The sequence below is a fragment of the Telmatherina bonti genome (genome assembly GCF_933228915.1).
Source record: "Telmatherina bonti genome assembly, chromosome: 4".
Classification (NCBI taxonomy): Eukaryota; Metazoa; Chordata; class Actinopteri; order Atheriniformes; family Telmatherinidae; genus Telmatherina; species Telmatherina bonti.
In genome coordinates, this window is record NC_136622.1 from 32,292,121 (window position 1) to 32,436,299 (window position 144,179).

A 144,179-nucleotide genomic window follows, 5' to 3' on the forward strand; every position below is an offset into this window, starting at 1 on the left:
ATTGCTGAGATAGGCTCCAGCTCCCTAAATTTGCACTAGGCTAAGAAAATAAATGGATAGATGGATGATTTTTGTTTGTAAGAAATGCATTTGAAACAGTATTGAACAATTATCCAAAAACAAGTCTTCATTAACTTGTGTTTTAATGTGAAATGTGAATTAACAAGACTGTTAATTCACATTTCCTTTTTCGAGTGTTTAATCATTTGTTCTCTTGCTTTACTAGTGAATAAAAACCTATTCAGATTTTTTCTGTTTTATTTGACCCAGATGGATATGTCACTCGACTGTTTGTTTTCTTTTCTTTTCCTCTTCTATGTTGCTGTGTTGTACAGTTTTTATACCAGCAATCAAAGATAAAATTCCATTTTTGAGAATAAAATGAACAATAAAGCAGCCTGAGTTTAAGTCTGTTGTTTTTTACTCTTTAACCACTGGTGACCCTGTAGTTAATCATGTACTGTGAATCATTTTAGCACATCAGAATAGAAGTTTTGAAACTATATTTGTTTTCCTGTTTCATGAGGTGTGCCGCCGTCCTCTTGGCTAGATCATTGATGCGAAAGAGATCTTAATCTCAGTAGGATTTTAATGTGATTAAATAACATTTTATTTAAAAAAGAAAAAGCTTAATCACACCTAAAATTAAAGAGGTATTTTTATGTTTTAGGTGTGTTTCATGCAGAAGGATCAGAGTGAAATTCTTGCTCTTGAAGCTGTTTTTCGGTAATCTTGCAAGCATCCTATATAAATTCCAAGATTTCCATGTTTAGCCCAGGCCAGAAGCACAAACTAGTGTCATGCCCTGCTCCTGTCACCACCTCACTCTCTGGCATGCCCTGCCTTGTCCTCCCTCTCCAGCCACAGCCGCATCTGATTATGTTAATGACCTCACCTGTTCTCTATCACCACCACCTCCCTCTAAAAAGCCAGCACTTTTTCCCCACAGCAGTCGCCAGTCTGTTGTTGTATCCTGTTCCCCTCCTGGACTTATCCTAAAATAAAGATCTTTTGAAACTCATTTACCTTCTTCTTCTCTGGAAACCCATGACAGATAGACCACCTTTATTCCTCCATGACCAGCAGAAGCTTTAGCAAGGAATGTATCATAAGACACAAGAAGAGGCCAGCTGAGGTGCAGCAGCAGCAGCAGCTTCAAAGGTGGGCTAGCTGCTAGTTGTTGGGACTGGGTACTGCTGAGCTATTCTCATGCCATATCTGCAAAAGTAAATTTAAAATAGTCTGAAGCAAAGAGGAAAAATATTCTGTGGACAGATCCATGAAAATTAGAAATCCATTTTGAAAACCATCCAGCTTCTCGTGGTTTCCATACTTAGAAAGTTGATGGTATGGAGTTGCTTTAGTGCCTAAAGTGTGGGCAGCTTCCACATCTGTGGAGCTCCATCAATGCTGAGAAGTATGTGGAGGTTTGACAGTAACATCTGCCCCCATCCAGACATCTCTTTTACACCTTGCATATTTCAGCAAGACAACACTAAACTACATACCCATCCCAACTGCATGGCTTCACAAGAAAAGAGACCAGGGGCTTAACGGGTCTGCCTGCAGTCCAAATCTTTCGTCAAACCAGAATGGGATGATGTTCTTATGGAGACTAGTTGCTGGGATATTATCTCCCAGCTGTTTACATACAGTCATCAAAAGAAGAGGGGATGCAACACAAAGGTAAACACTTGTTTTTACAGCTTAGTTGAATTCTGATGGTGCCAATGTTAATTCCCAAGATTGAAAACTAAACTAAAAGTCAATGACACATAAAGAGAAGAATTAGGGTTCATATTAGTCCCACTGATTTGGTCAGAATATCTGCAGCTTGAAGGGGAAACTGTGTAACTTTAGGTCTCTGAGGGCATTCAACCTGTAACTTTCCGAAGGGCACACAACGCTGTCGCAAAGTTAACATTCTCCATCTATGGCTCTGGGGAAAAAAACTTAATAAAAGCATATACATATACATATTTATATGTATTTCATCAGACTCCAACCAGTAAATTCTTTGCTGAGGTCGACTCGTATCTTTCATTTAGAGCAGAGGTGTGCAACTTTCGTCCTCAGTGGCTGCAGTTCAACAACTGTTCAGAGTTTCCCTGCTGCAACACACCTGACACATCAGAAGTAATTTGCAGAGTGCAGAGCTAACAATAAACTCTGCACCAGTTTGCTAATTACCTATTGATTTGTGTAAGGTGTGTTGCAGCACGGAAACACAAGACTGCGGTCCTTGGACAAGGTTTTTAGAATATCACTTTTCTTTGATTTTGGGCAGAATCATGACAGATTGTTCTTTTATCTCATTGTCAATTATAATATCTAACGCTTATTTTTAACTTGTCACATTTATTTTTTTTCTTCTTTTTTAATTTAATTTTTAATTTTACATCCAAGTGACTATATATTCTTAATAGTTTCTTGCAGGTCATTTACAGTCCTGCAGACTGTGTGTTTTCTGCAGCACCATGAACTTTCAGATGAAAATGCTGCTCTCCTCTTGGTAAAGAGAGAGAAATCTATTGTGTGACGGCCCCACCATTACTTTGACTTTAATTGTTTGTCTTTAAGCATGAGCAGGTGGCGTCCTAACCTGTGGCATGAGCCACACCTGGGCCCGGTGTGCTCTGCCACAGTTTAAAAGCTCCATCTAGCCTGAGCTCAGTGTGTTTCCCAGGTTCTGGGCTGGGAGATCACCCTGGGTTGTGCAGGCGTAGCACTGGTTTACTTTGGTTTAGGTTGCTTTGCTTGTGTTTCGGGTTAAGTTCCTATTTTGATTATGTTTCTTTAATAAAGTTTTCTTTGTAAAACACCCACTTTTGTGCCTGCCTCCCTTCTTTGCTGCAGCCTTTTGAGCCGGGCTGTAACAATTGGAAACCTGACGGAAAGTTTACTATCCTGTTTAGCAACACTACAGGAGGAGTTAACCTGTAGCAAAGTGTGTGGTTAATCTTCTCTGTGCTCAGCAATAGGCTTTAAATGTTGCCTCACAGGCTCCTCTCAGCCAGTCTGAAGTTCATTTTCACCAAACACAGTAAGACCACCTCAGTCAGAGGATGAAAATATCTGAGCTGTCCAAGAAGCTGTGGTATGTCCACAAACAGCTGATCCTCCTGCTCGCTCCACTTGTGTTTCTGCCGTTAATTTTTACTCTACCGGAAAAGGTGAGTGATTTGATGCTAAATGTCTTCGTTTGTACTTAGTTGAATAATTTGTCATCAAAGAACAAAAGCAGGAACATCATCATAAAGTCTACTATGTAGATATGATTATAATGGAAGGCATAGCTTTCAGTGGATTTATGAGCTTAAACTGAGATTAATTCTGAAAATTTCAGTTTTGATACTTGTTTTGTTTATATATTGAGTCAGCTTTCAAGGGAAAATAAATGCTAAATATACTTTGCTTCCAGTTTCCTGAATGGAAGAATCAGCTGATTGTCTCATATCCCTTTAAACTGACTTTCACTGAGAAAGTAATGTATTTAGTGATGGACTCTGGGATTCTGCTTGACATATTTTAACCTTTATTGGCAAATCACCATGTTTGATCACTTCAGTAGGCATACAAAATGCCTCTGCATGCCATGAAATCATAGAATCACACCCACCATCAAGGATCAGTTTATTTCCCGGCTACTTCACTGACACCAGTATTCAGCATGATATTTGAAGAAGCTGTTAGTACTAAACGCTACTTTATTTATGTTATTTTAGAAAAATCAATTTTTTGAAAGTCTTGTGATATACTCCAGTATCATAAAACCCCTTTTTATATGGTTGAACATTTATATTTCCAAATATTTCAATAGGTTTGCCATAAAATGTCAACATTTGTTGAACTTTGATTAACATTTCAGTTAATTAAATACGGTTTAAGACATAATTATTTCAATATGAGCCCCAAAAAGTCATAACATCTCGTAATCTGGATTAGTTCATACTGTTTATGTTCTTACAGCGTTTCAGACACCTGACATGTTTAGACAGCCATCCTTCCATCTTCATATCAGACATAATGAGTGGCGTGTTTTGACATGTCAGGCATTATTTTTGATGCAAAAGAAACCAAAAGTATAGCAGAAAATTTTATGATGATGATGATGTTGTTGTTGGAGTAGCTCATTAAAGCATGTTATCTCTCTTCCAGGAGGGAAAATGCCTTTACGTGGTGTTGCTGATGGCGACATTTTGGTGTACAGAGGCCCTGCCTCTGGCTGTCACAGCAATGCTTCCAGTCTGCCTCTTCCCAACACTGGGAATTCTTCCAGCCAAAAAGGTCTGCCCTCAGTACTTCATTGAAACCAACTTTCTTTTCCTCAGCGGTCTTGTGATGGCATCATCTATTGAAGAGTGGGGCCTGCATCGCAGAATAGCACTTAAGGTCCTTAGTATTGTTGGTGTAAAACCAGCCTGGTGAGGAACTTTCTCTTCTGACAGCAAGTGGCTGCATCACCTGTTAGAAGCTCTCTTGTTGTGAACAACTGGAGCATTTGGAGCTGCAGACAGGGTTGATGGTGTTTACTGGTTTTATTGACTGTTTTTACAGGCTCATCATGGGAATGATGCTGACCTCATCCTTCCTGTCCATGTGGCTCAGCAACACTGCCACAACAGCCATGATGCTCCCGATTGCAAATGCCATTCTGGAGAGTCTTTTTGGTGACCTGGAGACTCTGAAGCAAAAGTCCAAATCCCCCGAAGAGCAAGACAATGCTGTGATAAATGGTATGTTGCATGATCTCAATTGTATTTATAGCAAGTGAAACAAACTCCCACCTGACTCTGGGACACTATCTGCACAGTGTAACTGTGTGAAACGTTACTCAACAAATAAAAATGGATAAAGTCTTTGGATGTGAAAGCCGTCAGGTAGATTGGTCCAGAGAGAATTGTCACCATTCCTTGGTTTTAGTGAACATATAAGCAATTTTTTGTCAAAAATTTAATAATTTTGGGTCACGTTTACAAGATCCACAGTATATTCTGCTACAACAGACAGTAAAAAAAGCTCTGAATAAGCCATAGTCCATAACTACAGGCAGGCACAATTAGTAACTAAATGTAGTAGAACATTTATATGCGACAAATTTCCCTGATAGATGGAAGATATTACGTTAATATTACACACATCCTCCTCAAATGGACAGAAACATGATCCTAACAGTGTTAAGAAGACTTTTACACAGACAGTGACGAAGGTTGTTGCATCATTTCTACCTTGTTGCCAAGAATTTTAATATGTAATCTAATACGAGGACATCGTGTAGTTTTCAGAGCTTTCAGACACAGTTAGTCACTACTCAAGTATTTATTGATTAATGTTGCTTTACCATCTTAAAGTCATCTTAAAGAATTAAGTGCATTCAAAGTACAACAGATCAACTTCATGATTTCATTCATTTTTATTCTTGTGGAGAATACTGTTGTCTTGTTTCTTTGTTGTGTGTAAATCTGACTTAATTCCCTTCACATTTCTATCAGGCCAGTCTGTGAAGTTGCATTCACTGCCCTCAGAGCCCACTGAAAAACAAATACTGACAAGGGATGGGTAAGTAAAGCATCCAAAACAGCTTTCAACAGATATTCTAGTCCAGCCTCACTGTCTGCTAAATACAGGTTGTTAGCTAAGCATGAATGCAGGCAAGATGAAGATATCCGTTTGAGGGTATGGGTGAAAATGAAAACTTCTCATCAGTACTCATTTGAATACAAATTTAACAAAAGAAATACGTTGTTTGATTAGTGTAAATGGAAAGGTGCTTGAGTTTGTTGCAATCTAGACTCGACCCAGTCAAGCTCGACCAACGCCAGCCTGTGGTTTTCCTGGTCATAGACTTTATCAAAGTCACACAATGATATTAAGACTGATGACAGACTATTTGTCTGGAAAATATAAATGCAAACAATTCAGTTGCTGGAGGAACCAAAAAAATGGCATAGAAAGAGTCTTATATCTGCAGTTTTACTTTGCCCATAGTCTTGATTTACAGCTTTGACTCTGTCTGAAAATGGCTGCCAACACTCAGCCACATGACCACCACAAGTTACCCACAAGGCACGAGTTGTAAGCCACATCCAGGCCAGCAGCCAGCTTCTGGCCTACACAACACTTGACCATTACTGAGCCAGAAATGGCAAATGTAGCCAGGATGTGGTCCAATGTGTCTGCTGTCTGGGTAACATTAACATTCCTGGTGAACTACACAACAGCTAAATACTTGTTAAAAGTATAGTTTAGGCACCTAAAAACCGCTACTGGAATATTCTTGGAAGCAAACTTGATGAGATTATTTTGCAGTTGTAATCTGAAGCCATGCTGACGATCTGCAAACTGTAGATACACGTTTATGACACTGTCATAGGAGTTCTTATAATAACCACACGTTCATGTCAAATGCTGGTGCGACATCAGAAGTTTGGATGTAACGGAGCCGACTGACCTGAGGACAGCTGAGGAGATCCGATCAGAGGCACAGTATCAGATGAAAGTGTGGAAAGGATTCCTGATCTGTATTCCGTATGCAGCCAGCATCGGAGGGACCGCCACGCTCACAGGCACCGCACCAAACCTCATCCTGATAGGACAGCTAAAGAGGTATCCTTTTTTTTTCTGAGTTACCTGGATAACCATCGCGCTATATTAATATATATATTTGACAATGATCATTTTGTGATTCGCAGTTATTTCCCAAACTGCGATCTTATCAACTTTGGCTCGTGGTTTGCATTTGCCTTCCCTCTCATGCTTCTCTTCCTGTTTTTGGGATGGATATGGATCTCTTTTCTCTACGGAGGACTGAATACAAGGTAATGTGCTGTGTTCTGTAAGTTGAACATTATCTCTTTCTTTTACTCAGTTTGTAAAGGTTTTTATTTTAGAGTATTTGTTTAATTTTTCATGCAGGTTGTGCTTCACAAAACATGACCACAGAGCCCAAGCAGAAGCCAAAGCCAAAGCTCTCATAGAGGAAGATTACAGAAAACTAGGGCCCATAAAGTGAGGATTCGTGTATGTCTTCTTATTTCATGCCAATAATGCTGGATAAGTACATTTATGTGTCAGAGCAAGTTCATTCAATTTTGCGTGCTCAATTTCAGTTTTGCAGAAGGGGCCATCTCTTTCTTTTTTTTCTTGTTTGCTATTCTTCTCTTCACAAGAGACCCAAAATTTATCACTGGCTGGTCCGTGTTTTTTAAAAAAGGGTAAGAAAACTTGCACTTGATATGCTGCGAAACGAAGCACACGATGCAGGTAAGGCTAATGTCACCTGTCTGTTCATTTTCTTCCCCTCTTCTTGTCCTACAGGTACGTCTCAGACGCCGTCACAGGCGTGATCATCGTGTCCATCTTGTTCTTCTTCCCCTCACAAAAACCTTCTCTGAAGTGGTGGCTTGATCCACAAGGTCAGTGACAAGTCAAGAAAAAAGTACAAGTTTGGGACAAAACAAAGTTGTGTTTCGATATAAAATAGATTTATGCTTTCTACGTATCTTGAACAGTTATTGCAAAATAAAGAAAGTAAGCAGAGGAATGTTAATAATGTAGATTAGAGAGTCTTAGTAACTTTCTTTTCTGGAAGCGAGACTGTACTTTCTCTGTTCCTGTGATTAGAATAATCTGTCAAAGCTTTGTAGTCACACTTTGTTTTTTTTACAGTTTGCTTTTCTTATTACTTATGTTGTTTCCATGATCACAAACTGTTACCACAACCTGAATCATGTAACATAGTGTGAAAACTTGTTTGAAAGTCAGAAGTTTTGGCAAGTAGTATTTATGGTTGTGTTTGTGGTGCTGGTGAGCATCCGAACTTTTGAATATAAATCAGTATTATGTCCTCTGTTGTGTGTGTGTGAGAACATGCGCAAAAACTGAATGCACATGTTTTCTGTCTGAGGTTGGGAGGCACGTGTCTACAAGATTGTGTATGTTATTTTCAGCTGCTCAAATAAACCACTGGACATCAGAAAAGGAAAGAAAAAAGCAAATCATGGGGCTCATCCGTCCCTCTCAGCATGGGGTGAATATTTGAACAGAGTAAATCTGACTTTAGTGAGCTGAAACACCAAAAAGCATCAGTCTAAACTGATTTGTTGTACACTTTAATTAACCCTTAAGCACCCAACTCACGAAAAAATAGTAAAAGAGGTCCCTTTTTTAAAATAAAATTTAAAAAAAATACAAGGTCTTTATTTTTTCCCTTGAACAAAATATATTTTTAAAAAGTAGCAACATTCTTAAGGGATATTTACCATTACATACCAACGCTGTTATAGTGCAGGAGAGGGCCACTCCAGTCCTTAAGAGCTGCAGGTCCTGCAAGTGTTGGGAGTTTCCCTGCTGCAACACACCTGACACAAATCAGACTTCTTAAGCAGACTTCACATCAGACCTCAAATCAATGAATGATTAGACTTGTCCAAAGTTTGGTGTCAAGCTCTGGAGAAGTCTCATCAACCACTGATTTGAGTCAAGTGTGTTGCAGCAGGGAAACTCCCAACACTCGACTCTCGAGGACCGGACCTGTCCACCCCTGTTTTAGTGTAATCTTCCGCTTTCTGGTGTCCATACAGGGGAAGAAAATAAATATGAGTGTGTTTAACATGTTTTTGAGCAAAGTTTTTACTATAAAGTGATCCAAAATGTCTCAGGAGGCGATCTTGAGTGTCGAGAAATGCGCCAAACAAATAAAATGTATTATTATTATTATTACTATTATTATTATTATTATTATTATTATTATTATTATTATTATTATTATTGTTGTTGTTGTTGTTGTTGTTGTTGTTGTTGTTGTTATTATTATCGTTGTTGTTGTTATTATTATTATTATCATTATTATTATTATTATTATTATTATTATTATTATTATTATTATTATTATTATTATTATTATTATCAGCAGCTGTATGTATTATATATGTCATGCTGGATTAAAAGCCTTCTAATATTTTGATCCAACATTTTTCCCACAGCTTTAAACACTCCTTATGTTCCTCTCCTTTCGTGGAAAAAAGCTCAGGAGTCTGTTCCTTGGAATATCATTCTGCTACTTGGAGGCGGTTTTGCAATGGCCAAAGCTTGTGAGGTAAAGATGTGAGCACATATAAGCTGTTGCAAACTACTGAATGCAGTAAATCCTTCATGTTCCCCCATAAGCTGAGGCTCCCAGTGGTTGCATGGAAAAAGACCACTTCAGAAATCATTCTGATAAGGAGTAATAAAACTAGTAACAACCAGAAAAGGATGACAAAATGATAAAAAAATTTTAAAAAAAGAAGGAAAACTCCACTTCAGCTATATATTCTGCTAGATACGAGGAGCAACTAAGCCAGTGGTGCCCAAGTCCGGTCCTGCAGAGCTACCATCCTGCAATTTTTAGATGCAACCCATTTCCAGCACACCTGAATCAAATCACTGAATTCCATCTTCTGCATGTCATCCAGCTCTGCAGATGCCCGGTAACATGACATTCATGTGGAAAAGGGATGCATCTAAAAGTATCAGGATGGTAGCATTCAAAATTTGAATGGCGTGTAGGGGGTCTGCACCAGCACAGCATCACTGGCGCTTAAATAATATTACTGCTTGATCATTTTACAATGTAATACACCGATTAATTTTCTGTACTTCGCAGTTGGCTTATGTCATACTATGGTTTTTAACAGGGGAGCATTTTGTGATAATGAGCTGCTATTCATTTGCACATTTGTTCAATATTTCATCACATATGAGTGTGGCATATTCAACTTATATTTCGAACATAACAATGAAAAAAGTACAGTAATAGTTTGTACAGTATTATTTTTTTTATTAGAATGTACTTATTTAAATGATAAATTTGATATTTATATTATTATTTATAACTCAATTTGAAGAATTTGAATAAAAAATATTTACATTAAATTCATGATATGGTAGTGCTTATGGATAGCAGCACACAGGTCAGAAATAAGGAATTGTGTGAAGTACTTGCAGCAGCTGACACAACCTCTGTGATTTGAGTCTGGAAAATCAGTGAGATATTCTTCCAGTATTGTTTGGTAAAAGTCTCCAGCTAACACCTACCCAGAACAGGAAAACAATAAGTAAAGTATTCTGAAAATGCAATTGTTGTTTGAGAAATTGCTGTATGTGTGGATTCTGTAATCCACCTTTGCTTGAGTGTCTGTTTCCACATGCCTCTGCCTCTCGATGAGCCTGCCTTCATCCCAGTTTGATCAGTAAAAACCAGAAAAATCATTAAGTCTTAAGAATTGACACAGGTCTGCCACATTACATTCAGTGTTCCTCCAGATGTGATCAGATTCTCTCCTCTCTTCTCTGTCGGCTGCATCCTGTTGTGCTTTGTTTGGTTCTTTTCTCTACTTTGGTTTATTATGTTGAGATTTGATCTTTAACCCTTCACCTTGATCTTTCGGCATTCGGCAGGAATCTGGCCTCGCCTCCTGGATCGGAGGTCACCTCCAGCCTTTGGCTGAAGTCCCCCCCGCTGCAGCTGTGATGTTGATCACTGCTTTTCTGGCCTGCTTCACTGAGTTTGCCAGCAACACTGCCACAATTATCATATTTCTACCTGTCATTGCTGAACTGGTAAGACTGATCCTCCACACGAGGATGTGCATACAAGCTACTTCCTGTATTTCCTGGCTTAAAATGACTCTATGTGCATTATAGGCATCTAAATTCCCACTGCACATTCTTTTTGTGAGATCATTTGTTGTTTAAGGTTATTTTTTATTAACCTGCATTTTAACTTGTAATGATCTCTTTAGTGATGAGTTGACTTGTATCATGCTTCAATTTCAACTTGTTTTCACATGAGTGTGAACAGATTGTTGAAGGCAAAACAGTGAAAATGGCTTGAGACTCACCTCGCCCTCAAAGGCTCAGAGGGCTTGTTAAAGTCTTGCAATAGATGTTCTCGTGTATGTAGCCTGTTGCACATTAACTGCTGTTCCTGGTAATCATTATCTTGAGTTTTAGCGTTTAGTCATGCTTCTTATGCCCGTAGAAGAAAATAAAAACACACGTACGAGTTTGTTTCACTTAAAGTGCCAGTTTACCTCAGATACAAGAAAAAGATTTGCTGTTACTGTTTCTCTGTTTGTTTGGAGTTATGCAGCTACTTTGCAGATATCTTAGTTTGCATAAGTTGTCATCTTCCATTAAGTAGGAAAATAGGCAGATTGCTGGAAGATTGGTATGTTTCTTATGACGCATCAACATTTTATGCAAGTATCTTTAAAAACTAACGTTGTGATGTAGTTTGAAAGCTGCTATCAAAGGCAGAAGAACCCAACAACCTCTGCATTCCTCAAACTATATCTCTACTGGTAACACCTCCCTTTAGCTTTTCTATCTGGACCATGTGTCAACTTAAAAAGAGCAAACAGGTAGTAAAGTTTATCTGCAGGGGCTATCATTTTCTGAGACCTTAGACCCAAAGTGTTTGTTTAAACTTTATCAAAATTAATGCTTTGTTTCTTCATTTAAGATATTTTTACATGAGATGTTAACAGTACAGGAGGTTATGGACCTAGTAGCAGGCTGATGAGGCAGGCAGCGGAAAGATTTCAGGCTTTAAAAAAACTCGGAAACGTGGACTTGGTACAGGGCATTGTAACATAACCAGACATGAACGTAAACTAGAAAACCAAGCAGCATAAGTAGACAGAGGACAATTCATTTCAGTTCAGGTTTATATGTATAGTGCCACTTCACAACAACGTCCTCTCAGGACACTTTGCAGACACATCAATTCATAATGAGTAGCTTAGTTAAGGAAAACCAACAGATTGTATCGTATTTTGACTTGGATTCAATCCTCCAACCTGAGCTGCACGAAGCGAAAGTGTAAAGGAAAAGCTCCCTTTCAATAGGAAGGAAAAGCCTCGGGCAGAATCCGGCTCAGGGAGGGCAGCCATCTGCCTGGACCAGTTGAGAGGAAGAGCACAGGAAAGACAAACCAACATGCTCTGCACTTTTGTTTAGGAAAAAATGCAGAAAAAATGAGAAATATGTTAATGATGCCAATATGTTTGTATGTTTCTACATGGAGGATAAGGAGCAGAGGGATGAAAAAGTGCACAGTGCATCATGGGATGTCCCTCAGCAGTATAAGTCCATGACAACTAACAAGAAACATGGGAAACAGCTGTATTAATGAATAATAAGCAGAGAGCAAAGCGGAATAAACAAGGGGGGAAAAAAAACTACAAAAAAACCCCCAGAAAACTAGATTCGAACATGACAAGACAACAAAAAACCTGAGACCATGACATTAAATGTAATGTAGTTTTTTACCAGTGTGTCTGTCTCTGCAGGCTCTTCGTGTCTCAGTGAACCCTCTGTACTTCATGATCCCTGCAACGGTAGGATGTTCATACGCCTTCATGCTGCCAGTGTCCACGCCACCCAACTCCATTGCATTTGCATCAGGACACCTCATGGTCAAAGACATGGTAACTCCCCCTGAATGGCTTTTGACATGATGCACATGAACCACAGTTTCTGCTCACCATCCTCCTCATCCTGTCTGTGCCTTGTTCTCAGGTGAAAACCGGCTTTGTCATGAACATCCTGGGCATCCTCTCGGTCTCTCTGGCTATGAACACTTGGGGTGTGGCCATGTTCAGTTTGAACACTTACCCAGACTGGGCTCAACCAATCAATAAAACGGCTCTTATAACTAACATGCATTTATCTGCCGTCCAGCCACTCAATGCTACGCTCTGATCCAAGGCAGGATTATCCAATGGGCTTTATGGGGACAGGCCAAGGGGCCCACGCCCACTTGGGGCCCATGTAGGGAAATCACCAGCAGTTTGGACATAAAACAAAATGTATGTAAAAGCCAGATAGTTACACCAGTGTGTTGCTATTTCTACTGCTGGCTGAGAGATGTTAGAAATGTTGTTTCACAGTGGATCATTCACAATTTTCACAATGTTGCGGCGGGGAAGGAGGCCCCTGGAACACTCTGAGTCCAGGGGCCTGTGCACTTTTAATCCGGCCCTGTCTGATCACACTCGTTACGGCGAATAAAGAGTCGCGTGAAAGAGAAATCAACCTGTTTAAGCTGTTTAAGCTGTTTTACATATCAGGACAAACTATATAGTTATTTGACCCTTTGGTTTTAAAAGGATAAGCTTACAGCACATGACATACAACAGCAACTAAGAAAAAACAGAAGAAGCAGAGCATGAAGTACATCCTATGATTCAGCAGATTTTAGAACTACCTCCAGCAGAAATAATTTGAAGTAATTTTTTTTTTTTTTTTTTAATGTTACATTGTGGAGGAATTGTAGTCTTTCCAGGTTTATTCAGTTAATAGAGGTTAAATCATTGTTATACAGCTCTCTTGCATTTTCACAGATAAAACTTGTAAGGAGCTGGTCCAGACAGTTTGTTTGAGTCATCTTCTGGAAGCTTTCTGCTGGCTGGAAATATGAAGGAGAATGTGTGAGGGAACGCCTGTCAAGTGCGCGTATGAGGCACCACATGGCACGTCATGTTGGAGTCGGTTGACTGTACAGAATGTGCTGATATAAGCTCTGCAGGGCTGTTAGTAGCCACGGTTACAGGTAGAGAGCAGAAAGTAGCCTGCAGCTGAACAGAGAGGACAAACTCTCACCAAGGCGCACACATAAATTCCTATGAATGGTGACAACAAACTCTCTAGAATATTTCCTGGTACATAAATGCATCATTTCACTTGGTGATATGTAGGATGGAAAATCCGGTATTTGCAGCACAACATGCCACAGTTTAAATGTTGTTAGAACATCTCGGCACTGTGCATGTACGAAAGAGGCTTTCAGTTTCCCCACAGCATTTCAGTAAGATTGAGCTTTGTACTTTGATTGGACTGTAAGCAATACCTTAATATTTTCCCCCCTTTTTCAGTCATTCTCCTTTGCTGGAGTACTTGGGATTAATTTGCCTTGTTGTATGACCCAATTTCAACCAGACTTTGAATGTGAGTGTTGTTCAGGTTAGCTCACAAGTGTCGTTGGCCGCTCACTTGTTCAGCCCTGTACTGGTAGACTGTGGCTAAGCACTTGGGGGACGGCTGCCATCCTTCTGGACGAGGCTGAGGGAGTGAAAGGCTTCTGGTCATCAAGCAATGACCTGATTGGTGGTTACCATCTGCTGGCACCAACTCACTCACCAGAACCCGATCAAAGCGACTAAATGTTTGCTCATTTGGATGGGGAAGCCGTGTCAACCAGATGAACTTAATTTCCTCTGAAAACACAGAAAACACATAATCACTTTTTTTTCCAGGTAATATTTAATAAGGGTGGGAAAATCAAACTGACAAATCAAAAATTGGGATTTTTTTGATTCACAATTTTAAACTTGATTTTTTTTTTTCCAAATTAACAAAAATAATCCATTGTGAATTTTTTGTCATTTTATTGTTTTTATTGATCTTTTTACTTGTATTTTTGGACATTATAGCAGCAGAATGATAATCTGGCTACTGTGATGTTTTTTTCCTAATTGAAATCAAGAAAAATGAAGAGCAAAAAAAAAAGTATTCTTTTTTTTGGTTTGTTTTTAATCTACAAAAATCACCAATAGCAAAGTATTGTGCGAATCACAATTCAAATCAAATAGGCACCCAAAAAATCAGAAACAAATCAAGTTGGCACAAAGGCAAATTGTCACAGCCCTACTATATTAAGGTGACATTGTTTAAATACTGAGACCTGATGGGAGCAGCAATGTTTGGGGTTTTGGGGAGTTTCTTTTAGCGTTGCATCATCTGACTTGCTAGGATTTCCAGTTCTGGACGGTACTGTTTCAGCCCTTAACGTGCATTACTTCCTCTCTCTACGGGTGTCTTTCCTCCTGGGCAATTTGCCAACACACCTGAGTACTCCAGACCACCAAACTGTCTTAATATCTCATGTTCAAACTTGTATAGAAGTCATGCTTGCTAATGATAAATAATTCAAGGGAATTTAAGTAGAAGAGCCAGATTATTTAGTTGCTGTTGTTTGTTTTTGAAGCCCTGTTATGTAAAAGCTCAAAAATAAATAAAGGTGTACTTTCTTTTTCACGTGACTGTATATCATGATAGTATGAAAATTTAAGATCAAATAGGGACAAAAGTCTGTAGATATCAGTTCTGTGTCTAAAATGCCAGAATGTTCTGGGAGCTTCAGCTGTTACTTGGTATGAAGCCTTTAAGAAGCTTATTACACATATTACTGTAAGTCCAAGACTTCATGTTGTTAAATTTTTTGGCCACTTGGAGTATTTAAAATTTAAGATGCTGAAGTTTAAGCTGATTCTTTAAGTTAAAAAAAAAAAAACAACTGCTGTTATTATATTCTCAGTCTTTTATTAAGGACTGAACCAGAGAAACATTTCAGTTCTGCTGTAACAGTTTTGAGCTCTGTTGTATTTTCTGTTGGAAAAGCTCCGGTTGTCTGCAGTGCGTGACGTTTGTGTTGTTACTACCAGGCCGACCTCTGCTAGAAGAACAAGACAGACCTCTGGGAATAACTCATTAAATGTAGTTTTGGTTTAAATCAGTAGGATCACGTTACATGTTCATGAATTATATTGCATATGTTTCACTTCAAAGCCATAACTCAAACAATATTCTGAATATTTTCTACATTATTTTGTGAACCATGATTAATGAATGTGTGCATTTTTGTTTCATTGTGATCTACTTTTGTGTAATTTCTGTCATAAAAAATAAAATTATGTTATGACGATTTAGTTCTTGTTCTGCATGAATTTGCTTGAAATGTGTACACAAAAAGCACAGCTCAATACGTTCTGCAGGTTTACTGCTAAGGTTTTCACTTTTCTTGACACAATGTGGCCCATATTTATCAAATCAAATCAAATCAAACTTTATTTCTTGAGCACTTTTCATGCCTCAGGCAACACAAAGTGCTTTACAGGATAAAATGAAGTCATAAGGATTAAAACAAACAGTGGATAAAAAGGCATTTAAAAATAATCGACACAAGCTCTTTCCACACACTCACACACACACACACACAAGGACAAAGAGCAAAGAACCCCCCCCCCAACACCCACCCACACCCACCCACCCACATTCCCCGAAAAACATCATTCCCTGAACAATGTCTCTTTAACTGAATTCTGGTTCATAAAACAACTAAAAACATTCAGTAAGTGATAAAAATTCTGACTTGATGCTGATGTGAGGAAACAATACCTCGGTATCCATCCACACCAGGAGCCAGTCCCCTGCATGCTCATAGGGGCCGCTGCCACAGCAACCGCACAACTCCCAGGCAGCAACGGGGCCACCCCGCAGCCATGAAGCTGCAGTGCTGGACCCCGCGCCACCCAAACAGCAGCGGTCATCATGACAACAGCCCCCAGACCAAACAGGCAGGGTCCCCAGCATGCAGGATCCCCATAAGGAAAACACTGGAGTTAAAACCAGAAGATGAATAACCTTAAGAAGCAGTAAGAAATAAGAGCAACAATAAAAGAAAATATACATATATATATATATATATATATATATATATATATATATATATATATAGAAGGACTTTACAATAATGTATTAAAAATAAGAAATCTAATAAAACAATTTAAAAATAAATTAATTAATAAATGAAGTAAATTAAGATAAGTAAATAAAATAAAATAAAATTCAGTTAAATGCTAAGCTAAAAAGGTGTGTCTTGAGCCTTTTCTTTTTTTTTTTTTTTTTTTTTTTTTTTTTTTTTTTTTTTTTTTTTTTTTTTTTTTTTTTTTTTTGTCTTGTCCAGCATTTAAGCAAGCAGACTGATGTTCTGGATGCTGTGTTCTGCTGAGCAAATTTATTTTGCCAAGGGGAACTTTTGTAGATGTAATGATCCCCTTGTATTTCTTGATTCTTATTTTATTTTTCAATTTGTTTTGGATAATAGCTTGTATTACAGAGTTTATGCTACTGGACCCGACCGGAAAGGACAGGAAAGGGGCAGAAAGAGAACAGAAAAGAGAACATAAAAAAAACAACAAAAAAAAAAAAAACAAAAGAAAGAGATCAATGCATACATGTATATGCACATACATACCCACCTACATATATATGTATATACACTCGCACATACATTATATATATACATATATACATACATACATACATATACACATACATACACATGCATACACACACATGTACACATACATGCATACATAAAGATAGATATACATACATACATATACACATACATACACACACATATATATATATATATATATATATATACATATATACACATATACATACTCACATACATACACATACACTCACACATATGCATACATATATACATATCCATACACATACATACATACACATACACATACACATAAGTACACACACATACCCACCCACACATAAATATATACACCCACACAAGCCAACTCTAGATTCGTGGAGAACAAAACCGTTGACAATCATGAAGACCAGAAACTAGCAAGTTAAGTCAAAAAGACAGAAAGAGAGGTACCTGCTGTTAGTGAATAAACTTGCTGGATGACTCAGTGACTGTGACACATGCAGAACATTCATGCAGAACATTCAGAGTGGAACGTGTTTAGAGAAGAGTGATCATGCCAATGTGACCCCGCCCGCCTACAGCTAGAGGAAGGCCAGGAGAACCCAGAGACCCGGGTAACCGACAGTCACCCCCAGGTACAGATCCCAACCCCCCCACTCCAGAGCCAGCCATGCATCTGCCCAGGAGGTGGCGAAGGAGGTGCCCAACCAGAGTCCCCCGCAGTCAGGGGGAACAGGCCCCAGCAGGCCCAGGCCGGCAAGGGCCGATCCCGCCGGGCACCGGCCACCTAGGGCAGACAGAGCGCAGGCCCCAGGGCCCCAAGAGCCCGTGAGCAGCCCCCCGCCCCCGCAGGCAGAGGGCACAGCCCACACCGACGGAGGACCAGGATCCCCAGACCGCCACCCAGCGGCAGCCAGGTCGCACCCCAGCGCACCAGCTGCGCCCCCGGGTACAGGACACCACCCCCCCACCACCAAACCACACACACATATACATGCATACCCCGCCCCCCCCCCCCAACACGCACTCCCCTCACACATATACATGCATACCCCCCCCCCCCCCCCCAAACACGCACTCCCCTCTCAACCCCCATCCACACAACCCTCTGCAATCCATGCACATCATCCATAACATATACAACCCCACCCCACCTCTACTCACTCACCCATACCAAGTCACACGAACCCCAATCGCCCCCGCCCCCACACACGCTCACCCCCCCCCCCCCACACACACACACGCTCACACCCCGCCACCCCATCCCTCTACTTCTACCCAACCACACATGCCCCACCAAACACCCCTCCACCACCCATAGCCCCCCTCCAAACTTCACCCTCACTCACACATCCCATTCCGCATATACACCCCCCCCTACACACACACACACACACACACACATACCCTCACTCCTCCAACACAGGCACACCCCAATACAACCCACGCGCCAACATACCCCTCCACACACACATCTACTCATCCTCACACATCCCTATCCCCTACCCACCTATATCCCTAACCCTAATCCCCCCCCCAGCCATCCCACCATCCATCTGTAACCCCATACACCCACTCCCACACATCCTCACCTTACCCCTCCATCATGTCCCATGTGAGATACCTCAGAGGGGGCAGAGGACAGGATGGCCCCGATCAGGGCCCCCATAATTACCGCCCACCACTCCCAGCGTCCCCCCCACCACCCCACAGATGCAGCCGACCCAGCACCCCCCCAGGGCCGGCGACAACCCTCCTACAGCCAGGCCAGCCCAGACTTAGGCCTAATGGACGGCACTCTTCCCCCACCCGTACCCCCCCCCAGTAAAGCCCCGAGAGCAGGGGCATGAGAAGACCCTATCGTCCCTGCCTGTGTGTTGCTATTTCTACTGCTGGCTGAGAGATGTTAGAAATGTTGTTTCACAGTGGATCATTCACAATTTTCACAATGTTGCGGCGGGGAAGGAGGCCCCTGGAACACTCTGAGTCCAGGGGCCTGTGCACTTTTAATCCGGCCCTGTCTGATCACACTCGTTACGGCGAATAAAGAGTCGCGTGAAAGAGAAATCAACCTGTTTAAGCTGTTTAAGCTGTTTTACATATCAGGACAAACTATATAGTTATTTGACCCTTTGGTTTTAAAAGGATAAGCTTACAGCACATGACATACAACAGCAACTAAGAAAAAACAGAAGAAGCAGAGCATGAAGTACATCCTATGATTCAGCAGATTTTAGAACTACCTCCAGCAGAAATAATTTGAAGTAATTTTTTTTTTTTTTTTTTAATGTTACATTGTGGAGGAATTGTAGTCTTTCCAGGTTTATTCAGTTAATAGAGGTTAAATCATTGTTATACAGCTCTCTTGCATTTTCACAGATAAAATAATAATAAAACAATTTAAAAATAAATTAATTAATAAATGAAGTAAATTAAGATAAGTAAATAAAATAAAATAAAATTCAGTTAAATGCTAAGCTAAAAAGGTGTGTCTTGAGCCTTTTCTTAAAAACATCAACAGTGTCCGCGGCCCTAAGGTCCTCTGGCAGGCTGTTCCACAGTCGAGGACCATAACAATGGAAAGAGGTCTCACCGTATGTCTTAGTTCTGACTTTAGGAACCACTAAAAGGCCGGTACCAGAGGACCTCAGGGTCCGCGAAGGCTCATAATTAAAAAGAAGGTTGGATAAATAAGAAGGCTCAAGACCATTAAGGCATTTATAAACAAGTAAAAGAATCTTAAAATCAATCCTGAAGCGCACAGGAAGCCAATGCAGCGATTTTAAAACTGGTGTAACGCCCTCTGGTCCTCGTCAGAACTCGTGCCGCTGAATTCTGTAGTAGTTGTAGGCTGGAAAGAGACTTTTTAGGAAGACCAGAGAGCAGGGCGTTACAGTAATCTAATCTACTGGAAATAAAAGAATCAGCACCTCTGTGCTGGCAAGAGAGAGAAATGGGCGGACTCTGGCAATATTTTTTAGATGATAAAAACCTGTTTTTGTTACATTTTTTATGTGTGGAATAAAATCCAGCTCAGAGTCAAGAACAACACCCAAATTTCTCACACACTGGGAGGGATTAAAATGTTGCAATTTTGATAAAAGGATCTCTCTCTTGCCTTCAGGACTGATAGTTAAAACTTCAGTTTTGTCCTGGTTGAGCTGTAAAAAGTTTGCTGCCATCCATGACTTTATATCTAAAATACAGTTTAAAAGAATATTAAGTGGCTCTAAGTCATCAGGGGACACGGCGATGTAAAGCTGTGTATCATCGGCATAGCTGTGAAAATCAACGCCGTGTCTCCTGATGACATCCCCAAGTGGTAACATATACAGGTTAAAAAGTAATGGGCCTAGAATTGATCCTTGGGGAACCCCACATTTTATTTCATAGGTTCGTGAGGAGCATGTATCCATACTTACAAGAAATTGTCGATCCCAGAGGTAGGAATGAAACCACTTAAGAGCAGTTCCTGAGAGGCCCACCAGACTTCTGAGTCTGTTTAATAAAATCTGATGATATACTGTATCAAATGCAGCACTCAGATCCAGTAGAACAAGAACAGAAAGTTTCTGTGAGTCCAAGTTAGATCTAAGGTCACTAACAATCTTTAAGAGGGCCGTCTCTGTACTGTGGTCAGTCCTAAAACCAGATTGATATTTTTCTGAAATGTTGTGTTTATTCAAAAACTTGTGTAATTGAGTAAAAACAACTTTTTCTACGATTTTACTTAAAAACGGTAAGTTGGATACAGGTCGGTGATTATCAACCATGTTTGGATCTAAGCCACTCTTCTTCAGAAGGGGCCTTACCACCGCCGTTTTAAAAGCAGAAGGGAAGACACCTGAAGAGAGTAGTTTACTATGTCTAAAAGCTCACACTCAAAGAAACCATAAAAAGTTTATTATATTTATAGAACATCCAGCTGTAAAAACCTTGCAGCATTTGCTCAACGTTAGAAACCTTGTTGCTGTCACAAATTCTGACAGACATGGCTAACTTGCACAAGGTTACAGGGGTTAGCAAATGGCTCCATTGTATGATGCACAGATCAGGACACAAAGCATTCACCTGTGCAACAAAAACAGCCTTAAACAGCAAATGTAGTTCGTTTGAAAAAAAGAAAAAAAGAAAGTAGAATAAGAGTTTTCCTTTTTTTATTCTTCCAAAACGTCTTTCCAATTTTTGTTGATGGCATGAGCATGTACATGCATAGGCATGATTTGATGGAGGGTCTGCAGCATTGTTTGCACAAATTGGTCCATAGGAAGCAATTTAGACATATATTAATGAGTTTAATTATGTCTAAATTATGTCTTTTGCGCCCAAATATATACCAGAAATCGGAGGATAACACTATAATAACATTAACATATGACATGGTAAAAAATGATAAACGTACATAAAAATTTTATTGTTTTTGTTTTTTGGGAACTTTTTGTTTAAGGGTCAAATAAAGACCTCATATTCAAATAATTGGACTTCCCATTTTTTTTCATGGGCCTGGTCTTAAAAGGAGATGTATTAAAATATATATAAATCAAATGTGTTCATTTTGCCATGAATTTTGTATTTAGCATTGCACAGACTGTCTACAACTATTAATTTCATAAAGCTAACCTAGTAGCTGGTTTAACTGGCCATCTAAGAAACAATCTTTTCTTTGTTGTTTAATTGCTAAAGGCTCCTTTTCCATCTCAGTCTGTTTACACTGATTTTATCATGACAAAAAGTCCTCTCATTTAAGTGCAATTGGAAAATGTTTGGTTACTATTCAATCCCGATAAAATAAGTATTTGTCGTGATACAGCATCAAACATAGCACCATAGTGTTTATGCTAACTTTAGTGTACTACAATTAAGGCTGCTAGGGATCCCAGATCACTGTATAGAAACATCACAACATCCTGAGTGGAAACTGAAACTAAGAGCAACAATTATCAGACAAATATCCATTTTACTAAGACAGTTAGCATCTTGTTTTAAAGTTAACAATGCAAATTTGATATCAAAACTTGGAAAATGGCACAAATCAATTAAAGCTGTACCCAGGAGCTAATGCTGACAAAGTGAAGAGGTCATGGGACTGAGGGTATGTTTTGACCACAGGTTATCAGACTTCAAGTGACTAAGCACTTTCAGCAATAGCCAGTGAAGCCAGTTTTCCAGAAGACAATGTTGTAAATCTTTTACATCAACTACAAGTCCTGCGCCGTCAGAGTCCTCTGGTCAGCTCTGTTATGGAAACTCCCAGTCATGTGCCGCACATGGCATGCAAATAGCCTCTTCGTTGTACACATGATGATGTTTTAGAGCTGTCATTTCCTGCAGAACTATTTCAGAAATATTGATGAGTCATTTACTTCTTGCCTGCCTCTTGACCTCTTGAACAGTTACAAATGCCAAAGTTGACGTCACAATTAATGGTAATAGTTTCGATGCTCTTTTGGCTGCTCATGCAACTTCCGATTTTCGTGTCCTCACATGTTGCGTGTCTTGCGCTTCTGAACAACAGGAAGGGCAACAGGGAAGAGCATCTGACCAGATTTGCCTCTTCAGGCATCTGAAGGACACATTCAAATCAGTGTAAATTTGTGCAAATGTTCTTTCTCTGCTTATTCTTCTGGTGTTGTTCCTGGAGTTACGTTGAGCCACTTTCTCAGTTGCAGCATTAACATTCATACTGAAGAGTTCCAGGAAAGCCTGGATCACCAGATGTTTTCAGTAGAGATGGGTCGATGAAGCCTTGTGAAGCTTTTGAGGCTTCTATTTGATTGCACTGAAAAAAAGAGTCGAAGCTTCAAAGCTTTGTAAAATAGACCATAACAGTGACATCTAGTGGTCAGCTGTAGTTACTTCATGCATAGATCTTCTAATAATTTCTCCAACCTGATGTAATTTCCAACACAAACAGTTTAGTCAGTCTTGTAGCTGTTTTTATTCTGGGTGGTCGTCATCTCTATAAGTGTTGTAACATTCTGCCTTCTCAGTGTTAGTTATGGCTCAGTGTGTTTTCCTTTTATTCATTAGATTTTCTAACATGATTCAGATACAGCGTGTGTGCTGTGAAACAAGATGAGAATATCAAAATTAGTTTGTTGGAATACGTGATGGTTTGAGAAAAGTGCTGATGTATCTCAGTGGGAATTTCTTGGAACAATCTTACATTTTGTTCATTTGCTTTTTCCTGATATCTGAATGATAGATTAGCCTTATTAGTCAGCAACACCCTGAACATCATGAAGTTTGATATCTTAATATTAACTAATCTTCTGTTGTCAGTCATCCTAGCCAATGTCACAGAGAGATATTTATGAATACCATATAATACTAACTGCAATACTACATTAACAATTATACTAAGTACTATCTAATCTAATATTATTTAATCTTTTGCCATATTATTATCCTCCTTCCTATGTTGGTGACACAAGCTGGAAGTTTTCCCATACACGTGATTATTTTCTTCCACTAGAAGTCTCCATACTTAAAGTTTTCTCTGTTAATCTTAATATTCTCTTAGCCTGTCAAGCGGCGAGCAGGAGGGAACGCCGGGTGTTTGTCGTTCTGATAGACGACACGGCACCAGTACCGGCTTCAATGCAGCGTTTCCACCAAGTCCGTCTCATTTGAAGGAAACGGGCTTCGGTGCTTCCATTTCTCTGGTTTTCAGACACTTTTTGTTGCTTATTCAGTGTAGCTTGCAGGGAAACGTAAGGAAAAGTTCAACTTTGTATTTGACATCAATCAACACCATGATTAATAACCTAATTGCTTCAGGCCTTCCAACCTTCAGAGGTGCCCAAAGTCAGTCCTAAAAGGCCGCTGTCCTGCAGGTTTTTGATGTATCTCTGTTTCAACACACCTAATGGATCAGACAGCCAATGGAGTTCTGCATAATGACTGATTATTTTAAGTCAGATGTGTTGGAACAGGGATACATTGAAAACCTGCAGGATTGTGGCTCTCAATGACCGGAGATGGGCACCCCTGTGCTCAAGCATTTTTTTCACATTATTCTTTCATTCCAGCACTGACAGTGTTTCCATTATTACCAATACATTTAGCATTACTGCTCCTACACTTGAATCCAGATACAAATTTTGCATTAAATTGCATTAAAACAACCTGCAATAAGCGGAAATGTATCATTTGAAGGAATTAAAAAATCGCAAAGTGAAAAACTGAATGTGTAATTTAATCTGGGGTAATAATGTGATTTCACACACTGTCAGTCTGTGTTGATGCGGAGCCCCGTATTTATCAGCGCATTTATGGGCGCATTCATGTATTTTCCCCTCCTCTCTCATTTCAGCGCTCTCCCTTCCTAAGGCCACAGCCAGCGAGGAATGGCAGCACATATTACTGAAGCAAAATGGCAGAGAGCAGAATGAAACCTTAAAACGACCAGGATCAGATATAACCTTTAAAGAAACAACAGTCTGCGAAGAATTTGTCTAAAATAAAAAAAAAGGGGGACAAAATCCGGTTTAACATCTGCTTTGTGTGGGGAGCATTGCAAACGCTAAAGGGGCTGCGATTTGACTCAAAACTAGCTCTTCTTCTCCTGGATAGAAGAAGGAACAACATAAACACTATAAGTTCCACACAGTCCCATGATGTTGTTTCGCTGTGTTTTTGCACTTTGCACATTCATTCGGAGACAAAGCGAGTGAGGGGTAGGAGGAAGCGGTGGAGGAAGGTGTAGCTCACGACACACTTTGTTCTGGTCTGCAACAAAGGTGTGAGACTCCAGTCCTCCAGGGCTGCTTTTCTGCAGATTTTTCTTGTTTCCATGCTCCAACACACCTGTCTGAAATTAATACATAGGTTAACAAGAAACCGCAGGATCCACTTGATTTGATCCACTTGTTTGTAGAGAGAAACAAGGAAAACCAGCTGGATACCGGCCCTCCAGGCCTGGAGTTTGACACCCCTCTACAGTTTCTACAGTGCACAACAGCAAATTAAACTAGTTCACTTTTTGCTCCTTTAAAGTTCAGGTTTTGTGCAACATAGTGAGCAGTGTTGTCTCATGTTGTCTTATTGTGGTGCAGCAGTAGTTCAGGAGGGAGAGAAGGTCTCCAATGATCTGCAGATTGGCAAGAGACTTCACCCCCCCGTACTTCCAAAGTTGGCATCACTGGTGTACAAATATGGATGTGAATGTGAACGTCTGGGTGGTGGCTGGAGAGGATGCTGGTGGGTTTTCACCTCTTTTCCTACATATGTAGCTTACAATTACTAAATATGAATGAGGAGTGAATGGATTCAACATAAAGTGCTTTAGGTGCCTTGAAAACCACTAAATAAAATCTAATCCATTATTATTATTATTGAAACTGACTAATGAGAGAAGCGAAGCTGTTCAGTTAAACTGATCTGAAACAGAAATATTGCAAGACTTGTTGCTATGGTGATATTGTGCATGGACTGATTATCTAACTTGTGATGTCCTTGAATGATAAATCTCTCCTAACAGAAAATGCCTGTAAGAGCAGTTCAGTTACCCACTACAGTGATGAGTTCAACTGCTTTGAGAAAATAAAAACTCTTCTTCATTTTTTGCCCAGATGGGGAGGAGGAGCTCTGTGTGATCATACGCTTACTGCCGTAAATTTATAACTGCTGCACATTGTGACATTGTGTTCCCACCCCATGTGGTGTTTCTGCTGAGACAAAAATGCTCTAAACAAGCTAATTTCACAAGTGGATAAAAGTAGACAACGAGTGTTTCATCATCTAAAGTTATCAGATTTCTCACAGTCACATCAAAACTGAAATCTGGACAATGTGACGTCCGTCACATTGCTTGATTGCATGTGTCATGCCTTTATACTTGTTTTTCTTTGCCTTGTGGGATTTATGCAGAGAGGAGCCATTCATTTCTCACATGGTCACTCAGGCGATGCACAAACACTAACATGACAGTGACTGTTCAGCAAAGTTCCCCTTTTCACATGAAGGTGAACCAACGCTTCCCAGTGCTGTGATTGCAAACAGGCTCAGAAGTTCCTAGAGAGAATGAAGTCGATCTTAAAACAAGTTGTTTTGCCTGTCAGGTAAGAAATCTCAGTTATTTTCAATACAACAAATGTTTATTGTGTATCTGTCCTATTGTTTTAATTTATGAACCCACCTTATTAAATTTTTGCAGAATTACATGGTTGAATTTTTTTCAAAAAATAGGAAATTAATATTTGTTTTGGACTTTCTCAGACAGGGTAAATAAATGTGTTAGGCAGCCATGTGCAGAGGTCAAGGTAGGCAAAGTGTTGGGAAACTTTGGACAGAGAAAGACCAGCTGTGACTGCCTGAATCCAGTCTTGATGCTAAAACAGCAGCTTCTCTGACAGAAAGGAGTTACTTAGCTGACATTTTGCTGAGATTCAGATGAGAAAATCAATGCTTTACTTGTGTTTTTATGCTTAAAATGAAGGTCAAACTGGATATGATTATGGATGTTGCTCATAATGAACTAATGATCATTTTAATGTAGTTTGATGTTTTTTAAATAGCCCTTAATAAATCAATTGGTGAAAAATAATTCATTGTTAATTCTTTCATACATCAATATTTCAATAAAGATGCCAGTTTAGACCAATATATAAAATTTAGTTCAATGACACTGATTTGTTTTTTTATGTGAAAATAAAGTCATTTGAAAAGAAGTTTATTTCCAAGGATACTCGCGAGGAAGCTAGAAATCAAACCCCTGACGCTCATGATTTTTCAAAGCTATACAATATGAACTTCTGAACATCCTCAACAAAAAAAAAAAGAAAAAAAAGAAAAAGACATGGTACTAAATGATATATTTGGGTCCAAATGTATTGGCATATTGGCGAATGTATGATTTAACTGTAAATTGTCAGTTAAATCGCTTCATGTTCTATTTAGTGTGAAGTAAAGTCATGAATCTATTAAAGTCGTCATTATTTCATGATGAAGTCAGCAGCTAATGTGAGAGGTAATAAGATGCTAAACATCCGAAAGCAAATATCTGAAATGGTTTCTATATGGACACCTGAATTATACGATTACTTTAGAAATCAGGTAAAAATCTGATTTCTGGTGCACATGTAATCAGGCTGAATGAAAATGAATAAGTAGCTGAAATCACATCTCTTCAAAGAGTCTAGATCAGATGTGGGCGACTCTAGTCCTCAAACGTCACAGTCCTGCAAATGTTAGGTGTTTTCCTGCTGCAACACGCCTGACTCAAATCAAGGAGCTTAATGTGGAGCACTTCACTAGACTGCTAAGTCTGATGTGTGTCAGGTGTGTTGCAGCAGGGAAACTCCTAACTTTTACAGGACTGCAGCTCTCAAGAGTTGTCCACAAAGAAAATGATCCCTTCAGATGTAATATTGATCCTGTAAAGCAGGGTGTCAAACTGCAGTCCTCTAGAACCGGTATCTGGCAGGTTTTTGTTGTTTCCCTGCACCAACACACCTGATTCAAATCAAGTGGCTCCAACAGTTTCCTGCCAACCTCTCCATTCATTCATAGAGACAACAAAAAACCTGCAGGATACTGACCCTGGAGGACTGGACTGGAGTTTGACTCCTGTGCTGGAAAGAATAATGGCACGTTTCTAAAACTGACAAAAAAAAAAATCTCTAATATGGTTTTTTGTTTTGTTTGTTTTACTCAGGAGCAAAGCGGCGTCTCCGAGACAGGCCATAAAATCTCTGCTCTCTTACATCTGGAATGTTTACTCTGCACCGTCTCCTTCAGGCAGGGACATCCTGGCTCTGCTGTCTCTTTGTCTCACATTTGTCATCATCAGCGGCAGCTTGCTGCATCGCTGGCTATCAAAAACGCTGAAATATGACCACCAAGCATCGGTTACGACCACCTGCTTCTACGGTGTGACCATGTTAATGGTGTCCTTCCTGTGCCACCCCCTGCGCTGCGTCCTAACGATGATCCTGCCCACTGTCTGCACCAAACAGGGACGCAAGCTCCTCGTCTCAGCTTCTGTCATGATCTTAGTTCTGAACGTCATCCCTAACATCACCGCCAACGTAGGAGCAGTCGCGCGCATCCTCAAGTGCACAGCCGAGGGTTTCACTAAGACTCTGTTAAACTCATCCGAACCCTTCAACGAAGCAAAGCAAGATGTTGTTAAAGAGGCCATCAAAGTGAAGGGAGAGGATCTGAGCATTGTCAATAACCTGAGGACTCTTGATCATTTCACACACGTTAACGTGTCAGGAGTCAAAAGCAGGTTTGCTCAGCTGATTGGTGAGATGGAGGAGAAGTTCTCAGATGCCAGGGACCTGCTCAAAGAAGGCAAACTCCTATCAAACCGGATCCTTGCTGCTATTTTTGTTGCATTACTTATAGTTGAATCAGCGCGCTACTTGAAGTCCTACCTGACATCGGTTTGGTTTGATAATGGCTCCATCTCTGGGAGGTTCTTGCAGAAAACATCACATGTTGCGAATAACAAGCAGATAAAAGATAAAATCAACTTCTCAAAGTACAAACTAACAAGTCAGGAATGTACTTCTTGTTTTATATCACTGGTTGTGGTGACGTTATACTTCACTGCGATAACTTTAATAGTAATTTTGGATCATGTTGTGTATCATATAGTCCAGATGATTGTGCCTTGGGTACAGGATTTTCCACCTACAACTGCCACCATAAGTGTCAATTATAAGGTAAGACATGCTGAGCTCCATGTGTTGCCTCCGTTTTTGCTGCCTCACCTGTTCAGGTTTTCACTAATTTTACTCCTGTTTTTAGGTTTACTGGTTCCCCCCTGCTTTTTGTCTCATCCCACAATCGTGCACCAAGCGGGAGCTGACAAACTTTCACAGGGATTACAGCTGGAGCTTTAACCCCGAGCCGTCACTCTGTGACGTGACAACGTCTGCTCCAAACCTGGGAGTCACGGTCCTGCTGGGATGTCTGTGGCTGATCAGCTACTGCTTCGTGTTCCTCGAAGTTTATGCCAGACGACTTCGCAGACAGATCTGTGCATCTTTTTTCAGGGAGCAGGAGAAGAGGAGAGTGGAACACCTGATGAGGAAAAGAGAAGAAAAGTTGAAAAAAATGATGGAACTGGAGGCTTTTTCTGTTGATGTCTCTGTTTGCAGATGAAGTTTTACTGCTATGACAGCTTTCTGTGAATTTTGGGTTAATTGTTTTAGTTCTGGATTGTAATAATTCTTTATTTAGTTCCACATTTCAGTCAAAAATGGAATAAAAACTGGCTGGATGCCTTCTTTTTATTCATTGTTATTTTCTGTCCTTTATGTTTTAGCTCAATGTTCATTGTGTTGTATCAGTCACCTGCAGGGTCTCTGCAGATACAATTAACTTTTGAGCTAATAAAAAAAAATTATAACTGCTTTTCAAGCCAAATCAGCAAATCTAAGCATGCTCACATTCAGCTTCGTAAGCACTGTGAGCATCCTGAGCATGTTGTGCTGACCTTTACTAAGAAAAGCACCTCACAGTTTTTCTGTCATCTCAGTTTTCCGTCATCCATCGTTCTTGCTGTGTTTCTGCTTTAGCTAAATGTGAGCTAATGATAGAACATCCTGTTCATGAGTCACTGTCACAACACCTTTATTTCTGAAAGCATGTCCCCATACCAGCCCCTCCACTGAGGCCTTCACACCTGTGGTTTAGTTTCATGCACTGCAAATTTGCTAAATTTACATCCGTTTTCATTTGACAGAAACATGCCTTCAAAACAGTTTCTTTCTGTTACAGCTACGAGGCAAACAGCATGATAGTTTAAAAAAAGAAGAAGAAGAAGAAGAAGAAAAGAATTGTCCCTGCCTTGTTGATTTAATTAATTTTCATTTTAATACCTTTCATCACCACTAAATGTCACTGTGGCGCTTTGACCAGATCACAACACAGGAAATGGACAATAATAGATTGGGTCTTACCATTTCTGGATCAAATTTATTAACTTAATCTGTTTCTTGCGCACATCCAATAAATCAACAACCTATTTTAAGTAAATTAAATAAAAAAAGAACATCCTTTCTCTGTAGAAGTCATTTACATATCAGTGCACTCCTTAATATCCTCATGAGACACTGGGAGTCTATTTTAGGACCATGACCCAGACTAAATTTAAATACTTCTTTATTATCTATTTTTACTCCTTTGTGTCCACATCACAATTCTCTCAGAATGAAGCAGCCCAAGTAAAAATATTACAATGCTGTTGAACCATCTCTTCTTTGTTTAACGTTACTACTGCGTGTGTGTGTGTGTGTGTGTGTGTGTGTGTGTGTGTGTGTGTGTGTGTGTGTGTGTGTGACAACTCTGCAGCTGACAGTGATCTCATTCTTTTTCTTTTGCAAACATATGAATTATCATTGAAGTATAAATAAACCGTCCAACATCCCATTGGCCTCATTTTACAGCTGCTCCATCATGTTTTAAGACACAACAACTTCACATCTGACAACGACAAGCAGGCAGGAAGAAAAGAAAGATTTTAACAACTGCAGAAACATAATAGCATCCAGCTGAACAGCGGTCACACTGTTGGAAAAACTTCTTTGCATGCAGCAAAGTGTTCTAGCAATGACCATTCAATAATGTGTCTGAGGAATTCTTCTTCTCCAAAGCTGTTATGTATTTGTTATCAGCAGGCTGCAGACTTGACCTCTTCATTTGAAAATGCAAGACTTTTCATTGGTATTCACAACATACAGGATTAAAAGGCTTTTCCATCTGCTTTTGATTTAACCATCAATAAATTTTTATGTCTCTGGCCTTTTTTTTTGTAGAGTATTAACTCCAGTGATATTAACAGTATCACTATCAAACACACAGTCCGTCTGCCAGGAGCTTTGAAGCAGCAAGACCCTTCAACCTGTAAAGTTAGTTTCCAAAAGAAACTGAACAAAAAAAATATTCCAAATATTCACTTTCAACAAAACAAGAGACCTCAGTTCTGTAAATTTACCTCCTCAAACAATAAGTAGTGTTTGCCACATTATGTCTGCATGTGGAAAAATAAGATCATACTTCACAATCAGTGCCGCTTCAATTTAGCAACCAGTCACTAGTGTGGTTGAATTGGAAGCTACTTCCTCTGTTTGCCCAGTAATTACAGGTTTTCTTGGATGGTAAGGGGAAATTGATTGCTAGCATGAAGACTATACAAGTGTGGATATGATGGTGAGTGGTGTGCATGGGAGGGAGAGATGGACTGGGAGAACAGAGAGGGAGAGAGAGACAGATGTGGATGAGTAGAGCGACTCTAGAGGAGGACTGAGCAGTCATCAGTGTTTCTTGGTTGATTGCACCTGAGAGCTGCGAATATGCCAGCGTGAGAGCTGCCACTTGCAACTTATGGTAAGCCACATATTTATCATGATTCACACTCTCGTAACGAGATTTCTCTGACCTGTATCATTGTAAATATGTATTTACTAGAGAAACAGGAGAGTATTTATACATTTATTCTGATTTCTTTTCTTTTCTTTCTTTTTTATAAATCAATGAATTATTTAAAAATGAGGACTTGAGTATGAAAGTAAAATGCAGATGACAGCTACTGTTGGTTTTCAGTCACTCAATGGTAATCTATCTTCTAGGACCCGAGTTCTCCATCACATTAGAGAGGAGCTAATGTCAGTAAGAAACACAAAGTGCAGAGAGGAACTATTATGTTTGCTCATTCATGATACATCTGACAAGGCTTTGAACTTACAAACAGCTTCCATTGTAGGCAAAACTGTGATGAAAATGACAGTTTCTGACATTTTGTAGCTGAAAGCGACAACCAGCATCATTGATGATATTCAAAACATTTAATCTAATAAATATCGAAAGTCTTAGAAATCCTTTAACAATCATGACATGAGCACAGGAGCAAGTCGGGGCATAGCACGACAGAGAATCAGTTTTTTAATTTAAAGAAATGCACAATTTAGACCAGGCAATCTGTTCTTCCTTTGCCTGGGCATCGTCTATACACCTCTGAAAAAGAAGAAAAACTGCTTTAGAGCTGGGTTGCTTTCAACAAGGCACGTCAAGCTTTTTGCTAAATTACTATGGTGTCTCAGAAAAACTATTACGGCTTTCAGCAATTTCATCTAAAGTGAGATTTCTTCGAGACGGGCCATCTGAGAGTCCAACAGCAAAACTGTTATTTAAAAAAAGACAATTCAGCGATTGACAAGCTCCCTTTTTTTTGACAAAGTTCAGTGATGATGGATGTGTCGGTTCAAACATTAGAAGACAGTTTTGTGTTTCATGTTTCATTCAGCATGGATTGCACATTTTTCACCCTTAAAAAACAGTTTATAAACCTCCCAAAACAGATCCAATAACATTAAAGTAAAAAGTAATATGAGTTAGACCTACATATTATAAAATATATGACTTGACACATATACACATGATTGCAGGTCACCCGTTTAAGATTGATTATTACCATTGCCAGCTTGTCATGTGCACTTTGACGGACAGAAAACACCTTACTACCAATTTACAGCCATGGATTGTGACACTGTGCTTTAAAGCCCCAGAGTGTGAGATTTACTCCCGTTTAGTGGAGCACTAATTTATGGCAAACAACTGAGTAGTGCTCTCTTGTGCCTTAAGCACGTTATTTCCACTACAGAAGCCTCAGAGAGTCACAAATGTGAAAATGTCAACATCTAGCACAAGCTGGAGTGTCCCATCAGGTGATGAGATACAGAATGAGATGTAATTCTGTTTAGTTATTGATGCTGATAAGTTATGAGCATGCCCTCCATGTATTTTGGTACCAAGCTACTGCTAATAGCTAATCTCATGGTGTGACTAGAGAGAGGATATCAACCCTCACCCCCCTTGACCAATCAGCTAAGATAAATTATTAAACAAAAGGAAAAACTCTCATAAAATATCTCTAAAAGAAACACACGGTAATCTTTTGGTACAACCCCCCGCAACAACCAGGGATTCACCGTTAAAATGCGTGAGGCTAATGAGTTTGTTTCTCTTCTGCTGCCATTTTCAAAGATGGCGATGCAACATGACAGCCTTCTGTTGGGTTCATCACCACCTATGTACTTATAAATAACTGATTTTAAGCTATGAGAACACTTTCATTTGGATGCGATTGTGATTAAACTTTAGTAAAAATTGTATTTATGACAGCTTTACATGCATTTTGCTAATAAAAAGCTAAATTAGTTATACGCTGTACCTTTAAACAAGACAAACACGCTGCCCACTAGGGTGAGACTATGGTGGCCAAACATACATGGAGTTGAATCATTAAAACCAACCATGTTTAAGCAGCCTAGAGAAACATGATTTTTCATCTTATTTCCAGTATATAATATCCACACAAGCTACGTCATAATAACTATTTTAGTAGTGTAGAAATTACAGAGAATTTGTTTATTTTCTGGCAGTCGCTTTAGTTTCTTCTACCTGCTTGAAAAGGAAATGTTGCCAAATCCTAAAAACCTTAACTTTAGCTGTGTCATATAAAACTGGTAAATGCATAAGTATTCCAATTTATGCACAACCCCACCTCCAAAAGAAATCTTTAAAACAGAATAAAGATAACATATCGAATGTTGAGTGAGACATTTTGTTATGAAATAGGACAGATGTGTTGCAAAATACAGAGCTGAAGGGAAAAAAAGGAATTTTTTTTTCTTTCACACAGAAATGAGGTTATAAAGATTGGGATTGAGATTAACTGGATGAATATCCACCAGGAAGGCAAACATCAAACACAGAGGGAGGCAGGCAGATTGGCAGATCAGGAAGGTGAGTATTTGTCCAGTCCAGCAATTTTCTCTCAGTTTCTATCTCCACATGATCTACAAGGTAGGAGGCACCAATTAAAAGACAGGGACTGGTAACTCCAGTGCAGGAACAGATGAGGCTTATTCAAAACGGGATCTCAGAAACTACTGAGCCACGCTTTCTTACCACTAAGCGGTGAAACAATCTGGCATCAACTGGCAGAAAAATTCAGACTTAAGTATCCACAGGAAGACTGACCAGCTGCAAACAGGTGGGAAGATTTCACAGGACTTTCAGGTGTGTAAACTGGGGAGGTAGGAAGCATTGCCCATGAAACCACACTCACACAGGAAAAACAGAGAGCCGGGGAGTAGAGAATAAAAAGAAAAGGGAGGTCATGAATGAATGGAAATGTGGGCGGGGCTAAAAAGGAACAACTGAAAGAGCATGATACGATTAACTAGGTTAACTGGCAACAGGTCATGAACATCTAGAGTATAAAAAGAGCACCTTGGAGAGGCAGAGTCTCTCAGAAGTAAAGATGGGTAAAGATTCAGTAATGAGCAAGCAAGCACAGTACTCTTTCTCAGATCATCCTGGACTAACCTGCCTGCAGTCAAGACCAACACAAAGAATCTATTTCATCATGAAATGATAGAAGCTGTGATACAGCTATGATAGAAAAGATTTACATGTAATTCCTCTCCTGAAGTCCAACAACAGTTTATTCAACTTGCAGATCTTTACAGTCTTCTCTTAGAAGTACTACACAGTATTTTTTTAAGAACTCTTGAAATGTGTTGCTGCCATTAAACTCAAAATGAGTTTTTTTTCTTTCTTAATAAGGAATAAAAATATCTCAATTTCAACATCTATTTAGTTTTTATATTCTGTAGTGGATAAAAAAAATTGTTTACGACATTTTAAAATTGCATCCAGTTTTAATCAAGGCTTACACAGTGTCTTACTTTTTTAGATTTGGAGTTGTAATTTGTCATGTTGTGGATTTCACACAAAGCATAGTGCGCTAAAGCAGTGTTTTTCAACCTTTTTTGAGCCAAGGTACACTTTTTCCCACTGGAAAAATCTCAAGGCACACCACAAACAATTTTCTAAAGCTTATATTATTTATATAAAGCCCATCTTGTCAAAGTGTCTTGAAAACAAATCAGATAAACACAAGAAAAAGGAATTTTATGATCTTTCACCTGGGCTGAGGCCTGTAAAATGAACACAGAGCTGCTTTTCAGACCAATTAGGTAAAACTGGATCATTTCTCATGGCACAACTGATGATCTCCCATGGCACAGTGGTTAAAAACACAGCTCTAAAGAGATACACTGTAACTTTTTGGCCACTAGAGGCGCTAAACCTATAACCTCCCACAGGTCACATGACGCAGTCACAAAAATAAGCTTCCATCTGTATTTTAGAATTATGTTTCTTTGATATTTACACGAATGATAGGAAATGCATTTATTGTGTCCAATATTGTGTCCAGTAGTCCTGTTAGCTTTGGTCTGTAGTCGATTAGCTTCAACTAGCTGCATTTAGCTTCTACTAAACAGCTAAATACTCAGACATATACTCCAACGTTCTGCAGCTCATCAGCAACTTACTGCCGTTGTTTTTAATAAAACCTTTCAGTGATATTTGAGAGGTTTTCCTAAATGTAGGTGTTTCTATTACCAGTTTTTATTTCCAATGTTTAAGTTCAGCGCAGTTCTGGGATGATGGAAATGCAACTACTGATGCTCGTTCTGAAACAGCAGCTTAAGACAAGCTAAGCGGCTTTATTCTGAGCTGACTATTAAATTAAATAGTCTTTGCTGTATTTGATCAAATAATAGAACAATAGCCTAGGTGTGTCAAGTCGATGGATTCCACTATTACTTTCCTGTATATTCCTGTAAAGTATTTGTGTCATTTTGGATCATGCCTTGCAATATTTCACACTCTATCTTTAATCTTTTTCTAATAACTGTTTCTCTCCATTTTCTGTCTTGAGGATTCTTGTTTTTTGCCCTTGAAGACTGTCTGAATCGTACCCGCTGGACTCGAACGTAATGGAGCAACTACTGAACAACACAACTACTTTTCAGGATGTCACGCGGGTTGTAAATCTGACAGAAATGCCGCTGAACCCTCTTGAGGAGCAAGTCATTACAATATTTTTAACAATGCTTATATGTGGAGTTGGGATTGCTGGGAATATCATGGTGGTGCTTGTTGTGTTGCGCACCAAACACATGGTGACTCCAACTAACTGTTACCTGGTCAGTTTGGCTGTCGCAGACCTTATTGTTCTCCTGGCTGCAGGCCTGCCAAACATCTCCGATGTTGTAGCCTTCTGGATATATGGTTACACAGGATGCCTGTGCATAACCTATTTTCAATACCTGGGCATCAACGTGTCATCCTGCTCCATCACAGCATTCACTATTGAACGCTACATCGCTATTTGTCACTCCATAAAGGCACAGTTCATATGCACAGTTTCACGGGCAAAGAGGATTATAGCTGGAGTCTGGATCTTCACCTCACTCTACTGCACCATGTGGTTCTTTCTGGTAGACACTAATGAAACTGTCTATGCCAATGGGGTGGTGGTCACCTGCGGCTATCGTGTGTCCAGAAGTCTGTACATGCCCATCTACTTCCTGGATTTCACGCTGTTTTACGTGGTCCCTCTCATCGTAGCCACTGTGTTGTATGGGCTCATTGCTAGGATATTGTTCATGAGCCCACTGCCATCTCATCTGAGCGATCGAGCAGGAGGCGGATCTGTGCACCAGGGTCACTCCAACAGCACCAACAAGGCCAGTAAGGGTGCAGTTACTGCAAGAAAACAGGTACAGTAATTAAAAATAGATTTTAATTAAACATACCTGCTTATTCCAATGCAGGACTGTGGGAGGACTGGAGGCAGGGTACGCCCTGGTCAGGTCACCAGTACAAATGCAATACCAAGGAATCTCTTTGGGTTGATTTCAACATTTAAATGCATTTTTTATTTTGTTATGTTTTGTTATAAGTGTGGTTGCATGAAATAACTATAAACTGTTGCAGTAGAAAGCAGTAAGAGCATTTTGACGTATCAAAAGTTTTCTAATCAGCATGCTAAAGCTAAAAGTTACTCCCAAATGAGCTTTTAGAGGAGGAAATTTTTATATCTAAAACAAACCATCCATCTGTCCACCCATGCATCCAGCTTCATGTGAAGAAATTGATTCTTTTATGTACAAATCACTTTCCTGACGCTACTAAGCTAGAAGCAGCATACAGCCTGGACAGGTTGCTAGTCCATTCAAATGATGAGGAATCAACTTGGATTGAATTCAAAATTTGAATAGATTATTTATCGTTTTAAATAGATAAATTGCATAAAGTACCCATGAGCAGTTGCAAAAGAAAGTGTATTCCAGAATGAAAAGGTTCCCTACTCTGCAAGCTAAAGCTAAAAGCTAACCACTAGTTAGCCAAAGGAGGGGCACATATTTCCCTCTAAAACAAGCAAAACCATAAAAATTTTGTGATGGTTTGAGTAAAGATCATATAGATGTCACTCTTCAAAAGACACTTGCATCAGCCTGTTGTTTGCTTTATCAGTATTTTCTCAGCAAAAGAACATCTGTGCTGGTCCAGATGATGTAGCGCGACTCTGTACATCAGTTAGTGCATGAGGATTCATGCAATAACTTCAGTGATTTACTTAATGAATCAGACTTTTTTTTATTTTTACATTGGCTTAAAACAAACAAAAAACTAATCCAAAGCTGTATTTTGTGTTTAAAGCTAAATTGTCAAATGTTAAAATGGGAAATTAACTCTTTGATCTATTTTTTCTATCATTATTCTGCTCTACATTATAAACTGTTTAATGCTTTGTAGATAAAAAACACATTTGCAGAGAGACATGCAGTTTGTGACCTGCCCTTTGAATTATGAACACATGCCCCTTACTATTTACCTTTGGACATTCTTAGGTTCGGCTTTAGAGAACAAATTTTCTTCAAGGATCCCTAAAAAGTGTTTACTTTGTGTATGTTGGTGTAAATTGGCTGCAGTTTCTTTCCTTGGTCATTAGTTTCCCTCTCTGTCGCAACAGATAACGAAGATGCTGGCTGTGGTGGTTGTCCTCTTTGCCTTGCTATGGATGCCTTACCGAACACTTGTGGTCGTCAACTCCTTCATTGACCCTCCGTACCACAATACCTGGTTCCTCCTCTTCTGCCGGATGTGCATCTATGCCAACAGCGCCATCAACCCCATCATTTACAACCTCATGTCCCAGAAGTTCCGGGTTGCATTCAAGAAGCTCTGCAAGTGCAGCTGGCGACACAGAGAGGCTGAGTACAGTGTGCCAGTGTACTACAGCGTGATGAAAAATTCGTCCCACGGGAGCAATGAGCCGGTCACTGAGCAGGAAGAAATCAGCGGCAAAACCACCAGCAGGGTTAATATAACAGATGATGACACGAGTACACTCAGCATTTCTAAATAAAAGTTTGGTTGGGTTTCATCAGATTCATCAAACTGTGTTGATGAATATGTATATACAGATCTTATAACGACTAGTAAGGTTCCTGTTATTTTCCCTTCTTATCCAGTACTCACTGAAAGATGTAACTATTTCCCTTGATAAATGTGTGTGATACTTCTTGTGTAGTGCTGTAGATGTTCTTTTGCATCATTGTTGTTACTATGCTGTTAATATAGTGCACAATGCAAGGCCAAACTTTGGTATCTTCAAACTGTTTAGTTGTGGAATTGTGTCAACTTAAAGCAGCACTGCTGAATGCCTGATTTTTACACTTTTGCACCTTCTAACAAGGACTAATTCAGCAGTTGTTTTGTATCCTGTCTCTTCTCTGAACTCTCCCCAGCTACTAAAAGTCAGTGATGTCAAATCTTGTTTTATTTCTTACTGTCACGTCTTTCTCGCTTTCTGTTGTTGCTCTTGCATATTTTGCTGAATCACACATGCATCCAACGTAGCCAATGTGCTGATATCTAGTTGCTGCAGTGTGACGTGGTTACGTAAAGAAAACCTGCAGTTGTCATGTGATCCACCAAGCTGGAAAAATAAGTTGTGAAGTGTTGTTTCTCGGCCTTTGGATGCTGCAGGGAAATGTCAGATTTTTATACATGCATTTGAAGTTTTTATGATTATCATTTTAGCACATATTAAATGAAGTAATGAGTGGAAATAATGACATTTTATGTGATGCAGGTTTTACTGATGCTTAGTTACAAATTCTCTATTTGTTTCTTTGGACAACGTCCAGACGTTATGCTAAGTATTCTTGTCAAGTGTGAGTTTTGTGTAACAAACCCTTTATTACAATATGCTGTGTCTTTTGAGAGCACTTGTGCTTTTCATGTGTTCAGGCTAAACTGTACACAACACACTTCTCAAAGGCACCAATGATACACACCACAAACAGTCCATTTTCTCCTCATTTTAATGATAATAAATCTAATTTAAATGTGACACAGACAAAAGCAGCAAAAGCAGCTTCTATACTGTTTCTTACAGTAATATGCATATGTTGTTACTGTTCACTTATAATCAGTTTGAATTACAGCTAATATTTGTTATTAGTCATAAAATATTTTATGGTATGAAATAATATGGATTTTATTGGACAGAACAGGATTATTGGAATTAAACAGCATTTTTTTTTATCAATCTTTTTTTTTTATATTAGTCATAACAAAACATTTCAAAACATTAAATATGCAGCAAACTACTGAAATTCTTCAGTTTTAATCGTTTTGCATTACATAAAACATAATTTCTTTTAGAAACTAAAGTAAATTTTTCATAGATCAGGTTCCATGTTAACACTGAAACCCATTTTTGACATCACCAGAATAACCGTCTCACATGGCGGTCCATGTTTACTTTCTTACTTTACCTGGATTTCACTGAAAAGACAAGAAGTTCCTCCCAAAGTTGCATTTCAGAAGTTTCCTGCCAGCCCATTCTTATAGATCTTTTTTTTTTCTTAATGTTTCACTGGTTCTCACCAAACTTGAGGTAAGGAGATGATGGTGGTCACATCATTTTCTCCCTCTCTACATGCAACAGCCAGAGATTCAATGTTTTGGTCAACTTGGGATGATGCTTTGTGTTACGTTATTTGGCTACACAGACAGTCAATGGCAGGAAATGATCAGTTAGATACTGCTTGAGAGGTCATTTTGACACCTTCAGACACCCTTAAGGGGTCTATTATCTCACTCCCTATAATTCCAGCCTTAAACGCTTCTCCACCACCACCATGGCGACTTTGGACATGGTAGCCAACAACCAACCATCCAAATCTCCGTCCAGTTTTTCAGTAAATACTGCTTAAAATGAGTCTTCATGTATTCCGAGCCCATTACAAAGGTTTGTCTTTGTCAGTCTTGATTAAGGATAAATACAGCTTTACGCACAATTGGAGGTTTTTGGGATTCCAGAGACACCCGAGGTTTCAAATACCTGCTCGCTGATCATAATTTTAACAGCTTGTCTCTTAATGCGATGCATTTGCGGCCAGACAGACTTTTGTTGATATGTCGTCATCTGAACAAAGCTGTTTGTTTGTGAATCAGACACATTATTTAACATAAAATTGATCTTTTTTTAGGTTTTTATTCCAATGCTTTCATTCTTTTGGCAAGCACTGCATTATTTTATACCTTTCAATTGCAGAAAGATGCTTTTTTTTCTCAACGCATGCATGGAAACGTGCGTTGTTGAGAAACACACGTGACCAATTTTTTTAAAACATTTTTTTGCAACTTAATGCAAAATGCCTGCAGTACAACTGCATCAAATGTGAAAGTACAAGGGTACCATTTAGAGATGATATTCCAGAACTCACCCTTTTAACAACTCTGATCATTGCTGCAGCCACTAAACTGATTCCTTTCTGCTGGCCTGATGTATCCAGGACTGAACTGCCTATTTCATGTCAGTGCTTTTCAAACAACTTTTACTGGTTTGGGGATCAGACGGGTTTAATTGCCAGTTGCAGTTACACGCAGAGCTACTTTGTGATGATGTGCAGCAGCACTGGCATTGAGAGAAATGTGTAATGACTGAGTTAATAACTCTAAAAACCCACAATAAAGCAGTTGTTTATCCCATGATGACATTTTTGAGGTTTCAGTTGTTTCGAATTGGAAAAAATTTCCTCTTGTGGCCCCATTTGGACTAGCTCTTAGCTTAGCTTGTCCATCAGGATTTGTTTCTGCCTCCTCAGTCAGACAGACATCTGGCTTCATCCGACTGTAGACATGACACACCTGCATATACACACCAAGCTCAGCTCCACTTAAATTAATAAAGTAATAAATATAAAAGTGATCCATTTAAACTGTAGAATATCATTGAAAGGGAAGTTTAGCTCATTGCTCTTGTAAATGTTTGCCCTGAAAAAGATCATTTGTGCTGTTTTGGCTCTAAAATACCACTTACAAAAACTTAAAGGGACGTTGTGTAGGAATTTCTTCCATCTAACTTTGAAATCATGTATAATATTCAAATTAAGTAACGTTTAACTTTTCACTCATTATCCTAACCACTTAGTCTGATTAAGGGTAGTGGGGAAGCTGAAGCCTATCCCAGCAGTCTTTGGGCGAAAGGAAGGGAACACCCTGGACAGCTCACAGTCCTCATAGAAACCAGTCACACTCACTCCTGTGGGCAATTTCGAGTAACCAATTAACCTAACATGCATGTCTTTGGACGGTGGGAAGAAGCCGGAGTACCCAGAGAGAACCCATGCATACATGGGGAGAACATGCAAACTCCACACAGAAAGGCCACTGTCCAAACCTCGCCCCAGCCGAGGATCGAACCAGCAGTGAGGCCACAGGGCTAACCACTATGCCACCATGAAGTCCGCCTAACTTTTACAAACACCTATTGCAAGAACAGTGGTTGGTGTGTATCAAAAAGCCCCAACAACACATATGAAATCACATCGTACTTCATGAAGTACATGAACAGAAGTAATTCATGGCACATAGTTTACTTGTTAAAAAGATAACTCTAACCTTCAGTTTCAAGCTGTCTAATAAGTACATATAACAAGACGCACAGTGGAATCCGGGTCGCCGCCTCTGGTGCAACTGTATGTTTATGTGGTTTCAGAAGCCTTCATAGTCGCAGTAAATGCTGACTTTCAATGGCATAAAACCAGACTAAACGCTGGTGGAAAGCTTTATAAGCTGCCTTTACTGTGACAAAAGCTGGCATTTACCATTACTGAAAGATACTGAAAGCAGGTAAACATCCACTTCTGTAGCAACGAGGCTGGTTGTGTTTTAGCAAGCTCTACTGTTCCTATGGTAACGAGCAACACTGTCTAACAACACCCGATGAAAAAAGTCAGCTTTAGGCTAATTTAGGCAGGACAGTCGATTCACCTCACTGTCCCTTTTAAAATCTTTTTTCTTTTAGAAAAAGAAAAATATAAAAAACATAACAAATGATGCCTCTGACCTGTAAAAGTTTAGATTTAAATATTAAAAATTAAACCTCATGTGGACAAATCAAGAATTATTTCCATTAAATAATTACATTTAATGTCCTCTGTTTTCTCATTTGCACATTTACGAGGTTCAGTTTTGCCCCCCCCCCGAGTCTAAATGGCAACATATGCTGACAGCATAAACCACAAAGACTCTTTCAGAGTTCAGATCTGCGATTTATTTGAATAATTTAAAAACCAAATGAAATTCAGAGGAACTCGAAGGTGCAAGCTTCCATTAGGAGATTTTAAGTCCAGCATCAAGCACAAGGTAGTGGTCATGAAAGCTCTGATTGATGACACACCAGGTCAAATTAACAATATCTAATAACTTTTTTAAAAAAAGTTATTTTTGGTTAAAAAAAAAAAAAATTTTTAAAAATGGAAGAAAATTTTTGAAAATGTTATTTTATTGGCACAGTTTGTGCTCCCAGTAACATCATTACATCTGTCCAACATTCCTCCTTCCTGTTTAAAGCATGTAGAAAATGAGGTCTACGTATAAAACACCAATGCAAATTGTCTGATTTACGTGTGTATTTTTTTTTACCCAGATGGAACATCTTATAAACACTTAAAGCTTCCTGTAAACAGAAACTTTAAAAGATCAGTTTATGTCCTTAAATATATACTGAGCCGAATTATATTCTCCATATTTGGCTCCATTCTTTGTGTTTATTAAAAATAAATCTGGCAATATTTCTTCTGCTTTTTCTTAATGTATATTTAATGATGTTTACGTGAAAGTGCACATAAAACACATGTTCTGTCTCTCAGCACTACATGGATCATTATGAGGACTTTTAATTCGGTTCAGTTTTAGTTTGATCATCCTCCTACACTACATGGAACAACACTTGAGTGTCTGTTTGAAGAAATGTCATTAAAGAAAAGGGAAAAAGAAGAAACAAAGAGCGGATCTCTTACATTCTGAGCTCTCAGACGTCATCATGGATCAATGAATCAGATTTTAAAGAAATGTTTAATTTACCTACATGATGAATATAATAAGGGTGTTTTCTAAGTTCAGGATAATTTTTTATTTAACTGTCTATATCATATATTTTGCATAATTAAAATGTTGGGAAATTTGTATCATTACTGAGAGAAATGTAAAACTTTTCAACAACAAATCGTCCCTGGAAAAACAGGAAAAATGAAAGACTTACCTTAAAGTAATGCAGGCTGCTTTCTGCAGAGATAAAACTTCTTTAAATGTAAAACATGTAACAAACCATGATAGGTTTTAACTTTTCTTTGTTTCTTTTTGGTGTTTAAGCATTTGATAAAAGATTTACTTACTTTAAATATTCTACTCCTTTTCTTTTCACTTTGTGACAGTGTGATGTTTATCGTTGTCATGGTTTCATCTGACAGTGATCAATTAAACATTTTATGTCTGCTTTTTGTCATCTGTCTTTTTTGTGCATTTTCTTCAGGTAGTCTCACAACCTGTGTCCAATCAGGCATCACCAGCTACTGGATGTTTAGAAATATGTGCTGGTATTTTATTTGTGACTTTTTGCATACTCCCTGTCACTGTCGCTGTCTCACACTCACATACACACTTTTTTTTAATACTCAACATCTGCTGACTCTAATAAATATTGGACGTCAGGCTTTAACAGTTCTTTCTGTCTAATTGTTGTCCTTTAGTCAATTCCTGGTTACCAGCTATCACACATATGTCATTATGGTCTGGATAAATCATAAAAAAGGGGTTTTATTTAGAGGTAATTCGAGTTAACAATGAGATTATCGTATTTATAACAGTATATTTGAGTTAACTGTGACTTTTTGCTGTTTTTTAACTTGAAAAATGGATGTTTGGAGAAAGTAAATATCATAATCGGAGGCAAAATCATCAAAAATTATTTTAAAAACTCATTTTCAGGAACTGGAGAAGGAAATTATGGAAGGCTAAGCTTGAATAAATCATAAAATGAGCAACGACGAGGACGTTGGGTGATAGCAGCAAGTATTTTATATTTTAATCCCTTTTGATAATAGAGAACACAATGAGCTGCTCATCTGGGAGAATGAATAATTTATCTGCTGCATCTGTCAAGAGCTCTCGAGTTCTCGTACCAACACAAATAATCAAAGGGCAGCTAGAGTTGTTCGTTTGGATTCAAGAAGCCCATTACACCACAGTGAAGAGGTCATTTATTGTTTCTTTATTCGCTCTCGAATTTCAATATCATTTAAAAGCTGCTTAATGAAAAAAATCTACAATATGCTGGGCAGACGTTGGAGGCAGGATGGCACGTGTGAGACAATGTAAAATCTTACTTTTGTTATACAAAAGAGAAATCTGCTTTGCATAAACATGTTGCATAAACTGCCACCTTCTCTGCTGTGAGGCCACAGTTCTAACATTGCAACCACTACGTCACCATGCAGCTCTGTTCCAAAACTGGGGTTTTATATTGAAATATCTGCTGTTTTTTCAGTATTCAAACTGAAAATGAGCATTTGAAAGAAAGGCAGATAAAAAAAAAAAAAAAAACTTCAAAAGCTGCCAATCAGGGTGTCCACAGTCAGTCCTCGAGGGCTGACATGCAGGGTTTTTTTTTTCATATTTCCTGCAGCAGCACACCTGAATCTGGTTAATGAGTCAACATGATTGAACAGAAGTTGACAGGGAATGTGCTCCTGGAGGACGGGAGCTGGAAACCGCTGCATTGAAAAGTAATTCAAAACTTTTTCACGAAGTCAGGAACAGTTTTGTGACAGTTCTTCATATGTATCCATAAATACTTTGTAAACTAACTAAATTATTAGTTGAATTTGAGGCAGAGCTAAACTTTCAGGGCAGAGCGTCATTCCCTCAGAGATCATGCAAATGGGGACAAAAACAAAGACTCTGCATGTATCAATGCAGAGGTGTTTAAAGTAGAAGTTAAAAGTAGAAGTCTTGTCTCTTTCCAATCAGTCACTAAACCAGATAAATTCGATTCGTTCAGCTCCTCTACAACGTAAATGACCCTGTTAGCAAAAACACCTGTTCTAAATGCATCAGTAGCTCCAAAAACATGGCAGGACTTCTACTTTATTTTTACTTCTACTTCTACTTGATACACCCCTGTAGCAAAGGCAGGCAGCACAACATGCTGTACTATTTGTGTGTTGTGAGAACAGGCTGCCATGGTTACTTTGCAAACTGCAGATGTTCATTTTATTACTTTGAACTTATTGATGGTGGCCATCATAAAGCCCTCAGTGTGTTTTATTTATGACTTGCTGCGTTCATTGATACAGCCACACAAGCTTGAATCCGAAAGGGATACCTGTTTATCTTCAGGTCTACCACACACATTCCCCTGTGAGGAAATATACACAAACTATATATTACTTGTATTTCATCCTTTATTGAGCATTTCTTATAATTTCACCACCTGCAGCCTTCTTGTTTGTTTGATTTGTGCTTTTCTAATATCTTTACAAATCTGCAACAAGCGTCACGGTAACTGTCCCATATAAAATTCTGGCTTTACTTCCACTTAAATCCAATGTGTTTCCTCTTTGTCTTTGATACATGTATTTGATATTTACTTTTCAAATTAAAACTTCACAAACGATTAAATTAAAACAAGATTATAAAGCCTTATGCAACAACTTTCTTGTGGTTTTAAAATTAAGCTTATGAAGACTTACGAGCTACTTTGCAGCTTCAGTAACTGCTTAGTGTATACTGGGCATGGGATGTCTTTAAATTGTAAGAATATGCATCATAAATATGGAGGTGTAGCACTAAATGTATAATATGATAAAGAAATGGAAACTCTGGTAGATGTGCAAAATGTTTATCTTCCTTCTGCTCAGCCACAGAAAACATTATTGTATTGATTTGCTGTTATCATAGTGGTGTACTTTGCACTCTTCTGAGGCCTCGGAGCATGTTTGGTTTCTGATCAATACCACAGTTGGAGATGTCGTAATTTACATTCCTTAAAAACACGCAGCAGGTGAGACACCTCTAAACGTGGACAAATAACTTCGGTATTTTTGATGAGCAGACGTAAACATGTGCCTCATGTGTAATCTTTGACCATGGTGAATTTAAGTATGAGTGAGCATCTTATACTGGAACGTTGCATGATGTGGATCGAGGAAAATGCAAGTTTTTGTTGGACATCCTGTATGCATCTCGCAGATTGATAGTCAAATGTCAGTCAGGCTTTGAATCCACTTTGCTCACTGGAAACTTGACACCATATTTCTGTCAGAAAAAGCTTTATATATTAATAAGTCTGTTAATGTTCTTCTATGTCTTTTTTTTTTTTTAATCTTAACAGCAAAATGAGTTTTTGTAGGTTTCTTACTTTCACAATTCACAAATCAATGCAAGCCATTTTTAATAGGTCTTAAAACCAATCAGGTGAGAGGCACAGTTCATTTAGAAATGGGAAACAGTCAGTCCTGATCAATACTTCCTGTGCTGCAATCAGACATCATAAAGAAGGACACATGGCAAGTTCCCTTGAATCGATTAACTGGATGCTTTCATGTTTCGGGGAGCAACAGTTCCATCAATAATGTGCCATAAAGTCATATTTTATGTCTCTGCAGGGGAAGATTTACTTTTTAATCATCTTGATATGTATCATCTTGAAAGTTTTTATTGCACTATAACATGCTGTAGAAACAAATAACAAATAACAAATAGAAATGTACTGTACCGCTGTAAGTATTAGAAAGAATGACCTCATGTGCAAAGCAAAGTTGTGAAAAGATGCCATCAGCAAAAATTCTTCTTTTATTTGGGTGTGTGTCCAGTGGCCTCAAGAAAAGAAATGACCATATGTACTACACGTAATTTCAATACATGTACTGTCTTCTTTAGGTCAGAGGTGGAAAGTAACAAATTACGGTTACTCACATTGCTGTAATTGAGTAGTTTTTCTGAGTAATTTGTAATTATTCAAGTAGTTTTTTTAAATGTGTTATTTTATTAATATGAAAAAATTAAATGCAGGGGAAATAACAGGCCTTTTGCCGCATGTCACGGATTGTTCATCTCCGCCGCTAATCTACTTCAGTCACGTTCGATGCCCAGGAAAATGTACGAGCGTGGGTGGTTTGTGGAGGTTGAATTCTAACTTAATTCATAACTGGTTCATTGTTTACATCAGGTAACTGAAAATAACTATATAACTTTTACTCAAATCAAATTTTAAATTTAGTACATTTTTACTTTAACACAACAATATTTTTAGATGGGTATTTTACTTTTACTTGAGTATAATTTAAGCAAAGTAAAAATTATCATTTTTCCACGCCTGCTTCTCTGCTTCTTACTTATCACATACGGTGCTCTCGTACCTATCAAACAAAGCTGGTGCTGCCATTTTAAAGCTCAGAGTTCTCACTTTGTGCGCAGAGTTGTTTGTCTATTTAGACACACCGTAGTAAAAATGGTAACACAAATATGGCAGCTGCTATGTATGAGGACCCATGATGAACTGATATAAATGGATCATTCTAAGAGAAGGAAACATTTTATTTTAGTAAAGTTATTAGATGCCAATGGAAACATATTATATATTTTATGATACATATACATACATACATACATACATATATATATATATATATATATATATATATATATATATATATATATATATATATATATATATGTGTGTGTGTGTGTGTGTGTGTGTGTAGATAGATAGAAAGATAGATATTCTGCATCTCATCCAAGTTGAAATTATTTCCTGAAGCTTTCATTGAATGTCTGTTACATGGTTTGGTCAAAACCATGTAGACCTTAAATGAAAGATGGACAGAGCCTCCGGCGTTAAAAGTGAAGCCTATGCGGAAGTGCATAAAACTGCAGTTCCCCCCTCATCCACTGGGGGCTGAAAAACAGAGCAAATCTCCATAGACTCCCATGTTAAAAAGAACAACTTCACAGCATAAATAAACATGTTTACAGCCTGGTTCAAAAATCCATTTTCGGTTGAATAGGTCAGGTTTACCTACAGGACAACTGTGGGGGGAATGATTTTTTTTCTAACTTGCCCATTTAAAAGTAATTTAATCTTGAAGTTCAGCATATTTAGGGGCGTGTCCTTTTGATTGACAGGTACCCGAAGAATGTAGAACAGCCGCGGTTTTTAGCCAATTAGCTTTAGCCCGCTTACCTCTGTTAGCTGGTTAGCTCCTGGTATCTCCGGGTTAGCTCGGTTAGCTCTTAGCTACAGGCAGCTCGGAGTTTGCTCGATGTCAATCATCCACCATGACGCTCACAGCCCCCATCTCAGCTTCACCTCTTTGCCCATATTTGTATTTTCCGGGCGAGACGACATGCCTGCCCCTGCCAAGATGGCGATGGTAGGAACCGCCCACCAAGCTTCAATTCAGCTCTTCAGAAACCTGCAGGTGATGTCATGGAGGCTCCATCCATCTTTCTATATGCAGTCTATGGTCCAGACGCTGCAGAATATGAAGCATTGCATCAGCTTTTTGTTAAAACAAATGTACTGGCAAAGTTATGTTGACCTGTGTCACGGTGGGACTTCAGCTCTCTCTTCCACAGACTTTGCTTTTTGTTTTGTTTTTTAAACTGTTTGAACTTAAGAAAACCTTAAAATACAATATTCCTGTATGGCAGAACCTACAGTCAGACTCACACTGCCGCACAAAGCAGCTCAGTCAGCTCTCCATAAAACAGACAGAGAAATACTTTACTGGCATTTTTATTCTCAATATTTTAATTTCGCTTGTTTATAGTTCAGTCAGACACTTGGTACTTATCCTCCTTTTGGTGTTGAATCATGAGCTTAACTCACCCACAGCACACAACATAAGCCAGCTGACTGGTTTTTGAGTTGCCCCATTTAAATGTCACATTGTAATTCCTACAACGCATATCAACTCAATATACCCTGGTTTTGGCTGTCAGTCTTTCTCTGGGTCTTTAGTGAACTATCATTTCTACTTTTCACCAAATTTAATATTTATTTTGATCATGGCAGAGCCTGAGATGGCCGCTCCATGAGGAGAAGTCGGATTTTCTGGTGGAGAAACATTGGACGAAGATCTGCTGGACAATTTTTCAGAGGCATGTATGAGAAAAAGAGCTTTTCATCTGCTCCTTGCCAGGTACAATCAACACATCTTTATTTAAACTTGAAGTTGTTTGGAGATTAAAAAATAGGTTGGACAGGAAGCCAAAACTATACAACCCAAAATATGAAAACAAAAAGTAACAATTTATCAAATCTATTGTCTGGAGGCTAAAAATACATTTGCACAAAATGCCATGGCAACAGTTTTGGAAGTATCTCAGTCTGCACCAAAGCAGAGGAAAAAAGAGGCTGAACATCTAAAAATAAATTAAACAAGCCCTCCACATCTTCTCACAAAGCTCTTGTTTTTTATTTATTTGGCTGTTCAGCCTTAAAAAGACGTGTCCTCTCAGCTACAGAAGGAAAGACTTGTTTAAATGATGAAAGCACAACAGGCTTGTACCTTTATTACACTTCTCACCAGTGAAGCTTAATTCTGCCAGACAGCTCTATTTCAACACTTGGGTCAACATCTTTGTAGCTTAGTGTACCTGCAGATATACAGTATGACAGCTATAGCTGCCATTATTAATGTGCTCTGTCCCCCTGATGGTTGATGTGTTTGCATCATAAGTTTGACACTGAGGCTTCTTCATTCTCTGCTGTGTATCTCTGCTTACAGACTGCCGTAGGAGACTGCAGTTTCATGTCAGCTTGCTGTCTATAGATGAGTTCTTATCTTTGTCTTGCTCTTTTTTAATATCATAATCCTTAAGTTTATAAGAAAAGCATTTTTAACATAAGGTCTTTACTTTTCTCTTTAATTATGAATATCTTTTACCATGTACGTCAAAATCCTCATGGTGTTATCTTCTGCTTTCAGGTGTCCAATAGTGGGCAGAAGACAAATACAAGATTTTGTCAGAACTTCAAGCAAAGTTTTAACCAAAACTTTCCATATATATGTATGTATATATATATATATATATATATATATATATATATATATATATATATACACACACACACACATATATACATATATATATATATATATATATATATATATATATATATATATATATATATATATATAAAACATAAGTGGAAATAAATTCAGACACTAAAAGTTTAGGGCTACTAGGAATAAACTTAGCATTGTCCATTTATTCATTTTTTGCTCAGAAAGAGATAAGAAGTTGAAGAAGAACAAGTCAGGTCAGCCACTATATTTCATGTCCAATCATCAGTCGCTAACCTCAAGTGAAGGCAAGTCTGGAGAGTAATTTTTCATTTTAGGTATATTTAATATCTTTACAAAATGTAACTTTTTTTAAAATCAAACATACTACAAACACTAATTCCAAGCCATCAAGGCTGAAATTCAGGCAGGAGCGTAAAGCTGTTTTCAAAGCTAACATCCTTCTGAACACAATCAGATTTTTACTTTAATGAAGCGTTGCACCAAGTAGAGTAAATCCAATAAAGACACGGAGCTGCTGCTCCAATAGGATAGTGGGCAGTGAGAGTTGAACTCTCAGCTGACTCGGCCTTGGACTTGGCAGCAGCCTTGTACTGACGTTGGAGGCAGATGGCCCCTCTCTCAGGCGTCAGGCGTCAGCTGTTTACGAGCACAGATGAGAGACTTAGACACAGAGTCTCACGCACAGCTCTCAGAGGGAAACCAGGCAGCTGAAAAGTCCTGACAAACTCCTGACACTTTGCATCCTGTTGGCTTCACTGGAATTTGACAAACAAATGAAGAAATGTTTGATTCTTTCCTCATTTTTTTCTTTTTCTGTGAGAAGATATGAATCATTGGAGGTAGGCAGAAGTGTTATACTATATTTTGTGTTTTTATGTTAAAAGATTCCTCAGTGTTAGATGGATGTTATGGATTTTTATGGCAGAATTTCTGCAAAAAAAGAAATAAATCTCAAACTAATAGAAAAATAAATTATTTCAGCTTCGCACCTTCTTTTTTGTTCCTTTTTTTATTTAACCTGTGACATTTAGCTGTTCGAAAGTGGTTTTGTGTTTTACTCTCTGCATGCACAGGAGACCACAATGTTGGCAGAGGAAACGCTCACCTGCTAAAGCTTCTCTAATGCCATTTGCTGAGTGCAGGATCTGCCTGAACAGCTTATCAGTGCTTCCAGTAACACTGGAGCTAAACAGTCGTACACGCAGCCTCATACTTCCACCTAAATGGATGATTTTGGTTTGTTTGAGATGAGAAGTTGAATTTTTCGCTTGTTTAGGTTTTAAGTTCTGCCTCCAAGTGGTGAAAAGTAGCAAAGTGTATTTACTCTATTGAGGTAATATTATGGCTTATAACTCTTATTCAGCAAAGGTACAAGATGCAAATATTTTATATGTGATTTTATAGTTATTATTATTTTTTCCAGGGTTATTGTTGTTTTTTCTCCCCTACTCCTCCTTCACGTGGAATAATCCAGAAAAAAGAAGAGTTTCATACCTCTTTGCAACACATCTATTTGACAAACTCAGCAGGCTTATATGCAAATATATTAACACTTTATTTCAAAATAAAAATGCTCCTTATTTATATTAAATATGTCAAAGAAAGAAAACAGCTTTAATTCTTCAATTTCCTGTGATCTTTGATGACCTACTAAAGTTTTAAGGATTTTTCAGTTTATTCTTTAAAAGTGTTTATAAATCTAGTTTCTTAAAAATTCTGCAGTCATTCAACAACAAATGAAGAAATTCACCAGATAAAAGAAACATTTTGCAATTTTCTTTTGTTTATTTACAGAACAAATATAATTCTAATCTTAGAAATCTGTAGAGTAAGTTACAGTTAAATCTTTACATTTCTGTACTTGTTTGACGGTCCAGGTGTTTGTCTTCATGATTTTGTTTGGTAAACAGACGGCCAAACCACATGACCTGAACAATACATCAGAATAACGATGACAGAGGTCATTTCCTCATCTGCATCCTGTTCTCCAACATAAGAAAAAACTTGGAGGTGATCCCCAGTTTCCTACTGCGGTTCCTGCTCATGGTGGAAAAGTTATATCCTGCCATGTATTCTGCTAAATATCTGACAATTAATGTGCCATTTAACAACTTGTTGGTATTTCACGTCGGAGGAGAGATTTTTTTCTGAATGATCAATAACTCTCAGGTCAGCGGCCTCCGGGGGAGACGGCACTGAAACTGTTTGGCTCATAAAATCTGTGGGTTTTAATTTTTCTCTGTTTCTTGTTGTTTGCAGGTGCACAACAGGAAGCATTTTAGTGCTTGCTCTTGATTCGGGGGCTTCCTCTCTCCCTGGACCCCACATGCAGGACATTCCAGTTTCCCTCCTTCAATGAACAAAGCACATTCATGTCCAAAGCAGCTGCACTGCAATAATCCTTCAAGATGGCAGTCACTTCGCTCTACGTTACAGAGGAGCCAGGAGCTGGCTTAAGCGATCTGGACATATGTACGCTTCAGATTAATATGCAGCATGAAGTCATCCCATCTATTGTCTGCTCTGTTTGCCTTTCATTCGGCCTCATCTACTGCTTTTTCGGTATGTATTCTTCATGGCAGCATAAGCTTGTTTCACGTCACCGCTTCAACACATAATTGCACCAACTGTTTTAATGTATCATTAGCTCACCTGATGCCTTAAATCCTAAGTAGCAGGTGTCTACATGCTGCTGGGGGTTTAGTGTGGATAAGCCCAAAGCTGGAGGGGGCAGATGGGGCATTTCTGAATGTGTGAATTTGACAGAGGCAGCAGAACTGCATGAAACACTGATAGACACACATTAACCCTGACAAGATGGGATTCTTGTTTTATATGCATGTAAAGCCTTAAAGACTTACGTAAATAACATATTATTTCCCCTCTCTGCTTGTATAGTGGCAATATGGGGAAAGAAAATCAATAACCTGCTTAAAAAACATGTGACAGTATGTAAACACAGCATGTGAAGCTAAAGTCTGTTAGAGGGTTAGCGACATGCAGAATTACGTGACTGTAAATTATTATGAAGTTTTTGGATGAACAGCAGCTGCTGTGGAGGTAATGAGTGTTGGCTGAGTTGGTAGAAGTTTCTGAAGTTGGTTTTTTGTAGTTTCACACTGATGAAAACGTCTCCATCCCACATAGACTTCAAGTACAAGAAACAAGAAACCAAGTTTCCAGGATGAAACGTTAACACACACACAGCACAGAGACACAACAAGGCTCCTGCCATCACACACTCTTCCAGTTTCCAATAAAAAAAAAAACTCATCAGAAATAAAAGGCACTTCTTAAGGAACTATTACTCATATAATCAACTCACAACAGTCTATTCTGTCTTTTTCCTCGACCCCGATCCTTCTCTTTCTGTCACGAGAAAAACACGGCTGTAATCAAGGCTGAATGTAATTAAGTTGAGTGTAACCACGTCATTTTACACACATTAACATGAAAAATTATCATGAAAGAGAAAAGACGTGGTAATGTATTCAGGAGGAGCTGAATGCTGAAATAACGGGGAGGGGCGGCATCAACATCTATATAGCCAGCTGTTATATCTCGGCATTTTTACATGTATAATTGAAGCAAAAACCTATTCAGTATCTCACCTGCATATGCATGCCCTCTGGTCCAAAGTTATGTTGTGAGTAAACACTATATGAAGTATATTGTACATTCAAATGTGTTCGCAGCAGAACATAATCACTCCTCTGCTCCACAATCTCATGAAGGCTATAAGTTTGCTTCATGAAGAATTAAAATAAGATGCAAAGGCCTCAAGCATCTAATCATGAAAACATGAGAAAAAGAAAATCTAAATGAATTAAACTTCAAAATCATTTAATTAATTACATGTATTGTATGTAGATGCAGGCACTACTGACATTTAGACGAGCCGAAATAAAAATATAATTTAGCTTTTTAGTCTATTCAGCTTTCAAACACCCAAGCCAAATTCGAAGCTTTTGCTTACTGAAATAACTAAACAAGTCCGAAGAGTAGTTGGAATTCTGTGTCAGACATAAACAAAAACTGAACCCAATGATCTGCTAATCTCATAAACCCATATCTTATTCCCAGCAGAACATTAACAACATATCAGATGTTGAAACTGAGGCGCCCGTAAAAAAATAACAGGAGTTTTTGCCAAGTAGGCTGTTTGGAAACAGTAACATGTCTAATGGATTATTAAAGGATCTGTTCACTGGTTGGTTGGAATGGTCAGCTAACACAGACGCAGCATACAAGAAGGGACAGTCACCTTTTCTTCCTTTGACCTGCTGGTAAAAGGACCTGAGCAGTGACCTGCTGCAGATGTTCTGTCACACTGTCATCGCAAGTGTGATGTTTTACGCTGGTGTCTGCTGGGGGAGCAACGTTACAAACAAGGACTGCAAACGTCTGGACAAACTGGTCAGGAAGGCTGGTTCTGTCCTCGGCAGAAGTCTGGACCCTGTGGTGGAGCAGAGGATGAGGAGAAAACTTCAGGGTATTTTGGATAATAAAAAACATCCCCTCTATAATACCCTGGCAGGAGAGAGGAGCAGCTGCAGAGAGAGACGGATCTCTCCTCGATGCAGGACTGAGAGGTTCAGGAGGTCCTTCCAGCTGCATCTATCTATCTGTCTATCTATCTGTCTATCTATCTATCTATCTATCTATCTATCTATCTATCTATCTATCTATCTATCGATCTATCTGACAAAGACACGAAATGATACAAGATAAGAAGGAAAGAAAATATTTTGCCTTTTTTGTTTCATCATCATCCTAAATGTGACTGGATGGTTGTTGTATGGCAGGAATGACATGACCATCAAAACTGTCAAAGTAAAACTTCAAATAGAGAGATAGAGGTGTTTTTGCTTCACGTGTTCCACTTCAGGAGAGTCATCTGTACATTAAAGAGTTAGTTTGCCCTCATGAAGCTGAATGGATGAATGGATGGATAGATTGACAGACGGATGGATGGATGGATGGATGGATGGATGGATGGATGGATGGATGGATGGACGGACGGACGGATGGACGGATGGATGATGGATGATTGGATGGATGGATGGATGGATGGATGGTAAGGTGGATGAACGGATGGATGGATGGATGGATGGACAGATGGATGGATGGATGGATGGATGGATGGATGAAAGGATGGATGATGGTGAGGTGGATGAACGGATGGATGGATGGATGGATGATGGATGATTGGATGGATGGAGAGATGGATGGTGAGGTGGATGAACGGATGGATGGATGGATGGATGGATGGATGGTGAGGTGGATGAACGGATGGATGGATGGATGGATGGATGGATGATGGATGATTGGATGGATGGATGGTGAGGTGGATGGACGGATGGATGAACAGACGGATGGATGGATGGCGAGGTGGATGGACGGATGGATGAATGGTGAGGTGGATGGACGGATGGATGGACGGATGGACGGATAGTGGGATGGATGGATGGATGGTGGGCTGGATGGATGGATGGATGGTGAGGTGGATGGACAGATGGACGGATGGTGGGATGGATGGATGGCTGGATGGATGGATGGATGGATGGATTTATGGAGCTGATCAGAAGACTAACATTATTTTGATTCCTCTTCCCAGGGTACCGCTGCTACAAGGTGGTCCTGTTCTTCTCAGGCTTCTTGTCCGGATCTGCAGCGGTGCTCCTGCTGTACCACAAGGAGCCTGCATTAAACATCCAGCTGGGCCCAGAGACAAAGGCGGGCATTGGCCTGGGCGTCGGCGTGCTGTGTGGACTGACGACCATGCTGGTGTCTGCGCTGGGACTCCTCCTCAGCGGCCTGCAACTGGGCAGCCTGCTCTCCCTCTCCATGCTGGTGGTCATTGGACAGTTTCACAGCCTCACTCCAGTGTGGCTGCCTCTCGGTGCTGTGCTGGCCGCCAGCATCCCCACTGCCGTGTTCACACTTCAGTGGCCAAAACTGTTCAGCGTCATCTACACATCTGTGTTTGGTGCAACAACCGTGATGATGTGTGGGGACTACCTGGTGGGGACATTTATCCTGCCTGATCAGGTGTATGATATGTTTACTGAAACTGCCCCACGACCACTCTGCTGGTTTAACTGGGCAATCACTGGGATCTGCCCTGTTTTGAGTCTCTCTGGATTGCTGGTGCAGTGGTGGATAACTGCAAAAGGAGTGTCACACACAGGAGGTGAGTTTCTGTCTCCACCAAGGCTAAAAAAAACAAAAAACTCCTTCTGTGAGACCATATATTTGTAATTTAATTGATTTTTCTGCCTTCTGACACTTTCCAGCTGCACATAAAAAGCAAAAGAAACACAGTAAGCAGCACAAATGTAGGGAACCAATGAGAAGACCTCCACATTACCGTCGCCGCAGGCCTCCACCCTTGAAGCGCTATGCTGGGGACGTCCTAGCACCGGTAAGTGACTGAAATTAAAAGATATTATGTAAAATTTGCAAGGAAATCAGTTGACATCAGACCAGAGGTGTCAAAATCATGTTAGTTCAGGGAAAACACCACGTGGAAGTTGATCAAGTCAGCCGGAGATGTAAAATAACGGTATAATAACTTGCTAATGATGAAGACTATTTTATCCATTTTCTGCAGTGTTTTGTCCAATTCAGGGTTGCAGGGAGCTGGAGCCTATCCCAAAGACATGGGTTATTCTAACTTGTCCTAGGACTAAGTGTGTGTGTGTGTGTGTGTGTGTGTGTGTGTGTGTGTGTGTGTGTGTGTGTGTGTGTGTGTGTGTGTGTGTGTGTGTGTGTGTGTGTGTGTGTGCTGTGGTTTTCTCTCTCTCTCTGAGTGGCCCTGTGATGAACTGGCGACCTGTCCAGGGTGTAACCTACCTCTCGCCCGATGATTGTTGAGTAAAAAGAATGACATCATAATAAAATAATTAATGTGGGCTCAAAAGTAAATATAATACACTTGATTGTGTCTCTGTGTTGACCCTGTGATGGACTAGCCTGTCTAAGGTACCCCGCCTCTCACCTGCTAATAACTGGGATAGGCTTCAGCCCCTTGCGACCCTGATTTAGATTAGGCAGTATAGAAAATGAATTACTTGATGAATCTGCTTTAACAGGCAGATTTCTGTGTGGAGTTTGCACAGAATCCAACTACAGTCGTCCTCACATGTATTCATACCCTCTCATTAAAGAAGGAAAAGAAACAGCTGCCTGGAAAATAAGTTGGGATTGAATAAAGTGATAATAAATAAAAGTTTTATGACAATCATTGCATTATTTTCTAATTCTGGTTCAATAGAAATATACTTTTAAAAGCAATCAAATATGATGAAATGATATATATGTTCAATTACTAATATTTTGTTGAGCAATCCTTTGCTGCATAATTAGCCGCAACACAAAATCAGACTAAGCGGTACGGATGATGAATGAATGAACTATTAGTGACCACAGTATAAATGATATGAATTTGTCATCCCACTCCTCCCCTCTTATCTTATCACATTCAGGCGAAGTGACAAACTTCTTACAGAAACGCCGTTTGTGTACCCTTTGTTTGTCTCTCGGGTAGAAACTCGCCGGCTTCCGTTGTAAGACTGAATGTACAGCGCTTTCTTTTTTGCAGCTGTTTTTGTTTATGCAGCGCTTTCCTATATTTGCAGTTTGTTTCTTTATTTGCGGCGCGTTTTTCTTCTTTTGTGTTACATTTTTGGATTTGAAGCGCTCTTCTATCCATGCAGCATTTCCCGCTTGCATTTCTGTTCCTAAAAGCAGTTGATTCTCTATATGAAGGGTGTTTGCACCTGTCGGCCAGCGTACTTTTATGTTGTTTCCCACATCTACAAAACCCATCCCATTGGCCAGATTGGTGCCTCTGGCAGGCCAGTTTTGGCCCTTGGGCCACAGATTTGACACCCCTGCTCGCTATAACTGTGGATCCTTCTCCTGTTTGCCTTCCAGAGTTATCTCCAGCGTTTAAAAGAGCATCAGATGGGAACAGGCTCGTCCACCAGCAGCGTCAGCACTATCACACACACTCTAATTGACTTTGACTTTGAGACGGGCTCCATGGTGCCTCTGACCGCTGCCTCCCCCATCTTTACAGTCTGAACAAACACAGCACCAACAGCACTGCACACATCTGAGGAACCTATTTTAACATCCACATGATTAAATATTCATTTTTAGTCGCTCACGCTCAGGAAAACCAGTCAAGCGTTTGGACCACTGGTCTGAGTCCTCATCGGATAATCATCAACAAGCACACAGTGTGATTTGAGATACTTGGAGCTCATCTCCTTAATGATTACGAAACAAATTAGTGCTGCATCCAGTCATAAGGCTCATCAGACCGACATCCTTTGAGCAGTTTATCTCACACACTCTTCTTTTTGTTAACAAGCTGTTTTGGGTTGAACAGATCCAGAGAAGTGTTTTGTTCTCTGTTTTTTTCTTCTGGTCCTGATGGAAACTGTCCATAGAAGCAAACAAACCAAAGACATGTCCAGATTTGTTTGATATTATTTGTTTGATGATACAAGCGGATGCCATTAAATTAAAGCATCTATTCACTCTCCACCACTTTATAAGGTACACTAGTTCAACTGTTTGTTAAAACAAATAGCTAATCAGCCAATCACATGCAAGCAACACATGGTCAAGACAGCTTCCTGAAGCCCAAACTGAGCATCTGAATGAGAAAAATTTCCAGTCAGCAGGTGTCTGAACTAAAATGTCCAGTTGATGTCAGAGGTCAGAGGAGAAGGGGCACCAACAAGTCCAATAAGCATTGGTTCCAACCAAGATATGCAAAACATCATCTCTGAACACACAACCTGTCCAACCTGGAAGCAGATGGTCTCCAGCAGCAGAAGACCACACCGGGTTCCCTCCTGTCAGTAAGAACAGGAAACCGAGGCTACAATTCACACAGACTCACCAGAACTGGACAATAGAAGATGAAGAAACGTTGCTGGTCTGATGAGTCTCCAGTTCAGCTCCACACTCACATGGTAGGATCAGAATCTGCTGGAAGCATCATGACAACATGGATCCATCCTGGCTTTTAATGTTCAAGATGATGGTGTAATAATGTGGAGGATATTTTATTGAAGCATTTTGGCTCCTTAATCCCAACTGAGCATTAATAATTTCCACAGCCTACCTGAGTGCTGTTGCTGACCATGTCTATCCCTTCATGACCACAGTTTATTATCTCCTGATGGATACTTCCATCATAATGTACCATGTCATGAAGCTCAAATTGTTTCCTACTGCTTTCTTAAACATAAAGAGTTTAAGAAACTTCCACAGTCACCCGATCTGCATTCAACAGAGCAGCTTTGGGACGTGGTGGAAGGGGACATCTCATCATGGCTGCAGCGTCTCATAATATCATGTTGATTAAAGGCAGTTCTGAAGGCGAAACGGTCTCCAACCCACTACCTAATAAAGTAGTCTGTGTGTATATGAGAGAAATGTGTAACTCTGGATAATTAATCAATAAAACACCTATTTAAAGCTCAGCGTGATAATCTTCTGTTTTTAGTCTTTTGTGGACATTTTTAACAATATTAACGTCTTCACACTGTGGTTTTTTAAATACTTTGCTTATATCACTGAGTGTTTTTTACACTGTAATTTTAGGCTTTTAGGAAACTAGTTGTGGGCAAAATGTTTCTCCTAAAAATATAAACTTAAGCAATTTACTTTGGAAGCTGGAATACTTTGGACTGTGGTGACACACTCTTTTTGTTTTTCATCTTAATATTTTTGTCTCCGTGTCCACACATTTAAAGCAACAAAATGACTGTGATGTTAGTTAAAGATGGCAAAAACGCCCAAAAATGGATGAATACGTACAACTAGCAGTTCTAATGGAAAAGTGTCCAAACTGTATTTGTAGAAAACTGGCCACAGTATACTGGTGAATTGTGTGTTTGTTCGTTTGTATCCTGCATTCAAAAGGACATTTATGTTTCAGAAGTTGCTGCTGAGGCTTTCTGGGTCATGCAAAAATGCACCATATTTACATGAATCATTTAAAAAGTTTATATCCATGTCGAAGCAATAAACAACATCAGGATTCATTCAAGTATGCATCCTCGCTCATGTAATCCTCCTCCAGTAGGTCCACGCATCCAGCGGTTTGTTAGTTTACGTGAGACTGAGCGTTTCCAAAACTAATCCTTTGCCTTTGAAGACCCAGTGTACACCGTCAGACTGGTGTTTTCACCTGTCCCATTTTATACATCCATTCAGGTAACAAGAAGGCAGACATCACATAAATGACCTGATTTGAAACTAAAATAGATCAATCTGTTTGCTAAATCAGACATATTTTATTAGTTGTTCCCTGTAAAATGGAAAAAGAAAACCCAGAAAATACATTTTTATGCAATCCATGTAGATGACATAATAAATATGCACACATGAATACGGTACAGTGTCACACATGAAAATCGGTTACCGTCCAGATGATATTATTGTCAGAAAAGTTCTGAAAAAGCAATAGATAAGTAGTACTTGTCACATACTGGTCACATGTTTGATTATCAATGACTCACAGCTGCTGCTAACCTTCGATGACAATGGTGCAGTCTCCTCTTTTGTTGTAAGTGTGAAGAAGAAGCAGTAGTACATGTCTTTATAAAATTAGAAGACAAATATTCTATGAATAGCTGTAAAAGATATAATAATAACTGTTTTCATAAGTATGACACAGTTGAGATTTCACAGGAATATGTGTCAGAGCCACGTTGCTGAATGACGAAGCCCTGGTGACCTCTGGTGACCTCTGGTGACCCCTGGTGGCTCAGTCATCACACTGCACCCAGTGTGATGCAACGTCCTGGGGATAGTCCTTCTCCACTGTTTGCTGCTGCTGGTTTACACGCCATATCTTGCTGCCTTTAAACATGTATACATGGCCATCGGACCCTATTACAGCAGCATCAGGGTTGCTGGGTGCCCCTTTGAAGAGCTGCCCGATCGATCTGGGATACGAACGGAGGTCTGTTGGACCGATTTCATCCCACTGCCAGTATCCCGAGCCCTGAAGGAAAGAGGAAGTTATTCAAATAAGTGCTTAGCCACATTTTTGTCAAAATAAAATAAGAAATGATGATTATTACTTTGAAAAAGATCAGTCTTTTGCTCTTCGGGAAGTAGAGGGCCGAGTCAACATTAGCAGGGATGTGAGTTAACTTTCTGGGGTAGCCACTGTCCAGCTTAAAGCCAGTGTATCTCCACACTTTGTCACCTTTGAAATGACACATCCAGACAAAAAAAAATAAAAGCCTCACCACCAGAATAACACAAACAAACAATGCTGAACATTTGAAACTTCTCCAAAAGCAGCTTCGCCTGCATTTTTAATGGTACCCCAATGAGAAATCTTGAAACAATTCAGTAAATCCACCTTTAAGAAAGTAGGATTTCCCCGTCCGCTCAGAATGAACAGCTGCACTGAGGCTTCCTGGCAGCTCCCTCCACAGCGAGGAAATGGCAGTCGGAGTGCTGTAACCAGAGCTGGAAACTGTCCACATGTACTGCCCGCTGAAAGCGTACATCTTACGTGAAGGTCCTTCAGGAAAACAATACAAGAGGGAAAAGTACCCATAAAAACATCTTCCTTCATGAGGAAAGCACTGAATGTTTTCTTCAACATTAAACATGATGAGTCATGTTTTAATCTGATGACTTGAGGATTCTCTTTACCCAACATAGCTGCATCCAGAGTGGTCTTGCAAGGATCTGGGGAAACTCCTCCTGGCACTGGCTGCTGAGGATAACTGGATGGAGAGCTTTTCTCTGGCTTTCCTGCAAAAGGGACACGACTGCATTTCCATGGATAGCACTTCAAAGAGAATTCATATCACTTTGGGGTGATATTCCAGTATTACCGTACAAAGCCTGGATCCCTCGGATGTCATCTGGATGTAGCTTGAAGTCAGAGCGGTATCCGCTGTATATGGGCCCCATCAGTGCGTTGTAGTACTGTGAGTGGCCCAAGCCGAGAGCATGGCCGATCTCATGAGCTGCCACGATCCGCAAGTTGGAGCCGTAGCTCTTCCCCTCTGTCCACACTTCATCTTCATCAAAGTGCACAATACCTGACTCAGGAGCATCGGCATGAGCTAAAACATGGCCTGAAGATGAATAATAAAATTATTTACACCTCACTTTTTTTCAAATGTCACTTTTAGATCTACATGAAGGCAATTGAGACATCCAGACATCTACATTCCTCTCCTACCTCGTCCGTCAAAGGGCACCGGACATGACTTGTCTCTTCTGTGAAAGGAGATTTTAATGTCCGCTCGTCCATCCTGCACCTCCTTGAACCTAAGAGTTGACACATCGCTCCAGTACTTAAAGGCAGTTTGGATGGCCAGGCGTGTCTTGTCTCGACCCAGGTCAGGGGTGTAATTGTAAATGCGATACGTCAGCATCTTCTTACGCCAGTAACCTGTGCAGTTGCAGCTGGAATTAACGTTGACATACTTTCTTACATTGTGAATGTGTGTCATGTTGCAGAGATACGAACCCATGAGTCGATATTTCAGCGTTCTGGGATTGAATGAATCTTCTAGGCCACAGCGAGGCTTGTCCATCATTGCCAGAGTGGCTGAATCCAGGTTTCCTGATGCTTGCAGGTCAGTCACTTCCTGAAAGATTCTGAAAATCAGAGGAGATGTAACTATACTTGATATAAATAAAGTTTTTAAGTAAGAAGATAAGGGCGCCTAAATGTAAGATCCACCTCAGGGCTTCAGCTATCTTCTCAGGTGGAGGGTTTTGGTCTTGACTGTCCAGTGGAACGTGCAGGTAGCCGTACTTCCTTAAATATCCCTAATAGAAGAGCAGTAAATTTAACAATTATCTGGACTGACAAATCTTTCCATTTAATTTAGTACGTTTCTTTTTTCAGAGGCTAATCCTGATTAGTTTTTACACTGAAACAAGTCTTTTACCAACAGCTCTGATTAATCTCATCCAGAATCCTTAAAACAATCATATTCAGATCATAGTACATTTTTATTAGAAATTTAATAAGAAAGAACCGACTGTAAAGTCTGTGAAACAGTCAAATAATCTGTTTTAATTGTATTTGTCAGCTTGAAACAGAACAAAATCACTTGCTGAGGAATTTAAAATGTTAAATCGGACTTTTTCTTAAATGTTGTATTAATTTAAAAACTCTTTCTTGTACACTAAGTCTTGTTTCAGATATTTATGAGAGCTTCACTGGCATTGAATATTTTTCTTACCACTGCTTCTGTGAGGTTGTTTCTGCTCGGAGCAACAGATGAGACAGTTGTTAGGAAAACAAGAAACACCATGAACTCCAGCCTACAGTGCATTTTCCGCTTTGGGTCATTGTCCATTGCTAAAGAGGTAAAAAGTTTTGAATCCTGCACAGTAAGTTGACTGTATTTTTTATTTTTTTTAACCAATCCACAAATCTTCTAGCTCTCTAAGCATCGCCACATCCATCCTCCATGTATTCGCTCTTCGACTCATGTGCTGAAGCTGCTGTCTTAGTTTAGACATCTAGTTTTTATACCAAGTATTTTTTCCAGACCTGCCCTCAAACCACATAATAAACTTTGACGAGGAATGCAATGTGTGGACTGCAGTAAAATAAAAAATAAAAACAAACCAACACATATTTCCGACTAACTGCACGATCAGAACTTCACACACAATCATTATAAGCCTTTTGTCTTAAAGAGTGTATAAATAACTTCCCACAAATGTTGTCTACTTCAAAGGAAGTCAATGAATAAGGAATTAAGACTGCTAAAAAAGAAGAGATTAGTTGCTCACTAGCCATTAAAGCTACTGACAGATGCCCAGCCATGCAGCTGTGGTAAAATGGACATTGCTATTTAATTAAGACCTAACTCTTTGTAATATTCCCCAGATGTGTGCAATAGAAATGCTGATGTTTCTCGCTTCTGATTTATATTTGTGAATTTTATTCTACAGAATCTGAGCATTCTTTACTTTATGGTTACCACCATGTGAAGAAAACAAGTGACCACATATCCTCCATGGGACAACAGAGGCTAATTATATTGTTCTTAATGTAGGAGCCCATTCAAGGAAAACCAGTGACGCCCCATGCCACCATTGCAACAAATCGTCTGGAGCGGAGACAGAGGACGACTTCTTTTTCTGCATTTTCTTCATGGCATTACGGCTCATAAAACAAAGACGTTAAAGCGACTCTGCTCAAGACTCAATCTAAGTGATGCAGTGGTCTTACTGGAGGAGAGCGAAGTTCTTATTCTATTGAGAACTATGGAAAAAGGAGATTATAGAAAAGCTAAATTGATTTTCCAGTGGATCTATACTCTCCTCCATGCACAGTTGGGCATATTAAATAAAATGTAATCATATTAGCAATGAATGGTGAACAAGACATTCATTTTGGTTTTGTCGCTGCAAAGGAGACAAAAAAAGGTGGGATGGTATTTAAAATGCAAATCATGGTGGTCCCTGTGGTGACTGGTGGTTGCCTGGGTGATGGGCCCTGTCCGTCTGTCTTTGACCCTCAGAGGGGGCGTCGATGCATCATCACACTCATATTTTGTCCTCACACTTACATTCACTAACACATGCTCATGCAGTTCCTTGGTTTTTAAGTTGCAGCTCCAAAACTGTGGAATTTGCTGCCCCTCCACATAAAACACGTTGCCGTTGTCCATTTTTAAAGCGCGCCTTGAAATCTTTTTTTATTTTTGGCTTTAAACTCAGCATGAGACTCTGTTTCTGTTTTAGTTTGCTCTGGATTGTTTTAATCATTGGTTTTTATTTGTTTTTAATCTGTTTGTTGGTTTTAAATTGTTTTAAAAAATAATAAACACATTTTCTATGATTATTCCCCAGATGTTTTATTTTCTGGTGTTGCTTTTTCTAATTTATGTACAGTTCTTTGTTCCAGTTGTGGTTTTTAAAATAAAGTTTAATCACTGTAAAAAAAAAAAAAAAAAAAGAATTAATTTAAAAAGAAGAGGAAAGCAGCTGAGTAAAATTTTTTGTTAACCTTTATTGTTAAAAGTAAGCAAATAAAACAAACCAAAGCTTAACATAGTTCGGATAGATATTTCGATCCACTCGTGTCTTCGAGCTTGAAAATCTTTTTAAAGAAACTTAAGTTTGTCTAATTTAATATTTCAAAGACAAAAGTCTTTTTGTTGACAATCAGACAATGGGAGAATTCAAAATAAACTATCAATGTTTTGGACTGTGGAGTCCCGTAAAAACCCATGCATACACAGAGAAAGCATGCAAAGAGCAGACACAAAGACCCAGGGTCCAAGCTGGGACCCAAACCAGGAACCGTCTTGTTTAAGGCAACGATGCAAACCACCACACCACTGCAGCCCAGGAAGTCTGTATTCAAGGATAAAAATACCCCTCACAACATGATCCCACTTAACAAGAACAATTAAATGTTTCCATGGCAACTTTTTACATGCAAGTATGTCCAATATGTGTCCATAACCTGAATACAACATATTTATATCCAGTAAAGGGATTATACATATTTATATATAAGATTACACACTAATACACACAAAGACTCTAACATACACCATGCCATATATGTTTAAAGTTACATTGGTACATCCTACTAACATGTATTCATAGTTGTGGTGAGATGATAATATTCCCAAGACTTGGGCAGCTTTTTTTTTTTTTTCTTTTTTTTTTTTTTTTACAATGAATGGTGCTTTAGATGCATTTATGGAGGCAAAAATCATTAAATAAAGTTGCCTCAACTAAAAAATGAAGTTTAAATGCACAGCTAACATGTGAAGGTGACATTTAGAGCTAGCTCATCTTTTTTATTGGTAACTAATTACTCAACTAAATTAGAAAGAAATGTTAAAATGACTAATTTGTAGTTTTAGATTCAGCGCTTATTTATTGTTTTGATTTTCACACAGATTGAGTGAATTTTCCAGTGATTTTCTGCTTTGTGATGAGCAGATATAGCAGCTGGTTGTCTGGTTTGCTGCTATAGTTACAGTTATACAGTAAATAAATCAAATAAAGATAAATAATAGATCAATCTTTTTTTTTTTTTTTTTTTTAAACTGTCATAAGTGGCTTATTGCAAATTTTGTAGCACCAGGCATTTAGGTGTTAAACATATGAGGGTTTGTGTTTAGAAAATGTCTTTTTTTTTTTTCTTTAATATGTTCATTGTGTATTTCTCTCTTATCATAACATTTACCCCCCTCTGAATAAAAGTTGTAATGAGTTTAAAAACCTCTTTTAGTCATCAACAAAATAAAATACAATGTACGCCCTGCCTTCCTGCTCCTCCTGCACTCACTCAGCTTATCCAACAGGATTAACACGCACCTGTCCTCAATCATCACCCATAAAGCCAGAGACTGTCCAACATGTGGGGTGATCTCATGAGTGAGTGTGATCTCTATACACAAAAAATGAGTTGATTTAAGTCTACAGTTTAAGTCTCTAGTTAAAGCTGGGGTAGGTAATCTTGCTCAGAGATATTTTTTTCTTTTACTCTGGGTGAAGTGGTTCCTCGTTAGTAGTCTATACATTTTGTAATCATGAATGATAAGAAATATAGTTAGACCCCTCAGTTTACTGTCAATCTATGAAAACTGTGACCAATCCAAACTTTCCGGCTGAATTGAAGTTGTTCATGGCTGAGTAAATGCAGGAAGGGTTTCCCCGACCCTGCTCGGTATATTTGCCTCCTCCCGCTAAACAGCCGAGAAAGACAAAATTGTTGGTGGAAAAAGCTGCGAACTAGAAAAGCACTCAGAGAGCGCAAACCTCCGCCACAGCATTTACAAAAGCCAAGACAGGGTGCCACTTTCAGACCTTGCCAGCTCCCCAGCATTACCTACTAAAAAAGAATGTTGCTGCTCCTCTGTATTACATTGAGAAACTGTTTTATAGATGCATGACAGCAAAGAAAAACTCTTGTCAGGAGAAAGTAAAGAACCGAATGAATCTAAACAGTGAAACACGGAGGTGGTAGTTTCATGGTTTGGAGCAGTTTTGTTGCATCAGGGCCAGGTTGTTGTCTTTGGTGAAATCATTTGTTCTGACATGGAAAAGAAACAGAATATGTGTCCACCAGGTAAATCTCAGGAGGAAAATGGATCATGTTGCAATACTGAAATGTTTTACATGTTTTACAAACAAAACGGTAAACATGTGCAAAATTCATGTCTAAAGGTTTTCTAAAAGTCATGTCCTGTGTATAAAGCCCTAGAATGATGGAAAATTTTGTCTTTGATTTGCTCCAACTTGCTTGCTCCACATTTAAATAAATGTTTGCTCAAACAGGTGAGTTTGAGATCCTTCCTTTTGTAACCTCATGAAGGGAAATAATCATTCCCCCTCGTAGTGAATACTGCCATTGACACCACACACATCAGGCATGGACAGGCACTAATGAACATGTGAAGGTTAAGACACAAAAAAGCCTGCAAGCCACTTTTAGAATGGCAAGGACTAAGGCTGAATTTGAGGTTATATGCTGTGAAAACAACGTTGTCAGAAAATGTTGAAAGAATGTATCATATAGGACCTTTAAAGGTTATGTTGTAGAATGACCTAATCAAAGTTTCAGTCCAAAATAAAACCACCTCTATCCTACTGTCCAATGTATGATAAAATCTATTCATCTATAAAAACATGAAAAGGCCTTCCTGAGAGCCAGACCTGGTGTTTGGCTTTTAGTTGGTGACAGTGGTGTAGTCCAGGGTATACGCGGGTATACGGAGGATACCCTCTTCTTTTTCAGTCAGCATTTAGTATACCCTCTTCTAAATCTTGTATGACGCTGTTTTTCCAGTTACAAACATCCCTACACATGTAGCGACATCACCCAGCAGCTCAGCTAAGGTTACCTTTGCTACACTGGTGCAGTTAGTCAACAGCTGCGTTAACTTCAGCCTGAACAGACCAAAAAAAGCTATATGTATATATGTCTATGTCTCTCGTGTGCCAGTATTGGTTTAGTCATTTCATAACTCTTCCTCCCTGAAACCGAAGAGCAGAAATTATGTGACAATAAGCAAATATACTGATGGATTTTTTTTAGGATACTTTTTTTCTGTTTTTAAAACAAGGACATAAGAATTGAGAGTAATTGAGAGTATACCCACTTCTTGATGGACCACTACACCACTGGTTGGTGACTGAGAGAAAACTGAAGGGGAAAACCCACAAGCTCCCATGCTGCATTCAATAAGAGAAACATTTATTTTTAACCCTCATTAAGATTCATTTGGCTTTGTAATCTGACAGAGAATGTAAAACTAAAAAGTAAAAACAGTGACACTTTAAAACTATTGATTGTGCAAAGTAACACTCTGATGTGTTTAAAGGTGTGGTTTGCAACTAAATTAAAGATCAACTACAGCAATTTTTTATGAATCATTAAAACAGTTTCTATCTGTATCAAAAAAAAAATTTTCTTATCTTTTAATTAGTCATTCATATCTACTTGCTGTAGCTGCAGTATTTGTATCACCATTTATACTACGGTGTCTCTGAACGGACAAACAACTCTGTGTATGCTTTGTCTGACAGGTGCGAGAGCATCGTTTCAGATTTTAAAAATGCTTTCACGCATCTGTACTACAGCCACAGGTGCACCTGAGGTCACTGAATCCACTCACTGGTACAAACAGGGTTATAGCTGGAAGAATTTTGGCCACTGCTGGCCACCGTCCAATCGCTACATTCTCTACTGCAGGCATTTGAGGTCATTTCTGTTCCCACCGTTACCACTAGATGTCAGTATTTATCACACTGCGTATTTTATATAAACAAGGCTTTTGTTGATGTTCTAAAAAAAAAGCCAACTATGTGTCTTGCGTTTTTTTTTAAAATAGATTTTAAACAACAATGGAGCTCTGACACAGGAGAATAAACTTTATAAATATTAGCTACATATGCAAAACCTGTTAGTAGAACCTTTTTTTTTATTTTATTGGTCATGGGATTTGTTGACAAAAACAAAAATACATAAAACCTTACAAATTTTAGGCATTATAAAATGTATCCAAAACATATTTTTCTTATAACTTCTATGATATCGACCACATTATATCCAAGTCATCCAGTCCAAAAAGAAAGTTTTACCAAAGAGAAAAGAGATGAACATGTAAAGCAGCGTGTATTTTAATGACCACTCCGACTGTGTGACCTCAACATTAGTGTGAGGCGTCAGTCATTGTAAAAACAGGCAAATCAACAAACAATGTGTTTTCTCAAACCAAAAATTATGTTTATCTTCTTTTTTTCACCATTGTATGCATCAGTGTTTCCTGATTATATGAAAGGTACAAACTGGAAGGGATGGACAACACACAAAACAAGTCACAATGATGTTTAAAAGATATTTATAAATGTCTGATCTGGCTCATAAAGCTGTAGAAGCAGAAATCAGGAGGATTAGACATTTCAATTAAAAAAAAAAAAAAAAAAAAAAGAAAAAAGAAAACAACAAAAACCTAAAAGAGTATTTCTAGCTGTGAAGATGTGTTGCTGCCACAGAGACGTCCAGTCCTTTGGCCTGCGTTTGCTCCTCGTGTTCATTCTGAATATCAAATAGGTACAATACGCATGTAAGCTATGAACAGGAAGCTGCTATGGTCTCTTTCTGTATTTAGTTTGTTTGTTCAGTCTCTGCTCCTCTTCTGTCCTTTATTGCTTCAGGAATCACACTCCAGCTGCTCTAACTCCTCTCGTAGGGCCTTTGCCCGGCCCAGCTTTTCCAGCTGATCCTGTGTTGGCTGCTTTATTTCCCCTGAGTCCACTTTCTGCTGCAGCTCCTCGACCTGCCGCAGCTTCTTTTTCAGGTTCTTTATCTTCTTTATTTTTTCAGCCGCCGCCGCTGAAGAGTCAACGGTAGACGAGACGGAGTCCGGCGCCTCCGTCTTGCCTCTCTCGGCAATGGACACGTTCTCCACGGCTTCACACACTGATTCCACCTCTGCATTGCCGTCCTGGTCCTGCTGCTGCTGTTTCCGTTTTTCTTTCCGTTTCATGTTGCGCTTGGCAGATTTCGAGAGCCCCGCCATCTCGCTGTCCCCGCAGCCGGGGATCTTTTGCTGCTGCTGCTGCTTTGGCGGAGCTGCCTCAGATGGGCTCAGGCCCGGAGGCAGATCTGGTTTGCTCTTAAAAAACTTGACGTACTTGTTCTCATACCTAAAAAACAACAAAATATTCTTTTCAAATGACAAATATTCACTTTGCTCTCTAATAATGGACACTGTAGTTTAAAAAAGAAGAAAGATAAAAGCATGCAAACATCGTTTCAGGTCTGAAAGGCAGATTCACGCCTCTGGGTTGAATGGGAAACCACAAAGACACCAAACATAAAAATGTCCAACTGGAACGATGATGAAATTAAAGAGCTTCTACCCTTAAGAGCCAACACACAAATTCAGTCTAATTTAAGAAATGGAAACTTGTTTATGACCAGATTTTGCATCACTTCCTTCCTCCTGCACCAATCTGCCCGCACCTCGTCTACACCAAACTGAGTAATTTCAGCGGTGGTGAAGTGTCGTAAATCCACATGTATAAAACAGCCTATTGTTACTGTATGTGCAGATATGTGAGGAAGGGGGGGGGGGGGGGGGTGCACTTACACAGGGACCTCCTCCTGAGGCACATAGCCATCCTTTACCCGCCTCGGCTTCCTCCATGTCCCGTCAGGTCGCTGAGTTGCAGCAATGTATTTCCCTGAAAGTCGAGCAGAGTGTTCAGAGTACATCCAACTCTCCCAGTAGTTTAAATGGTTTTACTGGATCGTCATATAAATGCCATTACAAATTCTAAGTCGTCATTAGCTTTGTATTAATATGCTGAATCCAATGGCATGTCAGCCTTTTCATTTTAAACCTAAAAAATGTCACCAAGTGAACCAGATACAACAAACATATTTACACTGCTTGAAGTACTTATTGGTTAATTTACTGTTATATGGTGCTGTACAGTACAGCTGTACAGTACACCATAAATTTAAGAAAGAGTAACGAGGCTTCTTAGACTTTTATTGTTCACAAGAAACCATAAAAGCAGTGATGTGTTGCAGTGCAGTCGAGAAGTGCTGCTACAGGTTTTGTAAACCACATGATGTACAACACATTACTGACACATCACTGTGATTATTCAAAGTAAGCATTATTTGATTTTGCTTGCTTTGTTGCTATATAAATAGAGAAATATTGGGCCTTGTGCATACATGAACGGAATGCATCTGTGGTTGTTGTAAAAAGAGAAAGAATAACTTGTGGTGAAGTGTTTAATACATGTTGTGTTTAATACATACAGGAAAAAGTTTTATTAAACATGCCATGCTTTGCTTTATTAAATATATTGTACAATAGAGTTAGTTGTATCTGCTTCACAACTTTCATGGGACTCTAAATTTATAAGCATGATTAATGAATTAAAAAAAATCATTCTGTGGTTAAACTTTACCAGCAATGATGGCTTCATTAAAAGACAGAACACAAACCGTAAAGTCAGAAGCAAAAATACAGCACAATATCATAATAAACAAAAGATGAAAAAGATATAAATAAAACTTAATTGATGAGTATGTTGTCATTTCTGCACTTTTCAGAAGTTCCTTTTAGACTTGAGGAGTGAACATAAAACAAACATCACCAAAAGGTTGCTGCGCCCAACATTAATCTGTGCTGCTTCATAATTACATATATAATTATACATAATTACATATATCCAGAAATGCTTTAGAAGTGCAGTATTATTTGGCTATAGGGCAGTGACGATATGCTTTTGTCCCGATTTAAATTTGATTCCGATTTTTTTTTAAGAGGCTGATTTGATTTAAATTGAAATTCTGACAATTCTTGGATATTCCTGATTTTTGTAGATTAAAAACAAAAAAAAATGTATACAATTTTTTCGTGTCATTTTTCTTGATTTCACTTAGGAAAGAATAACACAGTACCATCATTCTGCTGCTATAATGCCGGAGAAGATAAGTTAAAGATCAATTTAAAAAAAACAATAAAAATGACAAAAATTTTATTATGGATTATTTTCATTTATTTGAAAAAAAAATCTATTTTTTAAAGAAAAGAATCGATTTTAAAATTGTCAAGCAAAAAAAAAAAGAAAAAAAAAAGAAAATCCAGATTTTTAAAAAGATTTTTATTCAATTTTCCCACCTCTATTTGGCTAAGTGACAAAAAACTAAACCATGACAATTTTTTCCCCTAAAGTTTTAAAGTTTTTCTTCTAAAGTTTTAACTTTATATTTGAGAATACCCACATCCATCTCCATGGATACAAAGCTTTCTGTGTTTAATTTTAAGTTTCAGCTAGTCATGTTTTTTTTTTTAAATATATGCTTCAAGTTATAATTTTGAAACAAAACAAAGACAATAGAATCCATTTAAAAAAGTGTCACTTTTAAAACAATGTATCTCACTGTTTCTGGCTTTTGTTTAACTCCAAATTATTCTCTCACACTACTGCAAAGAAAATCAGTAAGTTTACTGCATTTACTATATCTGATGAATGTTTATATGAATAATTACCAATTTAAACTTATAGTGGCATACATTCTTTATTCATTATTATCAATATTATTATCATTATTATTATTATCAAAACATAAATTTTCACACATGGGATAAATGGACATACTGTAAATTTATCATTTTCTGTTACGTTAACCTACTAGATTTTTTTTTTCCAATTGTAATTTAACTTTTTCATAGTCGTAGCTTGTTTTGGACAATTTCATTTAAAGAATAATTAAAAAACATTATCATTTATTAAAATGCTGATTAAAAAAAAAGAAGAAGAAGAAGCTACAAACGGTAGCTTTAACATTTGATTACACAAAATGTTTAGGTTTCGGCTAAGGATATGTATGGAAATAAGAACCTATGTAACCCCTTTTTACATAATCTCTTTTGGTATACTAAACAAGAACATTTTAACATCTTGTTTTCATATAAGAAACAAACTTTGTTAGATTAGACTCTTGTCATTCGTGATGAACTCAGAGGTGTTTTTTTGTTGTTTTTTTTTAAAAACTTTTTTTCCACTTATGTTTGATATTTTAAAGTTCAAACTTGACATCTTCAAGTCTTTTTCAAAGTATTTAAAAACTTGAAATGTAAACTTAGTATAATACATAACATATGCCTGAGGGATTCCTATAATAATGTCATATTTTAAATTGATCATAACTGTACACAGCCGGAAAGCTAAGTGATGCTAGCAAGCTAATGCAGCAACTCTAAAGATAATTACACAAAAAAAAGTAATATTTATATAAGAAAGAGTCGATAAAACACTAGGTGACAAAGGTAAGCATAGAAGTACATTCTTGTTTGCAGTAGATTTTCGATCAAAACAATATTTACATTGATAACAGAGCGATAGCAACAGGCTAACTGGTGACTTGATAGTTAGCATCATGAGCTAACAACAAAACAATGCATCGAAATCAAAAACGTTTTTTTAAAATCCATATTAATAATCGATGCACACTGAAACACAGGCTGAGCTGAAAGCATAGATGTGTTTAATGTAAAAAAAAAAAAAAAAAATGTTTACTTCAAATGGACAAAGGTCTGCCACATGCATCAGCCTTACCAGACTCATCTGTGACATAAGGGGTTGCCATTTTGCAGTAATCTGCTGCTGCTCCGCTCCCCTCCGTCTGTTGGTCGTTGCGTGCCTTGCCGTCACCTCCCTCACTTTAATCACACACAGCTTTTTAATTAAACATTTGTATTGGAGTTGTTCCTTTACAGGGGACGAAAGCGGTCATGGCAGCGTAATACAGTCTGTAATGTAGACGGATGGTACACGCTGTGGCGTGCGTCAAAAGGTGACAAAACGAGCGCACCCTTTTCTTTTACTCGGAAATGACGACGTTGAGTGGCGGTTGCCAGGTTTGGTTAATTAGACGGGTGAATAAACATTTTTCAATAGGTTGAAAGTAAAAGTAGCAATTAAAACAATATTACTAACATTATCAATATCAACACCACAAGATAAGGCAAGACAAGTTTATTTGTAAAGCACATTTTATGTGCAAGACAATTCAAGTGTAAAAGTATATTAAAAACAAACTTTTGGAAGAAATAAAATATGTTAAATAAATCAGAATCAGAAATACTTAATTGATATCGGGAGGGAAATTCTTTGTTTTCCAGATGCTCCATGCATGATAAATAAATAAATAAATAAATCTGTATAAGATCTGAATGCATTTTGGTTCTAAACCATTCAGTGCTCTACCAAAAGGATTTTGAAGTCAGTTCTTTGACTGCTAGAAACAAGTGTAAAGAGCTTAGGACTGGAGTTGTGTTATTCATTTTCTTAGCCTTTGTGAGGACATTCTGGTCTAACAGCAGCTGTTGAATGGACTTATTAGACAGACCTGTAAGGACTACAGCACTCCAGCCCAGTGGTTCCCATAGGCCTCTGCAAACTGTGGGTTGGGACCCCATAGTTTCACGGGGTCACCAGATGAGTATAAAAAAAAATGTAAAGCCCACACAAATTGGAATTTTACAAGACTGTCAAAAATTAAACCAATAATTAGATAAATGAAAAAGAAAATTAAGGGACACTAATAGTACAAACTGTTGTTTGTAAAGGTTTGACAATGTAAACATTACACAGATAACAGAGCCTAGAGAGCTAATGTAAATGCAATGTCTTCCAATGCCTTGGGTGGTGAACACCCCCATCTACCTTAACCCCTTCATAAATACATTTTTATGGCAGAATTTTTCATTTCTATGCATTTTTCCAATTATAAACCCTTCAATTTTCCAATGTCAGGATTTGTGGAATTGTCATTATAACCTTTCTTGTTTGTTTGTTTGTTGTTGTTTTTTTTACTTGTTGTGTTTTTCACAAAGACTAATCAAAATATAATGTTTATTACGATTGTGCATTTTTTAAAAGATTTATTGTTTGATTATTAATTAAGTATTTTACATTTTTGTGTGTTCTTCCGCCACGGCGCAGACGTATTAAAAAGGGTCTCTTTGAATCCAACCTGGCAACCGAGAAGGAGCCTGCTGAGGCAAATATCGGCCACAGCAACAGACTACTTGGCATTTAAGACGGCTGTCGCTTGGAGCTGCTCTAACCTGTTTCCAGAAGCTACGGTCCCCTCTGCTACCAGCATCAGGTACGTACACAGTCACATTATTCTAAAAAAATCTATTCCGCTTGTTATTGGACCGGAAAACAAATGCTTTAAGCAGCTGCTTAGCAATTTAGTGGCAAAGTTGAGCAGCTCAGTGACTAATAAAGCAGCCTTTTAGCCACATGCTAGTGCTACTTACGGCTGCATCCAAAGGTCCGCCTTGCAGGAAAGTGTTTGTATCGTGTGATTGCAACTAATTAGTTTTTGTTTTATATAGGATTTTGTAAAATACTCCCACTATAGCGTTTAGTGAGGCAGAGCCTTGCGAAACTAACAGCGTAATGTTAGGTAATGTTAGCACGCTAACGGGAACGTAACCTCCGGACTTGAGCCAAATACGTGAAAGGAGCAGCTTTGAAATGAAGGTCTGGACCAGAGACCCCGTTATGCAAGAAGGTAAACTTACAGCCTATGTTAAGTTTAAAACCTGGCCAAGTGTTACATGACGAAAAAGGTCCCGTTTTTATAGGCAGATGATTTTCACCTCTGCGTTGTGTAGCTGCTAACATTGACCCAAAGTGTTTGGTGGTCAGTGTTCGTCGTGGCGCTTCTTTAACAAAAGATGGAGCTAATTTTAGCTGAAAATCAAGCAAAGAAAACATAAAAACTCACCGTTTAGATATGCAGCAAAATCTGTGTGGTAGTTCGGCCTCTGCAGAACGCAGAATTGCTGTGGTTTGCATTTGGGAAATATTTGGCATGTTTTCTTCAAGCTGCAGAAGATCAAATTCTTTCTACACGATTAGAAAGCTGCAGTTTAATCCTCACTCTTAATAAATTTATTGATTGTTTTTCTGACACGTTTCATTGGCTATGAACTGTAGAAAAATTAAATCATTAGAAAGTGACCCCCCCCCCCCCCCCCCTTTCTCTTATAGAATTTAAAGCAGTCTTTCCTGATTTGGTGCATTTTATTTAAGTCAGTTTATTACTAATCCAGACTGAATTCTAGTCATTTTAATGCTCATTTCCTTAAGGTGAGATCAGATCTATATGTGCCCTTCTACAGTGTTGTTTGGATCAATTTAAGCTATAAAACTACATTTACTTTATTTAAGCTGTTGCAACATTTGCATGAACCAGTTTTCTGTTTATTTCGCGCTTTATAAAGCTGAAATATTCTCATTTGATTGCCGCTTTTCTTTTCCTATTCCAAATCTTCATATTTTGCCCCAGTTCGCTGCACATATAACAGGTGCAGAAGCTGCCAGTGAGTATCACTCACTGGCAGCAAAGTCTTAGTTAAATTAGTTTGGCTTAATTCTGTTCAAACAAACTTTTCATTGACATAACACGAAGTGCCCGGGCTCTCTCTTAAATATTCAACCACCATCCCTCTTAATAAACATAATGCATCCTCATGTTTGCATGAGTGGCCACTGCTGCGTCACTGGTTATTTGTGCTGATGGGTCTGACGTCTGTGAAGGTGTGGTGGAACCGGGACTGTAGCATGCCGAGTCCTAATCTAGAGGGTGTTGGTTTGCACAGGCTTTTAAGTTTCCCTTTCTAGGGAAACCAGAATCGGAAAAGGAAACCTACAAGTGGAGAGCAGCTGGTTTATAAAACCGTGTCCAGATAGCTGGAAGCCTTGTAGAGGCATTTGGGGGGGATGGAATAGATATAATTGACTAAAAACTGGCTAAATATTTTTAACATTTATTCTAATTATGTGGTATTAATCCAATTTTAGTCAAGTTCTGTTTATTCACTGTTATGAAAATGAAGCTGTAAAAATGTCCAAAGGTCACAAACCTTTCTCGGACACGGCGCTGGCATCGGGTAGCAAAACTGCACCAGGCTTCCAGGAAAACTAGTTTGATCACACACAGAGTTCAATCTTGCAATACAAACCTTTGAAGTCGGCTGAATGAAACGGCTCAGACTCTGAAGTTATGGTGAATATTCAGGGTCGCTCTTATGTCCTAATCAACCACCGCTCCTGCAGTGAACTAAGAAAAGGAAATGCCCTTCAGAAGATGTTACTCTGCAGCCCTGCTAACTTTCAGGGCCAAATTAAATGCAGTGTTTCTGCCAAGGGCGTTATTAAAAGCAGATTTTTCATGAGAAAGCTCTTCTAGACAAACAATAATTTATTGATCTGTTTTTCATTCATATGTACAGGAAAATGGGTTTCATTTCATTTGCTTTGACTTTTTTTTTTTCTTTTTTCTCCAGATCCTAAAGTGGAGGGCAGAGTTTACTGTGTATGGCATGACTTGAACTGCCTTTTTAATGTTTTATATACCTTCAAAGCATTATTAATCTCTAACTGTAGTGACAAGGCTGATATTTTTTTGTATTTTTCATTTCTTGCAGGTTTGAATCAACTTGGCTGCTGAAAGAAGGGAAATCCCTCATTTTTTCCTTTTTTTTTTTCTTTTTTTTTTCCTCCTTTTTTTTGCCCAAATGGTGAAGACCTGCATCTGAATCCTATTATTCCACTCCTCCTGCCAATTGGAAGCTTTGTTGAAAACGTCTTTACCAAGAACAACTCAAGCTTTAATTTACTTTACACCAATTCACAGCCTGTATTTGGAAACTAGATAGAATATATTCAAAGACATGGCAAAGAAAAACAGCCAAAAGGGTATGTATTTGTCTTTAAAACAAATTGTTGTTGGGAGAGGAGGATATGTGTTCTGTGGGTAGTTAATGGTTGTATATCTTGTGACAAATAGATGTGTGTGTAATTGTCAGCTCAAGTTAATGAGGTTTTTGTTTTTATTTTACGCTCGGCGTTACGGAAGGCTGTACCTTTACAGTGAATTTATGCCCTGGACATTTGCAGTGACGTTAACCTACTTTCATGTGTAAGAAAAACATCTTTTGCCAGGACTCAGCAGTTTTCCTTGTCATGCATTTAAATGGCAATAGATTACCTTTGGACTGTGCTCTGACTCATCTCAGCTGTATGTTTCTGCTTATCATCGTATAAAGAAGAGTCCTTTGGATGTTTACAGAAAAGGGGCTTTAAGCCTCGACTCAGCTGTTTCTTGAATCATCCAGTTTTATTCTGCCTCTGATAGAAACCCCGAGGTTGGATGTCTTAAAAGAATGTCTTTTTGGAGGTTGTCCTTTTCTTTTTTTCTTTTTTTTTCTCACTCTCACTTGAGTCAGATGCAGATTCCAGATGATTGAGGCACAGATGTGACGAAGTGCTCGCTGCTTCTGCTGCTAACTTAAGTGTTTGTGCTAAGCTGCCTTTACAACAGGCCCTTGTACCTCCACAGCTCACTGATGCTGGCATTTTCATAATCTGTTAACTTGCAGGAAACAGACCTACTTTCAAGTTGTCTCAGAGTTTTTGCTTCTCCCTGTTTTTACTAACGTACATAAACTTCTTGTGTATCAGTTTCACAAGCACAAATCTGCTGTAACGCGATTAAGATTCTTATGAGTGGCCAGCAACTTTTTTTTATTTTTTTTATTTTTTTTTATTTTCAGGAAATCTCTGTAAAGATGTCTGGTGATTGTTTTGCTTTGCAAATGATGTTCTACATTGGCTTTGCAAATATGGCTCAGGTTGTGCATGGACGAATCGTGGAGAGTAGATATTAGTTTCTTTCTTTTTTTTTTTTTCCTGCAGATACATCCGGTGTGGTATTTGACACCCGTTTAAAAATGGTCATGTCCCAGGGAGGAACAGCTGAGAGGATGAAGGAGAAGGTAAGAACTGTTCGTGCTGCAGAAGGCGGGCTCTGCATGCAATCTGAACCATGAAATGGCAGCATTTGTGTTATCCTAGACTAATCTGCTCACAAAGCAAGGCCGTGCCAACACTACGTTCAATTTCACTGATTACAAGATCCATTCAGCAGTTTCCCAGAGAGCGGCCTTTTAGACAACAGTAAACCTGACACGGCAAGTTGCCAGCACGAGCAACAGTTTGAGTTTAATAAAAGCGAAGCAGCAGCTTTTTGGAGCTTCGACTCCTAATGTGCCCCCCCACCCCCTCCTCGTCCTTTCAATCCTGCTAGGCGTAGTTGCAACAATTTTCTTTAAAAGTGGCTTTGCTTTACATTTGCATTGTTTTTACAGCTGTTAGTTGAGAGGGCAGCACAAAATAAGGAAGCTAATAGGATGATTTATAAGCTTGATAAGGTGTTGGATTGTAGACAGTGTGAGAATATGGAGTTTTTTTTATTTTTTTTTATTAAGAAGTGAAGAATTATTTAGCCAATGCAGCTTGTGATTAGTTTTGTTTTAACAGTAAATCCTTAAAAGCTAGCATCAAAACTTTGCTTAATATCAGCAGATTTTCTGTCCTCCTGCACACGTCTAATGCTAAAATGAGAAGGGATGTGCAGCTGTGTCTGCAGACCAGATGTTATTAAAATGTCGAAAGGTTTTTGTGGTAAAATTCCTTTTTAGTGACTGTCTCCTCTTTCCTTTCCAGATTAGCGCCGTAAGGGCAGTTGTCCCCAACAAGAGCAACAACGAGATTGTGCTGGTGTTGCAGCATTTCGAGAACTGCGTGGACAAGGCCGTGCAGGCTTTCTTGGAAGGTACGAGGATGTTGGCGTTTGAGCTGAAAGTTCCTGTGATTACAGGATGTTCCCATAAGCGATGATATGGGCTGTTCACACCTCATTGAGTGAACTTGTGTGGTTTGTTCCTTTTTTTTATGTAATGCATCTTATTTCCTGTCCGGTTTAACTCCACCACATAGGTTTCTACCACTTCCTAGTTTAGCTGCTGTTAACTAGTCCTGGCATGCCACCCACATGTCTTAGACTTCAAGTAACCTTTTTTTTTTTTTTTTCATCATACACGACATGCTTTGAATTCAGATGTCGAGCGTCATTTGCATGCCTTTAGTTTCGCAGCTTTAATTATAGAAAAGGGTTGTGCTTGTACGTCACGCTGCTTTGTTCCCTTTTTTTTTTTTTCTTCTTTAGCAGTATTCAGATAATGTCTCAGGGCCATTCATACATTAAGATGGCATTACAAGGCTTTAAAACTTTTCCATTTCACTGAGTATGCTTGTCATGTGTTGCAGGAAGTGCAGTTGAGATCCTGAAAGAGTGGAATGTCACCGGTAAAAAGAAAGTAAGCGTTTGACAGCCAGTGTTTTAATTGTCTTAGTGCTGGTGATTCATGTCACCTTCAGCTATAAAATACAAGTGTTCTCTTTGTAATCAAAATGCCTGCCTTGGAGTGACTGAATAAGTGCAGCGCAGCATTGTGAGCGCGAACACCACAGCTTTATTATCTTTGTTTTGTTTTTTTTGTTTGTTTTTTTTTTTTTTTAAATAAATGTCCTTTGATTGAAATTGGTCCATGTCATTCCACTGATTGTCATGGAGATAATGAACCGAGGAGTTTGACATTGATATCTCTGTGCAGCCCAAGAAGAAAAAGAAGCCTAAGCCTCAGCCGCAGGCCACAGCAGAGCCTGCTCAACCTGAAGCCACAACACCAGAGGAGGCCAAGGATGAGATGAATGGCTTTCATGCCAATGGATCAGTCATGGATGGAGAGTCGCTTGATTCGCTGAGTGAACAGTTGGACTCCGCTTCCCTGGATGCAGCTGAGCTGGACTCTGAACCCGCTACATCCGAAACCACCGGTAAATGCAAATGTTGAAGTGAAATGCGGTCGGTGGTATCATCTTAGCTATAAAATAGCAACAGTAAGGAGTTAATAATGTAATCTGATGTGTAAATGAACGTTGTGTGGACCATTAAGATGTTTTTCTTTAACGTCACCTTTTCCATCACATTAAACCGCGTGTGCTTGTCAGTACGCCAGCTACCATCAGCGAATACCTGTCATGTCACTCAGTTCAGAGCGAATCTGTGCGGGAAGCCCGCCTCCACTGCTTCTGGGTTATCTACTTTCAGTTCATATTTTTGTTGTAACATTAGAAGTGAAACAAAAATACTCACCTGTGTCTGGTTTAATGACTGATTGGAATACCTGTTCTGGCAGACCGTCCAACACGGCCATGTTGTGTCAAAATGAGCGTCGCTGCAGAGAAAAGCACATCCCTGAGACTTGGTAGTTCTTAGGCTACTAAACTGGCTGAACGACCGTTAACAAATGGACTCATTAACTTCAATTTCTCATAAAAACTTAATAGTAACAATCGCTTCAAACCTATTCTTATTGACACAAAGAAAAAGGATATAATTGTCTTGAAGTAACGCCTCAATGACATACATGTACATGTTAGACGCCAGAAGGGGTGTTATGTCTACATTTTCCTGACATACAGCCACCAAACCCTCAGCATTTCACATAATCTTATCCTGAGTGTACTCTCAAAAGACAGCTTCCACTTCCACATCCCTGAACGCAACGTGGCACCCGAATCCCATTCATCTAGCATTTAACTGCTCCTTGATTTTATTTGTATTTGTTCCCTATCAATATAAATCCCAGACTGACGTATGGCTTTCTTGGATGACCCGCCTGTTCATTTACACATTTGCTGGTTGGTTTGCTTGTTTACAATGACTCTGAGTAAAGGGTTTTTCATGTCCACATAAAGCCAAAGCTGCTAATGCAGTGGAAAGGAAGTACTGGTTGGCAAGTTTTTGTTGCTGTTCACACAGCGCCTTGATTAGCACTTAATCCTATCAATAGTTTGAGATAAATAGTTTAAAAAAAAAACAATATCTGTTCCATCTGATGCCAACTATAAATATTCTCTGCTTACCAACTGGGAGGCGGTGATGGCTTGTGTATATTTTATTAATTTCCTGAGAAAAATTCTGCTCTGGATGACCTTTTTCATTGAGACTTTTTTTCTTGTTTCCTCTGTCAGGTGCAGAAGGAGAAAGTCAGGGTAGCGCTCCAAGTCCTGCCTCTCAGCAGGGAGGGAAGCATCACCAAGCTCCAAGAGGGAACAAGTCCCGGCACAGGCCTGGCTCACACTCTCATCCCCCATCCTCTTTATTAACACCTGCAGGTCATGAGCAGGGATCGTCAGGAGTAAAGAAGATGGGTAAGGCAGAGCTCTTACCGCTGAGATCATCTTGTCCCGTTTGTGGTTATCAATAAAGTGAAATGCACCTTGAGCCACCACCCAGCCACACGTAACCTGAGGAGAAATCCGTGTTTGGTTCCTCACAGATTCAGCTTTTAAGCTCACACAGGCGTGGGATAAAAACACTCTCATGACACTTTTAATGTCTTCTCCTCAGCTCCCAACATTGACCGTTCTGTGAAAGACCTGCAGAGGTGCACGGCCTCCCTGACTCGCTACAGGATGGTCGTCAAGGAGGAGATGGACTCCTCAATCAAGAGGATGAAGCAGACATTCGCTGAGCTCCAGAGCTGGTATGTTTCCTGTTTCTAAACCAGTTTTCAGTCACGGCTTGAGTTGAATGTTGGCATCGAGGCATCCGTGACTTATTTTTCTTCCCTCCACTGAAACTTTTAGGCACAGCAGCTTAATATTTAGAACCTCTGATGAAACAGACTTTATTACTACAATTGCTTTCTTGACTCTTCATTAAATTACATTATTTATTGACAAAAATGTCCTGATTCCAGCTAATTAATCAGTTTAGTTGTCTTTAAATAGGCTCGCTGGCGCATTTCTGAGTTACTGCAAAGCCTGATGGACGTAAAGAACGTCATGGAGTGGTTTTCATAAGAAAAATCAGAATGTTGGAGAATACTTGAGTAAATTTTTTTCATGCTCTCTGTGTAGTTTTATAAATAATTCTTATGAGTTTACATAAAAGGAATTCTGCAGAGGCAGCTCTGTTTTACTGGACTGGAACTAGTCCTCTGCTCCTAAGAAAAGGCCTGTGATCCCCTTGGAATCCTGAATAATTTCCATGCATGTTTTTAGGCGGTAAACTGCCCTGTCATTTCTGCTCCAGGGCTTAGGTTTGCCAAACAAACCAGGATGAGCACACGCAGCTCTGTAATGACATTCAGACGTCCAGCTATACAAGGTTTTCAGCTTCCAGCAAGTTATTAAAGGGTGAGAGAGAGATAGAAATAAGGGCGTGAGTGGATTAGAGAGTAAAGCTTCATCCACACAACAAGATTTGAAGACAAAATGCCCCAGATCACAGATAAACCGGGAGTTTGATTGGCAGGCACTTATTGCTATTCGGAAGGCTCCAAAGACGCAACTTGTGAGGCACAGACGCCCCAGTTTGATGTTTCCATGGAGTCGATGGGAAAGGATTGAGAAGCATCCAGCTTGCAGTATGGTGACATGCTGGAGAGAAGTTACAAAGAGGAACTGCTATTTTCTCTTTGACAAGATCAGCACAAATAGCTCAGAGGGACTTGTATCATGTGTAGAATACGGTTAATAATAACAGGCCTGCATGACAGCCGCAGCTGTTTGATACAGATTTGATCAAAATCGCACAATTCTGGGATAAATTTGGCAAAAATGTTTTGTAGTGCAAGATCTACTGTCACAGTTGAACATGTGATGTGAACACAAAGAGACTTTAAAACTCCTGAACCCGCGACAGTGTTGTTGACATTTGCAGAAGAAAATCCTCATGTTGACATGTTGTCTTAACACCAGAGAAGTTTTGCTATTTTCCCCGTCATGCACTACTCTATAACAGCTGGTTCAGCATCCGTCTTGCATCCTACCTGACCTGTTTGCTCTTTGCCAGCAAGAGGCCATCTTACGATTCCTCTGACGTTCTCTTTCTCTCTCTCTTTTAATTTTCTTGCGTTTCTTTGCTGGATCAGCGACGTTGCACGTAAAAAACAGCCTGTGTTTATTAGCATGAAGCAAAACTCTGCTGCAACATGATGCAGCGTCCCGTGTGATAAAGTTGTAAAGTGCGGTTTCTCAGCCTCAGACTTTAGAAATAGACGTGATAGAAGTCACTGTCATCAAATAAGTCTGGAACATGGAGTTTTACGGTCAGAAAGTTACATAATGCGCCTTTAAATGGGCATCAACACAATTTAGGTTCAGAGATGAACCATTTAAAAGGATTAGGTAAATCTAACTAAATTAGGGAACCGCTCAGGTATTTCATTAGTTTGGGGTTTCTTTCGTCGATAGGTACAGTGTTGAAACCAAGCGGCAACCTCCGGCGATTAAAAGTGAAGCCTATGCGAAGTGCATAAAACTGCAGTTCCCCCTTCATCCACTAGGGGCTGCAAAACAGAGCAAATCCCCATAGACTCCCATGTTAAAAAGACCAACTTCACGGCAGAAATAAACATGTTTACAGCCTGGTTCAAAAATCCATTTTAGGTTTATAGGTCAGGTTTACCTTCATGACAACTGTGGGGGGGGGGGGGGGGGGGGGGGGGGGTAAATTTTTTTCTAACTCGCCCGTTTAGAAGTAATTTAATCACGAAGTTCTGCAAATTTAGGGGTGTGTCCTTTTGACTGACAGGTACCAATCTCTGGCTTCAAGTAAGAAGAACGTAGAACAACCGCGGTTTTTAGCCGGTTAACAACGTGACTTAGCTTTAGCCCGCTTACCTCCGTTAGCTGGTTAGCTCCCGTTATCTCTGGGTTAGCTCTTAGCTACAGGCAGCTCGGAGTTCGCTCACAGCTTCCCTCTCAGCTCCACCTCTTTGCCCATATTTGTATTTTCCGGGCGAGACGACGCACATGACGCTGCCAACATGGTGATGGTAGGAACCGCCCACCGAGCTTCAATTCAGCTCTTCAGAAACCTATGGGTGACGTCACGGAGGCTCCGTCCATCTCTTTATATACAGTCTATGGTTAAAACACACCTTTTCTTTTCATTTATTTTGTGTGTATGACAGCTTTGTTTTTACTCAGCAGTAAGAAGCAACATTTCAGACCAATGCCTCTTTGTCGCTTTGACCTGAAGTCTAACAGCTTGCTGAAGTTTGCAAAAGCCTCACCAAGCCTTCTTTTTATCCACACCCTTACTTGTTCTGTCAATTAAGTTAATTAAAGGCATGAATCGCATGCACAACCCAAAGACTCTAAAGTCCAGCAGAGATGCTTATTACCTTGCAGATGAAAACTCATTTAAGTTTAATTTCTCGTGTTGAAAAGCACAAGGAAGCCTCAAGTTCCTGATCAGGTGTTTTTTGTACCAAAGCTCTTGGACCTATTTAGTTGACTGAATGCAATGTTTTAAAAAGAATAATAATTTTACCTGTTACTGATCTTACTGTACTGTCAGTGAGTCAAAGGGCATTTTTGTTTACCTTTGTCCATCTTATGCAACAGTCTGTCTAAAAGTGACTCATACGTTGCGGACATTTTAAGAAGTGAAATAATTGCTTCAGATCAGTTGTTTCCACCTTGTGGCATAAGATGTAAAGATGAAGTGAATCCATCGACTTGTGTGTCTCGGCTCTACGGACAGCGCTGTAGAGTTTAGGTTTAGGAGGTGCAGTTAAGCTGCAACAAGACCGTCTCTGAAGGGCTGTTCTTGTGGTGGGATGATTTTTATTTAAGGTTAAGAAAGAGGAGGGGGGGGGATACAGTTTGTTTTTTATTGAATCGATCCCTCTGGTCTTTTAATCTCTAGTTGACTTAACGAGTACAGGTCACCCTGCACTCAGTAACCTGGGCATAAATGTTGGAATAACATCGCAGTTTGTACAGATAAGGTCTTCTGCAGCTGCACAGACTTTACCAGAGCTTATGTAACTTGAATATAAGGCGACTGAAGTTTGATGCACTTTGAGAGGTGCTACCTCCCTACCAGGACTGTAGGAGTGATTAATAGATGGTCTCTCCAGCACCGAAACCGTTGTGGGTCTGAAAGTTTATTTCTAAGCTGTGATGGATGAACATGTTGCCACATATTGTGAAAGCAGTCATTCTGGAGTAAGGTGCCATTGATGATGTTTCCAAGCCAATAATGGTTTTCCTTTAATATGTTACTGCACTGCCTGGTGTCTGATTGTGTTTTCTTTGAATGGAATCTTTCTTTTCTTCTTCTTTTTTGGGTGCTATCTCACCATTTTTCTCCAGCAGAGGTGTCCATATCCAGTCTTTAAAGGCTGAAGTCCTGCAGGTGTTAGAGATATCTGTGCATCATCACACCTGAGTCGAATTTAAATGACTCTCTGCCTGGTCAAGTGCGGCCCAAACATGTAGATCCATTATTCTGATTCAGGTCTGCTGCAGCAGGAAGCATCCAAACCCTGCAGGACAGGGGTAACTCTGGACACCTCTAACCCTACGGGGACATTAAGGGCACATTGACCTCAGCCTTTTTGATTAGAAACCGAGTCCGTTTGCTCGGAAAGTTTAAGGAAATGTGAATGCACAAAACAAATTCTGATTGGGTTTAACCACCATAATGTAACCACCAATCTGCTTACAAACACAAGCCTCTGTGGGCTTCAAGCAAACCAAATACAAGAAATGGACTACAAAATAAAGTGCATTGTGGGTTCTATGCACAATCTTTACCTGCAGCATAGGTAAACACAACCAGAGGCAAAGCGAATGGGATAGTGGACGGCTGCAGATGGGAGACTAGCAGGGAAAACATGGAAGAATTTGGTCAAAGTTATGCTGAAGAAGCCCACTATGATCTGACGCATCTCCATTTATATTTTGCTTCTGGTGGAGAGTGAAATGTGTCTTTTTAAAAGGTCCGATTTGTTTGAGAAGTGCAGCGTGAACGCCATCCCAGTCTGGAATAATGTTTGAGCAGAGAATTATCTCCTGTTGACAGGAACAGATCCATAGCTGCATGGACACACTAATGCACTTCCTTTTTCCCAAGAAGTTGTTAGAAGGTCCAGAAAGGAAAATTTACAACACCAGTTATGAGTTTTTAACTGCAAACTGTGATTAATGTAAGCACAAGCATGTTTATTGACTTAGACTTTAGATATAGATATATTTCTCAGTCTCTCCTGATGGAGCTTATCTCTGCTGGGTAAACTAAAAGCCAAGTTGCCATCTTCATTCAGTGCAATAACCACTCCAAACTCCCCAGTGTACTTTGCTTTAAGCCAGTTTAGATAAAATTGTCTACTGAGTCAATGTAATGGAATAAGCACGCAGGAGAAAAGCACCATTACGGTGGGGGCATCGCCTACTTTTTGTTCCAGTAGCTCTGAGATGACATATTAGCAACCTAAAAGTCTGAAGTTGAATTTTTTTTTAGTAGTAGTCATTTATTTCCCTAATAAAGCAGCACAATTAGATTTTATTTTGCAATGGGCATTTGGCAAAAGCAGTACGAACTCTGCTCCAGATTCAGAAAAACGCAAAGCTTAAGACAAACCTTTCTTCTTTTTATTAACTTAGTTCCTTAATTAAATGTATTATTCAGGTTTTGATAAAAAGGCTCTTTTGTTGTGCCCTTTAAAAAATGCTTTATTTAAGCATCACAAGTCCTATTCAACTCCATCAGTACTCCCACTGTCCCGTCCCATCCCCCCCCCCATCTGATTTAAAGATGTTTTATATTTTATTTAATTTTCTTAATGATCGTAGGGTAGCTTTGAATTCTAGTTTAACAAAATTTTGGTTTCATTTTTTAATAAAACATAAAATTGCTCATATCGAAGCTGTCAGAACCAAGCCTGTCATGTTTTGGTGTTTTTAAAAGAGGAATGGCCCCATGTGTGTGTCGTCTTTTATCAGCCGGCAAGTGAGATACAAAGTCAAAGTCTTGCAGAAGCCTCATGATGCCGCACCGCAGGCAGAAAGCTCTTAAATATAAGATCAGCAGGCCTCAGCTCCAGTGAACAACAGGTCGTTCCACCATGTCTAAAGGCAGACGTGTTAATACCAAGCCTGCTGAGAGCTGCTGTGAGCAGATCATGTTACGCACATTGGCCCAAATTTTCTTCCATTTTCTTTTTGTTTTTTTTTTTTGTTTTTTTTGTCCTCAAACAAAAGCGTTAAAGGGCATAAAATAAAATATTGGACTGGTATGTGCTCGCTTTTGTTGTGGAATGGTAGCAGTCTTACTCACTTTTGTACTTGGTTGCTAAAGGTCAGATGCGAGTGCGTATAGGGTTAGGTTGACAGAAAGTAATAAGACACATTTGATGACTAGCGGCAGTTAGAAATCTGAATTGGGCGTTAAATCAATGACAGAGGTTGGTTTTTGGCATGTTGGTTCCTTGTCACAGCGGTTAAGAGTCCAGCAGCAACTACTAATTCCCCTAATATATGACATTTCTGACCCTTTTCACATTTAGAGGACGGCCGTAGGATGACCTATCCGGTTCATTAGAAATTAGCCACTCAGCCGTTACATCTTACATCCTGCTCCACACTGCTTTTGTGGCGTGGGTGTGTGTGCTGCTGGCTGGTGCTTGTTTACTTGCTCGTTTAACCTGTGCAGCTGAGTCACATGAGGATAAAAACATCAAAATGCAAAAGGAGGGAGGAGGCTCAAGGTGTGACTGCTCCGTGACAGAGAGGCCCTTCCGATAAATGCAGACAGGCGGGTTGCTTCTTTTATGTAACACGGCAGGACATGCTGCATAGAGGAGAGGCACTGGAACTGAAGTATCAATGTTTTTTTAGTAGGGGTGGGTAATTAAATCAAAAACCGAATATCAGGATTTTTTGCTTCACAATTTTAAAATCTTTTTTTTTTTTTTTTTTTTTTTTTAAAAATTATAATAATAATTTGTCATTTTTATTGTTTTTATTGATCTTTTTACTTGTCTTCTTGGGCATTACAGCAGCAGAATGATGATCTGGCTACTGTTTTTTCCCTCAATGAACTTAAGAAAAATGACTTTGAAAAAGTTGTACTTTTTTTTTGTTGTTGTTTTTTAGTCTACAAAAATCAGCAATATTAAAGAAAAGTGAGAATCACAATTGAAATTTAATCGGCACCCAAAAAAATCTGAATCGAATCAGGACAAAACTAATTCAATTCAATTCAACTTGATTTATATAGCGTCAAATCACAGCAATGCCATCTCAAGACGCTTTACAGACAGAGGGGAAAACATAATGAAAGCCAATTCATAATGGCCTATATAAGGAAACCAACAGATTGAGTTGGTTCAACTCGATCTCCCATCCTGAGCAAGTACACTGGCGACAGTGGGAAGGAAAAAACTCCCTTTTAACAGGAAGGAAACCTCCGTCAGACCCCGGCTCAAGGACAGGCAGCCATCTGCCTCTGCTGTGTGGGGAACAGCCCTAGTTATTAATATCAATCAGTATCTGTACCAATGTTTGTATCAATATTAGACAATGTTTGGATCAATCTGCCCACCGCTAACATAAAAACAAAACATCTAACTGCAAGAAAATCCACTGTAAACATGGCACCTTTCCTACTTTTTTTTTTTTTTTTTCTCCAATTCAGCATGTGTTACTGGATGTTTTTCTGATCAGTTTGCCCCTTCACTGTCATTTCTGATGCAATTTAACAATTAGAAACAACTTCAGTGCGTGTGTTTTTTTTGTTTTTTGTTTTTTTTCTCCATGCGTCTTCTTTCTCACCTTGGATTCAAATAAAATGAACCCTCTTTTCTGTCTTGTAGCTTAATGGACAGAGAGGTGACTCTACTGGCAGAGATGGACAAAGTGAAAGCCGAAGCCAGTAAGTACTTAATTTTCCAGTGTCTACACTGAATGCTGCTTGTCACTTACTAAACAAGGACTGCTAGTATTCTTCCATAATATGATCACCTGACTCAAAGGCCTGGAGAATCTGACCTAAATCACTTCCAGAGGGAGTAGAACCGATTGTTGTGAAACAGCAAGTCCCAGTTTCTTCTAAACTGCAGTGGTGCCCTTAGGGCTCTGATATACCTAGAGCATACTCGGTGTGTGCGTCTACATGCTTGTGTGTGTGTGTAACGTGACAGAGCAGGACTGCATATTTGTACAAGTAGGCCATTCTCTCTTATTCCGTCCTTTTTTTTTTTTTAGTGTGGACTGTTGTGTGTTCCAGGCCTGGAAAAAGTGAATAGTGTCAGGTGTCAAGGGAGGCTCAATGCTGTCTTTGTGCAAGGTGTGTGGTGAATTGAGAGGAAACCAAAGAAACTCTAGTGCTTCTTTGACCTTACAAAATCCATGTTTCTTGAAAATTTACCTTCCATTTCTCTCTTCCTTCTGGATTGCTTTCAGGGGCTAAATGATGTTAGTTTCCTCCTGTAGAGACAAACGTGACCAATAAGGCGTTCAGTCTTAAAATAGAAAAGTTAATTGTTAAAAACGATGCACCTCTTTTCCTCCTGTCCGCTGTAATTTCTCCCATTAATAGCAAGCAGCACGATTAATGGAGAATAAAAGCTTTGGTGTGTAAAACGTCTGAATGAGAGGTGACGTCTACATCCGTCTGCTGTCATGGTGATGTCTTGTTGAAATAAGAGGCAGAAAGCCACGCTAAAAGAAATGGGTTCAGCTCCTGCTGGAGAGTTTTCAGCGTGAATCTATTCACGTCTCTTCAGGGAGCTTTTTCCAGGAAATGCAGTGAAACTAAGTGAATTAAAAGTCCAGGTGAAATCACGTTTGCTCAGACTTTCTCTGGTGAGGACGGCTTTTTTTTTTTTTTGGCCTGTAGATGCACCAGATCTGTTCTATTAGGAGGAAAGGAAAGATGTCTGGAAAAATATCAGAAAGGCTTCCCTTTGTTTTGCTCTGTTAACTGGAGGCTCTGTCTCAGACTGGAAACGCAGGCTGGAGATTTATTGCTTTCTACATGATGGTCTGAAATAAAACCACTGAGAGTCAAAGCAGCACAAACGGCCCCATTATGAGACGTTGCAGACTTTGTAGAAATGCTCCAGTTGTGTCCTGTAATGGCATGTTGGTTGTCTCAGAACTGTGGAAGACATAGCGCATGATGTTACTGGAGCTCGTAGCGGATGGATTCTCACGTGCTTGGATTTAATCTGCCCGAATGAAGTCTGATGATGTTTTCACACACCTATGAACTTCCACGCCAGGTCATGTAAAGCCTGTGATTGGTGTGTTTCAGTGGTGATCTTGGATGCCCGGCAGAAGAGAGCGGAGGAGCTCAGGCGGCTGACGGACCGCTCTGCGTCTATGTCAGAGGAGCAGCTGACTGAACTGCGTGCAGACATCAAGGTACGTTGCAACACCTCTTAAGCTTTAATGGTTTAAAAAAAAATGCATAAATAAAAAGACATTCATAGTAAGTCGTGTTTTTCCTAATTAAAATAGAAATGGATTATTCCCGATGGGCCTTTTAAGTATTTTTATAACTGTTCTCATGATTTTTTTTTTTTTTTCTTTTTTCCCCCTTTTTCTTCAGCACTTTGTGAGTGAGCGTAAATATGACGAGGACCTTGGGAAAGCTGTAAGGTTTACATTTGATCTTGAACCACTGAAGACGAGCATCTCTGGGTTTGGATCAGGTACTAAGCCTTGTTTTTTCCTGTTCTCCAGCTCTTCCTGCATAATACAAAATAATGTTATAATAAGTCTTAAAACACAAATACAAACTGGCCATCTCAGTTTAGATGCCCATAATTAAATGATTGATATAAATCATTTGTGTGAAACGGTGTGGAATGATGAGAAACCTGGAGAAAGTAACCGATGCAATTTAGCACTTTACATGACATATTAAACACGACTGAAATGTATTTGAATAAGTTTATAGTCTCCTCTGATGTGTGCTGCTTTATGTACGTTGTTATTGTGGATGAATGCACTGCGGTTGCAAACAGAAGCACTGTCACTTTAACTGTCGTTAGAGGACCAGTTGTCATCCTCGGGATGCAAATAGTTCCCTCCAGAATCAGCTAGGAGTCCTTCATCAAATGCAAACACGTGAATGTTGACATGGTGTGTGTGTGTGTGTGTGTGTGTGTGTTCCTGTAAGCTGTAAGCGCTGTGGCATCAGTGTCTTTCACACGCAATCTCCTCAAACTTTTAATCGACACCTCCCCCCAAAAAGCTGTTAAGATGGAAGATACACGTCTGCCATGGACGTCTTTCTGGACATATTGTCCTTTTTATTCCGATATGTAGCTTGTCATCGTTTTGATCCAGAGGTTTCCATGGAGTCTCTTCTCAGTGCGACTTTCCCGAAACACCTCACCAGGGAGATGTCCAGGAGGCATCCTAAGCAGATAGCAGTACCATCTTCTGGCTCCTCTCCATATGAAAGAGCAGCAGCTCTACTCTGAACCCCTCTGATGACCCAGCTTCTTACCTGGTCTCTAAGTACCCACATCTCATGACCATCGGTTCGGACAGGACCGTAGATCGACTGGCGAATCAAAAGCTTCACATTTAAGCTTTTGTCAACACAACAGACCGATGGAGACGCCGCACCAACCCACCTGTGGATCCCCAACTCCATCTTTCCTTTACTCAATAACAAGATCCCGATGTGCTTTAACTCCTCCAGTTGTTTCAGGATCTTATTCCTGACCTGGAGCGGGCATGCCCCCCTTTTTCTGGTCATTCTAAGTATTTTAAAGAAGACAGATCCTGAATATTTAATCTGCATCATCTGGATCAGTTTAATTTAGGAGCCAATAACTCTGCAGGTGAGCTGCCTCACCTATTGGCTCAACATCCTGGTCATCTAGCTGACATTAATCCCTTTGTAAATCTCACACACCACGCTGAAAAGATGAATCGTCGTCATAAACTTCAACAAACACTGCTTGCCCCCAACATGGCGGCTCTACCTGCATGGTGTGCGGTGTGTGTCAGGGTGGAATGAGTGACAGGAGGCGAGACCGACAGATCAATGTCCTTGGAGGGAAAAACCTGCTGTTGTACAGCATTGTTGGGAGGATCACATAAACTGGTTGGCTGAAGTCTTGGTGCATATTTTAAACTGGTTAGATCAGTGAAAACTTGCCTTCAGATGTAGAATTTGCCTTTTTCTCACGTCTTTTAGGCTAATATTGATCTGTGGCTCCGGTATTAAGATCTAGGGGAAGAGTGGGTTTCCACAGGATCCGCCTGTCGGTTGTCATGGCCGTCGACTCTCCTCTGTCTGCTTGAGAAAGATCGACTTGCGTTGGGGTCTTCCTCTTCGTGTGCCATCAGCCACAGCTTCCTTCATGTCGTCTTTTGTCCACCACACTGCACAGTCATCCCTTTTCCATCCACATAAATGCTGGACTGCTGCCAAATGTTGGTGCATTTCGCCGAGCCGGCTGCGTTAACCGTCACAGCGACGCTCTGCCTCCTCAGAATTTCCTCATTGCTGCTGATCCAGAGAACCAACAACCATGAATGTTATGTTTTGTTTTTCTTTTCAGGCTTCCTGGTTGCACTTTGATCTCTCACACCACCAACTTCCTCTTCTTCTTCTCAGCAGGATATTCTGCTGTTTATTGAACGATGTGTGAAAGGATGGATGTTACGGCCCGGGTCATGCACATGCAGCCTGCTTTACCGCTACTGAGATTTAGAAAGGGAAAGTGTGCAGGATCAGGATGTGCTCACAGCTACTTACAGTTTAACTTTTCTAGAAGTGGACTCTGACAGTTTTTTTTGTTTGCTTTTTTTTTCCTTTTCCCGATATATATAAAATCTGCACACTCTGACCCCCACTTAACCAGCAGGGCTCTGCCCTGAGCCATTTTTTATTTAGTTTTTAATCTAAAATCTTGTATGATCTGTTAGATGTTTCATATTTCAACCGTGCTGCATGACAGACCTGCTGTTCTGTCATCCGCCTGCTGGTTTTATATTTAAAATATATATATTTATAATTATTATAATAAAAATATAAACTGTATCTGTTTATTATCCATAAGAGCTGTGAGCGACCTGTTTCTGGAACTTAAAAAAAACACACAAACAGAAGACAAATAAAGACTGTTATCATCTTTGAAACGGTCCGGGGGTGGTTCCCGCTGGGTACACATGAGGATTGTGGTGAACTGTAGAACAACGTTCCACATCAGCTCTAAGACTCAGAACCACCTACAAGCTGGGAGGGGCCATAAGTATTTAAAGGGTTCTTAAAACGCCAATAGTTGTTTTTTTGTTTTTTGTTTTTTTTTTAAATGCTGGTGGTTAAAAAAAAAAAAAAAAAAAGGCTTTCTGTCTACCTCTACGTCTCTCTGCTGCTGTCCTGGTGAAGATTAATGATGATGATGATGAATCTAATCTTTTCTTCCAGTGTACCACCCCCGTACCGGCTACTCGAATCGCTCCCGTTGTAGCTCAACATCATCTTCTGTCGCCAGCCCAGGCCTACAAGAGACGCCACCTCCCACCAAAACTCAAAGCCCCCCCAGAGAAACCCGCCCTCCCCCTGCCAAACAGGTCAGCTGGAAGCACACATGTAAAATCCTGAAAGACCATTAATACGAGACATGTCTGTTTGCTGCTGCGGCTGATTTTTCCTTCTTGTCCCGCAGATTTTCCAAGGAAACCGCCGCACTTTCCAGGGACAGGGTTATCACTCAGGTGGTCAGCGGTATAACGGCAGCTCCTACCACGAGAGGAACGCCGGTCGTCCAAACCACCGCTATCAGAGCGATGGCGGCTCCTCCGGCTCCACATCGCAGCACTCAAACAGCTCCAGAGGCCCCTCCCACCATCAAGACCGAGCCGCTCACAACGGGCTGCCCCAGAGGCAGCCGCGAACACACGTCCCTTGACATTGGAAAATTGTCCGCTCAATCAGACCCATCCACTAACACCTGCACCCCCTTCCGCTCCCCTCCCCCTCCCCCCTTATTAACTCATTTCAATGAAGAATAAAATACAAGTTTACATATTTCAGTCAGTTGAGCTGTAGTGCCGCCTCTACATAAGTCCATTCATCCTTCAGACTTGAAAAGCTCTCACTGTTGTGTAATGGCTCCTGCTTTTCCGTTTCTCTCCTCCTGGTTTCGGGAAGCGTTCCTATCTTTAGGCCCTGTTTAGAGATCTTTCCATCTCTGTCGTTTAGTGTTTGCAGTCGAGCAGTCCGCCGGAGACTGACGTGATTATCTGCAACAATCTGTGCACTATTGAAGTTGAACTCTTAGTACTTTTTTCTATTTTTGCCGTTGCTCTGTCAGCTCTCTGATTTGAAGCTCAGATCTCGCTTTTCTCGTCTCCATTTCGATTGCCTTCAGTGTGGAAGGCGACGTGCAAAAGCAGGTATAGCACGGACGAGGATTTTCTATCATCAGAGGAGTAGACGTGCAGTCGACACTACAGACTGTCATCAGTTGTCACAAGGTCAAAATGAGACATATCAAGCTGTAATTCAGAGCTCTTTGTATGGCTGCTACAAACTGTACAGAACTTGTTTATGTTGGGACTTAGACTGATTAGGACCCAGAGGTTTCTTCTTAAAGGAATAGTTTAACATGTATGTTCCCGCCTTCATTTTGCAGAGTTAAATGAATGCATGGACTCCACATGTGTCTCGTTTGCCAAATATAAAGACACGTCTGGTAATCGTCAGGCAGAAACGGCTCTATTAACTCTCCAGCTGTCGACAGACTGCCACTCAAATTCTCACTTCACTTTTATCTGTTGGGTTTTTGTGCGAAAGCCAAAATGTAAACGTCCAATTTGAGCTTTTTTTTTTTTTTTTTTTTAGGTGGTTAGTCAAGGATGAGCAAAATTAGCATCCTGTAACATAAAGGCTTATTAATTTCTTCCTGTTGCTCCATATTTACCAAAAACATGAGTCCATGTTCTCCTCTAACTCTGCCAGATAGGAGGGAAGCTTATTTCTCATAATGTCAAACTCTTCCTCCTTAGTTTTGCCTGAAGTAGTGATGTGCTCCCCTCCCGCTGGCCAACGGGGTCGTGGTGTGTGCTGTTGTCCTCGGCTTGCTATCCATTCTTCTCTATCTGAGAGGGCTCATTACCTTTTTGTAAAATAAAGCTAAGACTCGACAAAGGAAGCTCCTTTGTGCACATGCTGTTTCATAACTGAACGTTTACTCAGCTGGAGTTTCTTCCACACGCCGTTCGTTCCTTTTTCTCGTTATATGCACATGAATGGCATATTAATGTCGTGCTTGCCTTTTAGTCACCAACTTCACATTTGCCTTTCTACAATTGGATGTCTGCATCATAACCGCTTTGCAAATGGATGGTACTCGCAGAGCTTGATGTGGGATTTAGAAATGTCAGAATTGTCTCTCAAGATCCACCTTCCCCCTCCTTTTTTTTTTTAATATTCCCACCGTGTCCATCCAGAGAGGAAACTTTGATCAAACTGATGCATTCGAGGGCTTTTAGTTTCACTGATCTTTTGCTTTTGGCAAGTTGTTGCTTTGAGGTTAAAATTTCATTTCTGTCTGGTTTGAGAACAAAATGGCGGTGAAGACCTCGGCTCATCCTCGGCAGTCGATCTTTTTGCAGTGGGTTTAATAAGGAACAGGGACTCCTTGCGTTTCCTTGTTTCTTATCGTTGTGTAGTTATGTACATAGACTGAGCTGCGAAGCTGTAGAGGGAATTGGTTGTTAGACTTGTTGCTGCATAACGTGTCTGCATATGGTGTCGTCTTCCTACGAGCAGACTCTGGGGGAGGGAGTGAATTTAATGTCTCTTCCTTCCCCATTTTTTTCTTTGTTCATGGCTTTCTAATTATAGGATTTTTTTTTCTTTTATTATTTGAGATTTAAAAAAAAAAAAAGTTTACTCCAGTAGTTAGTGAATATTGTTTGGGGAGGGGGGGAGAACAAAAAGGTGTAAACATGTTTGCAGGCTTAAGTGCTGATTGGATTTGACTGAAAGGAGGGTTTTTAGTGTTTGGGGAAAATGCTTGTTAGCTTTCTTGTCATGTGTTGGAGCACATGTGACGCCGTTGTGAGCTTACAGTGATGTTCAGGACAGTTTCCTTTGCAGCATCAAAGCAAGTCAACAGAGAGGTTTCAAAGTGTTGGGTTTTTTTTTTTTTGTTTGTTTGTTTTTTCAGCTCAGCAGCTGCTTAATCTTTAGTCTTGAATTTGAACTAGAAAAAATGTTTAATATGGTCTTGATGAAGTTTGTGATTGTGCTACAGACTCGTTGTTGCTTCTTGTAACGGTAAATACTGCTGGAAAAGTTGTATTTACTGTTATTGGGCTGAAAGTGAGCCCAGTGTCTGTGGAAAGTCTCTCAGATGCATCTTGGAGCCTTTCTGTGGGATCATCCTGAAGCAAGTGTTGGAGAAATGCTGTTTTGTTTTTTCTTTAGGTAGAAGAATTATAGGAATAAAATTTACCTGACCAGCATTTCTTAACGCTTTTAATTAGCACAAAACTCTTGTGTTAAGCGCATGTGCAAACCAGTGTCAGGAAAAAAAAACCTGTAAAAGGAGGTGTTGCTTAGAAACCTCTCCGAGCTGACAGGTTGTCCCCAAAACGTCCTGACGAAAAGAAAAAATGACCATTTTTACACTTTTGTTTTTGTTTGAAATAAACAACTTTCAGTGTGTTGGTTTGTGGGGATCAGACGTTGGCAGGTTGACGCTCAATAAGGCAGCAAATCACAAGACGTTTCTTCTAAGTGACGCACAGATGGTTTGGTTTTATCGCTTAGATCATCGATACACTGAAGATTGTACCAAACTACACTTTTCCTCAGCCAGTCCTGGTCTTTTGATTGGTTGAGGGCTGCGATATGTACGGATTAAAACTGCAGGACACTTTAAATATTCAGCTTTTATTCCAACATTTAACTTTTAGAGCTGCTGGATTCAGTCAGTAGCGATCTCACCTTCAGTGATGTCTCACTTCAACCTTTTTTTTTTTTGTTATTGTTTTACATTATAAACTTTAGGGAAATTAGGTTATCGCCAAAGACATGGTCTCATCCAGATCCAGTTTAAAATGACTGCCTTTTGTTTCTGTCATCAGCCTGTAAAATTTCCAAAGGGGATAAATCCAACACTTCACCGTTTTGTTTTCCCACCCACTTTTATTTCAAGTTCCTTTACTGTATATACATATATGTAGCTATATGATTTTTGTGCTCACATGGGGCATTTTGTATGTGATATTCATACTAGTCATAATGGAAGTTAAAATATGTAGTTCATTCATTTCCCCAGTAGACCTTGTGTCCTTTCTCAAAACTTTTCTGAGACAACTGTAAACTCAAGTGCCTTTTTCTCGTCTCCCACCGACTCCTTGACATCCCCTCCACCAGAGTATGGACCAAAGACATCAACCGTCCCTGACTGCCCAGCCCTCTCTTTCTCCTCCTCACCGAATGGCACACTTTTCATTTACTACAAATAAACCGTTTGCAATACCAGCTGCGTACCTTTTTATTAACATTTACACATCACACTGCATGTAAATCTTCCTTTTAACATGTAACTATGTGAGCTGTACAGTTTAAAGGGCTCCAATCATGTACCAGTCTCTTTCGCAAGGTCTGAGTTATTGCCTGAAATCTGATTCATTTTAATGTTGGATAACTTTAAATGTATGTAGTATCACAGAAGTTCAGCAGGCGGCGCCATCACATTGGTTAGGAGCCAGAATGGCTGGTTTGAAGCAGCGATGGGGAACCCTGGTCCTTGAGGGCCAGAATCCTTCCTGGTCCAGCACACCTGATTATAATCAAATGGATCAAACAGCTCATCAGGATCTGCACATCGATTCATTCGTCTGAATCTGGTGTGTCGGAGCAGGGAGACGCTGAAAACTTCCAGTTTGAGGGCAAAGCTTCCCCACCGCTGCTTTAAAGTGAACGTCTGCTGCAGGTTTAGTCTTGTGGCTGCAAGACTGGCAGAAAACAGAATCTCTTCATGCAGAGTGACCTGATTTCTACCTGCATGAAGATTTATTGGTGCTTTTCAACTTTTTCAGGGTGAGAAGATCAAATCCAAACCCTGAAACTTAGTGGAGGAAAAAAGACAGTAAAAGGAAACGTCTATTTTCCTTTTACTGTCCCTGAAGTTTAAAAATACTTCGTAAAGACAAGGTTATCGGAATAATCTAAGATTTTTTAAATTCTATTAGCAAAGCTGCTAACAATGCTAAAACATCAGCAGCGCCATAAATCAGTTCAACTGCACTTTTACATTTTCTATTATGTTGATCCTGAGTGTTCATTGTTTTTGGTCTATTTAGCTTAACTTAGCATAAGCTTCTCTGAAAGGGGAGAAATGGTTTTTTTTATTTCTTTTCTTGGATAAATTTGGTGTTTTTACACCACTTAAACATACAAAAATCTACCAGCAGTCTGAACCAGATCTCAGGAAATTAAGTTTCAAACAAATTTATTTACCCTTGAAGTGTTTTTTTTTTTGTTTTTTTTTTTTTTTCTCCTTGAGTGATTTTCCCCTCAAATTCAGACCATCCTTCTGGGGTTGTTACCCACTACGGGACATGTTCTTCAAGTTCAGCGGGACACATGGGGACAGATTTCCTTCTCTTCCAGGTCATCCAAGTGCTAAAACAACCCCTTCCAAAAACTGCTTCATGGATTAAGCTTCTTTTTTTTTTTTTTTTTTTTTAAGTCGCTGTCTGCTTCAGTCCTAATAAAACATACTAAATATGCATTTATTCAAACCCTTTAAAAAAATTTAATAAGGAATATCTTTAAGGATTTTTTCCTGATGCCATGTGATCAAATTGCCTTTAAAGGGTAAAAAAATATCTATGAATAAATAGATATTTGGGAGTTTTGATAAAAACTGAAAGGTTTTTGGATTTTGATTTTGGGTAAGGACTTTTTTTTTTTTTTTTAAATCCAGAATTAATCTGAACAGATTTATGGAAAAACTGTTATGAGCAGATAGTTTGATCCTGATGTATTTGTGCAAAATGAAGTAATTCTGACTTTATGCCATCAAATTGTTTATTTTCATTTAAAAAAAAAAAAAAGTGTGCATGTACAAAAATCTCTAATTATAAAATCCAAACTTACTTCTTTTGAATGGAAACCTGAAACATTTAAATGAATGAAACTGTTCAGCCAATGACTAACAGAGTCTCCACCTGACGAGGGGTGTGTGTGTGGGCTGAACAGACTTCCATAAACACTGTACACATTGTAAATGCAAATGCAAATCAGCATAAAATGTTTTTCTAGCCAAACCAGTGACAACATCCAGTGTGATTGTCGGGTCACGGCAGCTCATAGCCCCATCACAGAGGGAAACACAGCAGCACCTGTTGAAGACACGACAGCACGTTCAGCCCACTGTGGACGGTGTTTCCTGTTAAATTCTGCATCTAAATGAATCTTGCATGTCATATTTTACCACCAACATCAACCTGCACCTCAGTTTGTAAAGCCATACCTTTTGTGCTACCTTGACCGTCTCCTGTATCCGAATCTGGGACTTTCCAGTCCAGCTGCCGACCTTTTTCGTACAGTCCCTTCAGCACTTTCCTGACCTTGTCATTCCCACCTCCATGACTCAGCTCCAGGTACTTCTTGTACAGCTGCAGAGCGGTGCGTGCATCCTCTATGCTGTCGTGGGTTTCCCCTTGAATGTTGAGGTCTTGTGGACACAAGGAAGAGGAAAATCACTATTCCTGTGGCTCTGTTCCAGCTGCTTAGCATCAGTTTGCAGCATGGATATTCCCAGGAATGTGGAAGTTCAACAGACAGAAGCTGATAATAAAATGAGATTGTGGTCGTTCTTTTGAAGAATTCCAGCTTAAAGCACGTCTAAACTGAGCCTAAAAAACGTGAACAAGTCCAGATAAAACTGACCCCATACACACATTCCTGTTGGAAACTGTATTGTAAGTTAATTCTAGTTGGAGTTGTGCTTAAATTTCCCAACATGAGAACATTTCTATGATCTGCAACTTGTAAAAACTTTTTTTTCTTTCTGTGGCTTTGCTCCATACTTTGATAAAAATGGCAAAACCACCAATACTTCCATTAGTATCAGTTTTTCAGTGTTAATTAGCAGCTATCAGCTTAATGCACTGGTAGGTTTTAGGTATTTTCAACTGTTTTAAATCCTACAGATTATTTTTTAAGCTTCGGGAGTTGCTTTTAATGATTAGTTGGGGGACAGAAAAAACATTGTGAACAACACAAACTGATTTTTAAGTCTTGTAGAGGCATCTGATCAGTTTAATATTCAGTCCGCAGCACGAAGAGCCCAAATGCTTTTGGTTTCCATTTGTAACCGAAAACACCAAACAGGTGAATGGACAGTTTATGGTTAGTTAATAATTGATGTCATGTATGGGCGCTCGGTGCTCTTCAACATGAGATGAGTCAGCAGCTCGTCATTTCATCTTTCAGTGTGGTTTATTACTCGCCTACAGAAGCAGAGGGATGGAAGTTAGATCAGTGGCTTAACTGAGCTGACAGTCTGAATTTCCAGTGTTATGAAGTTCTGTTTGAGCCAGATTATCACCATAGTAACAGATGCTGGACTCAAAAACTCCAGATGAAGTCACCCGCAAAAGAGCCCCAACCTACGTATCAAAATGTTGCAATCTGTATGAATTTATCACAACAATCAGATAAGTTTGACACAACTCTGGATGCAGAGTTTACCAAGTTCACCCAGTGTACACACATCAGAGAAAAAAAACTAAAACCAAACCTGAGTGATCATTATCTCTTTTTTTGTCACTTTAGGCACTAAATAGGAAAACTATTAACAGTTTGGTTTCTTTGTTTCAAAAGAGGAAAAACTGCCTGTTAGAGCCATTTAGTTAATATTGTTGGTAAAATATTCAGTTGTTTAATAATGAGAAAGTTTTGGGCTTTAACAGGCTTAACTGAGGACAACTAAGGACGCTCTGAGCTCCGGCTTTTGATTGGTTCTGTTTCAACAAGCCATCCATGAAGCTAAAGTTTCTCTTTTCTGTTAATTCTTTCTGTGAAGCCCAGACAGCAGACTCGTCTTTAACCGTGTTTAAGTGTATTTACTCATAAGGAGTACCTTTATTTTTTTTTGTATATCCTTTTTTCTCTTTCCTGAAACGCTGAAAAGATTTAGTAAAGAACATAGAAACAAGCCCTGTACTTTCAGTGGTTTTTAGAAGCATGTGTCGACTATATGCTCGGTCTCCACAGCTAGAAGAGGGCCTTTATAGTCAGGGCCACTCTTACACTGCCTGACAGCAGCGTGGACTGAACACAGCTTGAATCATAAATGATGATGCTCAGTGGCAGGAACAGCAATAAATGAAGCATTTCATTTATTGCTGACCTTCGTCTATCTGGCATCAAATGAAACAACATGAAACACTGATTAAACCTATTAAACAAAGACTGAAGGTTTTTAACTTCACGTAAAATTGTTTGTCCATTCAGAGACACCGTAGTAAATGTAGTGGCAGCTACCATGTACAGTATGTGGATCCACAGAGCGTCGATATAAATGAATTATTCTTAGAAAATAACAGCTGTATTAGTAAAAACATCAGATACCAATAGAAACATTTAAAAAATATATCAGTTTTTTGCCGTTTTGTCACAAAGTACCTTTAAATCAAAGGAAGAAGCTAAAATCTCAGATAATCTACCATTTTTACTGTTAAATAGTTGAACTTACCCAGAAAATACCAAGCGAGGAATCGTAGAGAAATCATCCTCTTGCGGGGAAGATGGAACAAGTAGACCGTGTCGATGACTTGATCCTTTGGGACCTTAAACAGAACAAATAAACAGATTTAAGTTACAGGAAAAAAAATCTGATGTGAAATTTCTGAAATTGCATTTCAGTCTTTCAACCTGAGCAACAGATGTAAAGAAGCAACGTACCAATAAGTTAATGACCCTGAAGTCCTTCTGCAAACCGTGGCCGACAAAGCGAACTCCCGTGTCGATGAGGAAGCGCAGCTTCAGGTAAGTGGACTTCAGCGTGGTCAAATGCTTCGAGGAGATTTTAGCATCCAGGTCTCCTGGTTTGATGCCAGAATATTGTGTTAAATAGTCGACCACCTGGTAAACAAAAGGATAAAAATATGAGCTGAATATCGGGAGCAGTAATAAAGAGTCAACCCTGTTAAAGCAGAATAATTCCTGAAGATTAATAATGTTTTCTTTTTACCAAATCTACTGAATGAAGACATGTTTTCTTGTAAAAACTAAATATGGAAGAGTGTTTGGGGCTTTTGCTTACTTTGTCTTATGAATGATCACATAATTCTACAAGTCGAACTACTAAAAGTATCTAAAAAGACTCAGAGTTGAATGATGAAGCAACGTTTTACAGGTAAAATAAATCCTGTTTATATATATATTGTTGTTTCACTTTCACCTGCTCCTGAGTGGAGATGTAGTCGTCTATGAAAGGGACCCCTTCGTTGGGCCCCTGACCCCTCACACAGGTGATGCGGGCCACGGACATCTGACTGGGCTTGATGGTGGATTTGGTGCCGTCGCTGCGAAGCTCAGCTTCTTCCTGCAGGCATACGGGTGCAACATGCAAAATGTTTTCATCATCTACACAAAAGTTTATTTATAAAGAACTTTTCATACATAAGAGCAGCACAAAGTGCTTCACACAACAACAACTAGTAAATATCAACAACAAAACTACATTAAAAATAAGCCTTTGATTACCGAAGCATATAATGCAACCGAATTAAAAACAAAACACATCCGATTATTAGCGTTCTGACACACACACACACACACACTTGACTAAAGCACAATAAAGCACACGAAGGCGAGCGTCTGGTGGCCGTGCCTTTGCCCATGGGGTCTGGTCGGAGGCTTAAATGACTTCCATTATAGAATTTAATAAGAATCCCGTCTGATTAAAAGCCTGAGTGAAAAGATTGGTCTTGAGCCGAGCTTGACAACAATTAAATCAAATTTTTATTTAGCTGATTTATACATTTTCTTGTTATAAAATGATTTATGCATCTATTTACCTCTCATGTAAGACAGATTTATAAAATCCTAGTAGTCCACAGATGGATGTAATGAAATGTTTCAAATGTAAAGCGACCAAATGAAAAGGCAGATTTTATCCACATTCAAGGTTTGGTGAAAAAATATAGTTAATAAGTCATGTGGTGCACTTCCACTGTGGAATAGATCATTTATAAGTTAGCACTGACTGCTTCATATGTTTGTCACTGTGTTATTTGCTTTATTGTCTTGATTTTATTATTTATTGCTGGTTTCATTCGTCTTATTGTGCAGCATTGTCCCTTAAACTGAGTCAAATTCCTCTAAAATAGAGACAAATTAAGAATATAAAATAATAAACCTGTGAAAAATGGACTTCTTTTAAAAAGTAATTACACCAATAATCTGAAGTGACTCAGCGCAGAATAGATGTATGTGTGAGAGAGGATTTGGAAATGTCATTATCTCATGTAGAACATCCAACAGATCTCCACAGTGTTCCTGTCTTTTGCAGCATTTTGCAATCAGTCATTTTAATTTTCACTCTTTTACCTTTGAAATATTGTTATTATTAATATTTTTACTTATTAAACAATAGATTTATCTTGTAATTATTCACTTTCAGCTTCTTCGTTGATTGGTTTACACCAGGATTCAGCAACTCTGGTCCTGGAGTGCCACAGTCCTGCAAATGTTAGGAGTTTCCCTGCTGCAACACACCTGGCACACATCAGACGTAATCTGCAAAACTTCACATCAAACTCCGCACAAAGTCTGCTAATTAGCCACTGATCTGAATCAGGTGTGTTGCAGCAGGATAACTCCTAACATTTGCAGGACTGTGGCACTCCAGGACCAGAGTTGCCTACTGCTGTTTTACACCAAATGCATCTTAAAACGTGTTTCCTTCTGTGTGAAGCAGAAGGCTGTTTTGAGTCACACTCTGTTGTGGCATTTCCATGTATGAGTTAACCCCAATAAGTCCTGGTATTGTCATCTTCTAACACGGCTGCACCATCAGGGAAGAAAAAAAATCCCCATTCATGGAATAACCTGGTCATTCAGTGTGTTCAGGTAGTCGGGTGACTAACTGGTGCCAGATCATAGACTTCCCCCACAGGTTAGCACAGTACACATGATGACGTCATCTCCCTCTCTGCTTACCTCGACGCTCCAACACAACAAGGTGAATCTGGATTCAAATGTAATCTGGATTAAACATGACCTTTTCAATAACCCCAGAGTTATATCTTTATCCCGCCCATTAGCCTCACTGGTTACTGGTTCACTTATGGCTACACGGCGGTTCGCTCCTTTCACACTGTTCATGTGGAAAGGTTAAACCTTTAAACACACCCCTGAGTTCTGATGTTGCTTATTTTACCATCTGATTTTACCAAACGTTTAAGAGTTTACCAATCACTTTCAAGGCCAGATGTTTGTCTGACAACGTGGCCAGGAACACGATACTTCCATTTTTTTTTTTATACTGCAACATTTCATAACCTGCTTTTACAACCTTCACTGTCTCCGTAGAGGTTTGCTTTGTTTGATGCCAATATTTTGACCCTTCTGAAACGTCTTTTCCACAATCGCACGATGTGCCTTCTGACGTGGATGTTTAATAAGGTCAAACATCTTGTTGCAAGCTGAAACAGGATCATCTATGCAGTAATTCTCCAATGGGAGCCTCTTATCTACTTGCTGAGTTAAATCCAGGTGGTGACTTTACTATCAGGCCACTGTAGTGCATCTAAACACCTACATGAAGTTAGCATGTGGGAAAGCAGCCTTACCTGATTCAGTGTGACAAACTCAGCATCCAGTCCCACCAAATCGCCGGCCTGCGGCATCTCGCTGACCATGAGGGGGATGAAAGTGGCGTGACTCTTCCTCTGCTTCCGTGCCAACGAGGCCTCCGTTAGCAACACGCTAGCATCAATGGGATTTTTAACTGGAAAAAACAGAAACATTGAAGCCTGGGTAACCGGCCTGTACACCTGGGTGTAAAACATTCATCCTGAAACTTACTACGGAGGTCGTATTTGGTGTGGTAGTTCCTCCTGGCGTAATAGAGGATGGCTGGAACTTTCCAGTTCACGTCAAACTGGGCAGCTTCAGTCTTTGTCACCCAAGAAAAAAAAACAAAAAAATAAACCATTAACATGACAGCAAGTGTGATGGTTGAATTAAACTAGTGTTGAAATCTTACCTTGTCATTGGGTTCAATTAAGAAATCATTGAAGAGGTACCACTGCTGATGTGTGACTCCCTGAAACACGGATTGTATTAAACCAGTGGAGCCCATTACCCCGACAGAAGCTGCCTGAATGACATGACCCTCTTACAGGGACTCTAAGTTCAGCTCACCTCTTTTCTTTGATGGTACGTCTCCCCCACTTTGATGTGTGCAACCAGGTTTCCACCTGTGCGAGCGTCCAGGATGTGGGGCACCGTGACCACCAAGTCATACAGGGAAGCCCCTTCTGCCTCTTCAGCAGTGCTTAACTAGTCGCAGACAACATATCAAGACGTTAAGGCAGGGGTGTTTAAAGTCGGTTCACTAAGGCCGATGTCCTGCAGGTTTTTTATGTATCCTTGCTTCAACACACCTGAATCACAATAAATGGCTCCAGCAGCAAAATACAACCTGCAGGATTACGGCCCTCGAGGACCAAAGCTGGACACATTACACATTATTCCGTTATTACATGTTATTCCGTTCCGTATATATCTGTATATATATAGATATATATACATATACATATATTTTATGAATAAAGTATATTTGATTTGATTGATTTGAGGTTTTTATTTAGTGTCTTAATACATTTTATATGTTTTAAATGGTGTTTCCGGTGTTTCCTTTGTGGGAGCTGTCTGTAACCGGGATGACGGTGGTGGATAGGGTGCAGTGCTGGTGCCTGCCATTGCGCAGTACCGGTGCAAACGGCTCCTTGGATGGGGTTTCCAGGACTTACCTCTCTCATTCTGATGTATCTAAAAAGGGGGGTTGGAGGGATCTTTTTATATAATGTGTCTGTCTGTGTGTTTTCTTTATGTCTGATTTTAAACTGTAAAGCGCTTTGAGTTACATATTTTACGTTGGAAAAGTGCTTCATAAATAAAATTTGATTTGACTTGCTAGAGACACTTAAGTCTTAAAAATACGGCAGATTTTTTATATATTTTTTTAAAGACTATATCCCTCACCTCATCTGCCTCAGGCCAGCAGCTGACCTCTAGTCCTTGACTTTTACTGATGGACATCTTCAGAGTGAGAGGGATCCAGACATGTCGCAGATCCTCCGCACGAGTGTCAAAGCTGAAGCCCTCCATGCTGCAGATCTCCTCCCTGCTACAGAAAGGATGGAGCACAAAGCTTCGAGTGCAAGTGGCTTTTAGACATTTTTTCAGTGAAATGGTAAAACGTGTTTTTCTTCAGGTGAATATAACTGAATCTAAATATAACCCTGACTACAGGGCATCATGAACAATATGAAACTCCTCCATAACACCCTGACAGGGCAGGAAAGCAGCTGCAGTGAGAGGCGGATCTTAATGCGATGCAGGACTGAGAGGTTCAGGAGATACTTTGTCCCCATGAGACTGTATCACTGTGACTTCTTAAATATGCACTGATACTCTTATTTTACTTATATAATCCGTATGTGTTATTCTTTATGAAGTTAAGTTGGTAGTGGGAATATCCCTCATGGGAAAGAAGGATCTATTAATCTATGTCTATATAAATGACCTGAACTTTTCCAGATTTTCTTCCTTTAGTCTAAATGTCACTTTTATTCTGTATTAAATAGGATCTTACTCCAAGCACCACTCGGTTGGCATGGGGGGGGGCTCGTTAGGTTTCGCAGGCTCCATTGCCTCTTTCTGCATGGCCTTATTGAAAGCATACTGTGAAAACAGTGGAAATCCAACACATTATTCTTGTCACACATAAACACGGAAGTCAGGAATTATGTTGGAAAGAGCGACAGTCACCTCTGCCTGGACCTTCCAGAATTCGGCCTCTTTAGCGCTGTTCACCTCACAGTTGATAACCAGAACGTCTGGCAGGCATCGTATGTTGCGTGTCTGCACCTGCAGTGTAGCACAGAAACATCATCATCATCATCATCATCCTCCTGCAGGATGGGTGATATAAGCTGTTTTGAGTGGATACAAGCTGGAACTCACTGTAGGCTGATACTTCTCACAGTTTTCACACCACGCCTGAGTGCTCTGCTCCAGACAGATGCTTTTCTTCAGAATTTCAGCAAAGTCATACTCCTTCATCGTTTTTTCTGATGAGTCAAAATGACATGAATGCATTAGCAGCGAATATTTTCCTTACTTTTTATCAAGTCAGGCTTCACGAAGCACCTTAAACGCACCCTGAGAGCTCTGTTCTGGGTAATGCATGGTGAAAAGCAGCGTGAGGGACGAGCGGACGGTCTCCTTTCCACAGCGACACAGACTGCTGTTCTCCACTTCACAACCAAACAGCTTCCCGATGGCGGACTCGCCAGATGAGCCTAGAGAACTTCACAGATTAAAAAAAAAGCACAGACAACTTTTTCACTTCCCTTGACTCAGATATGAGGAGCTTTTTCTGGAACAAACAGCTGCAGACTTTCTTCGTTTGACTCAAGCAGAACAAAGATGTGCTTGCGTGGACTGTGCTGACCTGCTGCTGGCGCCCCTGTAGGCTTGTGGACCCTCCTGCTCCAGCGTCTCCTGGTGAAGCTGTGTGAGGATAAAGCGATTCCAGCTCTGGATTAAGCGGCCAAGTCGGGCCTTCCCTGTTTGTTCATCTGAGTCTGCAAGGATCAGACCCAGGGCGGAGGCTTCGGGGATGGTGCGAAACGCTCTCAGGAAGTTACTTGCCTGTTTCAAGGAGACAGAAGTTGCAGCTGGCACGTTAGGAAGAGAGATTTCACACCACTGCTCTGTCTGTAGAAATAAACTTCTGTGATCTAAAAACTAAGACAATAAATACGGTAAATAAAGCTACCTGACACGGATCCCCTCGGGACAAATCCAACATATGGAAGAGGAAGCCGAGCTCACAGGCCAAACAAAACTCCTTCTGGCACAAATGATTCTGCACAAGACACCTGATTGGCTCCAGAAAATATAATACCTGAGTGAAAACAACAACAAACAGGGATTAAAAACTGAAGAATACTTATTACCCTGAATGAGGTTTTACCAGAAGTATTTGAGTGTCACCTGGATCATGCAGTTACAGTAGGCGTTGGGAATGTGCGGCTCCAGGCCGGCGAACAAGGTCCTGTTGTAATGCTTGAAGTCAAAGTCCTCCAGTCCAAGTTTAGAATATTTAATTGTGACCTGAAGCAGCACAAAGACTTCCTCATCAATCAACAACTATAAACCAACATTTAAATTAGACGACAGCAACAAATAAACTCTCATAAGACAATAAAATATCTTGCTCGCGAGACCAAGCCCGACCTTTCTGAACTTCTTGGGGACCATGCAGAGGTGTGGCTCTTCTTCACGCCCAATCGGCGACTCTGGGACCTGGTTGTAACTATCATAATCAAGCTCCACATCTTTCATTTTATACGGAACCTGAAGCGGACACAGAAAATAGACTTTAAAAAAAAAATAGATGAAAATGAGGCTCAAATAAGAAGTTTCTTTAATACAGATTAATTTTAAGAGCAGAAATGTATAAAACTGCTCAACTTTCGGTCTGTCTGTCCAGAAAGACAAGGTTAAAGTGGACTCATGCCTGGTTTCGGGGGCGTGTGCGAGGGTTTGCTGCGTATCCGATGAAGCCAACAGTTTTCATGGTGCGGAGGATTTCTGGGTCCACCAGAGGAGCTCGCCTGTGTATTTAGATTAAAATCTTTACCAAAACAGCATTGTGTGACATGAAAATAGCAACGGTGATGCAAGCCGTGAGGCTGGACTACCGGAAAACTTACACTTGGACTATTTGCTTCTTTCTTTAAATTCGTGGTTACAATAGTATATTACTGTACTGTTTTCTCTGTGTGTTCTTTTAAACTGTTCAGCACTTAGGGAGCAGTGTTACTGTCTGGAAATGTGCTATATGAATAAAGTTGACCTTGACCATGCTCAATGGAAAAAACTAAATTAGCATTAGCATTGTGCTATCACTTTGAAATGGGCTTAACAATATGTTTATACACCTGAAAATAAACAAAAGTGTCCAAAAAGTTTATTTCCAAGTTGTTCATTTTTGCATTTTTGCAAACTTATAATCATATTAATCCATTTCAAATGAATGCAAAAAAAAAAAACACAATGTAAAAGAAAATTATATTGTAATCTGACCCTAAAATTGTGTAACGTGCCGCTTGCAATCCAAAACAATGCAATAACAAAATCACTTCAGCAGATACCAGATAAAAAAAATCAACAAGTTCTACATTATTACTTGAGGGGAGAAATTAAACCATGCATCATTTTTTTCCTCCAGCTCTAGTTTTCTGTATATAAAAAATCACCAAATTACAAATATTTTTTCAACAAACCAATAAAAACAACAATACATTCATCTTTTTTTATCAGTTCATTCTCGCTTCCCTATTTTTTCTGTGGCATTTAACCCCAAACCCACCAACATCATGTTATGTTTCCAACCATCCATTTTCTTAACCACTTTGTTCAATCAAGGCCTGAAGCTGGAGCCTAAACCAGAAATCACTGGTCGAGAGGCGGGTTTACACCCTGGACAGGTCGTCAGCTCATCACACGACCAACACAGAGAGATAAACAAACACACACACTCACACTCACTCCTCGGGACAATTTAGAGTAACCAGTTAACGTATCATGCATGTCTTTGGGCGGTGGGAGGAAGCCGGGAAACCCCCACACACACACACAGGGGGAGAACATGCAAACTCCACACAGTAAGGCCACTGTTTGAACCTCCCAGCAGGCAAGGCTCGAACCAGCGACCTTCTTGCTGGGATGTAACGCACAACGTAGCCCCAAGTCGCATTTATTTAGTTACATTTTTAACCAAACAAGAACTGATATTTTCAGCAATAGTCGACTCCAGCAGCTGGGCTTCACAGGAAGCCAATAATCACATGATTTCATTACCTGGGGCTTGGTGTTGCCAGGGCAGCGGGCCAGTCTGACAGCGGAGGCTCGGTGCTTGTCAGTGGAATGGGGATGAGAGAGAGCGGCAGCAGGTCATGGTTCCAGTCCAGCTGAGGCAACGTGTCCACAAGGCAGGGCAGCGCAAACTCCGTCTCCCGAGAGTAGTCATTGAAAGACACCTCAGGAACATCCGACCATAAGTGAACGCATCCCCCCGAATCCCCAAAAGCCAAGGCTTGCTTGCTGGAGGACACGTCGAAACTCATCAGCAGCTGGCCGACGGTGTTGATGTGAAAAATGTCTGCCACGTTGGCAAGACCGGTGGGCTCGCAGAACTGACACTGACCTGGAGAAATAACCAGGAAGTGGGCAACATCAAAGCGCAGCTTGACTCAAATACACACATGACCTCAGATGAAACGGTTGCTAACCGCTGCGAAGAACGTCTCGTAAAAATTCAGGAAGCAGTCCCCCTGCACTGTGATTCATTACGAATCATATTACCATACAAAAGCATGGGAAACATTTATTGACTAAAGTCAAAACCTCAAAACAACCTGACTAAAGTAACCTGAAAACAACCTAAAATCCCTCATGACACACCTGTCTGTGAGATGATCACAAGGCGTGATGTGTAGGTAGGAATGAAGCGCAGGAAGAGGGGGTCCACGTGCACCTGGAGCGGAGTAACTGCTCTCATCATGCGGAGATCATAAACCATGAGGAAACGGTCACATGCTAACCCATTCAGCCCTCGACTAGAGAAGCCACAGGCTGCCAGAAGGTTGCCATGAACATCAAAGTCTGACAGGCTGCCAGAAAAGGCATCAAACTCGTGCTCCATCTTGAAGGTGCGTAGGTCCCGGAGAGTCACCTGTTTTAACAGAAGGAAAACATGAGAAACAAAGCAGAGAGACTGTTTTCACTACTAACATGGTTGAGTCATCCTCACCTTGCCAGAAGTGTGCCCACAGAAGAAGAAACGACCGGTTTGATGCATGATCGCCACTCCAGGTACTTCAACTGTGAACTGCCAAGTATACAAGACCGTAAACAGCCAGTCACGCTCCTAAAACTACATGATCTGATCGAGCAAACTGTAGGATATAATGCATAGCCTTGTGGTTCGGTCTCACCTTTTGGGTTTCTTGAACTGTATTTAAGTCAACTTCAACCACATAGTTTTGTAAACCGCCCATGAGCAGCATGTTGTTTTCGGTCATAAGAAGACTATGCATATCAGCTCCTTCCTCCATCCTGGAATAAACACGTGGACAAAAACACTTGTGAGATAACTGAATAAGCCTAGAAATCATTGAAAATCTGTATGTTTTTGATAATAACCAATACTGTATCACTCACGGATAATCAAACATAACAAGGCCGCCTCGGGTGAAGCATTTGAGGTTGCTTTTGGAAAGGAACAAGACCCCTGTTTCCAAACTTTGAATGTGTCGGATATCATCTGCTGCATGCACTTGGAAAGATGAATAACGTCCCATTGTAGGTCCAAAGAATGAGGTTGCATGACCCTAAGCAAAGCAGAAGGACTTAACTGAAAAGTTCATCTGTATCTCAACTAAGCTAAAGCCAAAATGAGAGGATGTTTGTTTCTTGTTTTACAAAAGAAATCTGATATCGGATTTGAGTAATCTCATTTACATGTGACGTTAAAATTCTGCCCAAACTGACAGAAAACTTCGTTTTTCAGCTCAGTAAATGTTGAAATACAATAAACTAGTATTATTTAAACTTTTGTACCAACTCTTGTGTTACACAAAAAATAAAAGATTATTCATTTGGGCTGCAAATATGACAAACTTGGCTCTTAATTTACAGATTAATCATTTGGTCAGTTTTGATGTTTTATATATATATATATATATATATATATATATATATATATATATATATATATATGTATATATATATATATATATATATATATATATATATATATATATATATATATATATATGTATATATATATATATATATATATATATATATATATATATATATGTATGTATGTATGTATGTATGTATGTATGTATATATATATATATATATATATATATATATATATATATATATATGTATGTATGTATGTATATATGTATGTATATATATATATATATATATATATATATATATATATATATATATATATATATATATATATATGTATATATGTATGCATACATATATATATATATATATATATATACATATATGAAAGAAGGAAAAGAAACAGCTGCCTGTAAAAGCTGAAATTGACTGAAGTAATAGTGAATAAAAAAAAGTTATGAAAATCATTACATTTATTTTCTAATTCTGGTTCAATAGAATTTTTTTTTTTTTTTAAAAAAGCAAACAAATAAGATAATTTATTACATATTACATCACTCATAAACTAAAATTTTGTTGAACAATCCTTTCATGTTTCAGCTACAGTCAGGTGTTTTCTGTTCCTCTTTACAGGTATTTTGTCCCACTGTTCAACAGAAAAGTGCTCTAAATTGTCCAGGACCAATTTGTTTGTTTGTTTTTTCTTTATTCAACTCAATTAAATGAAAAACAGTGTTTTATATTACTAAATTATATTTTTGCAAATTTTTAGTGATTGTTCCTTTTATTAGTCTCCAGTTATTTGAGCAACTGTTGTAAATTCAGCCTTTTCTTTAATGAAAGGGGATGAATACATATGAGCACAACTGTATGTATATATGAATAGTTAGGTGTTTTCAATGCTCTCACTCTGTGGTTTCCCATCCAGAGCATCTCTTCCTGGAGATCAAAATGTGTTGCTGTGACTGGGATGCCAACTTCTGAGACTACACTGTGGACCTCAGAAAACATTCCCTCCATCAGGTGAACAGGCTCGGGGACTGTCATGGTCAGCCCCTCCGCGTCAAGCTCCACACCCTGCAGTAAGTTTGGGTTGATGTGAGGGTCCATGGAGGGCTCCAGTTCGGCGTCGAGAGTCCCATGAAGGCTGGGTGGGTACTCACCCATGCCAGCATCAAGACCGTTAAAGTTCATTGTGGATGCAGCTACAGCAACCTGCAGAGGGATGACAAAGTCTGCAATGAAACCACGAGAATATCCTGAACTTTATACGAGTCTAATCGACCTATATCTCAAAACCTGTGGCTGGGGTAACATTTGGTAGACCTGGAAACTTCCGTTTAAGCTTACAACCAGCCAAGCCCATACTTTACGCAGAAAGAAGCTTTGTTAAAGTCAAAACAGTGCTTTCTAAGCTGCAATGTGTAATATGATAGTAGTTGTTTAGCAATCTAGCATCAGATAGATGGAAACTGCAGCTGCAGTTAGCATCGTGATGGAACAGACAGACCACATGTCCTCTCAGTATCTCTACCAAAAAGATCTGAAATAGTGAAAAATGTAAGTCGTTTACCTAAACAAAGAGTTGTAAAGTCTTGGCAGACATTTTATTTAATAGTGTTCGCATCCATTCTTACTATTTACAACAATAACACGGAAAATATTTCCGGGGCAAGCCGAGGTATGTTCAGTGGCAATGGGAATTTCAGCGATCTTTGGGAAAAGTCTTGTGTACAATGATGACGATGAGCTGGCGCACTATCGCAGTTTACATAGTTAGTTTTATATCAAATTTGCATAGCTGTTGTGTAATTAATATAGTACGTTTGTGCCAAGTGTGCGCAAACAAATGTACTTTATCACTCCAGCTTGGCAGGCACCTTGAAGGCATCACAGTCTAACGTTTCATGAGACTGGGTCCGCACCATTTACCACCCATGCGATCCTGCGGCTGTCCGGGAGGGCGGAGTTTGGTGTGAACGCTCCTATAAACACATGGGTGGAACAAACAAGTCAGTGTTTTTTATTTTATTTTATTTTATTTTATTTTATTTTATTCCAGACTTAATCAGCCAATAATTTGCAAGTAAGCTTAGATGATAAATAATGTTGATGTGTGGTTTTTAATTAAAGTTTACAAGATAAAAACACTTAAATGGTTTCTCAAAACACTTTTATCTACATTATGATTCTGTTTTCTGTGATAGATAGATAGATCCATTTATCACCCCAGCCAGGGCTCAAAAGCTTTTTTATTGTTATTATTATTATTATTATTATTATTATTATTATTATTAATAATAATAATAATAATAATAATAATAATAATAATAATGTTAATCTGGTCCCTGTACGATAGGTGTCAGAGCTTGGTTCGCATTGCAGGTAGTAAGTCAGATTCGTTTCCAGTGAGGGTTGGACTCCACCAAGGCTGCCCTTTATTACTGATTCTGTGTATAATTTTTTATGGACAGAATTTATAGGTGCAGCCGAGAAGTTGAGGGGATCCAGAATAGGGTGGATTGCCCTCTCCAGGTTGGGAGTGAGGTCCTGCCTCAAGTGGGAGTTTAAATATCTCGGGGTCTTGTTCACGAGTGAGGGAAGGATGGAGCGGGAGATCGACGGATTGGTGTAGCGTCTGCAGTAATGCGGACTCTGCGCCGGTCTGTCGTGGTGAAGAAGGAGCTGAGCCAGAAGTCGATCGAGCCAGTCGATCTACATTCCTACCCTCACCTATGGTCATGAGCTGTGGGTCGTGACCGAAAAAACGAGATCTCATATACAGGCGGCTGAAATGAGTTTCCTCCGCAGGGTGGCCGCGCTCTCCCTTAGAGATAGGGTGAGGAGCTCGGTCATCCGGGAGGAGATCAGAGTAGAGCCGCTGCTCCTCCACATCGAGAGGAACCAGTTGAGGTGGCTCGGGCATCTGGTCAGGATGCCTCCTGGACGCCTCCCTGGTGAGGTGTTCCAGGCACGTCCCTCTGGGAGGAGACCCCGGGGAAGACCCAGGACACGCTGGAGGGATTATATCTCTCGGCTGGCCTGGGAACGCCTCGGGATCCCCCCCGCAGAGTTGGCAAATATGGCTGGGGAGAGGGAAGTCTGGGCTTCCCTGCTTAGCCTGCTGCCCCCGTGACCCGACCCCGGATTAGCGACAGAAGATGGATGAATGGATGGACAATAATTTTAATGATATTGATGTTGTTGTTATTTAATCCACCTATTATTAATAGAGTAATCAATAAAATAATTTTTTTTTTTTTTTAAATTAATGGTTTATTGTGTTGTATTTCAGATGAAACTACAAACTATGCTCTTAGTAATATGGGTAAAAAAAAAAAAAAAGTTGAAAAAGAAAGAGAACTGATCTAAATATCAGAAATGACAGGCAAAAATGTTTTTTAAAAATTCACCTTGAATTGATTAGTAAGAATGTGCTATGCAAATTAATTCAACATCGACAGCAAAAAAAGCACATAGTGGCCAGAAGTCGAAGACGTTTAGAATGTGACATTTAAGTTAATCTGATTTTACCATAAAACAACTGATTAAAACCAGACATTCAATAAATATTTATTTTAGCCATCCAAACACATTTGATGACATATTGATTTTGCAGAAAACTTATTTCCATTATATCTGTAAGTTTAGTTCTGAAATACCTTACTCATTAAATTAGTCAATGAAGACCACATTTTATATTAGCAGTTTCTGAATGATGATGAACACAAATGGGAAAGATAAAGGAAGTACAACAATATCTCATCTCTCCTCTTATCATTCTTGTTTTCAGAAAAACAAAAAGGGAAAAAGACTTCTCTTTGTTCAAACAACAAAGATGGGCAGATTTTATCCACTGATGGACAGTTTGTCCAATCTGTGTGGAGATTCAGCTCATCACCGTCTTGCGATGTAAAAGGTTATTCCCACTTCCTCAGCACTGCCAAAGATGTGAAACTTGATAAGATAATTTCTAAGTTATTTATTTTTTATATACATATATTTATGTATTTATTTTATTTTATTTTTTTTTTTTTTATCAATTTAAAATTTTTTTTTAAAAATATCTATATTTTTGTTTAAAAAAAAAACATTGCAGGCACAGTTGTTAAAACAGATTAGTAGATTAATAATTGAATCACCATTATGTCATAGTCTATGGCTCATCCACCCATTCAGTCTTCCTTTTTGTGAGTAATGTGAATATTGATTAGCAGTTCGCAGGAGCTGGAGATGAAAAACCCTGACCTCCGATGACACTAAAAAAGGCGGAGCATCTCAGCCATATAAGCATCCACATCCACCACAGATACACGAGCATATCTGGAGGCATTGGAGAAAACTTTCGCAGAAGGAAAACATGGATTTTGGTTTGGCCAAGTTTGCTGCTCTTTGCGCGCTGTTCTCGGCGGTGTGCGGCGCTCCAGCCGCGCTGCAGGACGCGTGCGCGGACGTACAGCGCAGCTCTCTGGCGCTCAATCGTTATTCTAAAACAGCGGCAGTCCAGGTGAGTGAATATGTTTAAGTTGTTTGGGCAAATTTTGCTCAAATCACTGAGGAGGATTTTTATGTAGCCTCTATAATTTTTGTTGAAGATTTAAGAACCTAAAAACTCCTCTAACTTCTTCCATGAACTAATTCAAACGCACTGCGCAGCAATATCATTTTTGCTTTAAACTTTAATTTTCGCTTTACCTTATTATTAACTGTTTGTTTCCTAATTTTTCACAGGCAAGAAACCAATCAGCAGACCAGGCAAATTTCTCCTTTCCTGCCTGGATGGGGGGTAAAGATTTGTGCGACCCTGAGAGCCTTAAGAAGAAGTCTGCGGTAATACCACCGATGCATAAAATGACCTATTTATATCATACACTATCAGAGACAAAATATACAAATTAAATAATGCAACTTTAATATAAAGCCATTTACAAGTTTTCTTTTCCACCTTTCCTCTCTTCAGCCATGCGTCAGGAAGATATTCAGTGTTCTGACAAGCTACAAGTCTGCAGTTCAGAGGATTTCTGGATTGACAAAATGCTCCGGGTTTTCCAAGAATGTCAAACCAGCAGTGGACAATTTGCACAAAGATATGAGCAAATGCGTGAAGTCCTTTGGAGGGTGGAAGCACGACGAGGTAAGTTTAGTTGCTTTGGAAAGATGCGCAAAAGGTGGGGGGACAAGGAAAAATATGAATGTATTTGAGCATTTCTTACTCTATGTTGCTACAGGAGTCTCACATCCATGATGAAGATATCCCAGACTGGCAGGAGGAGCTCCTGTGCCGCGACACGCTGGAGAGACTCTTCTCCTTCTCCATCCTCACCGCTCGCGTCTTCGCCCCTGGAAATCCAGCAAATCACGCAGAAGGCTCAGCCCAGAAATGCATGTAGACCAACTCATGTGTTAGTGTTGGCTAATATGCAGCTGCTCACACTGTGAAGTATGATCACACTGATCAAAGCATGCAGTGACATGTTCTGGAGAAGTTCATGAATCCACTCGTGCTCCTGCCATCCACGCATGGAACAGGAATTACAATAATTCCAATGGAATTATTATTGATATTTTTATTCAAATAATATTTATTGTATTTATTCGGTATTTAAACAAATACTTTTGGAAAGAAAAAGCTAACCTTGTGTGTCATTTGTATGTTCAATAAATAAATAGCAATAGCAAAGAAGCCTATTCATGTTTGTGTTTTTTGTTTCATACATTAAGCCTTTGTTTTTGTCATGGTGACTGTTCTTTCCAAAGAAAACAATCACGCTATGCTTTAAAAGAAAGTTATGAAATTACCTGCACTGAGAAACTCCCCTTTTTTGAATGAATCTAAATAATAGCATGTAAGCATGAGAAGGAAGCTGTGCTTTCCTAAAAATATCCTCTTGCTTTTTGGAGATCCACAACTTCCTGAATACTTCCTTTTAAACATGCTCAGCTGTGGTTTTTCCGGGTCTGACACTGTCGATCCTGTGGCCATTTAAATATGAAAAACATGAAGATGATTATATCATGTTAAAAAGGAAGAGGAAGTAGTAATTGAGTGTAAATGTGTGTCCATGCATGTGCCCAAAGAGGAAGTTTCTCGTTTGAGTGAGAGTGGACTGAATTTTTATACAGAAATTAAATTTGAATTCCATTTAACACCATTTTTTAAATATTGTGTAAAATAGTCTTATATTTAGCCCTGTACTTAATAAACTAAGCTGGTGTCCTCAAGGAAGATCAAATTGACGCCTCTCTGGTGAGCTCCCACAGGCGGGGACCCCTGGAAAGCCCCCGGGGAAGGTACAACGCCTCTCAGCTGGCTGAGGAACACCTTGATGAGTTAGAGGAGTTGCTGGACTCTTACGCTCAGGCAACTGCTTGTGGCTCAACCCTGGATGAAGAGAATAGATGGATGGATGTTGAAAAGTTGTCCCAGTATCTTAAGCTTCAGATTGGTGGTGTTAGGAGGAAACTTTTAATGGTGTGGCTCAAATAATACCGATGCCGATGCAAGATGGTTGATGGATAAGCTGTGACGAACTGCAGAAGTGGTGGGGAACTGTGGGATGCAGTTCTGCAAGTTTTCAGCAAGTTTTCCCGACTCCAACACACCTGATTTGAATAAAAAGGGTGCAGAAGCCTAATAAGTTCTGCTAGTGATTAGTGATTTGAATCAGTAATGTTGGAGCAGGGAAACTTCAAAAGTTTACAGATGGCGGGCCAAGGTTCCCCACCACTGAACTACAGTGTCCCGCAGTTTCAGTTTACTTTGGCCCCTTTTCCACTGAAGGGTTCAGGCCGTCTGTTTTTAAGGATAACAGAGAGTTGACCCCCATAGCAAACCCGACAACCCGACAACCAAATTCATTGTCCAACTCAGTTTTATTTCTATAACAATTTATTGATAAATTCATCACATTTTAGCACTTTACACAAGTGGCACACAGCGCTTCACATCATGAAAAATACATTTGTATATTTAAATGAGCATAAAATAACAACTAGAAAATCTCTGAAGGAATTTTGATAGGTGTAATGAAGCAACTCAGTAAAGCCATTTTATCAAGACGAAACTCCTGTGAGACTGTTGTGACAAATAGGTCTTAATCCATGTGAGGGAGGGGCTGTGAACAGAACATCTGACATATTAAGACACCTACACTTGTAGAGCGGGTGTGTGTGATGCACAGGTCTCTATATAGACACTGAATGACAGTAATGAATCACTGACATCCATTACAAACCAATAAAACCTGTGGATTTTTTATTAAATGCATTCTGTTCCACTGAATCAGTATTCACTGGTGATTCAATAATAACTAGATAATTATTCAATTATTCCCTACTTAATCATGGAAAAATGGTCTGTACATTAGTGTATCTGGGGAGGTGTGTGCGTGATTACAGTCTTACACACACAACTGGTCCTGGCCTGCTCATCGTTGTTACGACGACAAGCTCTGCTTGGCGTTGCTACGACAACAGGGTCATTTTGTGATTGCTGACTCCTCTCTGAACTGTCAGTTCACAGATGAATGAGGCTTAAAAGAACCTGTAAAACAATCAAGCGCTGTTTGCATCCAAAAAGTCGGACTAAACCCATTTTTAAACTGTGAGCTCCAGAAGGGCTGGATGAACGCATGGATGTAATTTATTTTACCCAAATTTCCACAGAATTTAAATGGTGCCAAGTTAAAAACCCAACAGAAAAACATTAAGGTGAGGCAACCCAAGTTCCTGTTAAATGGCGGTTAATGAGAGGAAAAAGCAGACTTTCTGACGACTGGAGCACCGTATAACTCGAAAATTAAGTCCCAGTTATTCAGCACCAAGTTCATCTGAAGCCAGTCTAAATTCCTTTGTTTTGGCATGTAATTCACACACTCACATGTCAAGACCGGCGTCCAACTGGACACGCAACAGTCCACTAGCCCCTTCCCATGGTGTCCTCTAATGCTTGATTTCATGCTTGTGTTGTTTTCACTCTCATATGTAAGTCAGTTTGGATAAAAGCATCTGCTAAATGAGGCTGTAAATCTCTCTTTTGCGTTTAACCAGGACAATAAATTATGCATCCCTTTAGTCCTCACTAGCAATGAACTGCAGGATGAACACTAATTAATACACTTTATTTGGGTTTTTCAGTGAATTTTCCTCGAGCTTTAGTCCTACAAGACATGTACTTTAGTAATGTAGTATGGACAGGGCCGGATTAAAAGTGCACAGGCCCCTGGGCCCAGAGTGTTCCAGGGGCCCCCTTCCCCACCGCAACATTGTGAAAATTGTGAATGATACACTGTGAAATGACATTTCTAACATCTCTCAGCCAGTGGTACCAATAGCAACACACTGGACACTGTGGTGTAACTATCTGGCTTTTATGTACATTTTGTTTTATGTCCAAACTGCTGGTGTTTTCCCCACATGGGCCCCGAGTGGGAGTGGATCCCTGAGCCTGTGCCCATAATTCCCATTGGATAATCCAGCCTTGAGTATGGAATATAATACACAAAAATTTACTCCCACTTCACAATTGGCTGGATGTAATGTAATGTTATATCTGGATATGAGGAGAGGATTCAAATCCAAAGTGATTGGAAATAAAAATCCAGGTCCAGGAACTCAAAGTGGTTAGAAATAAAAAGTCTTTCATAAAAATTGGCAAGAATTATTAAAATGCCCATTTCTATTAAAGGCCTTTTATTTCTAACCACTTTGAGTGCATGAACCTAGATCTTTACTTCCAATTATTTTGGATTTGAATCCTCTCCTCATGCTCAGTGGTTTGAGGGATGCCTGCAGTGCACCTGCCATCTCATCTTCATACTTTGAGGTTATATCTGGATAGTGTGAACTGAACTGATGTGTCTATTTTAATTTTCTAAGCCACACATGCTCATTAACCTGGGATTTGCTGGAATACTCCACAAGAACATCTGCACCAAGAATGAGTTGGAATTCCCAAAATCAGAGAGGATGACATGACTAAAGGTGGTAAATAACAAGATTCTGTTGGACTTCCAGATCCAGACTTATTCCTAGTGATGGTTACAAGGTGGCAGGAGTGACTGATAGAACAATCCTTAATGGTATCACATCAAGAAGAAGAAAATCGGGAAGCTGAAAAAATATTAAGAGCTGGAAGAGGAAGTGAAAAAGGTGTGGGAATAGAAGCACTCGAGGCTCGAGGATACTCTCAATGTGGGAGAATGGCTCCAACGGATCCACGACTGGAAACTTACAGGCAGTTTTTCAGAAATGATGACTTTTGTTCTGGTGACCTGAACCAGCAGAAGCTGCCATTCAGCATCTGAGGATGAAGAGTTTAAACTCCCCCATTTATTTATCTTTTTTTCACAAAGGAAGTGATCAAATCTCATGATGAAAATGCACATTAAGTCATAAATATTTCATATTAGACAGCACTCACTGGTATGTCTGGTATGTCACTGGTATGTTCTTCAAAGGTTGCAGATTCTCCATCATTCATTCTGTCCATCCATCCATCCATCCATCCATCCATCCATCCATCCATCATCCATCCATCCATCCATCCATCCATCCATCCATCCATCCATCATCCATCCATCCATCTGTCCATCCATCCATCCATCCATCCATCATCCATCCATCCATCTGTCCATCCATCCATCCATCATCCATCCATCCATCCATCCATCATCCATCCATCCATCTGTCCATCCATCCATCCATCATCCATCCATCCATTCATCCATCCATCTGTCCATCCATCCATCCATCATCCATCCATCCATCCATCCATCCATCCATCATCCATCCATCATCCATCCATCCATCTGTCCATCCATCCATCCATCATCCATCCATCCATCTGTCCATCCATCCATCCATCATCCATCCATCCATCCATCATCCATCCATCCATCATCCATCCATCCATCCATCATCCATCCATCCATCCATCCATCCATCATCCATCCATCCATCTGTCCATCCATCCATCCATCATCCATCCATCTGTCCATCCATCCATTCATCCATCCATCTGTCCATCCATCCTTTCATCCATCTGTCCATCCATCAATTCATCCATCCATCCATCCATCCATCTGTCCATCCCTCCATCTGTCCATCCATCCATCCATCTGTCCATCCGTCCGCCCATTTTCTTTACCTATTTGTCCAGTTCAGGGTCACAGGAAGCTGGAGTCTATCCCAGCAATCATTGGGCGAGAGGCAGGTACACCATGGACAGTTCACCAGTATCATTTCTGTCAGAAAATGTTAAAACTGGTTGGAATACATAACTCCCCCCCACAAAATATGTCGTTTTTCAATACTCTAGTGTCAACCAAGAGTATTGTAAAAAAAAAAAAAAATTGAATAATTAAAAGAGGAAGAAAGGAAAAAAGAAGAAAAAATAATAATATGTAATCAAAATGTATTCTCATGGTGCTCTTTACATTATTGTCTTTTTTTTTTTTTTTTTTTTTACATATTTCTGTGGCATGATCAATAATTACGGATTCTGACATTCTTAGTTGTGTAATTTCTGTGTTTTACATCTGTACATTGGCAGGAGTGTGGAGAGGTGTAAGAGTGAGCCAGTTTGTCTTTTCTTGTTTTGTTTGTATCTTAAATATTGTTTTGCGTTTAATCTGTGTAATTGTCTGTCATAATATATTGTTATACGTTTTATGTTTTGGACTCCCTCAAAAACGAGAGGTACATCTCAAGGGGTATTCCATTAAATAAATAAATAAATAAATAAAACAATTAATGTCAGGAAGCAGTAAGATAATAAAAAAAAAAAAAAAAAAGGACAACTCCCATGTAAGTTGATAGTAATATCTTTCATTTTATTATTATTCAATTAACCCTTTAAGACCCAATCCATTGAAAATGGTAATAAAAGTATTATTTTTTTTAATATGTGATTTTATTTGTCCCTTTAAAAAAAAAAGAAAAACACGTAACAAACGTTTAATTTGATTTTGGGGGGGATATTTATAATTTATTGCCATGCAATATGTCAAAATTATAATGGTGTAATCTTCTGCTTTCTGGTGTCTATTAAGGAGCAGAAGACAGTAACCACATTGTGTTTAAGAGGATTTTAAGCATAAAGTGATGCATAATGTCTCAAAAACTGTAAGTATCATGTGTCACACAAGGCTCTATTGGGTTAATTACAGATTACATCACATTACAGATTAATTTCCACTGGGTTCCTTTTTTTTTTTTTGTTTATGTTTATGATTGAGATAAGCATTAAAACAAGGGTGTCCTGCAGGTTTTCAATGCATTCCTGCTTCAACACACTTGATAAGAATTAAATGGATCTAACAGGGAATAAACTTCCGCAAAATGACTCGTTAATTTGAGTCAGGTGTGTTTGAGAGGGGACACATTGAAAACCTGCGGGGTTGTGACCCTAAAGGACAGAGCTGGACACCCCTGCATTAGAAAAGGATAAGTTTGTAAAATATGAATGTCATTATTGAGAGTTTATTACAAAAAAGTGACCACTCATTCAGAGGTCATAAATAAATAAAAGTGATGTAACTTCTATCATGGTTTTTATCTTATCACAACGTTGTTGTTGTGCTTCCAGTAATTCAATAAATAAACAGAAAAAGAAAAAAACAATAGAATTACAGTGTCAATACAGTCTAAACTGTTGAAATACCAACTTACTGAAAAATGTTGCTGAACTACAAATATCTGAAAACTAACGCTCGTATATGAAAACATAAGAACATCCCGTACGTGAAGTAAACTGGATTCTAGTTCTTATATTAGATTATTTAACATCTAACATCACTTCCTTTTTTACATGTGCTACTGGGGAACTGTTTGTTTATTGACTGGAACCATCACTGCCATTGTTTTTATTCCAAGCTTTAGCGTAACTCTGCAGCTTCACAGTGATCAAATGATATGTTGTGTTTGCAGATCATTTAAGGGGGAAAAAGCTGATGACAGGTTCATCGCTGCAGGTTTTTTTTTTACAGTGTAAGGTAAAATGGCCAATTCTCTTAAAATGTCATTTTCTATTCGGTCATTTTGCATAATACTGCAAATCAGAGAACATTCCTGATTTAAGGTAGAGGATTGTTTTATCAGTATAATCTTTTATTATCAGGTTTTTCCTCATGCTCAATTATAGCAGCAGAAAAATCTTTATGGATGGACAAGACTTTTAACAACCAAAGTCGTCCTGTTGAGTTTATTACAAATAAGTTTCCTCTTCACAAGTCATAGATAAAAAAATAACAGCCTCATAACTTTAAAACTGTTTGCAAGAACCGCTGTGAAGATTTCTTAATAAATTGAAATATTTCAATATTTATACTATAATATAATAAATATAAATATAATATAATAAAATATAATATAATAATATAACTATAATAATATACTATAATAACTATAATAATATGATAACTATAATAATATACTATAATATTTACTCAACAGAGCTGGAAAATAGTTTCAGCTTTGTCAACAAAATGTATGTGTGATGTGCAAAAGTCACATCACAGGTCCTGCAATGCAGGAGGCAAATAAACTCAACATGTTCTCATCCATTTAAAGAGTACCTGATACACAGGTTTGTTTGTTGCCAACACAATTCATGTTTGCATATGATAGAACGAAACATTTACTCAGGACCTGGTGCAATTAAATTAAGCAATTAAAAAAACAATATTCCCAAATACAGACACAAACTATTGTTCTGATATTCACAAATAGAGATTTGTGCAGGTTAGTTGTATGCAAGATGGCAGTAGAGCAGAATTTAAAGTGCTTTTCAAGACATCTCTTGAAATTTACTGTATGTTTTTATATTGAAATATGTGTTGAAGGGTTTAAAAACCACGATGTCAGCCTTTTCAATATTGTGCAGCTCCAATAAACTGTCAGGTTAATTCAAGCAGGTTTAAAAGCCACACTCAATACACTAAAATGAATAACCAGTTCTTATGATTTTTATTTAGCAATTAGTCAGTCTTAGTTAATTCATTATTTTATTTTGATTTGATTGTAATTTTTGGCAGTTTGTTGCTGCCTTTTCTTTTTTATGCTCGTTTTGCACCATCTATAAATCAAATCAAATCAAAGATACTTTATTTATCCCTGAGAGGAAATTCAAGACTTTCAAGCTTTTCATGCTTTTATGTAAAGCACTTTGAATTGTTTAGTTTATTATGTACTACACAAATAAACTAGCTTTGTTGTGCCTCCAGTAATACATTAAGAAACAGGAACAAAAAAAGGACAAGAAAAGAATTTGTAGAATTATATTGTCAATACCGCACAAACTACTGAAGTACCAACATATAACAAAACATCAAACATCCTGTAGATTACCTCACTTGCATTTTAGTTCTTACATTACATCAGCTAACATATTATATCACTTCCTTTATTTACACGTGCTACTGGGAAACAGTTTCCTCAGTGACTGGAACCGTCAGTGTTTTTGTTTTTATTCTCAGTGTAGTTGTTATCCACCCTTGTAACAGGCTGCTCCAGGTTCCCTATTTTAGCCTGAAATTCCTGTCTTCACTTGAATTCAGAATAAATTTCCATGCTTGGCTTCACCGGTCACTGCAGTTCAGATTGATGTGATCATTGTTTGATCATAACTCAGCTGCTTCAGCATGATCAAAAGAGCTATGATGTTTGTAGGTCATTTAGAGGGAAAAAGTTGATGACAAATTTATGGCTGCGGCTACTTGAGGTTTTTACAGTGTACAGTAAAATGCCCAATTCCCTTAAAATTCCTCTTTTCTATTTGGTCATTTTGTGCAATAGTGCAAATCAGAGAACATTCCTGTTTTAAGGTAGTGGATTGTTTTATCAGTTTTATCTTTTATTATCAGGTATTTAGATTAAAAATTAACAAAAGACATTTACATCTGGATATTTAATCAACACAGTTTGAACTGCATTTCCAATCAAACGCATGTAAAACAATTTACACAATTTATTTAAAAGAAAAATAAAATTACATGCACTATGATAGAAGACCACAGATAAACGTTAATATCCTTTAATGAAATACATTCATTTCAGGCACAAATCTGCTCTTTCAATTTCTGAACATTCAACTCTTTATCTAAATATATTTGCTATAAAATAACCCAAATAAGATGATAAGGTGCATTTCAGCATTCAGGATCACTACTCATAAGTCTCCTATGAAAAATGAGTTACTCCTGCTGAACAAGGACCAAGTGGAAAGATTCGGAAGGTCAACTCTTGGCAATTCAGATTTTTTTTCACATTTCCAGACCAACAGGTCAGTAAAGAAGCAAATTTTTGCAGTTTTTATGTGTAATCAAGGTCCTCTTGTTTGATAGTGTCCATTTACGTTTTGAAATTAAGATTGCAACATGGAAATGTACCTCTATTTTCATAGATTATTGGCAGATATTCCGTTTAACCTTTTGTGTGTGTGTGTGTGTGTGTGTGTGTGTGTGTGTGTGTGTGTGTGTGTGTGTGTGTGTGTGTAATTATTTTATGAGTATTCATTACAATCTACTCAGTAGCAAGACATTACAGGTCAGAAGCCAGAAGTTAAATCATTTCCAAGCATGATGAATCCCTTCCTGACTGGAAAAAGGCGTGGTTGATGAATGAAAAAATTTTTTCTTAACTAAATTAAAGAGGTTTCTTACAAAATTATACACAAAGTTTATCCAGCAAAAAACACTTTAAAAAGATTTAATTTTGAGATGGATTACACTTGCACCTTCTGCAGCCTGGAGGTAGAAACTATTGATCATTTTTTTTATCACTGTTTGTTCAGTAAATTGTTCTGGATTGATGTACAAACTTTTATTCAAAAGAAAACAGAACATTTAAAAGAAAAGGACATTTATTTTATTTTGAAGATTAAAAAAAAGTGGAAAAGGAATTGACATTTTTTGTACAACTTGTTATACTCTTGGGAAAGTTTCATACTCATAAAAGGAAATGGCTGATGGCAAGCCGAGCTTTGCAATGTTTTCAATACAGCATCATAATTAAAGAGCTTAAAAATCCTAAGGCCTTAAAAACTACGGGCATATTGGACAAATTCTTATTTCACAGATATAGTCTCACTGATACTTGGTATGATAGATATGTGTGTAGACGTATACACAAGTGAAGATGCTCAATGTTTTACATTTTTTTTTTATGTATTGTCCATAGCCTGCATATTCTTTTTGTACCTATTTTCATTTAATCCTTGACCCCCTGACTTACCAGTTTATGTTCTGTATTTTTTTTTTTTTGTTCAATTGTGTAATAAAAAATGAAAAAGAAAAAAAAAAATCACTTCCGATAGTTTTGCTCATATTTATTCATACCCTTTCATTAAAGAAGGAAAAAACAGCTTCCTGTAAAATAAGCTGAAATTGACCAAAGTAATAATAAATGAAAAATTTTATGAAAATCATTACATTATTTTTCTATTTTGGTTCAATAGAAATATTTTTAAAAAGCAAACAAATAAACAAATTTATTACATATTACATCAAACATAAACTAATATTTTGTTGAACAATCTTAATATTTCCACTCCAGTCAGGTGTTTTCTGTTCCTCTCAGTCAGACTTCTGCACCTGTTGACAGGTATTTTGTCCCACTGTTCAACAGAAAAGTGCTCTAATTTGTCCAGGACCAATTTGTTTGTTTTTGTTTTATTCTTTCTTCAACTCAATTAAATAAAATTTAAAAAAAAAAACCACAAAAAAAAACCCAGTGTCTTATATTACTAAATTATATTTTTGCAAATTTTTAGTTATTGTTCCCTTTTTAAGTCTCCAGTTATTTGAGTGACTGTTGTAAATTCAGCCTTTTCTTTAATGAAAGGGGATGAATACATATGAGCACAACTGTATGTTTCTGGAGAAGAAGAAGAAGAAGAAAAAGAACAAGGACGCACATTCGTATACTTGGGAATTAACAATCATAATAAATTCGTCTTTATTAAGAACCTCTGGGAAATTCTTGGAGGACAGCTGCTCTTTGTAGTCTGTTTACCTACCCTCGTAAAGAAATGGCCAGGAGTTTTGAAGTCAGACCGCTGCAGCAAGAGGAACCAACCCCGACATAACGAGGGCGGAGTTACAGAAAAAACAAGGAAATTCCTCGTGAGCTACGACAACACAGGAAGGTAAAGTTTGCTCCGGTGAAATGTGAAGTTTTAAACCTCGAAATGTCGAACAATTCAGATTAAATAGCCACAGCTTTAACAGAAGGTGTAACCCCGTTCAACATGTCATTAGCCACCGTTCGCTGCGGTCAGCTTGACTTTGAACGCACCTTAGACAACATGTGGATGTTAGCAAGCTTGCGATTATTCTGTCCTTTTCAACTCATAGTATGTAGTTAAAGGGTTTGAATATTGCGTGAATATTGATTGCGAGACTTTTATATAGTAATTGAAATATCTGCTTCTTTAAAGTTCACATTTCGTGCCTGGCTAATTGCTATTGAATGGCTAGGTAACTAGCTGAGTGATGGTTGGGAGTCTTGTGCAAGGAAGCGCGTCTTTTGTTCACTTCAGTCCAGCTTTATTTGTACAGCGCCACTTCACAACAATGTTGTCACAGGGCACTTTATACACACATCATTTCAAACCAATGCATACATAGCCTATAATAGAAACCAGCTGATTGCATTGAATCATGACTTTGATCCAATTCCCCCATCCTGAGCATGCATGAGGCGACAGTGGAAGGAAAAAACTCCTTTTAACAGGGAGAAAGTTGTTAGGTTTAAAACCTCTGTGACATGTAAAATTAAGAAAGAGCCACGGACTCAGAACTCGGTGTAACCTTTGCAAAGGGAAGAGAACAGTCTCAGAGCTTGCACAGAATCCAGACAGTTTTCTTCACTTGCTCTTCCTTTGCTCAGGCTTTTTATTTGACAGATAGTGGCATGATGCATCTCACGAGTTCACCAGACAGAAATGATCTTTGTTAAAGTAATCTAAAAAATTAACATATAATAAAAGAAAAGATAAGTCATGAACAAATGATAATATATACATTTTCTAACAAAAACCCCCGACAGAACCCAGCTCAGGGAGGCCATCTGCCTCGACTGGTTGGGGTGGAGATAGGGTGACCTGATCTTCTCTCACCAAATGTGGGACAAACACTGAAAATGTGGGACAATGTGAGATTCCACTCTACCGTGACAAAGAAAAAAAAAACAAAAACCCAAAACTTTCTATTCTGCTCTTTGATGATAAAATTACTATCCAAACATAACAAATCTGGGATTACAAAGCCTCCCTCTGAGTAGCGCGTTTTTTGTGATTCAGATTTTTTGTGCCATTTCACGTCATATTCCCCACCCTGTGACATGTAAAAATTACTTTGACAAACCCTTTCACAGCCTCCTTGAATAGGTTTAACCCAGGAATATATGCTTTTTCTTCTTCGCTGCAGTCGTCTCCCTGTCCTCCATGATCAATCTGTGTATTTATTTATTTATTTTCGTTAGCGGGTGCACCGGTGCATCCTAGATGTGCATTAAGTCCTGCCCCCTAGTTTGATTGACATGAGTGTAACTCAAATCAGCAGGCGGTGTGATGTGACAGCCGTCAAATCTTTTGCCACACACAATTAGTAAAAGCCAGTTTTTTCTTGTTTTTTTTTTTCCTTCACAAAACTGAAGACTGGTCGTAACAATGTGGGACAGCGCTTCGTTTTGTGGGACGAGTAAAAAGTAATAGAAATGTGGGACTATCCCACACAAAGTGTGACATCTGGCCACCCTAGGTGGAGAGGACACGAAAGACAGATCAACATGTACAACTGCACTTATTCAGGAAGACCTGCGGAAAAAAGGAGAAATAAGTTAGAGACGGCAATATTGACATATATTTATACATTAATATATTAGAGAAATGAAGCGAGGTACATCTCAGTGCATCAGGTGACGTCCCCATTGCTACATAATTAATGGTTGGCTAGACTACCCATAACTATAAGAGCAAAGAGCATAACCTGGATAGTTGGGTCCCGTACATGCAGACTCCAACTCAGGAGATGCTCATATCCTAACTATAAGAATCATGAAAAAGGAAGGTTTTCAGCTCGATCTTAAAGGTGTGGAGGGAGTCTGCCTCCTGAACCCACGGTGGGACCTGGTTCCATAAGAGAGGAGCCTGATAGCTAAAGGCTCTTCCTCCCATAGTACTCTTTGAGACTCTGGGAACCACCAGTAAACCTGCAGTCTGAGAGAGAAGTGCTCTATTTGGAATATATGGAACTATGAGATATTTTATGTACAATGGAGCTTAGTGATGGAGAGCTTCTTGTTAACCAGAACAATTAAATGGCGCGGAATTAATTAAGCAGATTATTGTTAGGATGCTGAAAAACCTCGATTCAGTCATTTCTGGAAAACTTATTCTCACTGGTTCAAACAGGAACTTTGAGAGAGGTCATATGATGTTACATGTCATTTTTCTAATTATTTTTTCATGCTTAGTGTACAGCACTAATTAATTTATAACATTTCTAACAAATATTTAACTGTAACATCAGTAAAACGGAAGAAAACAGTAGATTTAACTTGTGAAATTAATTTTTTAAGTACTTTTTTAACAACTCATTAAATTCATTAAATTGTTCTTCCATGTATCTCTATTTTATGTTAAGCCCCTTCATAGCGGATTCAACATACACTCCTCACAGCATCACACAGTTGCTTCAGATTTGTCAGCTATCCATCCATGATGAGAATCTCTCCTTCCACCATATCCCAAAGCTGCTTTATTGGATTGAGATCTGGTGACTGGGCATTGTTGGAGTACAGTGAACTCATTGTTATGTTCAAGAAACCAGTTGTAAATGATTGATTGAGCTTGTGACTTGGTGCATTATCCTGCTGGAAGTAGTCAGCAGTAGATGGGTTAACTTTAGCCATAAAGGGATGAACATGGTCAGTAACAATATAAAGAGCTCAAAGTGTCAAAAAACATGACTTTTACATCCAGTATTATTCTGTGTGTACCTTTCTTACATATAACCAGGTTTTTAACTGCGTTAGCATTCTGTTTAATAAAGAATCATGAACAGAAAAGTTTTCTATGCTTCTGAAATCTATACAACTTTCTTTAAAGCACCCTGACATTTTTATTCTGTCTCCCTCCCTTCAGATGAATGTTGGCGTAGCTCACAGCGAGGTGAACCCCAACACGCGGGTGATGAACAGCAGGGGAATATGGCTCACCTATCTGCTGCTTACTGTCGTGTTACACGTCACCCTGCTCAGCATTCCTTTCTTCACAGTGCCGCTCGTCTGGACCCTTACTAACGTCATCCACAACCTGGTCAGTCAACAGACCAAACAACGGTCTGAAATAATACAACCAGTCCAACAGATTTCACAGCCAAAGCTGTCAGGTGTGAATTTATCGTGTGGTTCTGAATCTTACAAGCCTTGTTTTCAAAATAATATAAATATAAGACACGAAAGTGTTTCAATTTAAAAAAAATTTTTGCTTAATGTATGAAAAAAGTCAACTTGTTGAGCATAATATTAGCTTGTTGAGAACATATCTGAAATATGACTATAAACTTTAAACAGAAAGTAAGGAAATTTGTGTCATTTCTTCATTTAACATTTCTCAACAAATAAATCTTATATCATCAGAAATCCTGTTTATTTCCATTTAAAATGGAACCAGATTTGGAAAGAAAATCCATTTTGTGGGATGAGTAGCAAGGTTGTGAGCATGTAACACTTACCAAACCTTCTCCCAATAACAAACAGCTTACTCTGCTGTTGAGTATGCTTTGTTGTAGTTTAACTTATTGAATGATTGAAGAAACAAGACGTATTAGTTGTTTAATAATGTCCTCATTTAACAAATTAGAAGTCTGAAGAACCACAACAGCCTGGTATCTCCTCCTCGTGCTCACTTTTCCCCGTGAGATGCCACCTTTACACCATCACATCACCTCGATTCAAAGGAGGACAATCAGGGACCGGATTGTCGGTACCTGGTGTACCAGAAGTTCAAAACAAGCAAAATAAACATCTTGGCATCGGCAGAGAAGATTCAGCAACTTTTTCATGCGTGCAGCTGCCATACTCGGCTTTATTGCTTATTGCACAAATGCCTTTTCCTTTGAAATGGGAAGTAAACGCACTTTCTAACGGCAGAAGGTTTGATATGTTTCCCTGCTGCAACATACCTGACTTATATTAATGGCTCATAAACAGCTTGTACACAACTTGACAAGGTGTTGGAAAAATAAGTTCATGTGAATGAGCTGTGTTGTAGCAGGGAGGGAAGCATAAAAAACGTCGTTCCTCCATCCTGGTCTGCATGTTTTAGTTCTTACCGACTCCAGCACACCTCATCCAGATTAACTGAGCTGTTCATAAAGTTCTGTGCAAGCCTAAACTAATGTTGATGCCAAGTGCTCTGAAGTCTGGACACCTCTAAAACTTGCAGGGCACCGTAGTCCCAGAGGACCAGTCTGAGAAAGGCTGATCTAAAACCTGCAGATCACTGGCTCTAGAGATCCAGGTTTGTGATCCCTGCTCTAAAAACAGCAGGGTTGATGGTTCCTGTTCTGCTTCCTTGGTGATGCTGACATCAAATACGGTCCTTCTCTTATTTCTGAGTACAGTGAAGTTGGTTAGTAAACATGTTAAAACTTGTCAGTTTGTCTGTAAAATAACTAATTAATTAGCTAATTGCATATTTAAGTCTTTTTGCATTTTAAAACATTTTCAACTTTTTAAATTAATGCTGAAACTCTGGATGGAGTCCACTGATTCAGTACATAGATACACAGAAATTAAGATCTTAATATCTGTGAAGGATTATTTGCATATTTATAAATGTGGGTCTTTGTGTCTGACCGTTGTTTATCTCTGCTGTGTGCTCGTTCCTCTGCAGGTGATGTACCTGTTTCTACACACAGTGAAGGGGACCCCTTTCGAAACTCCTGACCAAGGAAAAGCTCGTCTGCTCACACACTGGGAACAGATGGACTACGGAGTCCAGTTCACTTCTTCACGCAAATTCCTTACCATCTCGCCAATTGTTCTGTAAGTACCGGGTCATCTACCACACCACCCAGTTTCACTTTCATTATATCCAAATTAGTATCTTAGTAAATACAGCATGTAAGTGCTTCACTGGAATGGGTGTGAAGTTTTGACCCATCTCATGTTCGGACAGTTTGGACTCTTCAAGCAAAGATTAAGTAATTGGAATAGATGAATAATAAACTGGTAAGTTATTGGTACCAACAAATGGTTGGTAAAAAAAAAAAAAAAAAAAAGACAGAAACAGCTTTTGCTTTATGACAACATGATGTGAAAGTAGGAAATGATGTTGATGACACGTCAATTGTTGACAGAAACTGAGACATGACATTACTACATAAATGTCAGAATCAACATATGTGTTACGGTGTCACCTGGAACGCTGTCAAAAATGTACATGATTATTGCCTTCCAATAGAAAACCACAGGAAAGCAGCCCAGTTCATCTAGGAACCATTAATGTTTGATGTGAAACTGCAAAAGTAGAGACAAAAAAAGTGAAACTGAGCAGTTTTGAACATGTTTTAATAGAGATGTTACACGGGTAAATATCTCTGGAAGCCATCAGTTGATTTTGATGACCCTTATCAACCCACAGAGTCAGGAAATAGAAAGAAGTGAAGCCAAAGATAATTTATTACAGATACAATAGAGAACTTAGCCCAGTTCTTTGCAACAAACTTTATGGTATTAATTCTTTTTCTTTTAATATAGATGATAATATGGGGTGTGAGGGGAGTAAACAAAAAAAAGAAAAGCTTGTAGCACTTCATGGAAGGACCTGCGTCCAACGGGACAGTCCACCAGCACCTTCCTACGATGTCCTCTATTGTTTGATTTTGTGCTTGTGTTGTTCTCACTCATACGTAAGTCGCTTTGGATAAAAGCGTCTGCTAAATGACTGTAGAATAGAATAGAGTGAATACTTTCTCCATTATTTTAATGTAAACTTCCAGGACTTTCATGATTTATTTCAAAGGCAAAGTTATAGGACATTAGCGGAGGTTTCTGAGGTGGAACAAAACAAAAAAAGGGCAAAAGTAAGACACGATTTCTGACTTTGTGACACAACGATGATGATGATACAGACAAATCTGTAACCAGCAGAGTCTCTGCTTTCATGCGACACCTTGTGTGTTTGGTTTGCTTGAAGTGAAGAAATAAGCAGGTGCTTTAAAACTGACATTTTTTATTACCTTCCCATATAATTACATGTGCTTTGAATTGTGTTTTGTTTAGATGCCACTGCTCGGCAGTCTCTTATCAGTTTCTCCCTGTGATTTTGGCATGCCGCATGTTAGGTTTTGTGCTTCATGTGCAATGATCTTCTGTACTACACGTATGTCATTGAGCCCCCTTTGCAGGAGGCTCCCACCAAGAAGAAGCAAATAAAACTAAAATGCAAGGATATGCAGATCTCACAAACCAATATTTAATTTCTCACATGATATATAAACCTTTTTACCATTTTGGGAAGGATATTTACCCTTCTTGATTTAATTATTATGCTACAGGATATTTGCAGACATCTTCATATGCTGTTCCATGGGGCTTGGCTGGCCCGTGATGAATCCCCAGAGAGTATCCAAAGTGACTGTTGTGGACATTTTTGCATCTATATACCCATTTTCTGGAACATCTCTAAGACTTCAGAACTCCAGTGCACTATAAGAGGCTAAATACCTCTGACTCAAAAGGCTCATGGTCAATTTGTGTGATTTTATAGCTAAAACACACTGCTGAGCATACAAGGTGTTTTTTTAAAAAACATTTCAGCACTTGTTGAAATAGACAGGAACTATCTGGTAAAAGGAGACAAACTGCTGAAATTTTTATGCTCCCGTAAAGCTTTGCAACTTGAAAGCAGCTTGAGATATCTGAGATTTATTTATTATTTTATTCTGATGACTGAAGTGTTGAAACAGTTTCTTACACCCTCTCTGTTTGCAGGTACATCTTGGCCAGTTTCTACACAAAATACGATCCTACACATTTTTTTGTCAACACCTGCTCCTTGCTCAGCGTTCTCCTCCCAAAGTTGCCTCAGTTTCATGGAGTACGGATATTTGGTATCAACAAATACTGACAAAACTCAGTGGGGGACTGTAACACCAACACTGGACTGCTGTTTTTTTCTGTTCCTGTCGAACCTATATTCTATTTTTCAGGTTTTGAGGAGAAGCAAAGTTGTGATTTGTCTTAACTATGCAGCGCAGAGAATTCTGCAAGTTGCATCTTGGGTGGAAAGTAAATGCAGATGTGTAAAAGTGCTCTTGACTGACATTCCTCATAGTAAAATGACAGTTTTCTCTTGTTTTTAAGAGAGCAAAGTTTGATCTACAGATTTCAAATATGGTTCCTTTTTCTTTGCTTTTTATTTTTTGTTTGCAAGTCTCGAAAGCTGAGTGGATCATGACTGAATGTTTTCTTTCTTTGGGGCAGTTCCTTGTTTTGTATTTAATACACGCATTTACACAACCACAATAAAAAAAAATTAGCCATGTTAGAAATCCTGTGGTGTGTTATTGATGAGACATGCAAACTTTGGCTTGTTGAAGCCAAACTGAGTGGTAGAAAACCACTTTTGTCATTTGTTTATGTGCATAATAATCTGGCGATCACACACGGGCAGGATATCAAGGTCAGTGGGGAAGTCCGGATACTTTACATGAAGGGGGCATCACAGTGTTTGCTATATGATCATATATTCAAGGGTTTCCCCCCCTCTTTCACACGTTGCGTAGACATATTTGCTTTGGAGGGAGGTTTTCCTGTCCAAGGTGCATGTTTTAAGGAAATGGTGAAAAGGAAATGCAGCATTATTGTGATTACATGTCGAGTATGTCAGACTCTGCCGTGGAAATACATGCAAATCCAGCTAGCAGCATCAGCTGAGTTATTGTGACAAATTGTTTACATTGGTGCTTTTCACATTTCCTGCCTTCCAATACTTCCAGGCCTGATGCAAAGTGGGGAATCCTTTACTGGGGTCAGCACGGCCGCTGGGTTAAATGTCACCACGTCAACAAGATGTCAGATTGGGTTTACTGAAACTAGGGTGGGGAAAAAGCATGACAGCTTCTAATATCTGGTTTATAACCTAAATTAGGTCCCTTTATATATTAAAAGAAAAATTACTGGCATTGTGATGTAAAACTTGCAGTTTAAGCCGCTCCTAGTTATCTGTATAACTCCAGAAGCATAGATTCAGAATAAATGTGGGAGGAAATACACAGATAAGAGAAAGGTCAGATGTTTCTACTTTAATGTTTTTTGAGTTAAGCCTATATTTGAGTTAATTACCAGAAATGACAACCCCAAACGGTAAAATGAGGAAGAAACAAAAGAAAATCATTTCAAAGACTGTGGCTTTTCAAAGGAATATGCACATTTGGATGGGATTGTAGATAAGTAAAACAAGACATTCAGAAAGTTGTAGTTTTAAAAACGCAGTTTGTGTAAGGGGCCGTTGGATTCAGCTCATTGCTCTTGATGTTTGCAAAGTGGAAACTCCAAAGTTCACAGCTGTGCTGAGCAGCAACAGTCCCACTGAGACTGACCAGTGTATCACAGATCAGAAAGTAAAAGCAGAAGTCATAATTGATCAAATGCCAACTCTGAAGACAAGAAAATGAAACTTGTTTCATCTTCCAAAATGCAGCTATCGGGATATTTAAATATTTTGAAGGGATTTTATTGTGTTAAACGCTGTCAGAAGCTCTTGATATTGATTTCCATCCTAACACTGCAACAGCCATATCTGGTACCATCGACAGAAAACTCTACAATGAGTGATTGAAGCATCCTTTGCATGTAGAAGGAAATGTGACCTAACGCAGCACATGCATTTGTTAATAGGATATTTATCAATGTGAATCATGTGTCTTGTATCGTGCACTGCTTTAGTGGCGGTGAGCCTGTGTGTACACTCTCTCTTATATGTAGAAATTCTGTTCTGGTTGGTTCTGGGAGGTGTGTGTATATGGGGAGGGGTGTTACAAGAAAATACTGACATGAGAATTGTTCCAAGGATCCTTTTCTTTTGTTTCTGACTGTTCTGCTGGTGCTCTATAGAAATGTATATATAAAACATATTAAAACACTTGAACTGTTCAATTTTCTACCAAGCAGTTTTCACCATTTTATTATCTTTCATAGTGAAATATCACCCAGAATACGATTCCCAAAAGTATCAATTTTAGAAATTAACTAAATTTTTCATGCAGTCTCTGAAGAAATAACTGATCAAATAAATGCAATAAAGACAAAAACCAAAGTTTATATGGACTAATAGGATATTATTTCACACATTATTTTTATTCAAAACACTTGAGGACGTTTTCACTGATGTGTCCAATAAAATGAATGAAATGAGCCGAAAACTAACACGACCACACTTTTCTTCCTCCAATAGAAACCTGGAATAAGAACTGAAACAAGCTGAGGTTCAGAGGTGAGAATTAATTACAGTTTAATAGAAAACATGAAGTAAATGTCCTTATTAAAGCGAACCTCAGTGAAATGAGGCTGTAAACACAGTATATCTAGAGATCTAAAACTTTTTCTGACTAAAGACAACAGACAGGAATGGATTTGGTTTCAGTGCACATTAAAAGATGATCCGTTTGGCATCTTGTAATGCTACAAATGAATCTGACCACATATATGTTTGTTGTTGTAGAGATACAAAATGGCTCATGTTTTTTTTTTCCTTTTCTTTCAATCCAGCATTAACAATCTTTGCAAAAATCGATCTGGACAGCCGCCCTCTGCCTTTCTGAAAGGCAATAACCGTTTCTGTTTTTACACATCTCCTACATTGTGCCATCAAACTCTGGCTTATTGTCCTCGTCTTCGTCGTCTGTGTCAAAAAGCTCATCCTCAAAAAACGATCCTCCAAAGCCGTATTCCTGCGCATGAACCGACACCTCGTTTGACATCAAGTGAGGGGACCCTTCAATAAAGTCAGCAAACCTGTTGGTCAATGAGAACATGTAAAGTTAACAGTGATATTTACAACTGAGGGAGCAACGCGTCAGTGAAACAGCCTGTAAGATTTATTTTATTTTCATACAAAGGGTTTCCTACCATTCACTCATCATGGAAATATAACTTTATATATAGGTATATCTGTATTACCTTTTTAATCTGTTTTTTAGCTCAAATCAGCTCCCAACATCTATAAACTTGTTCCTTCGTCAATTCAGCATTACGCAGGTGATATAATGACATGTTAATGTAAATGTAATTAACAATTTGCGGCAGTGTTATATAAAAGGTATGACTGATAAAATGTTTAATCAATCAAATAAAAGATGGTTATTTGCTTCCATTGGCTTTCTACCTATCCAAAGGAGAGTAAGCATTTACAAAAAGTAATCTTAATGCTTCATGATAAGGTGTAAAATACATGTTTACCATGTTTTTAGCTTCTTTTAATACTCACTTCACTCATCCTTCCTCCAGCTGACTGCTTTTAGAAGACGTGTCATTAGGTAAAGGAAGATCGCCTGCATGTAATCAAGGGGTTTTAGAGGATTGTAATTTAAATACACCTGTAATGTATCCAAAACTTTCCAGCTTGTGAGTCAGTATTGTGTTAAAACAAAGCCCCTAATTCTAATTCTTTTCTAGTGATAAATGTCATAACCTCACATGTTTTACATCATCTGTTAAAGCAGAAAAACGGTGGCTACATTAAACAGTCACAGCACTGTTCCAATTTTCCCCTCTTCTGCCACATAAGCGGCATTTTCTGATCCATTTTGTCTGAAAATGGTCAAATAAGATGTAACTTAAAGTGGAACTATTATGTGCATTTCAGGCTAATTTATTTTTATTTCTGAGACCAGAAGGGCTGGGATTGATCGAGTCATTGTCACAAATGGCTTTATTTACTTCAGACCGACCCTCTCCGTAGGCTGTCAGATCAGCCTGCGGGCAAAACGAGTGGATTGAGACTCTTCCGCATTAAGCCCCGCCTCCTGCCACTGCACTACACCGGGAGCGCGCACCGCACCTGCTTTCGCCGCCATTGTAACATCTCATAAAGAGAAGGATTAGGCTAATATGAACTCAATAAAAAACAAAATACAATGTCAACACATAGCATACAGCCCTACATGTTGGAACCTGAATCAGAGCCTGAAAACGAAGTGGAAAACAGCAACCCACAGCAACGAATGCAGCAGGATGTCTCTCTTTGGTAAACTCACCAGCCATCGTTGGAAATAACTTTATCCCACGTTTTCCACCCGCCTGATGTATTTGTACATGCCCTTGTTAACCAGTAGAAGGTAACCAATCACCGAACCTTATCTCCCGGGACGTCACAAGGATTTCCAAGTAGAAAAAACTCTCTAAAACAACGCGTTTTTCGTCGCCATGGAAATGGAACGGAGAGCGTGCTGGAACTCAAACTCAAACATGCGTTTAGGTGATAAAAAAAACAGTGCTGTTCACATGTCTGATGAGGATTCAACACTGTATCACTGTAGAAAGCTCAGAAAACTCCAAATACCATCATAGCACCCCTTTAAGTCCAAACCTCTTGGGTCTGCGGGTTTGCGATATTTCCCTGCTGCAACACCTCAGATTTTAGATTAAATAACTTAAATTCTGCACATTTTAGTCATGCTGTGGTGATGATCCCAGATATAAACACTTATATGTCTTAAATCTTATTATGTCCAACTTCATTTTTATGTCATCTGGCGACACGCTGTTGATTTTTGATGCTTTTTCCTTTGGTAAAAACCCACTCACTTGTTTTGAAACATTTTAATGAGTAAGATTGCTCATTTCTGTTACAGTGTCTATCAACTCCAGCTCAAGCAGCTAAGTCACAGCTGCAGTAAAGGAAGGAGGGATATAACGATGTTTCTTTCTTTACATGGTGAACAGCTGGAATGCTGCTGTGCAGGTCACAGCTGTTGAGAGTCAGATCTGTTCAAGATCTGATGCATCTAAATAAATTTAATCACAAGCGCATAAGATTTAAACAAACAAAAAAAAGAAAAGAAAAAAGAAGATGTACCTTTTTGGTGACTGAAGCCTGGATACAGCCTTCCAAGGGCTGAACTCTGGGCTGTTACAGTATTTCCGGAGCTCTTCCAGGGCTCGTAGAGTCTCTTCCTCTCCTTGCTTCTGATATTCCTCCTCAGTCAGCAGGCGACGTGGCTCAGGCTTCCAATAAATACGCTTCCTGATTTTCCTGGAATGCAGAGCAAAATATATGAAGCCAGAACCTGGTACCTATTCAGTAACACTATCACCACTTATAGATACAAAAGCACCCAAAGCAGTTAACTCTCAACAGCTATTGTATAAAAACTAATGAAAAATGTTGGTAATAAAACAAAATCAAATGATAGTGAAAGAGACAACATGAACGCCACATGAACTGTGTTCATTTTGCATTTTAAACGATACTCTGATGCCACCTTCTGGTTGCATGTCAGTAACACGTACCTCCAAGTTTCAACAGCCAGAAACACTGGGTAATCCAGGTTTTTAGAGAACAAAGCTGCCACAATGATCGCAAAAGCAACTTGCTGAATCTGAACTCCCAAATAAATGAGAAACAGACCAAACAGCTGCAGCGTCCACGACAGGATGTTGATGCTCTTTTCATCCGCCAGGGGACCGTAACGGTAACACACAGCAAAACTGATGAATCCAACCACTGATACATAACCTGGAAAAGTCAAAAACATTGACTTAAACTGTGCTAAACCACTAATGGACAAATTTATTTGTACTTTCTGTTAACAGTTGTGTCTGCTAGTTACATTCATAACTTACAGTCTAGTGGTGCAATAGTTCTTTATTGTGAACATAAAAAGGAACAATCATTTAAATTAAGTTGCTTTTTTTGTTTTTAATTCCACAAAGTCACATTCTGCACATTGTTTGTGTTCATGAGGACTTTATACCTAATGCTGCATGCCAGTGTTCTCGCAGAATTAAGGTGAGGTTCCTGCAGACTAGCTGAATGGCATACAGAGAGAATGACCAGCCACCAACGAGCAACAAATAAAAAGGACTTTTCTGTTGGAATAAAAACAAACAAATGGTGTTAAAAATAAGCAATAAGAAGATTTAACCTGTAATCTACATTTGGAGATCATAAAGTAACTTACCTTTGGCAGAAAGCGTGCCAGAATAAAACAGAGGATGATGAGTGAGGCGATCATGCCTGTGCTCACACCAGCAGAGTAGTAGAAAACTTGACTCCTTCACATGGTAACAAATCGTCCAGAAATATATTGTTAATAATTATTTTAATCCTTTTAAATCTAGAAATGGAAAGCTGATTTATGGAAAACAAATACCTGCTGAGGGAGTCTGCAAAGACAAACAACAATGCTCCAGAGAGGAACACCAAAAACAGGTAGATATCAAACTCTGTAAGGCAAATAACAACCAAGATTAGCAATCTTTTACATGCTAATAACCAGCAACTTCATTTCATTCACTTATTTTCCACTTACTGCGAATGGCTTTGACAGTGTACAGGGTTTTTTCAGAAGGATCAACCTTGAAGCACGTCTTCTTGCTGAAGAGGTTGATGTTAATGGTAGTTTCATTGTGTCGCTCACGTAACAAGCTCTGAAACCAGCTCCAGAAAGTGAAACGATCCAGCTCCTGCAGCTCCTCCTCACCCTCTACGGTGTCCACTTTGAAGACCTTTGAACTCCATACTTTCACCTAACAGAAATCACAAACAGACATATTAACAGACTTTATTGGAGCAGCCCTACTTTCCCACTGGGGTTGTCCAGTATGTGTTTGAAGTCTCCAGCTGCAAACCACTGGTGAAGTGGGATTCTGTACTTATTTTGTACAAGGGCTGGGCAATGCATCCATTTTATAATAGCATTTATGACTATTTGTTCTGTTCTCTCTCTTTGTGAGATGCAAAGGACAGCTGCAGGACACAAACTCCTGCTGAGATGCAATCTAAATCAGGGGAATCATTTCTCAGTGTTTCCCATCTGATAAGAAAGAGGCCAAGAAGAAAGAAATTTTAAATACAGTGACACTGCATATGCAGTATATATTTTTTTCCTTCTTTTAAGGTGGGAAAGTCCTCTTTGTCATATTCACAAGGTTTTTTTTTTTCCTTTTTTTTTTTTTTTTAAATACTAGAAGCACATTTACAGGAAAAAAAATTTGTTTTAATGTTGTTGGATAAGAATCTAACCTGTTTTATGAAAGAAAACATTTATTAAAATCCAAAATTGAATTTGGTCTGAAAAGAAACAATGTAAGGTTGTTTTTTTTTTGTGTTTTTTGGCCTGCTAAACACGTACCTCAAATCAGTGGGTCATTAACAGGCTTGTGCAAAACCTTTCATTGTGTTGTAGTAGGGAAGCATTAAAATTTGCAGGCAATTACTCTTGAGGACCAGAGTTGGAGATTCCTAGAGTGAAGCCTTTCATTTGAGTCTAACAATCGACATACTTTCTTTGACTTATCTGTGTCTCCCAAAGATTTTTTTTATTATTGAAGTGAAAATAAATGTTCTAATAATGGATCTGGATTTAAAAATAGCAATTTAATTTGATTCAGAGGATTCTTTTCTTCTTTACTTATGTCAGAATTTAAACTACATGAGCATATTCACAGGACTTAGCCCAAAGATACCCAAATTCCTCTTTCTATTTCATGATTAAAAGACCAAAAACAAGCTGTCATAAATATGGCATCTGGTTGGTTATAATTCATATATCTTACCTGAATTCTTGTCCAGGTTTGCCTCCAGGTTGGTACCACAGAGTTTTTATAACAGAAGCGGTTGGACCCTGACATGACTTGCTCTTCTCCATCCTGCAGGTCAATCACTGGATACTTGTTACCTGGGTTTGACAAGCAGAGAAACATGAGCTGCTAGTACTGTTTAAAGTAATGTTACGCTCTAAAATCTCAACTATAAAGAAAATTACTCAAGTTATTTATTTTGCAATCATGAGGATTATGCAATAACACCATGCTTATCTTTTTATCATGCCAAGATAAGCATGATATTATTGCA

The 144,179-nt window shown here is 39.1% G+C and overlaps 10 protein-coding genes across 11 annotated transcripts in view; 6 read left to right on the forward strand and 4 right to left on the reverse strand.

Annotated features, from left to right (window-relative positions):
* Positions 1-3,065: 3,065 nt before the first annotated feature.
* slc13a3 (solute carrier family 13 member 3) lies at positions 3,066-12,747 on the forward strand (the record flags this gene model as incomplete). The annotated part of the gene is made up of 13 exons (XM_079238642.1): positions 3,066-3,173; positions 4,159-4,424; positions 4,558-4,736; positions 5,493-5,559; positions 6,427-6,606; positions 6,693-6,818; positions 6,916-7,008; positions 7,110-7,214; positions 7,318-7,415; positions 8,985-9,097; positions 10,441-10,602; positions 12,336-12,473; positions 12,565-12,747. The coding sequence occupies 13 exons, from the start codon at positions 3,066-3,068 to the stop codon at positions 12,745-12,747; spliced, it is 1,818 nt and encodes a 605-aa protein (XP_079094768.1).
* An 8,092-nt stretch (positions 12,748-20,839) lies between these two features.
* Positions 20,840-29,211, forward strand: ocstamp (osteoclast stimulatory transmembrane protein; the record flags this gene model as incomplete). Its single annotated transcript, XM_079238576.1, has 5 exons — positions 20,840-20,921; positions 25,126-25,270; positions 27,726-28,740; positions 28,826-29,092; positions 29,179-29,211. 5 exons carry the CDS (start codon positions 20,840-20,842, stop codon positions 29,209-29,211), a joined length of 1,542 nt encoding a protein of 513 aa, XP_079094702.1.
* A 6,726-nt stretch (positions 29,212-35,937) lies between these two features.
* On the forward strand, positions 35,938-38,309 carry LOC306754559 (thyrotropin-releasing hormone receptor; the record flags this gene model as incomplete). Its single annotated transcript, XM_079238577.1, has 2 exons — positions 35,938-36,657; positions 37,914-38,309. 2 exons carry the CDS (start codon positions 35,938-35,940, stop codon positions 38,307-38,309), a joined length of 1,116 nt encoding a protein of 371 aa, XP_079094703.1.
* Positions 38,310-52,742: 14,433 nt separating this feature from the next.
* On the forward strand, positions 52,743-59,694 carry LOC306754940 (transmembrane protein 198-like; the record flags this gene model as incomplete). Its single annotated transcript, XM_079239114.1, has 4 exons — positions 52,743-52,896; positions 55,952-56,527; positions 56,631-56,758; positions 58,273-59,694. The coding sequence occupies 4 exons, from the start codon at positions 52,743-52,745 to the stop codon at positions 58,420-58,422; spliced, it is 1,008 nt and encodes a 335-aa protein (XP_079095240.1). The 3' UTR covers positions 58,423-59,694.
* A 1,432-nt stretch (positions 59,695-61,126) lies between these two features.
* Positions 61,127-63,701, reverse strand: LOC306754560 (matrix metalloproteinase-19-like; the record flags this gene model as incomplete). Its single annotated transcript, XM_079238578.1, has 8 exons — positions 61,127-61,366; positions 61,446-61,573; positions 61,733-61,897; positions 62,032-62,133; positions 62,217-62,462; positions 62,570-62,991; positions 63,077-63,165; positions 63,585-63,701. 8 exons carry the CDS (start codon positions 63,699-63,701, stop codon positions 61,127-61,129), a joined length of 1,509 nt encoding a protein of 502 aa, XP_079094704.1.
* Positions 63,702-69,282: 5,581 nt separating this feature from the next.
* pym1 (PYM homolog 1, exon junction complex associated factor) lies at positions 69,283-74,157 on the reverse strand. The gene is made up of 3 exons (XM_079239116.1): positions 73,969-74,157; positions 70,977-71,070; positions 69,283-70,530 (listed from the first exon to the last, which is right to left on the reverse strand). The coding sequence occupies exons 1-3, from the start codon at positions 73,997-73,999 to the stop codon at positions 70,035-70,037; spliced, it is 621 nt and encodes a 206-aa protein (XP_079095242.1). The 5' UTR covers positions 74,000-74,157; the 3' UTR covers positions 69,283-70,034.
* A 1,288-nt stretch (positions 74,158-75,445) lies between these two features.
* On the forward strand, positions 75,446-98,558 carry spats2 (spermatogenesis associated serine rich 2). 2 transcript variants are annotated; one of them, XM_079239108.1, is made up of 14 exons: positions 75,446-75,523; positions 77,718-77,746; positions 77,859-78,129; positions 79,129-79,208; positions 79,939-80,047; positions 80,542-80,591; positions 80,889-81,111; positions 82,312-82,491; positions 82,691-82,826; positions 89,955-90,013; positions 91,397-91,506; positions 91,694-91,796; positions 94,535-94,680; positions 94,776-98,558. In XM_079239108.1, the coding sequence occupies exons 3-14, from the start codon at positions 78,105-78,107 to the stop codon at positions 95,016-95,018; spliced, it is 1,464 nt and encodes a 487-aa protein (XP_079095234.1). In that variant the 5' UTR covers positions 75,446-75,523; positions 77,718-77,746; positions 77,859-78,104; the 3' UTR covers positions 95,019-98,558. The 2 variants fall into 2 exon arrangements, with proteins under 2 accessions (XP_079095234.1, XP_079095233.1); XM_079239107.1 differs by lacking the exon at positions 77,718-77,746 and having other exon boundaries at positions 75,450-75,523.
* A 1,633-nt stretch (positions 98,559-100,191) lies between these two features.
* Positions 100,192-114,762, reverse strand: pan2 (poly(A) specific ribonuclease subunit PAN2). Its single transcript, XM_079239118.1, has 26 exons — positions 114,666-114,762; positions 114,002-114,307; positions 112,607-112,776; positions 112,381-112,501; positions 112,197-112,274; positions 111,848-112,118; positions 111,245-111,590; positions 109,899-109,995; positions 109,616-109,735; positions 109,373-109,492; positions 109,155-109,283; positions 108,828-109,027; positions 108,535-108,683; positions 108,338-108,444; positions 108,143-108,241; positions 107,967-108,055; positions 107,354-107,498; positions 106,511-106,648; positions 106,353-106,412; positions 106,172-106,262; positions 105,937-106,094; positions 103,542-103,685; positions 103,043-103,222; positions 102,834-102,927; positions 100,605-100,808; positions 100,192-100,473 (listed from the first exon to the last, which is right to left on the reverse strand). Exons 2-26 carry the CDS (start codon positions 114,284-114,286, stop codon positions 100,439-100,441), a joined length of 3,630 nt encoding a protein of 1,209 aa, XP_079095244.1. The 5' UTR covers positions 114,287-114,307; positions 114,666-114,762; the 3' UTR covers positions 100,192-100,438.
* Positions 114,763-129,155: 14,393 nt separating this feature from the next.
* Positions 129,156-136,395, forward strand: ormdl2 (ORMDL sphingolipid biosynthesis regulator 2). The gene is made up of 4 exons (XM_079239117.1): positions 129,156-129,236; positions 132,237-132,410; positions 133,992-134,143; positions 136,094-136,395. Exons 2-4 carry the CDS (start codon positions 132,237-132,239, stop codon positions 136,227-136,229), a joined length of 462 nt encoding a protein of 153 aa, XP_079095243.1. The 5' UTR covers positions 129,156-129,236; the 3' UTR covers positions 136,230-136,395.
* Positions 136,396-138,880: 2,485 nt separating this feature from the next.
* nemp1 (nuclear envelope integral membrane protein 1) overlaps positions 138,881-144,179 on the reverse strand; it is a 6,652-nt gene continuing 1,353 nt past the window's right edge. The window contains exons 2-9 of the mRNA XM_079239109.1: positions 143,882-144,003; positions 142,636-142,852; positions 142,477-142,549; positions 142,285-142,378; positions 142,078-142,192; positions 141,614-141,839; positions 141,180-141,356; positions 138,881-139,117 (exon numbers count right to left, since the gene is read on the reverse strand). Coding sequence (XP_079095235.1) covers positions 138,958-139,117; positions 141,180-141,356; positions 141,614-141,839; positions 142,078-142,192; positions 142,285-142,378; positions 142,477-142,549; positions 142,636-142,852; positions 143,882-144,003 — 1,184 coding nt within the window. The 3' untranslated portion in view covers positions 138,881-138,957. The remainder of the gene's footprint in view (positions 139,118-141,179; positions 141,357-141,613; positions 141,840-142,077; positions 142,193-142,284; positions 142,379-142,476; positions 142,550-142,635; positions 142,853-143,881; positions 144,004-144,179) is intronic.

Bases quoted from the DNA above. Each gene is read 5' to 3' on its own strand.
- pym1 (XM_079239116.1), bottom strand. From the start codon at position 73,999: ATGGCAACCCCTTATGTCACAGATGAGTCTG. The intron at 71,071-73,968 runs GTAAGGCTGATG...CTCGACTTTCAG, and splicing joins TTATGTCACAGATGAGTCTG to GGAAATACATTGCTGCAACT. The intron at 70,531-70,976 runs GTAAGTGCACCC...GTTGTTTTTTAG, and splicing joins CCTCAGGAGGAGGTCCCTGT to GTATGAGAACAAGTACGTCA.
- spats2 (XM_079239108.1), top strand. From the start codon at position 78,105: ATGGCAAAGAAAAACAGCCAAAAGG. The intron at 79,209-79,938 runs GTAAGAACTGTT...TTTCCTTTCCAG, and splicing joins CTGAGAGGATGAAGGAGAAG to ATTAGCGCCGTAAGGGCAGT. The intron at 82,827-89,954 runs GTATGTTTCCTG...TCTGTCTTGTAG, and splicing joins TTCGCTGAGCTCCAGAGCTG to CTTAATGGACAGAGAGGTGA.
- pan2 (XM_079239118.1), bottom strand. From the start codon at position 114,286: ATGAACTTTAACGGTCTTGATGCTGGCATGGGTGAGTACCCACCCAGC. The intron at 109,736-109,898 runs GCATGAGTCCAC...TGTCCGCTTCAG, and splicing joins GCACACGCCCCCGAAACCAG to GTTCCGTATAAAATGAAAGA. The intron at 109,493-109,615 runs GTCGGGCTTGGT...GTGCTGCTTCAG, and splicing joins TCCCCAAGAAGTTCAGAAAG to GTCACAATTAAATATTCTAA.
- ormdl2 (XM_079239117.1), top strand. From the start codon at position 132,237: ATGAATGTTGGCGTAGCTCACAGCGAGGTGAACCCCAACACGCGGGTG. The intron at 132,411-133,991 runs GTCAGTCAACAG...GTTCCTCTGCAG, and splicing joins CTAACGTCATCCACAACCTG to GTGATGTACCTGTTTCTACA. The intron at 134,144-136,093 runs GTAAGTACCGGG...CTCTGTTTGCAG, and splicing joins ACCATCTCGCCAATTGTTCT to GTACATCTTGGCCAGTTTCT.